Here is a 124158-nt window from a genome sequence, read left to right as displayed (position 1 = left end):
CCACGTCACTACTATAAGACAAACTTTGCACAGATGACACTAGCACAGCCAGTTCACTTTTATTTATAAATAGTTACATGATCAACATATGTTTAAGACTAATAACACATTGGCTTGCATTTTACAGCTAGTTGATGAATGCATTTATGGTTTAGAACACTTTACTCTGAATATTATTCTTTTGGGGAAAAAGATTTTTATCTTGACTTGCTCCAATGTAGTTATTTTGGCACAGTTAACTTGATAATCATGAGCATCATAAATGATATCCAGTATATTTATAAGCCAAAAAAAATCCTAGATTCACTTTATTTACAGTGTGGAAACAGGCCCTTCAGCCCAACAAGTCCACACTGACCCACCGCAGTGCAACCCACCCAGACCCATTCCCCTACATTTACCCCTTCACCTAACACTACAGGCAATCTAGCATAGCCAATTCACCTAATCTGCACATTTTTGGACTGTGGGAGGAAACCGGAGCACCCGGAGGAAACCCACACAGACACTGGGAGAATGTGCAAACCCCACCACAGTCAGTCGGTCGCCCAAGGCGGGAATTGAACCCGGGTCTCTGGTGCTGTGAGGTAGTAGTGCTAACCACTGTCACCCACTTAGGTTAATGTGATATTTTAAAACAGTGCGCTGTGGTTCTAGACTCTAAAATTCTAGGTTTAAGTAATTCTAACTCAACTGTGATGAGACAGACTATCTATAGTTGTTGATGGGTAAAGAACAGAAGTAGTATTCAAAAATAATTACATGTTAAATAACCTATTTATAATCTTACAGTCGAACATTCTACCAGAAAAGTAAAAGCACCAAAAAAACTCTAAATCCTGACTATTAAGAAATGCAAAGGACAACAAAAGAAGAGCACAGCCTCAGAGTGAAGGGACAACTCTTTAGTACTGAGATGAGGAATTTCTTCAGCTCCGAGAAGAGTATATAGGAAGGACCTTTCAAGGCATATAAAAAAGTTAATAAAATCCTTTGATTATATTAGGTAAATGAATGTAGTAATGTGCATTGCAGATGTACATAAAATATCAGTTTTAAGGCAAGAAAGAAAATGGTCAACATGTTGAAAAATTACTTGGTGTTAGAATTTATGGTAGATGAAGAAAGCAGACAGCAGACATCCCAGGAAAACTGATATTTGATCAGGGATGTGATTTAACAGAGAAACCATTTCTGCTCATTGTGTTGTCTTGGAGCTAGGAAAATAAAATGTAGAAGTCAGAAACCGTCTTTTCAAGAATAAATTCAGAGAAGTACTTTTAATAGCAAATATAGATCAAAGTTTATCAAATAATTAATAGTTGTGATAAGATATTATACTTTCTGGCATATGCAAGTTGTTTGTGTTTCTTAAAGACTTTAAAAACATCTTTCTGGAAAGACACAACTCATTAATGGATTAGTGGTGCTGGAAGAGCACAGCAGTTCAGGCAGCATCCAAGTAGCTTTGAAATCGACATTTCGGGCAAAAGCCCTTCATCAGGCATAAAGGCAGTGAGCCTGAAGTGTGGAGAGATAAGCTAGAGGAGGGTGGGGTGGGGAGAGAGTAGCATAGAGTACAATGGGTGAGTGGGGGAGGGGATGAAGGTGATAGGTCAGGGAGGAGAGGGTGGAGTGGATAGGTGGAAAAGGAGATAGGCAGGTAGGACAAGTCCGGACAAGTCATGGGGACAGTGCTGAGCTGGAAGTTTAGAACTAGGGTGAGGTGGGGGAAGGGGAAAATGAGGAAACTGTTGAAGTCCACATTGATGCCCTGGGGTTGAAGTGTTCCGAGGTGGAAGATGAGGCGTTCTTCCTCCAGGCGTCTGGTGGTGAGGGAGCAGCGGTAAAAGAGGCCCAGGACCTCCATGTCCTCAGCAGAGTGGGAGGGGGAGTTGAAATGTTGGGCCACAGGGCGGTGTGGTTGATTGGTGCGGGTGTACCGGAGATGTTCCCTAAAGCGTTCTGCTAGGAGGTGCCCAGTCTCCCCAATGTAGAGGAGACCGCATCGGGAGCAATGCATACAATAAATGATATTAGTGGATGTGCAAGTAAAACTTTGATGGATGTGGAAGGCTCCTTTAGGGCCTTGGATAGAGGTGAGGGAGGAGGTGTGGGCGCAGGTTTTACAGTTCCTGCAGTGGCAGGGGAAAGTGCCAGGATTGGAGGGTGGGTTGTAGGGGGGCGTGGACCTGACCAGGTAGTCACGGAGGGAACGGTCTTTGCGGAAGGCGGAAAGGGGTGGAAAGGGAAATATATCCCTGGTGGTGGGGTCTGTTTGGAGGTGGTGGAAATGTCAGCAGATGATTTGGTTTATGCGAAGGTTGGTAGGGTGGAAGGTGAGCACCAGGGGCGTTCTGTCCTTGTTACGGTTGGAGAGGTGGGGTCTGAGGGCAGAGGTGTGGGATGTAGACGAGATACGTTGGAGGGCAGCTTTAACCACGTGGGAAGGGAAATTGCGGTCTCTAAAGGAGGCGGCCATCTGGTGTGTTCTGTGGTGGAACTGGTCCTCCTGGGAGCAGATCCAGCGGAGGCAGAGGAATTGGGAATACGGGATGGCATTTAAGTGACTGTGTGCCTCAATGAATAGTACAGCACATAAACGGGCCCTTCAGCCCACCAAGCCTACATTGACACATGATGCCTTATAAACTAAAAATCTTTTGCATGTATGCAGTCTCTATCCCTCTGTTCCCTGCCTCTTCATGCACCTGTCAAGATGCCTCTTAAATGTTGCTAATGTGTCTGCTACCATCTCCCCTGGCAGCGCATTCCAGGCACTTAACCAGCATCTGTAAAAACTTGCCTTTACATCTCCTTTAAACTTTCCCCCTTTTACCTTTAACCTATGTCTCCTAGCGATTAACATTTCTACGCTGGGAAAAAGAGGTTTTCTGACAATAAGAAATTAATTGGGACAACAAGCATCAAGTTAAATCAAAAGTTAATGTGCAAATACAGCAACCAAACAGGGAAGTATTATTGTAGTGCTTAGTTATTACTATTGTGTGGCTCATGAACACATCACAAAGGCATCCTCTGCTGTGGTGTCTTGGATCCTATGCTTGCCACTTACTAAATTAAAATTCCAGAATGCACTAGCATGACCTACTAGTAAGTTCATGTTTACATAACTCTACCTAGCTGAAAAATATTGACAAATAAAACACTGTGCTGAAAATGTGTTGCTGGAAAAGCGCAGCAGGTCAGGTAGCATCCTAGGAGCAGGAGAATCTACGTTTTGGGCATGAGCCCTTCTTCAGGAATGAGGAAAATGTGTCCAGCAGGCTAAGATAAAAGGTAGGGAGGAGGGACTTGGAGGAGGGGCATTGGAAATGCGATAGGTGGAAGGAGGTCAAGGGGAGGGTGGGGGCGGAGAGGTCAGGAAGAAGATTGCAGGTTAGGAAGGCGGTGCTGAGTTCGAGGGATTTGACTGAGACAAGGTGGGGGGGGAGGGGAAATGAGGAAACTGGAGAAATCTGGAGAACTCCGATTTCTCCAGTTTCCTCATTTCAGAATTCTCCAGATTTCTCCAGTTTCCTCATTTCCGAGTTCTCCGGTTTCCTCATTTCCCCTCCCCCCACCTTGTCTCAGTCAAATCCCTCGAACTCAGCACCGCCTTCCTAACCTGCAATCTTCTTCCTGACCTCTCCGCCCCCACCCTCACCTTGACCTCCTTCCACCTGTCGCATTTCCAATGCCCCTCCCCAAGTCCCTCCTCCCTACCTTTTATCTTAGCCTGCTGGACACACTTTCCTCATTCCTGAAGATGGGCTCATGCCCAAAACATAGATTCTCCTGCTCCTTGGATGCTGCCTGACCTGCTGTGCTTTCCCAGCAACACTTTTCAGCTCTGGTCTCCAGCATCTGCAGTCCTTACTTTCTCCTCAAATAAAATACTGTGCTTAACACACAAAGCATTTAATTCCATTAACTATATGTGGATCAAAAATCATCAATTTTTAAATCTACAATTCTAACAACATTTTTAAAAATTAATATTCCAACTTCATCTAATCACTACTTGGGGTGGTACAGGCACTAAGTTAAAAGTTATCCAGTAGATGGTTGGATCCTATTAACCTATGGTCAATTGCTCTCAAATAATTGTAAAGGATAGTAGGTAGCTGCTTGAAAAAAAGAGGAAATATTGAACAGCATCTCATGCAAGAAAGAGAACAGTAGTGGGGGGGGGAGGGGTGTTGAGGAGGCTAATAGTTTCATATCTGCATTATAATCTTATGAAAATGAGAACCAGTACTTGATAAATATGCTTTATGAGATTGTAGTAAAACTGTTAGTATTGTGGAGTCAAAGTGTTTAAGCCAAAATTGGTAAATAGACTTTAAAAGCTACAAAACCACTTATTAAAATATTTTATTGTGATTGACATAAAATCAATTACAAAGTTGTACAATCTTTAAATCTCAAAAGGAAGTTTTAATAGCACATCCACCTAACCACGATATTTTTGTGTTGACTATGGAGTTGGTTTATTTTTAAAAATTAAGCCATTAATATATGTGCACTAATCTCTATGAAAACATGCTGTTAATTACAATGACGTTCTAAAAGATTCTAGTGTTTCATTTTTGTGAAGTCAGACATGGCAATGACCAAGTTATATTTTTGAAAACATTTATGCTAAAGTATTTCCTAGGGCATAAAATTTCAAATGTTTACAATGTAAACATTTAATTGAACTATTTTTACTGTTTAAGTACTGCACTTACCTAGTGCAGTCAGTTCCAATGAACCTGAAATCTTAAGTTTGAACTGAATGACAAACATTAATTACATCATTTATTAGTGAAAATTAAGGCCAAAGATAAAATGCTGCGAAATTGTATTGACAAAAGGAATGTTCAAAGATTATTGTTGAAACATTAGTAAACACTAGTGATTTCAGCAAGATTTCACAAGTCCATATAAAAACTGCATTTGACTACGAATTAAAATACAAATATTAAAAACCACTTCCATTTTAAGTTTCACTTTTTAAAAAAGTATCTTCAGTGATCAGTTTATATTGATAAATTTAAAATAAAGTAGTTATACTTATCCTATAGTTGCAAAAACAAAAGGTTGTGTTTATAACATGGACTGGCCTGAGTTAGCTCAAGTTACATATGTTCTGGGTGGTTCTGAAGACATGTGATGATATCTGCGACTGGTCTGCTCTGGTAGCAGATTTGATAAACTGCTGCAAACAGTGGAAATCTGTGGGGCGAGAAAAATACAAAAGTTGGTCAGAAACAATTTAATATGAGATGGGACCATTCTACCCACACCTGGCAGTAGCAAATGAAGACCATGTGCATACACATATTAGTACTATACGGAGTTTCCTTTGGGTGCTCTGGTTTCCTCCCACAGTCCAAATGTGCAGTTTAGGTGGATTTGTCATGCTAAATTGCCCATATTGTCCAGGAATGTATAGGTTAGGTAGATTAGCAATGGGAAATACAGGGTTACAGGGCTAGGGTACTGAGGTGAATCTGAGTGGGATGCTCTTCGCAGAATCAGTGTGAACTTGTCGGGCCAAAGGGCCTGTTTCCATACCGTAGGGATTTTATGAAAAATACATTTTCATATTTCACAAATGAATAAAGTGACTAAACTATTGAATTTATATCCAAGACAGTTTTTGAGTAACAACCGACTGGTGGGATATGGCATCACGTTTTATTTAATATGGCTTCTGTAAAACACTTTGGGATGTTGTACTCCATTACATGGACAATATAAATGTGGTTGTTAATGTTATTCTTCAATACATGATACATTAACACATTCATTAAAGTAATAGGTAAATAAGCCAAATCATTTAGTATTTAAAAAGTATTTACTTGTCCACCAGATTTCTCTGTTTAAGAACATTGTACACCTCAGCAGAAGTCTGAGGACCTTGCAACTTCTGCCCATTGAGCATCTCTCCTTCCAATTCTTCAATGGCCTGGTTAAAATATAGATGCAAGATTATGGTATGATTATGTGGCCTATATTCTGATTATTCAGCAAAGTCTAATTGCTGTCAACTACATTGTGCACAATATGGTGTATATTTAGATTTAACATTGCTAAAAAGTATACATGTATCTCAACCAAAAATGCAAACTGGGGTCAGTCTGCTTCACACTGCAAACATTGCAAGATGCTGCCAGATCTGCTGAGTATCTCCGACTATTTCTGTTCTTGTTTCAGATTTCCAGCATCCACAATTCTTTGTTTTAATTTAGTGTCTAATACACAGCAAGATTTATTTTTGTTCACTTAACTTCCTTACTTTTCTACAGTTTAAGACTAGACTTCAAATTCCTCCCTTTTTGATTACTTTTCATGCTGTGTACAGAGGAACCTCGATTATCTGAATGAGTTGGGTGGGCAGTATTTCTTTCAGGTAATTGATTTGAGGCCTCTCCTCTGTGGCTCGGAGTTTTCAGAAGTTTCCTTTTTCCTTGGCTCTGCCTGCCTTGCTCCCTCTGTCAGAGTTTGTTTCCGAGCAGACACACACGTGTGTAAGGGACCTGCAACATTGCTGAAGCCTCGCCTCGCCACCCCCCCAGTTCAGTGGGATTGACACAGCGAGCACTTGCTAAGTCTGCTCCCTGTTCAGGAGACTAGGCAGCAGCAAGCCATGCACGAGCCCCTGCCTCCCCACCCACCACCCCTGCTTCCCCATCCAGCCCCTCCCACCCCAGTAACCCCTTCTGCCCTCAACCCCATCAAACTCTGCCCCCACCACGTCCCCGTCCTCTCCAGCTGGCCGGCCCGCCTGCCCCCATCTGTCCTGCCCCTCCTGTGCAACCCCACCCACTGTCCACCCTCATCACCCCACCCCCTTCTGGGGCAGCTGGACTGAACACCGACAGTAAGACTGCTACTGCCTTTTTGGCAAGGAGGGGGGGGGGGGGCTGAGTCTCAAAATAGTGCACACACACGCAACTTTTTGAAAAGTTCCACCTTTGCCCTGTACAGGACAATGTTGGAGAGATTGTCTGGAGAAGGTTGGAGAGGGGGGGGGCAGTTGGTGTTTAGGGTACACTCTGTGTACAACTCCAGGGAAAGTGTGGGGAGAGAGTGGGAGGTTAGTCATTTGGAGACAGTGTCTGGCTCCCATTGATGTCCAGGACGGTTCTCGGCAGCATTTCAGTAAGCTGGGTTCATTTGAAATCATTGTAAACAAGAAGTAGTGTTGAAAACACCTCTATTTTGAGACCTTCTTCAGATAATTGAAATTCAGATAATTAATATTCAGTTAATCGAGGTTCCTCTGTAATTTATTATTATGTATGTAGTATTTGCCTTGTAAAATCAATAAAGGTTTGACTTCCAAGGACTGTTACATTTTGGATGGTATGAATTTCCTTACTTTTCTCATGAAAAGCAGAACATTAAAATATGACTTCTTTATCCAATGTTGACTACTCAAGGACATGAAATATTTACGAACTTACTTTTCCAGTTTTCACAAATGCCTCTGCTACTTTTCTGTTGCGCCCTCCATAGCAAGTTGTAACAAGATCAGCAATTCCACAACTCTCCAGGAAGGTAGCTGATGTTACTGGTCCTTGACAAAATAATTTCGCAAAAGCTAACATTTCCATCAATCCCAAGCGGATAACTGCAGCTTTTGTATTGTCACCATAACCAAGCCCATCACAGAACCCTGCACCAACAGCTACAATATTCTGAGAATTAAAAGAATTACATAAAAGGGAGATTAAAATATGAAGTGGGCTTTGGAAAATTGTAGTTCAGGCTGAAATTCAAAAATATTTCATATGGAATCAATTGAGTATGAAACCAAAGAAAGCAAGTATGAAATAGGCTTTAAATAAAAAAGACTTCACACCCCTACTTCCCCTGGTCTCTCTCATTGATCTTATTAATAAATGCTCAAATTATAAATTTTTGATCATTTTAAGAGGAGCCACAATTTTTGGCTAGAAGGTAATAGATTTAATTTCAAGAATGCAAAATAAAACACTCTTCAATACATGCACTATTTTTTTGAGGGTAGCTAATAGTCTGTTAGAGCTTAGCATAGTGTAGTTCTGAACAGGTCAAAGCTTACAGGGGAGTTTGAATCATCAATACTTGTGATATATTCCCAGAAAAAGTTGAAAAAAAAACTAATCTGCACTAATAGGAGTAATGTTCCTATTAAAGATTTGGGTTAAGAGGCAGTGGAATGTTCATAGTTCTTAATACATTTCATCAATATTTTCTAACATATAGGAATGATTGTTTATAACTTTAAACCTCAGCAGCTGTGGTAAACTAAGGATTCCAGGTTTATTGCCTGTTAGATTCTCTGTCTGAATTTCCTTCTCAATCAGTTGAGGGGAAAATGGAGTGGGATGTATAACAGATGATCAGTATGGCAGGTTGCAGCATGAATCTGTTGCTATATTTCAAAGTGATCCCTATTTTAATCAAATATAGTTTTGAACCTATTCAGCTGGGCCTTCATTCAAAAATAATTAAATCAGCCAGTCTGACCTAACTTCACAAGGTCCAGTGACACAATAATATTATAAAGGACCTCACACACCTCTTACTCTACTGATGTGCCATAGAAATTGTCTTGACCTTCAGTTGGATAGAGGTCATGTGTTAGTAAAAAGTTCCTAAATCAAAAACAACATCTGACATGCTGACACAAATACTACCATGGATCTAATTGTTCTGTATTTATGCACATGCACACATTTTCAACAATGCCAAATTGAAGTTTGAGTATTGTGTATATCAGTCTTTTCATTCATTTATCCACTACTTGTAGAAACCAAAAATAGTTAGCAACGTAATTTCCAAGCATTGCAAAAAAGACATTTTATTTGAAAAGAAGGACGAGAATTGTCGTGTACAAGAAGGGGAAACAATCACCAATTCCTTTAAATTATTGATACAGCATGTGGGATTTTATTCAAGATAGCAATTATATTTACCAATGTAATATTTCCAGAGTCTTTTTTTTGTTTTTGAATAATATAAATAAAAACAAACAAACAAGTCAGTTAATTTAAAACGTCAATTGTATCCACACTAAATGAACTGCAGGGGTTGACGAAGGCAGCTCACCACCATATTCTTGAAGGGAATCAGTGAAGGACATAAATGCTGGCCCGGAAAACAAAGGTTAGATCTCTGGAATGTATTTTTAAAAAGCTCTTATTTTTAAATTTTCATTCTAGTCTTCATATCCCTCCATGGTGTCCACCCTCACTATCCTTGTAATCTCCTCCAATTCCACAACCCTGTAAGATATCTGCACTCACTTAATTCTGATTTTACTTTTGGTAGCTTAGTGTTTAGCTGTCTAGACTATAAGCCCCTGGAATTCACATCCTAAGGATCTTTACTACCTCCTTTTTTGAAAACAATGCTCCTAACCATTGGGATCCGCCCTTATAATTTCCACAGATGGCTGGATAGGAGATTCTGCTTTATAACATTCCTGTGAAGCAACCTGAGACATTATTGCTTTAAAATGTTAAATGATTACAAACGTCAGTAATAAAGTCAACTTCTGGAAATTTAAAATGGGTGTATCTGAATTCAGTAAGCAGAAAACACAATTCTGATGTAAAATGTATCAATATTTCAACAAGGTTGAAAGATTTCATGTTTTATATGAAAACAAATAATGTACAGCTCTTATAATGTGTGTGTGTGTGTAACATATCATCCAGATCTATTGATTAAAGGTGTGATAATCACTTACTTTCAATGCTCCACATATTTCCACTGTGTCACACTCCTCTACTACAGTAATTCTGAAATTTGGGGTCTGCATTAACTCCTTAAGGATCTTTCCATGAGTTTTATTTTTGGATCCTGACAAATACATACATTTAAAAAAAAGTAAAATTATAAGTCACTTGTGAAAGTTCACTAAGCTTTTTGACAAAAGGTTTTAACAACGTATTGCAACGTTCTTGCAATGTGATTACACCACAACCAGGATGTTGAAACAGTTTCTTTCTCATTTGAACAAAATTCTTTGTATGCACTTTGATCTTAATTTTCAAAGCAATTACCTATAATCAGAATGAATTCATTTGCACAGCAAATTTGCAGTTTTATAATATCACCTTTACAATAAAAGCTAAGTAACCAGATTATGTAAGTTCACCTTTTTTAAAAAAATAAATTGGTGTTGAACTAGTAAGACAAAAGCTGGAAATGTAATTTAAATAAAATATTAAAGTATGGAGCAGCTAAGGCAGCATCTGTATAGGGTGGGATTTTGTCTTTTGAAGAAAATCTGAAAAATGGGAAACATTGCTTTTTTTTTATTGTGGCAGCAGACCTTGGAAAAGCACAACCTTAAGCTGGACATGTGGGTTTGTAAAGTTAAATCAGCATTGTGTACAGCCTCTAAAATTCTGCAATTGATTAATACTCTTTGCTCATTGACATTTGAGGGATGTATGCATAGCCCCCATGTATTATTCTATATTGAGACTTTGGTCTAGAAACTGAGCAAGAATTCACTGGAGAAAGACTAAGAAAATAACTTCCATTGAATGCCATGAAAAAGGAGCATAAAATCTATACATTAGCTTTCAAACATTGAAAGGCAATTCTGTCCTAAAAACAGTCACAATTGACTTCTAGCTTCAAGTGGCCACATATTTTCCCAAAATTACTCAGTAAAATCTAGCCACTAGGAGATTCTCTTTCGGTTGTTGGCCATGTCTCATTGTTGCTCTGTTTTCTTCTGCAGCAACATTAACAGTTTTGCCTCCCTCAGAATCGCTTGTCAGACTTCCTCATTGAAAGAGATGGGGTTGATCCATCTCCCTATCAGTTATGGAGCCACCTCATCATCAAGCTAGGTTATATATAGCACAGCACTCCACTGCAGTTAGCTACAACTTTCTGTAGACCTTGTGGTATCCAGCTCAATGTCACTCAAGACCCTAGTTCCCCTTCTCTGATACTGATCAATGCTCCATAGCTGGAATCCTCTGAACACAGGATCTCTGCTGCTGTTGGCGATTCAATCTTTAATCTTTGCAGTAAATTATATAGATAGATCTCTGACCCTTCCCATTTTTATTGCATATTTTCCTGAGACAACTTGTTTTGATGAGCATTAAGAGAATAATGGTCCATGTGTATTTTTGTTTAGATTCCTTCAACTTTAATCCTCTTCCCTAACCTACAATCATCCCCCCCCTCCCCCAATCACTGCAAATGGGCTTCTTTCCTCTGATGCCCCCCTGTCATGCTTCAATCTCCCCTCTATCGGTGTGGCCCAACTCAATGTCCCTTGGCCTTCCGGATCTTGACCCTGAGCCCCTAACCATTCAGCTCCCCATTCCCAAAATTAGCCTTACACTGCCTCTTATTCCAATTACCTGCTGCTTCACCCCATCAGCACATCTCATTGCATCATTCTGGTCCTCACTTCCTTTATGCAGCACCCAATTTTCTTTCTCCGCCTTACCCTTATCATTGTGGTTCTCCCCTCAGTGTCCCAACTGTTTACTTCCAATGTCCAAGTTGTTTCTGAAACCTCAAAACACCTGAACCCTGAAGTTTAATTCCTTGCCATGGCTTCCAAGTGTTTATCTGTGAATGTTTTGTTGAGCCCCTTTTGTGATCAACCCCTCACACGTGCTAAGTTAGGTTTGCTAGCATCAGCAAGTGTGGCTCCCTCACTTACACTGGCTAGGTGGGCCAAATATAACCATTTAATCAAATAAATACCTTGGTTATGAAAATCAAAGCTATTGAAAAGGACTGCATTCACCAGAGTTTCCAGGAAAAAAAAAATCTATTCTTCCAGGTTTGTGAACATATATTTTTCTCACTTTTGAGAGACAAGATTGTGACTTTGGACATAATTCCAATGGACTGGGTTAGTTAATGGGAATTCGTGGCATGCTCATGAATGCAAAAGAGATTCCCAAACATTTCAGTGGGGAACACCTGCATTTTCTGAGATCTTAATCCTAAAACTTAAATCCAATGGCAGGAATTTAAATTTTAGCCTCTGACCGAATGAATTTCCCCCTTCCACCTTTTCAAATACCCCAGGTAGGTCCTGAACTTCCTTCTCAATGTTACAGTGCTATGACTGTTCTTCAGAACTAAGGTGGACATGTACTGGTTTTCAACCAGTAGGCAACTGAAGAAAGGACGTGAGCATTTCCCTCCAGAAGTGACCTGATGAATATTTCCAAGATTCTGTTTTTAAATATATATATTTACCATTTTAATTGCGACAAAAGTAGCAAAATATAGTGAGAAAAAAAAAATCACAATTCTACATAAAGAGACTGACCAAGATTAATTCACTGATTACTACTAGGTTTTGGAAGAAACAGATGGTTGATAGCCACTTATGTTGAAAGATGACTCCAGGTTCAATCACACTTTTTTTCCATAACAGTCTTTGTAATGCTGCTAACATCCAGCGACTGTAAGTGCTCTAATTCATATACTACAGAGAAAATCACCAATGATTCTGAAAGAATGTCACGTTGATTTTATAGTTAAGAATCTAATAGAACTGATAAGCTGATTTCTAAGTTGGTGGTGCCAGCAAGGAGGCAGTGTTCAGGACCCTGGACCCATCTGCTCCAGGCTGGCTGCTTCCTCCCATATTTCCTTACCCTTTTTGTCTCGTTTCTTTTTCTTCATAATTTTCATGTCAGCAGTGACAGAGAAGGTGACACCATTGAGAAGAGTGGCCTGGAGCGGGACTCCTGGTTGTCAAATCAGGTGGCAGTGGAGACCCCAGCTCCTGGTAGCGAAGTGAGTGTGGGTCCAGCATGGTACCTGGCATTGGCGAACTATCAGCAAGGTGGGCCCAGTGACAAAAAAAAAGTGGCATCTGAAGAGGGGCAACTTCGACATTGGTGGATCTAGTACTGGTAGCAGAAGGGTGGAAGCACATGTGTCATTGGTCAGCTGGCTCAGGACCCATGGCGGAGGTGGTAGAATGAAAGTGTACTCTTTCAGCTGTATTTTTCTATTCTTAAATAATTCAAAATGGTGCCAGATTGTTGCAACAGTTGAAACTGATCACTGTATTTTACTGTGTTGCTGATACTAGAGTATAAGTGACAATAAATCATAAAAGCATCATTTAGACACAATGCAAGTAAATTAGTGTTTTATATTTAAGTTTTGTTTTTTAAAAAATTAGAAGAACATCAAAAGCACTCATGTTTCTTACCAATTGTTGTCTCACAGAATTTTTCATCTGCTACTTCTTTAGCAATGTTGGCACCCATCAGTACAGACATTTCAATCCCAAGTTTCTCACGAATTATATGTGATATTAGCTTAAGACCATCAGGACCTTCATCAATTCCCTAAGAATTAAATATAAAAATAACCTCAGTCCAGTTTATTCAAAATTATTAACTTATAGAAATAATGGGCAAATTATGGAAACATCTCTACCATCTCCAAGCCACTCACCACCCAACCTGGAAATAAAACACTGTTCCTTACTGTTGTTGGGTCAAAATTCTGGGTACTGTGGGTCTACCTACTGCAGTGATTCAAGAAGGTAGCTCACCACTTTTTCAAGGGCAGCTAGGGACAGGCAATAAATGCTGATCAGGCAACAATGCCATGTCCCACAATAAATAATTATTTTTAAACCTCATACATAGGGGACTATGCTTGCTCCTAATTCCTAAGTCTTCTTCACTATTCAACACAATCATGATTACTCTTCCATCTCAACTTCATTTTTCCATCCTTTCATTATATCTCGATTCCCTTGGTGTCCAAAAGTATATTGATCTCTGCATTTGGAGTCAACAGCTAAATAGCCATAGCTCTGCGGATGGAGAATTCCAAAGATTCAGGACTCTTACTAAGAAAGAGCTCTTCATCCTAGACCTAAATGGCCAACCCATGGTCTATTAATTAACACAGATCAGAAGGCACGGGAAGAATATATGTGTCATTGTTGCCAGTGAATTTGAAGAATTAGTTTAAGAGGAGTTTCTCCAGAATTCCAAAAATAATTCTGCATCTAAGCTTTCCAACCTAGTTTTGTAATATTGATTGGAAGCAGAGCCTCATGGGAAGACAGTAGAACAACAATGGCAGGAGTCTCTGGGTGTAATTGAGGACACAGCACATAAGTTCTTTCCAAAGAAAAGAAAGGTTATCCGGGGAGGGGTTAGACAGCCATGGCTGGCAAAGGAAGTCAGGAAATGTATCAAAGAAAAAAAAAAGAGAGAGAGAGCCTATAAAGTGGTCAAGAGCACTGAGAAATCAGAAGATTGGGAAGGCTACAAAAACAAAGAATACCAAAGAAATAAGGAAGGAGAGGATCAAATATGAAGGTAAGCTTGCCAGTAATATTAGAAATGATAGTACAAGTTTCTTTCAATACATAAGAAACAAATGAGAGGCAAAAGTAGAAATTGGGCCACTCCAAATTGATGCTGGAAGGCTAATGCTGGGAGATAAGGAAATAGCTGAAGTAGTACTTTATGTCAGTCTTCACAGTGGAAGACAGGAGTAATATCCCAACAATTAAGGAGAGTCGGGGGCAGAGTTGACTATGGTAGCCATTACAAAAGGAAAAAAGTGCCAGAAAAGCTAAAAAAAAAGTCTAAAAACTGATAAATCTCCTGGCCCCAATGGGCTACATCCTAGAGTTCTGAGGGAGGTGGCTGAGGAAATAATGGAGGCGCTGACTGATCTTTCAAAAAAATCAGTGGAGTCAGGGAAAGCTCCAGATGATTGGGAAATCACTGTTGTAGCCTCCTTGATCAAGAAAGGAGGAAGACAAAAGATGGAAAATTATAGGCCGATTAGCCTAACCTCGGTTGTAGGTAAAATTCTGGAATCCATTGATAAGGATAAGGATGAGATTTCTAAATTCTTGGAAATGCAGGGTCAGATTAGAACAAGTCAGCATGGATTTAGTAAGGGAAGGTCATGCCTGACAAATCTGTAAAGCTCTAGTTAGGCCCCACTTAAAATACGGTGTCCAATTTTAGGCCCCACACCTCAGGAAGGACATACTGGCACTGTAGCGTGTCCAGCGGAGATTCACACGATGATCCCTGGAATGGTATGCCGAACACATGATCAGCTGAGGATCCTCTGATTGTATTCATTAGAGTTAAGAAAGTGGAGGGGAGATCTACAGAAACTTACAAGATAATGCATGGCTTAGAAAGGGTGGATGCTGAGAAGTTGTTTCCGTTAGGCAGGAAGACTAGGACCCCTGGGCACAGCCTTAGAATTAGTGGCAGTCAACTTCTTCAGCCAGAGAGTGGTAGGCCTGTGAAATTCAGTGGAGGCTGGGATGTTAAGTGTCTTCAAGGCAGAGATTGATAAATTCTTGATCTTGCAATAAATTAATTGCACTCTCCCTGTAGCCCTTAAGTGGAATTGAAACACCTATCAGCCAGATTAAGTGGAGAGTGGACTTGATGGGCTGAATGGCCTTGCTTCCCCTCCTATGTCTTATGGTCTTAATATTAGAAAACGCTCATGAGCATGTCCATGGCCATTGTCTACTCTACCCCACATATTCACCAATGCACCTACTGTATATTCATTCTCTACAGAACAGCCATTGATATGCCCTTCTTTTCCACCAAATATCCCAGGGAATTCACTGTGTGGAGGTTTAATCTTCAACAGTTAACTTGGCTCAACTGCTTGTACTTTCACCTTACTAGAGTACTTTGAACTGGTGCTGGAGTACAATACTGGAATGATACTGCACATTTGAATTCCTGTATCATTAAGATAAGGAAAACCTTTGAAATATTGGTAGCAGTGCAGATGTTGCTGCAAAGAAAATCAAGCTGCACATGAGCCATGTGTACTTTTGAGATTAGAGGCATTGTTTCAAGTACTGAACGCATGTTTTTTCTCAAAGTCTTTATTCCTTTATCGTATCCTTAAAAGGGCAAAAAATAGCAACTAACCACCTACTATATAATTATCAAAAGCATCTTAGCTGGAACATTTAAAAAGAGATTAACACAACACATGGATTTCACTATAGTCCTGTACATTTTCTAATGGGAACAGTAAATTGGCCACTATGTGGACATATACCAATAAACTCTTTTGCTGTATTAGAGCAGGACTGCAAGTGCATTTAAGTATGGGATTAGTGATTTCATGACAGTTTTTGTTCAGAACAACACAGAAGAAAGAAAATGATTAAAAGAAATGTTTAGATCTAGAATTATAGCAATTTTTCTTCATATACATAATCAAATTTGTGATAACCAGAGTTCTAGTTATGACACATTGTGAAATGACAGATTTGTTATCTCATGTAATTATAAATAACACTTTGTCCTAATGTAAATGATTAATGTTAAATATAGCATGTTGCAATGCCTGTTAAACCGTTGGTGTCTTTAGTTTCTGTACTTTCATTTCAAAAATAATGACTTCAGCAGGCCTAACAGAAAATAATTTACAAGTAGTTTCTTAGACATTCTACAACAGCAAAACAAAATACAATTAGGCTCAGTAAATTATGAAATTTAACAGGACAGATATTAATGCAACAGAATTAATCATAGTATTAATAATTACAATGAGTCAATTCATTTGGAGTTCATTAAACTTACTACAAGTGATCTTTGTTGAAACAAAGTTTAAAAAAAAAATCACACAACACCAGGTTGTAGTCCAACAGGTTTAATTGGAAGCACACTAGCTTTTGGAGCGATGCTGCTTCAACAGGTGATAGTGGAGGGCTCGATCGATAGAAGAGCCCTCCACTATCACCTGATGAAAGAGCATCGCTCCGAAAGCTAGTCTGCGTCCAATTAAACCTGTTGGACTACAACCTGGTGTAGTGTGATTTTTAACTTGTACACCCCAGTCCAACACCGGCATCTCCAAATCATGACTTTGTTGAAACAGTCAGACATAAAAATCACACATTAAGAAACCACAAAGTATATATTTTGGTATAAACACTTGCTGCATCACTTGCAAGGATTATTTTAGAAATTATTGTAAATGCCAATATACTACACATGAAGGGAGCCATCTAGAAGTTGAAGGAGAATATTGTCTAAACTATGTTTGAAAAAGAGTAATAAAAAGGGATAAACTAAAGTAACAGCGCTGGTCTACAAGAAACCAAAATCCCAAATCTGGAATCTCAATTCTTTGCATTCACTGAATTCTCAAATTTTACCTTTATCAGCGAGATTCCAATTGCACCCGGCTTCACACGATTTTTCATTTCATCGCAAAGTCGTCCAATAAATTGATGGGGTAAAACAAAGACAAATATATCTGCCCCATCTGATGCTTCAGTGATGTCTGGTACAGCAATCTGTAAAACAGGAAATCATTTGCAAACAAAAACCATGGAAAATAGGAGCAGAAGTAACTAATTCGGCCCTTTGAACCTGCTCCACCATTCAATATGGTCATAATTGGCCATCCAAACTAGTACCCAGTTCCTGCTTTCTCCTGATAAAATCAGGAAACAGAACCACAGAAATGATATAATACAGAAGGCAGCCAATCAGTTCATCTTGTCCATGCTGACCCAAAGATATGGAAAGCCCTTTCTAATCCCCTCTCCCTGTATATGGCCCACAGCCCTGTAGCTTACAGCAATAAGGTGCAGATCCAGGTACTTTTGAAAAGTGTTTATGGTCTCTTCCACCAGCACTAATTCAGGCAGCAAATTCCAGGCACCCACCACCCTCTACATAAAAGTAGATTTCCTGACATTCCCTCTAATCCTTCTGCCACTGAGTACAAACAAACAGATACAAGCTATCTGCCAAAGAAAATATGATCCTCTAGTTGACTGTATCTCTACCCCTCACAGTTTTGTATACCTTAACCATGTCACCCCTCAGCCTTCTCTGTTCTGAAGAAAACCACACCAATTTCTCTAATTTTGCCTCAGCTAAAATTCTCCAGTGCCAGCAATATTCTCATAAATCTCCTTTGCATTCTCTCCAGAGCAATTATGTTCTTCCTATAATGTTCCTTCCAGAGCTGCATACAATACTTCAGTTGTAATATCCAAGGATTGTTTAAATGCCTGCCAACGTAGTTAACTCAGTCACATTAAAGGCATTTAAACAATCCTTGGATAAGCAGATGGATGATAATGGGATATTGGGGGAGTTGGCCTTAGATTAGTTCACAGGTTGGCACAACATCGAGGGCCGAAGGGCCTGCTCTGCATTGTATTGCTCTATGTTGTCTCAGTGTTTTTTACGGTTTAAATCATTATATCCCTACTTTTGTATTCTATACCTCGGCCAGTGATGAAGAGCATTCCATATGCCTTCTTTACCTTCGATATCTGTACCACTACCTTTATAGAACTGTGCACTTGCACACCAAGATCGCTCACTTCATCTACCCCTCAGTACATTCCCATTTATTGGGTATTCCTTTTACTGTTTGACCTCCTGAAATGCATTACCTCATATTTATCAGAGTTGAAATCCATTCACCACTTTCCTGCCAACAGCAACAACACATCATTTTGGAGCTTACACCTATCCTCTACACTATTCACTGTGTGACCAATTTTTGTATTATCTGCAAATTTCCTAATTGCGCCCCCACATTCAAGTCCAAATCATTAATCTATAAAACAAATAGCATGGGCCTGGAACAACAAGCCCTGCAGTACCCCCCTTGAAACAACTTTCCATTTGCAAGGGCAGCCATCCACCATACACACTGTTTCCTGTTACTGAGCCAACTTTGATCCAATTTAACACATTATCCTGTATCTCATTGGGTTTTATTTTTTCCACTATATTCTTTGATCCCTTTAGCCCCAAGAACTATATCCAACTCCTTCCTTAGTACATTCTATGTTTTGGCCTCAAAAGATTTCTGTTAGAGACAAAAAAACTCCAGATGCTGGAATCCAAAATAGACAGGCAGAAGGCTGGAAGAACACAGCAAGCCAGGAAGCATCTAGAGGAGGGGATGTCGACATTTTGGGTATAACCCTTCCCTGCAGATACTGCACTTTCTGTGGCATAGAATTCCACAGGCTCACCACTCTATGGATAAGGAAATTTCTCCTAATCTCAGACCTAAATGGCCTACATTGCAAGTTTAGACTGTGGCCCTTCGTTCTATCTAGTCCTGTTTTAATTTTATGTTCCCCCCCCCTCCATTCTTCTAAACTTCTATGAATATAGTTCTAATCGATCCTTTCTCTCTTCACATGTCACTCCTATCATCTCAGGAATCAGTCCAGTAATACCAAGAATAATTTAAACAAATTGAAGTTATATTGACGGACTGTTGTAAAAGGAATCTGTAAAGTCTTGGTATAGACTTGTGAGTGAACCATCAAACAAGCTAACATCTATTAGAATAAAGTAAAATACATTATAATTTGCTTTTTGGGGTTCTAGAAGTTAATTGGGTTTGTCTTGCAATCTGTGAAATTCTGACAAGGCAGATGAGGCCATCACACATTATTACTGAATTAAATCAGAACAGTAACTGTTTGCCAGCTATACAGTCTTGCAAGGTTTTTGGAGACCACTGCTATCAGAAAGTTTATCATCTCAATATGGTGTATAGCTACAAAGCAAACAACACTGATACTTATTGCAAAAATTATTATTTGATGCTGCAGCTCTGTGCTAGATGTCTTTTGCAACAATCTAAAATTAATCCCACTACACATCTCTATTCTATTCCTATATTTCCATCTGCTCTAAATATTTATGACAATAAAACACATGGGAAAAGTAAGTTGCAATGAAGAAATTTAAAAATTGCAAATAGATATGGATAGGTTGGGTGAATGGGCCAAAATCTGGCACATGAAGTTTAACAAGAGTAAACGTGAGGTTATCCTTTTCGGTTGGAAGTTGGGAAGGAAATTTCAGAGTGCTTTGGTGCAGAGGGATCTGGGTGTTCTCATGCACAAATTGCAGAAAACTAATATTTAGGTACAGTAGATAATAAAAAAAAGTCCAAAATGAATTTTGGCTAATATTGCTCAAGAAATTATTGCTGCAAATGTAAAGTGTATTAATGAGACTGTACCTGGAGTATTGCATAAACTTTGGTCCCCTTACTTGAGAAGGAAAGTCATTGCACTGGGAGCAGTTCATTAATGATTTACTTGAACGGTTCGAGAGATGAAGTGCTTTTCTGATGAAGAAAGATCTACAGCACTGCCTAAACACTCTAAAATTTAGGAATGGGAGGCGATCTAATTGGAGGTATATATTAAATGTATTTGTATAAAGGACATTTCCTCAGGTCTGGCAAGTTAGAATGAGAGACCATGATTTTAGGATAGGGTAGGAGATTTAAAACAGAGAGAGAGGAGGAGAAATACTTCTCTTAAAGGATCATGAATCTGTGGAATTCACAATCCCAGAGAATGGTAGATGCCAGGAGACAGATTTTTAATTAGTAATGGGTTAAAGGGTTATGGGGAGTAGGCAGGACAATGGAGTTGAGGCCAGGATGAGATCAGTCATGATCATAAACAAGCTCAAGGAGCTGAATTGCCTAAAACTGCTCCTAGTTCTTATGTTATATTCTTATGTTATCCAGTCATCCTTTAGATTAGATTAGATTACTTACAGTGTGGAAACAGGCCCTTCGGCCCAACAAGTCCACACCGCCCTGCCGAAGCGCAACCCACCCACACCCCTACATCTACCCCTTACCTAACACTACGGGCAATTTAGCATGGCCAATTCACCTGAAAAAGGTGCCCCAACCATTCCTCTGGCAAAGCATTCCAGGTTCCACTAAGTCCATCTGTGAACACTTGGGGGTGGCATGATAGCTCACTGTGCCAGGGACCTGGGTTCAATTCCAGCCTTGTGCGACTGTCTGTATGGAGTTTGCACATTCTCAGTGTCTGCATGGGTTTTCTCTGGTTTCCTCCCATAACCCAAAGGTATGCAGGTTAGATGAATTGGCCACGCTAGATTACCTAAAGTGCTCAAGGATGAGCAGGTTAAGTGCATTAGTCATGGGTAAATATAGAGTAATAGGGTAGGGGAATGGGTCTGGGAGGGATACCCTTAGGAGGGTCCGTGTGGACTAGTAGGGCCAAAATGGTCTGTTTCCACACTGTAGGGACTCTACAATATATCTTTATGATTTCTCCCAACTACTCTCCTCCTTTGAGTAATAATTTTAAATTGGTCATCTTTTGTCACGAATCCATCAACCAAAACAAATAATAATTTCATATTTCTTTACTTGCATGTTCCTATTTTATAAGCCCTCAAATTTTAACTGATGTAATTTAAGTCTCAAGCAAACAACACTCATTCCTTCTCAGGATTGAGTGTTTGAAATTCAGGTTTCTCCAGAATTTCCTTCAATAAGTTTGTATCTAGGATATGACTCAATTTTTTGCTTGTAACTATACTGAACAGTTTTTAAATTTACAAAAAAAGGTTTATTACTGCATGTGTTTTAATAACCAGGAAGAGATCATTTATCTGGCATCAAAGAACTATTTACCACAATGCATTACTGTGGTTCCAGATTATCTTGCTCAATTTAAATTCTCCAGTGGAAAGGAAGTGCAGACAGATGGATAATTGAGCAATCGTCACAAAAGCAGAAATAGTAATAGTATGACAATATGGTCAAATAATGAGCTTGGAGTCAAATAAGCAAACAAACAATGTGGTTCAGTCTCAAATCAGTAACAAGCTGAAAGTGTGGTGCTGGAAAAGCACAGCAGGTCAGGCAGCATCTGAAGAACAGGAGAATCGACGTTTCCTGAGTAAAGCCTTTCCTGACAAAGGCCTTATGCCCAAAACATCAATTCTCCTGCTCCTCGGATGCTGTCTGACCTGCTGAGCTTTTCCAGCACCACACAACTCCAGTCCTCACTTTCTACCCATAGATTTAAGTTTAAGAAGTAGAAAAGATTACAGGGGCCATGGTGACATAACACTTTCCACCTAGAGAATGGTAGGAGTCTAGAAATTGCTACATTGTTTTGTTGTGCAAGCAGAAACTCAGCTTATTTTTTAAAAAGTACTTAATATAGTACATGAAGTGCTGTAACTTGCAAAGCTATGGACAGAGTGCTGGAAGGTGGGTTTGGAATGGGAAGCTTCATTTATTTTTTCTCAGTCGGCACAAACACAATAGATTGAATTGCCTCCTTTTGCATCATAACTTTCAAATGGTCCTATTTGCTAAAACACACAACTTGATACTGTGGTGTAAACATTTCATAGCTTGAACTAATTAACTTAAAAAATTATAATCTTGTTTATGTTCTATGTTTTTCAGCACAAATTGTCTTTTCAATCTTAATGTTATATCCCTGATTGTTACTCTGACTTTACTGTGTATCACCACAGGTAACAAAGAAATAAAAAAGCATTCATCTGTCTGTACCCTAAAAAGGTATAAGAGACTATTTAATGTATCCATCTTGAACACAATACAAAAGGTTATAGTCCAACATGTTTATTTGGAAGCACTAGCTTTTGGAGTGCCGCTCCTTCTTCAGATGATCCTGCTTCAATCACAGGACACAGAATTTATAGCAAAAGATTAGTGTCATGCAAGTAAAAATGATATATTTAACAACCTTCGATTGCTGTTAAGTCTGTCATCTTTCAGAATGGGTTACAGGTTTCAGTTCATTAGTATGTAAATCCCAGAACTTTAAGTCACATTCTTAAGATAACTCAAGGTTTTATACATATAAAAAAAAATCTCAGCTCAGACAATGCCTTAAAGGTGTGAGTCTGTCTGTATCCCAATCTTGACTCAGACTGGATCTATTTCCAAAGTGGAATTGTATGGATTGACTGTCTGCAGATTACATTCTATTTTGCTCAAAACATACGCAGCTGTAAATATAATTCTGCAAAGACAAATTCACCCAATAGACTTGCGTCTGTCCTGGAGAGCAGCGAGAGAGCGCGAGAATATTGGAGGGGAGTCACCTGTTGTGTGACATGAATCCAAAGGTCCCAGTTGAGGCCATCCTCATGGGTACCAAACTTGGCTATCAGCCTCTGCTTGGCCACTTTGCATTTTTGCCTGTCCCAAAGTTCACCTTGGGATGATTACCCAAAGATCCAAGGTGGAAGATCCCTGACTGCTGAAATGTTCCCCGACTGGGAGGGAACACTTCAGACGGAACCCCACACACACACAAAACCCTTCCACTCACACCCACACATGCACCCTCTCACAGGCTTTTACCCCATCACACTTGCACACACAGAAAAAACTCACATGCACTCACTCTCTCACATGTGTAAACACAAGTCTATTGGGTGAATTTGTATTTGCAGAATTATATTTACAGATACATTCTATTTTGCTCAAAAAAAATACACAATCTGCAGGCAGTCAATCCATATAATATTTTTTAAATTCCACTTTGGAAATCGATCCAGTCAGAGTCAAGATTGGGATACAGACAGGCTCTGGCCTCACACCTTTAAAAGGCATTGTCTGAGCTGAGATCTTATCTTTTTTAAAAAATAAAAGCTTAACTTGTTGTGAGAATGTGACTTAAACGAAATTCTGAGATTTACATATCAATGAACCAAAACCTGTAACCCATTCTAAAAGATGAAAGACTTAACAACAATCGAGGTTTGTTAAAATGTATCATTTTACTTGCAAGACACTAATCTTTTGCTCTAAATTCTGCGTCGTATGATCCTACTACAAAACCACCTGAAGAACAAAAAAAGCGGCGCTCCAAAAGCTAGTGCTTCCAAATAAACCTGTTGGACTATAACCTCGTGTTATGTGATTTTTAACGTTGTCCACCCCAGTCCAACACTGGCTCCTCCACAGCTTGAAGTTCAATGCAGCTGGGCAGCAATCATTAAGATATGATTGTGAAATCTTTAGAAGAGTAACATTGAGAATATATCACTTTAGCAGAGGGCTACATTACCACAAAGACAGAAAAACAACAAGTAAAATTTTACAATTTTTGTGCAATGTTTCTTGAATGCAAATCTTTGCCTTACCACGTTTTCTGGAAGCTTATAGCCTGGCAAATACTTCACATTTTCATGGTCTGTGTTTATTATATCTGTAAGATTTCTACCATTTATTATTTCTTCATAAACCCACATTTTCACAGTAGAATCAAACTGGGTTGACTTTCTGACATTTTGGCCAATAATCTTTGCAATAGCAGAACCCCTGAAAGAGACAGGCAGAAGTCAGTTAGAAATTGTTAAAATATTTCTTCCCTACTAAGCAAAACTGAATTTCCACAATCATCCTTGCATCACTTGCTCATGTTCACCTACTCTGACATTTTAACTTAGGGTGTTAATTATATAATGTCATGTAGAATGTGGAACCAAATAATTCACAGCATTCATGGGAGCCAGAATCCTATACTCCTTAATATCTAAAGAAACTCCAGTAGCCAGGAAGTACTTGCTTCCAACTCTTCAGATTTAATAAGATTCACACAAGTCTCCAGTCCCTCCCAAATGCTGCTTCGCAAAACCCTTTGCAGGCTTTGCCTCTGGTCTCACTGAAACATGCAGAAGGAAGCACGGGATGGGGGAGTAGTCCTTTTATTCACAGACACTCAGTACCTGATCAAGGGACCATGCATCAAGAAAGTGGTAGGCTGCTGAAAACCAACCCTTTGCTCTTGATTTGAAGAACCTTATCATTGCCCCTTCTAGCAAGTGATCAATACTGGCATGGTCCTGTAGGAGATGTATACGTGATGTTCTAGGACAAGAATAGGATTTGTTCCTTATCAGAAGGCGAGGGAGAACATGCTAATTAAGGTTGACTGAATTAAATAGATGAAAATATTTCATTATTTTGTATTGCTATTTGTAGCATTCCCTGAAGAATCCTCAGTGTGACAATCATTAAGATATTTTTCCCTTTCCTTTCTGACTCTAAATTAGTCAATACCTAAATTTTATTTTATTTTTCATCTTGCTATGGTTTCATTGAGAAGAGGCTACAGTTATGCCAGACACACAAAAGGATAGTTTTGCCAAGGCTCTTTTAACCAACCAGGTAGTAAAGATTGTCCATCACAAGATGAACTAATGGCACAGATAATAGTGAATGATTATGATGTAGTAGGCATCACAGAGACTTGGTTACAGGGGGGTCAGGACTGGCAGTTAAACCTCCATGGTTTTTCAACTTATCGAAAAGACAGAGAGGTGGGCAGAGGGGGTGGGGTTGCCTTGTTAGTTAAGAACAAAATTAAATCTATGGTATTGAATGACATAGCGTCGGATGATGTGGAGTCTGTGTGGGTGGAATTGAGGAACCACAAAGGCAAAAAAACCATAATTGGAGTTGTGTACAGACCTCCTAACAGTGGTCAAGACCAGGGACGCAACATGTACCGGGAAATAGAGAAGGCATGTCAGAAAGGCAAGGTTACATTGATCATGGGTGACTTCAATATGCAGGTGGACTGGGTAAATAATGTTGCTAGTGGATCTAAAGAAAGGGAATTCATGGAATGCTTACAGGATGGCTTTTTGGAACAGCTTGTCATGGAGCCCACAAGAGAGCAGGCTATTCTGGACCTAGTGCTTTGCAATGAACCAGACTCTATAAAAGATCTTAAAGTAAGGGAACCCTTAGGAAGTAGCGACCATAATATGGTAGAGTTCAGTCTGGAGTTTGAAAGGGAGAAGGCAAAATCGGATGTAATGGTGTTACAGTTGAATAAAGGTAATTATGAAGGCATGAGAGAGGAACTGACTAAAATAGACTGGAAGCAGAGGCTAACCGGGAAGACACTAGAGCAAAAATGGCAGGAGTTTGTAGGTATAATTGAGGACACTGTACAGAGGTTCATTCCCAAGAAAAGAAAGATTAACCGGGGAGGGATTAGACAACCTTGGCTGACAAAGGAAGTCAGGAAATGTATTAAAGAAAAAGAGAGATCCTATAAAGTGGCTAAGAACAGTGGGAAATCAGAAGATTGGGAAGGATACAAAAGCAAACAGAGGATAACAAAGAGTGTAATAAGAAATGAGAGGATCAAATATGAAGGTAGGCTAGCCAGTAATATTAGAAATAATAGTAAAAGTTTTTTTCAGTACATAAGAAACAAACGACAGGCAAAAGTAGACATTGGGCCACTTCAATCTGATGCAGGGAGCCTAGTGATGGGAGATAAGGAAATAGCAGGAGAACTTAACAAGTACTTTGCATCAGTTTTCACAGTGGAAGACATGAGTAATATCCCAACAATTAAAGGGAGTCAGGGGGCTGAGTTGAGTATGGTTGCCATTACGAAAGAGATAGTGCTAGAAAAGTTAAAAAGTCTTAAAATTGATAAATCTCCTGGCCCCGATGGGATAAAGCCTAGAGTTCTGAGAGAGGTTGCTGAGGAAATAGCAGAGGCATTGGTTGAGATCTTTCAAGAGTCACTGGAGTCAGGAAAGGTCCCGGATGATTGGAAGATGGCTGTAGTAACCCCCTTGTTCAAGAAAGGATCAAGGCAAAAGATGGAAAATTATAGGCCAATCAGCTTAACCTCAGTTGTTGGTAAAATTCTAGAATCCATCATTAAGGATGAGGTTTCTAAATTCATGGAAGAGCAGAGTCTGATTAGAACAAGTCAACATGGATTTAGTAAAGGGAGGTCATGCCTGACAAACCTGTTGGAATTTTTTGAAGAGGTAACAAGTAGGTTAGACCAGGGAAACCCAGTGGATGTGGTCTATCTAGACTTTCAAAAGGCCTTTGATAAGATGCCACACGGGAGGCTGCTGAGCAAGGTGAGGGCCCATGGTGTTCGAGGTGAGCTGCTGGGATGGATTGAGGATTGGCTGTCTAACAGAAGGCAGAGAGTTGGGATAAAAGGTTCTTTTTCAGAATGGCAGCCGGTGACGAGCAGTGTCCCGCAGGGTTTGGTGCTGGGGCCACAGCTGTTCGCATTATATATTAATGATTTGGATGAGGGAACCGGGGGCGTTCTAGCGAAGTTTGCCGACGATACGAAGTTAGGTGGACAGGCAGGTAGTACTGAGGAAGTGGGGAGGCTACAGAAGGATCTAGACAGGTTGGGAGAGTGGTCCAGGAAATGGCTGATGGAATTTAACGTGAGCAAGTGCGAGGTCTTGCACTTTGGCAAAAAGAATAAAAGCATGGACTACTTTATAAATGGTGAGAAAATTAATAAAGCCAAAGCACAAAGGGATCTGGGAGTGCTAGTCCAGGATTCTCTAAAGGTAAACATGCAGGTTGAGTCTGTGATTAAGAAAGCGAATGCAATGTTATCTCTTATCTCAAAAGGGTTGGAATATAAAAGCAGAGATGTACTACTAAGACTTTATAAAGCTCTGGTTAGGCCCCATTTGGAGTACTGTGTCCAGTTTTGGTCCCCACACCTCAGGAAGGACATACTGGCACTGGAACGTGTCCAGCGGAGATTCACACGGATGATCCCTGGAATGACAGGTCTAGCATATGAGGAACGGCTGAGGATACTGGGATTGTATTCGTTGGAGTTTAGAAGATTAAGGGGAGATCTAATAGAGACGTACAAAATAATACATGGCTTTGAAAAGGTGGATGCTAGGAAATTGTTTCTGTTAGGCGAGGAGACTAGGACCCGTGGACACAGCCTTAGAATTAGAGGGGGTCATTTCAGAACAGAAATGCGGAGACATTTCTTCAGCCAGAGAGTGGTGGGCCTGTGGAATTCATTGCCACGGAGTGCAGTGGAAGCCAGGACGCTAAATGTCTTCAAGGCCGAGATTGATAGGTTCTTGTTGTCTAGAGGAATTAAGGGCTATGGGGAGAATGCTGGTAAGTGGAGCTGAAATGCGCATCAGCCATGATTGAATGGCGGAGTGGACTCGATGGGCCGAATGGCCTTACTTCCACTCCTATGTCTTATGGTCTTTCATTTGCCACTCTGTTACAGGCCAATGCCTAATTGTAGCACTTGTCTGTTGATATTTTTGTTGTGAATCTCTCAGTGGAGTCATTACTTATGACAAAAGGCATTCTTCCTCCAGAAGGAAAGCTGTTTTTCCTTATCCTGTCTGGTATGCACGTGGCTTCAGATCCACAGTAAAGTGCTTGAATCTTAACTGCCCTCTGAAATGGTCAAGCAGGCCACTCAGTTCAAGAGCAACTAGTGTTGGACAATAAATGCTGGCCTTGGCTCGTCACAGGACGTTCTTCCTTAAAAGAGCTCAAGGGCTTGTCAAATTGGCCTTGCTTTTAGGTTGGCGTCCAGTCTTATGCAAGAGATTGGATAGGAAGCAAGTAGTAGTGCAGGGAGGCTACTGTGTAGCTGCAAACATAGAAGAACAGGTTTCTCAAATGCTCTCCACAATTTAATTGCCCAATTTGGAGATTGAAGGGTGTTTCAGCAGGCCAAAGCATCAGGAAGCAAGTGTATTATGGGCGAGATCACTTAGCTGGCAGCAGGGTGCAGATTGTGGACAACGGCCCTCATTGCAGAGTACAGGGGTAATAGCCCATGGCGCTAAAGGTAGTTTATTGATATGGATAGAGAATTTGCTAGTGGAGAGGGGGTAAGGGGTTATTTTTCAAGTTGGTGACCTGTAACCAGTGGGGTTACAGCACAGAAACAGACCCTCCAGTCTATGCTGAACTAAACTAAGAACAAACGAAACTAACCCCATTTGCCTGCTCCTGGCCCATATCCTTTCCTTTTCATGTATCTATCCAAATATCTTTTAAGCATTAGAGTTGTATACACATCCACAACTTCGCCAGGAAGTTCATTCCGTACATGAACCACACTTTAAAAAAAATTGCCCTTCATATCTTTTTTAAAAATGTCTCTCCTCTCACCTGAAAAATGTACCCCCTAGTCTTGAAATCCCCCATCCTATGGGGAAGACAACTACCACTACTCTATCTAGACCCCATATTACTTTATAAACTTCCATAGGGTTGCATCTCAACATCCTATGCTCCAGTGAAGCAAGTCCCAGCCTATCCAGTCTTTCTTTATAACTCAAACTTTCCATATCCAGTAACATCTCTTCTGAACCCTCTTCAGCTTGATAATATCCTTCCTATACCTGGGTGACCAGAACCAACATTCAGGAGAGGTCACACCAATGTCCTGTAAACCTCAATATGACTTCCTAATTCCTGTACTCAAAGGATAGCAAGTGTACTAAAAACACCTTTTTAACCACCCTGTCTATATGAGCAAACTTCAAATAATGATGTACCTGTATCCTTAGGACTCTGATCTACAACACAATCCATTAATTGTCTAAGCCCCACCCTTGTTTGTTGTACAAAAAATGCAATACCTCGCATGTATCCAGATTGAACTCCATCAGCCATTCTTCACCCCATTGACCCATTTGATCACTATCCCTTTGTAATCTTAGAAAACCTCTCATTGTAGGCAATGCCACCTATTTTAGTGTCATCCACAAACTTACTGACCATGCCTTCTATATTCTCATCCAAAACATTTATACAAATAACAAACAAAACAGGACCCAGAACCGATCCCTGTGGAACACCACTGATGATGGCCCTCCTCTCTGTAAAAAACAAACCTCTACCTTTACTCTGTCTCCTGCCATTGGAGTAAGGAAGTGAATTTGCAGGCAACACAAAAACAAGTGGAAATTGAGGTTGCAATCGGGATATGAACAATTTACAGAAAGTAAAATAAATGGGGAAAAAAAATTGGCAAGTGGAATATAGTGTGGGAAAATGTGAAGTTGTTAATTTTGTAAGGGAGAACGAAAGAACAGAGTATTATTTAAACAGGGAAAATCTGCAAGAAGCTTCAACACAAATTCTCCTGCCTTCTCCCTGTAAAGTGCCCTCATACACCTTCTTAACCTTATCTACCTGACCTGTTGCCTTCAAAGGTCCCTCTGATCGGCTGTCCTTTCGAGGGTCCTTCATCATAAGGTGAGGCAATAGTGTCGTGGTATTATCATTGGACTGTTAACCCAGAGACCGGTTAGCACTGCTGCCTCACAGCGCCAGAGACCAGAGTTCAATTCCCACCTCAGGCAACTGCCTGCGTGGAGTTTGCACATCCTCCGGGTGCTCTGGTTTCCTCCCACAGTCCAAAAATGTGCAGGTTAAGTGAAATGGCCATGCTAAATTGCCCGTAGTGTTAGTTGAAGGGGTAAATGTAGGGGAACAGGTCTCGGGGGGGGGGGGGGGTTGCTCTTCAGAGGGTCAGGGACCTGTTGGGCCAAAGGGCCTGATTCCACACTAAGTAATCTAATCAGTTTGGGGACTTGGGTAAGAACCCCACCATGGCAGATAGCGGAATTTGAATTACTAAAATCTGGAATTAAGAATCTAATGATAAACACAAATCTATTGTTGATTGTTGGGAGCAGGGACCCCACTTGGTTCAGTAGTGTCCGTTAGGGAAGGAAACTGTCATCCTTACTTGGTCTGGCCTTTGTGACTCCAGACCCACAGCAATGTGGTTGACTCTTTACTGCCCTCTGGGCAATTAAGGTCGGGCATAGCCAGCGACACTCTCATCCCATGAATGAATGAACATAAAAAAAGAACTCCCTCACCTTGTTAGTCCCAAAATGCAAAGCCTCACACTTGTCAGGATTAAATTCCATTTGCCAATGATCAGCCCATCTATAGATTTTTTTTTAGTTTAACGCTTTCTTCTTCGCTATTTACCACACCGTTTTTGTGTCGTTTTTTAATGAAAATAGTTTCTCCTGATCTCCCGTGACCAGAAAACCTCATCAACATTGAGATTAAAAAAAACTTTTTAGACACATTAGCAGAATTCTTTTTCAAAAACAAAAACTTGAGTGGTAAAAGAGGGGCAATGCCTGTAAATAGGAATCATGTATTTGTGACTGGATCTTCACCAAGAAAGTAGCACTGCCGACAATTCGTGGTCTAGTGTCTTTGGTATTACCAGTTACTTGACATTCAGTTTTTTGTAAGTTCCCTGTTGAATCTTCCAACAGCATTGGAGGCATTCACGCTTTCAGGCTGCACTCAGCTACTCGAGATGGTAGTGGATTTACATTCTCCCATTATTGGTCACCAGATCCTTGAGTTAAAAAGGAATCCGCCCATTTAAACCATATTGCTAGTACTTACAGTGTCCAAAAGGAACAAACTAATCTCACATCCAACATACCAGTTGCCGGATCCAACTATGCAGATCTTCTTGAGAGCAGACATGTTATGGTATTGTTATACCAGACAAGTTACGATGAGATGAGTTTCACCTGCCCTTTAGACTGTTTCTAGTTCCACACGGAGAGATTAATTAAGAACTGGTGTAACTTCCTTGCTACCTCTCCCGCAACCAGTGATTGGCTTGTAGCCCTGTCGATCATACAATCATATTTACATTGCATTGCTGTCACTGTCCGGAAGAGGTGATATTTCTCAGTCTAATCCAGCTCCAGCTAACACTTTAAGTGTTTTCTGCCATCTAAAATATTTCCCAATATCCATTAGATCTATCTAGTCACGGATGAACTCAATGTAATATGTAAATTATCTGTCGTTTTCAGTGTAGGAAAGGTGTAAATACAGAAGTACAGTAGCAGTGTCCTAAGTGTAGGATTTACGCATAATAACTGCACATCCAGTCATCGGAAAAGGAAATCAAAACTAGAAACAGAAAATTATGAAAATAAGCAACATCTAAAAGTCCGCTAATGTTTCCACTTTTTGATCAACTGTTGGACCAATGGCATCTTTAATTGCTGTAAATTCTAATGAATGAAAACCACCTTCAAGCAGATCTGGAAATGTGCCACATCTTAAAATATATAACTGAAATAGCAAGGAAATTCAGGACATAACTTATTTTAAAATAATAAAATATGTTTTGCACAACAGACATGTTAAGAAATTATTTTTTTTTCCTGAATATTTTCCTCTTCTAATTTCCATTTTTTTTTGTGACTTCACTGGAGACACTGATATTGCCACGCCTTGTATAAGAACTTAAAAACATTGAAGATCAGCAGACTATTCTCCTGATATTTATACACATGCCGTTTCGGAAAGGGTATGCTGACCAGAAATTAGGACCAAAAAATGTACCGAATATCCAAAACTAGGACATTAATGCAGGAGTTTTTCAAGTAAAAATGGGAAATCCTTGCATTTTTAGTGCCCACATTTCAATTCACAAAAGCATATTTAGCTACACATCATTTCAGAATATCACATTTGAATCACTTTTCTAAGAATTAATTTCCGGAAGGTGAACAAGTCAGGGAAATGCAAAATAAATGTGAGAATACTGTGAAGTGTGAAGGTGCAGAAAAACATTGGAGGGTATGTTGATTGATCCACGAAGGTTGTCGGACAGATAGAGATGGTTAAGAAGGCAGGCAGCAAACTTGCCTTTAGCTGTAGCACAATTGAAACTTGTTTCATAGGGAGAAAAAGTGAAAATGGTCATGACTGTTAAAGGCTAATCGTCTTAGATTAGGACATTAATGCAGGAGTTTCTCATTGATTACAATCAATGATTTTTAGTTGTTTTAACTGACCTTCCCTACATCATAAGGCCAAAGTGGAGATGTTTGTTGATAATTATATGTTGTTCTGTAGCATCTGCCACTTCTTAAATATTGAGGCAGTGCATGGACCATTTTTGTGTTGGCTGGATGTGATAAGTGCTGTGCCAGAGGGATAAGTGTCGATCCTCAATTATTTACAATTCATACCAATTATTTGAATGAACAATAGTTGCTAAATTTGTTGTTGATATTAAGATTGGAAAGCAAGTTTTGAGTAGGTTACAAGGATTCTGCAAAGGCTAGGTGAGTGAGCAAAATTTGATAGTTGGGGGATATTGTAGGAAAATGTGAATTTGTCCAATTTGGTAGGAAGAATAGAAAAGCAATGTATTATTTAAATACAGGAAGTCTGCAGAACTCTGAGGTACAGAGGAATCTGGATATCAGGATACATGAATTACAAAATGCTGGTCTGCAAGCAAAGCAAATTGATGAGGAAGCAAATGAAACATTACAGTCTGTTCTGCTATAATATGGTTGTTCGATTCTTCTGTGACCTCATACTATAGAAAATCACACAATAGAAATAACAGGGCCTATAGGAAAACTAGGATTGGGACGAACCACCAAAAATATCAGTAAAAATCGAAACAAAAATAGTAGTTAGCCTAACACAAATGATAGCACAGTCTAAGTAAATGTTAAACTCATATATTTTAATGGAAGATTACAATAAATTTAACACTTTAGGGGATTTCTCAGTTTGCTGAGTTACAGTGTTGTATTATGACAAGGGCTGAGGGTCATCAGCAGCATCCTCCTTACTTTCAGGTGCAGTTCTGGATGCAGGATAGACAATAGACAATAGACAATAGGTGCAGGAGTAGGCCATTCTGCCCTTTGAGCCTGCACCACCATTCAATATGATCATGGCTGATCATCCTTAATCAGTATCCTGTTCCTGCCATTTAGTCCAGAAATGGATGGCTATGGTTCATTGTCCTCAGACTGTTTCTTGGGGGTTGGCTTAAAAAAGATTTTGCTGCTTTGCCATCTTTCTTCTTTTGTGAAGAAGCTGTTCATAAGGTGCCAGGTAATACTTTATGTCATGAACTGTTATCCATTGTCTCCTAAGAGCTGCAACTGCTTTTTAACTTACCTCAGGATAGAAGACAAAAGAGAAGTGGAAAGTTCCCATGGTGTTGCATCCTAGACTTCATCAATTTCACCTTGAGCTCAAGTTCCCCCACAACAACAAGTTGTTATAGATCAGCTGTGGAGACTCAAGCAACTCATCAATATCCTCAGCCTCCACTTTCTCAAATCCAACTTGCTTTGTAAGATGGACACAATGTTCTTTGATTGCTGGAAGATCCTCTGACAGTTCAATACCTTTAAAATTATTTTTAAAAATCTGCGAGAAGCATCTGTCAACTGCATGCAAACAGTCCTTACTGACATCATCCCAGGCCTCCACAATGATGTCAATAGCATTCTTAATGTTAAAGCTCTTACAAAATTGAAGAACACTGTCCTCATTATTTCCCTTAGTAGCTGCAGTCAGCTTCCTGAATATGCACCCTAAATAATAAGCTTTAAAAGCTGCTGTTGCACCTTGGTCCATGGGTTGAATGAGAGAAGTTGTGTTTGGAGGTAGAAATAGCACTTTGATGTTTTTAGAAAGCTCACCAAAGGTGCGAGGATGGCTTGGTGCTTTGTCCAGAATAAGGAGAATCTTGAAATCCAAATATTTTCTCCTGCAATAATTTCTAAAAGCATTCTGGAAAATATCAACAATAAAGTCAGGAAAAATATGCCACATCAGCCAACCTCTTTCGCTTGAGCTGAAGTGTACACCTAAAATGGACTTAAGGTGACTGGGGGTGGAATCACATATTTACCAACAGGAGTTCACGTTTTAAAAAATCTTTTGCCAATTTATTAATCACGTTACAGCCAAATTGTGTTGATAAAACACGAGTTATAAGAGAACAACTTGTATTGTTTATTGTAAATGAACTGAAATATAACATTTATGGATGTTTTGCTACAGTTGTTTGTAATTTTGTATACAATTTTGTATTCAAGAAAGGATATAAATGTGTAAGAAGCAGTTCAGAGAAGGTTCACTTCACTAATATGGATAGGACAAGGAGGTTGTCTACGAGCACAGTTTGGACAGGCTGGGTTTGTATCTATTCTAGTTTATAAAAATGAGAATCTTATTAAACATATACAATCCTGAGGGAACTTGAGTTTATTCTACCTTTTGGGAGAGGACCATTTAAGAAAACAGTCTTCTCTTTTTAAAATGGAGATGAGGAGGAATATTTTTCTCAGAAAGTTGCAAATCTTTGAAACTCTCTTCTCAAGATATGTTGTTGACTAACAAGGGAGTCATTGATTATCAAGAGTAGTCAGAAATGTGGGAGCCATGATCAATTGAATGGTGGAGCAGAACAGAGGAGCTGAATGGTCTGCTCCTGCTCCTAATTCATATGTTCATATAACCCACATGTAGAAACTCTCTGAAAATATTCAGGCTTGGACTGATAAGTGGCAAGGCAATGTGCCAGGCAATGATAATCTTCAACAAAATTCCAGTAGTCTCCCTTGTATTTACAAGCATTACCATTGTGGAATGTTCCACCATCATCATACCGAGGATTACCATTGACGAGAAACCTAACTGGAGTAGCCATATAAATAAATAATGTTGCCACAGCAACTCAAAGTCTTAGAGTCTTGCAGTGAGTACCTAACACCTTACTCCCCAGTGCCTGCCCATAATTTACAAGGCAGACGTCAGGCATGTGAAGTAATACTAAACAACAACATAAAAATAAGAATTGTGGATGCTGGAAATCAGAAGCAAAAACACAATTTGCTGGGGAAAAAATCTTAGCAGGTCTGGCAGCAACTCCAGCAGTTTCAGTTTGTGTGTAATGGCATACTCTTCACTTGCCTGGATGAATGTAGATCCAACTCTACTCAAGAAGCTGGACACCATCAAACTCTATTTGATTTGTAACCCATCCACATCCAAAGATGTGCAGGTCAGGTGAATTGGCCATGCTAAATTGCCCGTAGTGTTAGGTAAGGGGTAGATGTAGGGGTATGGGTGGGTTGCGCTTCGGTGGGGCGGTGTGGACTTGTTGGGCTGAAGGGCCTGTTTCCACACTGTAAGTAATCTAATCTAATCTAATCTAATCTAATCTAAAAACCTTAAAAAGCACTCCCTCCACCATTGATGGACATTGGCAGCAGTGTGCATCACCTTCAGAATACATTGCAGTAATTCACTAAACATCTTACCGCACCACCTTCCAGATCAATGACTTCTACCACTTAGAATGACAAGGGTAACATTATCACCTGCCATTTCCCTTTCAAACCATGCACCACTCTGACTTAGAATCAGAGAGTCATAGGGATGTACAGCATGGAAACAGACCCTTCAGTCCGACTTGTCCATGCTGACCAGATATCCCAACCCAATCTAGTCCCACCCGCCAGCACCCGGCCCATATCCTTCCAAACTCTTCCTATCCAGATGCCTTTTAAATGTTGTAATTGTACTAGCCTCCACCACTTCCTCTAGAAGCTCATTCCATACACACACCACCCTCTGCGTGAAAAAGTTGCCCCTTAGGTCTCTTTTACATCTTTCCTCTCTCACCCTAAACCTATGCCCTCTAGTTCTGGACTCCCCCACCCCAGGGAAAATATTTTGTCTATTTATCTTATCCATGCGCCTCATGATTTCTATAAACCTCTATAAGGTCACCCCTCAGCCTCCACACTCCAAGGAAAACAGCCCCAGCCTATTCAACCTCTCCCTATAGCTCAAATCCCCAAACCCTGGCAACATCCTTGTAAATCTTATCTGAACCCTTTAAAGTTTCACAACATCCTTCCGATAGGAACGAGACCAGAATTGCACGCAATATTCCAAAAGTTACCTAACCAATGTCCTATACAGCTGAACATGACCTCCCTACTTAATACTCTGACCAATAAAGGAAAGCATACCAAACGCCGTCTTCACTATCCTATCTACCTGCGACTCCACTTTCAAGGAGCTATGAACCTGCACTCCAAGATCTCTGTGTTCAGCAACACTCCCTAGGACCTTACCATTAAGTGTATAAGTCCTGCTAAGATTTCCTTTCCTTTACATTTATCTGAATTAAATTCCATTTGCCACTTCTCAGCTCATTGGCCCATCTGATCAAGATCCTGTTGTAATCTGAGGTAACCTTCTTCGCTGTCCACTACACCTCCAATTTTGGTGTCGTCTGCAAACTTACTAACTGTACCCCTTATGCTCACATCCAAATCATTTATATAAATGATGAAAACCTCCAGTTTCCCGGCATCTCACCTGTAACTATCAATGATACAAATACCTCAGCACGAGGCCCAGCAATCACTTCCCAAGCTTCCCACAGAGTTCTAGGTTACACCCGATCAGGTCCTGGGGATTTATCCACTTTTATGCATTTCAAGACATCCAGCACTTCCTCCTCTGTAATACAGACATTTTTTAACATGTCACCATCCATTTCCCTACATTCTATATCTTCCATATCCTTTTCCACAGTAAATACTGATGCAAACTTGAAACAATATTGCTGTTCCTTGACCTTCACTAAGTCAAAAATCTGGAAATTCCTTTTGACCAACACTATGACCAACACCTGCAGCCGTTGAATAAGGTCTTGCAAGTCTTGCACGTAATGCAAGTCTTGCATGTAATGGTTACATATAAAATACTAGGTACGTATTGATTTGAGTTCTAATCACTGCATTACAGGAAGCAACTGGGGAGGGTACAGAGGAGATTTGTAAGCTTGTTGCCAGGACTGGAGAGTTTTAGCCATGAGGCAAAATTAAAAGATTTGACAGACTGTTGCTGCTTTCTTTGGAACAGAGGAAGTGGAAGGAAGATACAGGTAATGTGTAATTAATTACGACAAACTTAGATAAGAGTGAGTAGGAAGCATCTATTTCTCTTAGCAGAGAGGTCAACAACTATGTGTTGCTGATTTAAGGGAATTGATAGAAGGATTAGTAGAGAATTGGAACATGTTTATTACCTGGAAGTTTAAGAAGGTTCAGAATTCACTGCCTGGAAGGTCTGTTCAAGCAGAGATTCTTACTGTATTTATAAGGACCTGGAAGTTGACTTGATCAGTCCATAATCTATAGGACTATCAAAAACGAGGGCTAGAAAGTGGGATTATGTTAGTTGGCTCACTCAGCAAGCAGACGTTGAGTCAAATGAACCCTTTCTGTACCATAAATTTCTAGGCTTTTATGATTTAATTCCCATGGATAATAATTTTTAATAATTTTTCAAGCATTTATTTAGGTCACACCATTTTTCACAAATTCACGATATTTAAAAACAGTGAATTGGATTAACACTAACTGCATTATTGATCAGCATAAAAGCAGAAGAAAATCCCAAATGAATACTTTTTTTTCAAAATCTACTTGTCCTAGCCAGGTCACATTTATTGTCTGTTTGTAGTTGCATGGAGAAATGTTGGCAAGCTATTTCAGTCAATGATGATAATTTTACGATGAAGCTAGACATGAATTCCAGGATTTTGTTATAATGGCAACCAAGGGACAATGTTAGCAGGTAACTTGGGACAGTTTGTCACTCAAAGGGATATGAGAGGTGTTTGTGTTCCTGTAATATTTCTGATATGCCATGCTGACTTCTGTTTTAATAATGTGTACAAGATAGAAGGAAATGTTACAAAAAAAATACAAATTACTGGAAAAAAATTAGGTCTGGCAACATTTGTGAAGAGAAATCAAAGTTAACGTTTCAGGTCCAGTGATCCTTTTTAGAACTCATTTTGTGAGTTACTCCTTCAATTTGTTTTGTTTCTCATTTATAGCATTCAGTTGTTTTATTTTGTTCAAAAATACTTTATTTATCTAAAGTGCATGCTGCTAACATTTATAGGAAATAATTAAGTACTGGAGAGATCTGAAGGACAACAATATTGAAATCGATTCTGAGTAATTACAGCAGATGGAGGTCGGTACAGTAGACAGATAAGACTCAACTATGAGCACGTGAGCTCAAGTTTGAGGGGATCTTCAATAAGTAATATGGAGTAAAGCACGAATGGTACAAGATGTAGAAGAGGTCTGCATTCAGACAAAGAATATGGTCCAAGCATTTTTATGTTTCGAATCAAGGAAAATCTTTGTTTCCAAGACATTAAGTTTCATCTTGAGGAAAGTATCCAGGATATTGACGCAATACGAAGCACTGGAGAACATGAAGGGATTTGAAGATAAGCAACTTCAGTCTCTGTGGTGAAAGGAGTAAGGAGAGCGTAGAAAAGGAGTTAATGTATTTCGGACAGAAGCAGATGAACCACATCTTTCTGCACATGAGGCGTTAGCTGTTGGCTGTGCCCTGCACAAACATGGCGGCATAAGACCAACAGCAACCCGGAAGAGATTGTTGTGAAGTGACGTCATTTCAGATGGTCATTGTGATGTTTTCGGTGTTGCGGGTTGGGTTAGCGAGCAGACGTTCCGCTCGTCAAGTGGTTTCCGGCCCTCGGACGGCTTCCGGGTTAGTCCGGAGGGTTACAATGTGGGAAGGGGATCTTTGCTCATTGTTGTACTGCAGCGTGTAACAGGGGCCGCCGCCATCCAGCGACCCTCCTTCCATCCCTCACCCGCCCTGACTGGAAACCCACAGCTCCCGGCGGGGAGCTGCAGGCGCTCGACGATGCAGGGAGGAGACGTGACAGTTCCAGCTTCTACCTCCATGAAAGTGCCTGAAGCTGATGTGAAAGCAGAAGCGCCTGTCCACAAACTCTTGGGAAGAGGAAAGGGCTGGCAGTACAGGTACGTCCAGGTGGTTGGAAAAGCGGGGAGCCCTGTCAGGGCGCAGGGGCTCTGACCACGCTCGAAGGGAGTTCAGTGTCATGAGAGGTGAAATCTCCTTTGTATGTGAATCGAACAACATTGCTGTTTCATTCACTGATGAAACTTACTGTATTGTTTGGAAAGACTATTTTGGGCTATATAGTAACTCCACTTGGTTACAGTTTAAGACAGAGGAATCTACTGGAGGACATGAAGTTGAAAAGTACTGACTGGATTGGAGTTGAGGTTGATTAGAGTGGTTAATACATTGGGGGTGGTAAGAGTTCCAGCACAGTTAATAGGAAAAATGATCAAAGAAGTCACAACACTGCATCAATATTTTGCTTTTTTTCCCAGTGCTGTTAATAAACTCAGTGTTTAGGGCCAAGTTGGAAAATTGTTTATTTGAAATTGAATTCTGGAATGTGCAGGCTTTGCAAGAAATTTGTGTAATTTTTGTATTTATTGCAATTCGGATGTGACAGATAATTATGCGATCTATCCCAGCTAATGGCACTGCCACACAAGTCAATCCCACAATGAAGTCAAGCTTGGTAGATCATGTTTGTTTATTTTTTCTTGTTTGTTTAGTTAACATGGTGGTTTGCCATATTCACATTCACATGATGTTGATGTTTAATAACAACATAAATTTATGATGCGAAAATGTTTTTTCTCTCATTCTTTGTGTGCATGTACACATATTTAGAGACATCTTAACTCTGCTACATCATTGGGATAGCTAGGCTGGGGTTGATAGAAGCCACAGGGCAGATTCTAACTGCAGATAAACAATTGTGAATTGTCAACATTTAACTCCACTAGGTAAAACTATAACCACTTTTATAAACTGGCCCTGACATAGATGAAGAAAAAAACATAATTTTGAAAGGTGGATGGAAAGACTAGGAAGGTATTTCAAAGGTCACTGATCACATGGTTCACTGGTGCTTTTGTCTTGTCACGATGTGCTGCTCTTTGATTCTCCTTCAGATACTTGCAGAAAGTAGTGGCTGATTCGCACTGACAAAGTTTTTTGCTTTTTGGTTAAGGGTGACAGTTTTTGGCAGCTACTAATGGAAAGAAAATTGGGTTTCTTCAGGCTTAAGGTTTTTGTAGCAGAGCAGAAACATTTACAACACAAATATATAAAATAATATTTTAAATTGTTCCCTGCCATTATTTATTAGAGATTCAAGCCCAGAGAAACAATACCTCTGTATCAATTTTCAACTTGAACTGATTCCTCCCGGTTTCATTTTCTTGAATTTAGAACGTTACTTTTCCCCTCAAAGTCTGATGCCATGAAGTTTTTCAACTCCAACAACCTGCAGATTTCTATCTCAAACATTCTTGCTGTGGTAAACTTCACAAACTAGAAAAAACACTGCTGCTACATGACTCGATCTGTGTGAGCTGAAAAACTGAGTAAATGACAAACTCCAGTTTGTGTCTGAACTTAACTCTTTTGATTCTTCTCAATTGGTGTGCTCTGAACTGAAGTGAAAACAAAACTTAAGGTGTTCTCACTGCCTGACCATTAACATACTCATGGTTCACAGTGCCTCATAAATGTCCAGTTTTGAGATGCTAGATCTGTTCAAAATCTGACTTATTTAGCACTTTGGTAATGATAGCCAGTATGATGCCAAGTGTGGTTGAGAAAGTCTTAAGACTTGTCATGGTCAGTGTAATGGAAGGACTTCATCTCCAGAAGGACTTCATTATCGTAGCTGTTACTGAGTATCGTAGCTGTTACTGAGGTTGTAATGAACAGATGTATGTGACAAGTAGATTGCTGAAGTAGAGTTTTCTATTCTGGTACCCTCACCTTGCTGCAGAACCAGTCCTTTAGAATTAACCTTTGTCATTCTTGGTGATGGTATTGAACTCCTCCATCCCCAGAGTACATTCTACACCTTTGCCACTCATTGTGATTCTTTCAAGTGGTGTGCAGAATGAAGAAGTACTGATTCATCAGCTAAGGGGAGGTGCGAGGTGGTAATCAGCAGGAGCTTTCCTTGGCATGACTGTCTCTTCATTCTTTGGGTATAGGTGCACTGGTCAGGCCATCATTTATTGCTCACCCTTGCTGTCCTTGAGTAGGTGGTGGTGAGCTGCCTTCATGAACCACTGCTAGGGCAAATCCACAATGCCATTAAGGAAGGGAGTTCTAAGATTTTGACCAATGACAATGAAGAAAAGGTGTGGGGAGTGGCTTGGAGGAGAATTTATAGGTGGTGGTGTTCCCATGTGTCTGCTGCCCTTAGCCGCCTCGCTGGAATTGGTCATGGGTTTGGAAGGTGCTATCCAAAGTTCTTCGGTGAATTTCTGCAGTGCATCTTCTAGACAGTACACACTGCTGCTACAGAGCTTTGGTAGTGGAGGAGGTGATTATTTGAGGATTGAGCCAATTAAGTGGCAGCTTTATCTTGGATAGTGTTGAGCTTCTTGAGTATGGTTGGAGCTGCATTCATCCAGGCCACTGGGGAGTGTTATTCCATCGTGCTCTTGACTTTTGCCTTTGAGATGGTGGACAGGCTTTAGTGGTCAGGAGGTGAGCTACTCTCTGTAGGATCCTAGCCTTTGACTTGCTCTTGCAACCACTGTTTGTGGTGAGTCCATTTCAGAATGTGCTCAACAGTAACTTCTAGAATGTTGATGGTGGAAGATTCAGTGATGGTGTTGCTGTTGAGCATCAAAAGCGGATGGTTGAATACTCTCTCGTTGGAGATGGTTCACAGTACATCATGGGGTCTGGAGTCTTTAATGTTGAGGACTAGAACAAATCATTGCTGACCATGTACCACTCTATCACCACCTCTGCTGAATCTGTTCTTCCATTTAGATAGACAGTACCCAAGGGAGTCCTAATGGGGTTGTCTGAGATGTGATTTGTATATATGGTACCTTGAGTGATGACTATACTACCACACTATTGTTTGACTGCACGCTTGGACAGCTCTCTCGCTCTCTTATGGGATAAGCCCACACTTTGCAGGATCAGCAAGGCTGAGGTTGCTTTTTCTGGTGCCTCGGTCAGTATCCACTGGTTTGTCCAATTTCATTCCTTTGTTTTGACCATTTTGATGCAACTAAGTGTCTTGCCCACCATTTCAAAGCGCAGTTAAGAGAAAAACATTGTTGTAGGGCTTCAGCCATATGTAGGCCAGACCAGGTAAAGAAGGCTGTTTCATTAAAGGATATTATTAAACCAGATGGGCTTTTATGTCCATGGTTTTGTGGTCACCATCAGACTTAATTCCAGTTTTTCTTTATGAAAATTCCACCTTCTGTTGTGCAGAAATTAGAGCACTACCTGCATACTAAACCAAAATATTAGGGATACTGGAAATCTGAAATAAATACAGCAAACACAGTTCAGTGTGGCAGCATCTGTGGAGAGAAAGAGAGTTCATATTTTGAGTATAATGACAGTCTTTGACCTAACGAAGAGTTATAACATGTGAAATGTAAACACTATGCCTCTTTTTACAGATTCTGCCAGACCTGCTGAGTTTCTCCAGCATTTTCTGTGTTTATCTCTAGATTATTAGTCCAGCCACTGTCTCCCTAGATGATGAAATATCAAAGCAAATATTTTCCTGTACCAATATTGTAGGGACTCTTGTTATCTCATTCTAAAGAAAAATCCAAATTTGGCTAATAATTAGCTGAATGTTGTGCTACCTCTGTTTGCCATTTTATTGTCCTGGCTTGTCTTTGCTGATGCAGCATAGTGCCAGTTGCTTTTATTTCTTTTGAATTTCACCTGTTTCTTTTTCTTCCATTGACTGTTTTAAGAAATTTTCTATGCGTTGTGGCAATAAAAGTAGCCCTTTCCACAATTAGTAGTGTTTGTAATCTGAATTTGATAAAGGGAATTTGTGAAAAGTTGTCATCTTTGGTGTTCAGTTTCAAATTGAGAACTTGGGAACGTCAGAAACTAAGTAATGTTATTTTAAATTAATTTTCATTTCCCATCCATAACCAATGCGGTTTTCAAAAAGCATGTTTTCTGTGTTTTGCAATTCCTGTTTGAATTGTATGCTATTGTATAAGATGAAACTAGCTTTTGATTTGGATTAGATTACTTACAGTGTAGAAACAGGTCCTTCGGCCCACCAAGTCTACACTGACCCTCCGAAGAGCAACCCACCCAGACCCATTCCCCTACACTTACCCCTTCACCTAATACTACGGGCAATTTAACATGGCCAATTCACCTTACCTGCACATTTTTTTGGACTGTGGGAGGAAACTGGAGCACTCAGAGGAAACCCAAGCAGACACAGAGAGAATGTGCAAACTCCACACACAGTTGCCTGAGGCGGGAATTGAACCCGGGTCTCTGGCACTGTAAGGCAGCAGTGCTAACCACTGTGCCACCGTGTCGCCCCAGTGTTAGTTCTTTTTCCGAAGTTTCGCACACACCAACTTCTGCAAATGGCTAAAAGTTTATTAAAGCTTGTATAAGCTGGTGACCCCCTTTGACCCCCTCACCCCCCTTGCAGGCGTGTGAGGTTGTGTCAAAGTGTGACCCTGAACAAAGAAAACACATCCCCTCTATCGAGGTCGGTTGGCCATGCTTACAGATACTCTGGCCACTCCCCACAGTCACATACCACTCGACAACCCCAGTTACACTCGCAAGTTACCCCAGGTACAATGGCAGGATGAGATCATCCCCTGAGATAATGCAGATGCTAATGCCCTGCATTGTGTTGGTGAATCACCAAGTCAGAAAATCATCTGCATAACAAGTCCTCAGGATTAGATTAGATTCCCTAAAGTTTGGAAACAGGCCCTTTGGCCCAATAAGTCCACACTGACCCTCTGAAGAGCAACCCACCCAGACCCATTCCCCTACATTCACCCCTGACTAATGCATCTAACACTATGGGCAATTTAGCTTGGCCAATTCACCTAACCTGCACTTCTTTGGATGTGGGAGGAAACCAGAGCACCCAGAGGAAACCCACGCAGACACTGGGAGACTGTGCAAACTCCACACAGACAGTCACCCAAGGTTGGAATTGAACCTGGGTCCCTGGTGCTGAGAGCCACCGTCACTTCAACTGTGTGAATTTGGCGAGTGCATCGGTATGATACATGTTATTTGGACACTCAGGAAGCACAAGCAAAGGCAAGATACTGTTACAAACGAAAGCTGCTTAAGGAAACATTGAGCAATAGCAGAGGATGGCTTCAATCCATTGACCTCTGGGTTATGGGCCCAGTATGCTCCCGCACATAATTAATACTTTTCACCTTGTTAAACTGACCTTGCATACCGAATGCTTCCAATATTGTTAAATGGCTCTACATAATGAATGTTTTACCACCTTGTTAATCCATTACCCTTGCCTCTAGCCCCATTGTTCACTACAAGTTCTTATCTGATCTGAGTCATGCTCAGCTGAAACTCTTGTTTCACAGAACTCAAAATTTAACTCTTTCCCCACCTGCTCATACCCTCAGTCTCAGTATTACATGATTGTCCAGAGAGACATTCCCATTTAATCTTTTAACATGACATTTTGTTCATTGAATTCAAAAAGATGTTTGTGTTATGACTATGCATTGTGCATGTTAGTGATTTAAACCCTCCCCATAGCATGTTTTACGTTGGACTATGGATTGTTTACTGTAGAATCTCGACAAAGAGGAAAAGGAGAAAAATACCTTTTCAAATTTTGAATTTAAATGCTTTTGAAGCTGGGCATTAACTAGCTTTCACTCTCCTTTCTTGATACCTGAAGGATTGTGAAGCTTCTTCCTACTGACTACAATATTATGATCTATTTGTAATGTATTTATCAATATTCATGTCTAATAATGCAGAGAGAAGGGTGGTGAGTTAAAAATGCAGAATAAAACCCTTGGTAGTGCTGATTGTTAACAAGACCATAATTTAAACTTTAATTTCCAACTGTTAAACTTTTATATGCTGTTTGCAAAGCTTTGGATTTTTTTTGGAAGATAGATAACGGAAATAATGTTACTTATCAAAAAAATCGCAGTAATAATTTCGTTTGAAATTAGAGGTTATATGGGGAATCACCAATATTTTATCCTACCATTTCAAAGACCAAGTCACTGGGGATTAATTAAGTCTTAAATAGGGATAGAATTTCTCTTTTTCATTTATAATAATCATGCAGTTTAATCTTAAATGTCTGTTTGAATAAATTTTAACTTATCTTAGATGTCTTTGATTGAATTATGTATTGCCAGTATATAACATCATTGGATCCCTTCAGTGTGGAAGCAGACCAGACCCACCGAAGAGTAACCCAACAAGTCCCATCCCCCTACCCTTTAGCTTGTACATTCGAGGACACTATAAGCAATTTATTATGGCTAATCCACCTAACCTGCACATCTTTGGACTGTGGGAAGAAACCAGAGCGCACAGAGGAGAACCATGCAGACACAGGAAGAATGTGCAAATTCCGCACAGTCACCAGAGATGGAATCGAACCTGGTCTCTGGTGCCATGAGGCAACTGTGCTAAACACTGAACCATTGTGTAGCTCCAAATGTTAACTCCTCTCTGTCGAGGAATTGAACCCCAGTCTCCTGTGTGACAGGCAGAGATACTAATCAGTAAACTAACAAGGACCGAGTTTCTGATTTCCAGCACCCGCAGTTGAAAATGTTTTGTCAAGTATTGGGAAGTTAGGTAAGAAGTGGGTGCATTAATGTAGTGCCTTTCACAACCTGTGTATTTCAAAGTACTTTGCAGCAAATGTAATGCTTTTTTTGAAATTATAGTCCCTTTTCTGAAATAGGGCATTTTTAGGAGAATCTGACTGAGGTGCACATGATGATAAAATGAAAGGGATTTCTAAAGCTTAGACTTCGCTAATGGCATGCTAAGGAAAACACAAAACAGGAGAATACAAGAAACAGAGCACAGAAGGAAGGAATGTAGGGTCGGACTGAAGGACAAACCCATAATGGGATTTAAATGGAAAGATGAAAATTTTGAATTTGAACTATGGGGGTTCTAGAAGTCATTGCTGTATTGGGAAACCAGTCTTGATGTAGGAAAGATAATTAAACTTTGGCTGAGTTAAAGTTTGTGGAAGGTGACTTTGCAAGAATTGCAATTTTTGAGCCCGGAGAAGAAAAGCTGTGGATGAAAGTTAAAGTAGCAGGTAGGCTGAGGAAGAGTCAAAGCTGGGCTTTGCTTTGAGCTGGAAGTAGGGAGAGAGTGCATATTGAAGCTGACATCAAATCTATGAAGGTTTCGAGGTCAAAAGAGTGGAACTTGATAAAGGCAATCTGAATGAGTTTGTACAGTGGAGGAAAGGGATTAGAGAAGGTGTTTTAGTCAAAAGGAGCAAAAGTTGTGTTCCGACAAATCTATGAGTTCTAAATGATAGCAATTTTTTTTTATCAGGATGTTGGACTAATGAAAGCTTAATCGGAGTTGTGGGAAAAATGGGCATAGATTTTAAACGTAACAATATCTTAGGAGAGGAATGGCAACTTAAACTGGGTTCCATTCTTTTAAATCAAGAGTAAAGCTGAAAATCATCTGTTGCAGTGAGAGAGCCATTGACTGAGGCAAGCTGCCATATTTTTCAGGTTGTTTGAATTAAAATAGTTTGACAAAGTCAGTATTTTGGAGCAAAAGACAAATTCTGATAGCGAAAACATTTTAGTAATGTGATTGAATGTTTTAGTAATTGGTGATGCAGCCATGTTAAAAATGGATCAAAATGTAATTGATGTGACATGCTTGGGGGATTTACAAATACATGGAAGAAACTAAAAATTATGACCATGGTGGAAAGGACTAAAGAGACAAAAGGTAACCAGAAACATTTAGGGAGAGGCTCTTGTTAGTCGGAAATAGAATGAGGATGTACTATTAAGTATTCAGGGGACTTGAAGTTATTTGGGGCAAATTGAAAACAGTTCTGATTTTGTTACTGTTCTGTGTTTTAACGGTGGTTGATTTGCTGATTTTGCAGAGTTTGACAATGCATATTTGGATTGATCTCTCAAACATGCAGTGAGCGTCTAGGCATAGTTTGTTTTTGTTTTGTTCATGTGCTTATCTTTTACATGCCAAACATTATTCCCTTTGTAGAAGTTTCTTAGTGAGCCAGAAGTTTACAGAAAACAAGGTAGCGATAAAGAGAAGAGAAAATTTGTTTTTATATCCCCTCTTTTTTTTGATCATAAGTTAATATGTTCATACCATGCTCATGCACGAGTTATGAAGTCATTGTTGTTTCTGACACACTGATTCAGAAAATTGTGAATTCAAGTTCCACTGTAAGGATTCAAACGCATAATCAAAGCTGGCATTGAATGCAGTGCTGAAGGAATGTTGAGCTGTCAGAGCAAGTTACTGCAGATGCTGAAACCTGTCTGTTAGCTTGCTTTCTCCCCATGGATACAGCCTGACTCACTCTGATCTCCAGCATTTTTTTGTTATTGATCTGTCAGAGATGCCTCCCATTTTCAGGTGGAAAACTAAAGTTTAAACTAAAATCACATTGCTTAAAAATAAGCAGTAGACCATTTAGAATAGAGTTGAGGAGAAACTTCTTCACTCCGAGAGTGGTGGATATATTGAATGCTCTGCCCCAGAAAGCAATGGAGGCCAAGTCTCTGGATACTTTCACGAAAGAGATGGATAGAGCTCTTAACGGTAGTGGAATTGAGGGTTATGGGGATAAAGCAGGAACAGGATGCTGATTTGTGGATGATCAGCCATGATCATAATGAATGTTGGTGCTTGCCTATTCCTGCACCTATTGTCTAAAGATCCCGTTGTTGTGATTTCCTAACCACCTTGCATCCCCAACCAGCATCCTAGAACCAGAGTATCTGACTACCATTGTTTCTGGAACCATGCTCTGTGTTAATTTGCTATTGTTGTTCCTTGTAATACAGTTGAGACTTCACTACATTAAGGTTTGTTCTGACTAAGATGGAAGAAATGCACTGTTTTTCTCTAGTTCCACCAATATGGCAAAAGTGAGGACTGCAGATACTGGTGCAGATGAAGAGCTTTTGTCCAAAATGTCGATTTTCCTGCTCCTCAGATGCTGCCTGACCTGCTGTGCTTTTGTAGTACCACTGATCTAAACTCTGGTCGTGAATATGGTCAGTTGTGTGCTTGCTTGCTATCAGACTTGAAATGAAAAGGTCCCTCGTCCAGGCTTTAACAAAAGTAAAATTATTGATATATTATGGAAAAAGCCAAGATGCAAAACTGGTTGACACACTTCATTTTATGGTATGAAACTATAAATGTTTACCCCTCTGAATAATCCAAATATGCGTACACACCCATATTGGTAAAGTGGGCATTGCATTTTTTTTTCTGCTGCAATTCAATTTGGGGAACGCAAAACACTTCTGGCAAATAGTTTAATTTAATTCTTTAAGACATAAACCAGATAAGTTTTGGGATCTTCAGATGGTTGTTGTTCTGATGCACACAAAGCTGGATCTCACCAAAACACAAGCAAATGTCTGAGACTTTTGCTATGATAGCAAGCTCAGGAAATGTCGTGGTGAATTTAGTTTGTGTGTGCAACATCTGAATACAAATTTCAAGCCCTTTAATGAATTTGAATGAGGAATTAGAAAGCAAGATGCTACAATTTTTTTGGAGAGGAAATACTTTCAGCAAAATAACTTTAATTTCTTTTGTGCTTTTAACATAAGGTAATGAAATGTTCCAGCTATCTTTACCAGATTAGATTCCCTACAGTATGGAAACGGGCCATTTGGCCCAACGAATCCACTCCTACCCTCCAAAGAGTAACCCACCCAGACCATTCCCCTACCCTACATTTACCCCTGACTAATGCACCTAACACTATGGGCAATTTAGCATGGCCAATTCACCTGACCTGTACATCTTTGGACTGTGGGAGGAAATCTGAGCACCCAGAGGAAACCCCCACAGATGTGGGGGGAATGTGTAAACTACACACAGGCAATTGCCTGAGGTGGGAATTGATTTGGGCCCCTGGCACTATGAGACAGCAGTGCTAACCACTGAGCCACCATGCAGCTTACATTATTATGAAGCAAAGTTTGACACCATAAGATAATGTTAAGGTAGCTGTCCAAAGGTTTAGTCAAAAAAGCAGGTTTATAAAGCATCTTAGAAGAGAAAATTGGATCAGTAGAAAGTTTAGAGCATGAATTCTAGAGCATGGCTATTCGTGGCAGGGCAGTTAAAATTGTGGATGCCAGAATTGGATAAATGCAGACATTGAAAGATTAAGAGGCTGGAGGAGGTTCCAGGATAGGGGTGAAATGTCATGCTGCAACTTGAAAGCACTGATGATGTTTGTAAAATTAGAGCAAGAACTGGGAAGCAAACGATTGCAAGGTTACGTGAAACAAAGTTTTGAATGAGTACACCTGATAGTAGAATGGAAGGATAGTTGCAAGAGTTCTGCAACTCGTGTATGATTCAGCGAAAAGAACTGAGACCACCATAAGGTGTAGGAGCATAATTGGGCAATTCGGCCCCTTGAGTCTGCTTCGCCTTTCAATTTCAGCTGATATATTTCTCAGCCCCATATTCCTGTCTTCTCCCTGTAACATTTGATCCCTCTACTAATCAAAAAGTTATCTACCTTTGTCTTAAATGCACTCAATGACTTGGCCTCCATAACCTTCTGTGGCCATAAGTGCCACGAATCACCACCCACTGGCTGAAGAAACTGCTCCTCATCTCAGTTCTAAAGTATGGTCCCTTCATTCTGAGCTGTGCTCTCAATCCCAATCTCTCCTCTGGGTGGAAACATCTTCTCCATGTTCACACTATCAGGCCTTTCTGTATCCTGTAAATTTCAATAATCCCCCTCATCCTTCTAAACTGAAGTGCAGACCCAGAATCCTCAACAATTCCTTGTGTGACAAGCCCTTCATCCCAGGATCATTCTTGTAAACCTCCTGTTGAATCCCTCAGAAGCCACAAATCCTTCGGCACCTAAAATTGTTCACAATATTCCAAATGTGGACTGGCTAAAACCTTATATGGCTCAGCTATACATCTCTGCTCCTGTATTCTAGTCCTCTTGAAATGAATTCAAACCCTGTATATGCCTTAACTAGCTGATAACTGACCTGCACATTCACTTTAACAATTCTGAACTAGGATTCCCAAATTTCTGAAACCTGGCTGCATTTGGAAAATAAGGTAGACAAGCAGGAGGCTGGACGAACACAGCAAGCCAGACAGCATCAGGAGGTGGAGAAGTCAACGTTTCGGGTGTAACTCTTCAGGATTGGCGGTGGGTGTAAGGGGGGTGCGGCATGCAAGGTCATGAGGTAGTGATTGGTGAATCCAGGTAGAGGGTACGACCTGGTTGGTTGATGGGAGGAATGAGTCTGGTTGGTCAGAGGAATGGAATGGAAGGGAAGAGAAGGGAGATTATTTAAAGTTGAACTCAATGTTGAGTCCTCTGAGCTGTAGGTTGGTGAGGCACAAGATGAGCTGTTGTTCCTCTAATTTGTGGTCTGATTTGCTGTGGCAATGCAGGAAGCCAAGGATTGTCATATGTGAAGGGAGTTGGAAGGGGAATTAAAATGGGAGGTGACTGGGCTGTCAGGTCAGCCTCTGCGGGGCCTGGCCGAGATGCTCGGTGAAACGTTCCCTGAGTTTACGTTTGTTCTCCCCAGTGTAGAGAAGACCACATCAGGAACACTGCATACAGTGGTATGTAAACTAGGTTGGAGGAGAGGCAATTTAACCTCTATCTCATGTGGAAGGACTGCTTGGGGACTTGGATGGAGGTGAGGGAGGTGGTGTGCTGGCAAGTTTTGTATCTTTTATGGTTGCAGGGGAAATTACCAGGGCTTTGGGGGGGTTGGTGGGGAGAGTGGCATGAACCAAGGATCTGGAAAGGGAAGGAAGAGAGGGCTGGGGAGGAGAAGATGTCCTTGGTGAGGTTGGGGTTGGTGCCTTCCCACCCCAACTTCCTTCTTCCCAGCACCTTCCCTTCCATTCCTCAGATCACCCTTTCCTTCCAGCTATCAACCGGACTCATTCTGAACTGCTGTGCTCTTCCAGCACCACTAATCCAGAATCTGGTTTCCAGCATCTGCAGTCATTGTTTTTACCTCATTCTTCCCATCGGCCAACCAGGTCATACCTTCTACCTGTGTTCACCCATCCCTACTTCATCACCCTACTTGGTCTCTACACTGACTCCTGCAGAGCTTCACAAGTCAGTGGGTGTCATCCTGAAAAAACATCCCTTCTGCCAGTCAACCAATCCGCTATGCGTGCCAGTACCTTGCAGCAGACATAGATTCCCATCCTGTTTAGCAGCTTCCTGTGCAGCACCTTGTCAAATCCAAATTAATTTGGTCCACTGGCTCTCCTTTGTCTAACTTGCTTGCTACCACCTCAAAGAATTCTAACAAATTTGCCAGGCATGACTTACCCTTGATGAAGCCCTACTGATCTAGTCCTATTTTACCATTCACTTTCAAGTACTCAGAAATCACATCCTGAATAATGGACTCAAATCTTGACAGAGATCTGGCTAACCAACCTGTACTTTCATGTATTCCATCTTCCTTTGTTCCTTAAATAGCCTCTTTCCATTCATTTGGGGCCCTCCCTGACTCCAGTGATTCCTGAAAGATCACTACCAATGTCTCCACAATCACCTTAACTAGCTCCTTCAGAACTTTGGGGTGTAGTCCATCTAGTTCACGTGATTTGTCCCCCTTCAGACTTCTCAGTTTCCCCAACATCATCTCCTTAATGCTGGCCACTACACTTGACCTTGCCTGCTGACTCTCCTTGAAGCTGTGGTATGCTGCTGATTTATTCCACTGTGAAAATTGATGCGAAGTACCTATTCAGTTCATCCACCATTTCTTTGTTCCACATTACTACTTCTCCAGTATTACTTTCCAGCAGGCCAATGTCCACTCTTGCACATCTTACCTTTCATATATCTTTAAAAAAATTCTTGCAATCTTTTTTAAACTACTAGCTAACTTACCTTCCTATTTCATCATCTCACTCCTTATTACTTTTTTTAGTTATCCTCTGCTGGTATTTAAAGGCTTTCCAATCCTCTGGTTTCCCACTAATCTTCACCACATTGTATGCTTTTTCTTTTGCTGTTATGCTCTCCCTGCCTTCTGTTGTTGTCTTGCCCTTCCCTTGGTGTGTTTCTTCTTCCTTGGGATGAATTTCTGCTGATCTCCCGAATTACCCTCAAACTCCTGCCATTGCTGGTCTACTATCTTTCCTGCTAAATTCCCCTTCCAGTCAACTCTGGCCATCTCCTCCCTCATGTCTTTGTAGTTACCTTTATTCAATTGTAATGCAGTTAAATCTGATTCCAGTTTCTCCCCCTCAAACTGCAGGGGTGGATTCTATCTTATCATAGTCACTGCTCCCTCGGAGTTCCTTCATGTTAAGCACTACAGCATTAAATCCAGAGCTCCCTGTTTCCTACTGGGGTCTACCACCAGCTACTCAAAAAAAAATCTGAAACTTTCAGGAATCCTTTTCTTGAGATCTGCTACCAACTCCATTTTCCCAGTCCATCTGCATATTGAGGTCCCCCATGATTATTGTAATAGTGGCATTCTTACATTACTTTCTGTTTCATTTATTTTCTTCCCCACATCCTGATTCTTGCTTGGAGCCCTGTACATAACTCTTGTTAGGGTCTTTTTTTTTTCCTTTGTGGTTCCTTACCTGTACCCACATTTTTTTTTTGCCTTCCTACACTTTTATCACTTATTAAAATCATCTCGCTATCACTTCTTGCAATCAATTTAGTTTCACTTGTACTAACAAGGTAACCCTGCCACCTGTACCTATCTGCCTGTGCATTCGATTGGACATATATCCATGGATATTTAGTTCCCAGCCATGATTGCCTTGCAGCCATGTCTCTGTGATACCCATGACATTGTAACTGCAATTTCAATCTGCACTAACATCATTTACTTTGTTTCATCTTCTGTATGCATTTAAGTACAACATTCTCAGTCCTGTGTTGAATGCTCCACTTCTCATAGTTGTCCCCACATCTACTGTGTCTGAAGTTAGATTCCTGACCCTTTCCATACTCTGTCCTAATAATTGTTCTGGAAACTGTAAGAGCATCTGCTTAGCCCTCCCCTCCTTTTTAATTTTTTCCATAATTTTCCACGTGGCTGAACACCCCCATGCATTCATGCACATGCATGTGTGCTCACATGAACACATTACAGAGGAACATCAATTACCTGAATGACACAGGCGAGGCGAATTGTGTTTGGATAATCGAATGCCAGATAACACAGTTTAGCCAAGCATCAGGACCTTGCAATCTTGTTCGGATAACCCGAGTTCTTCTGTATTTAGTTTAAAGTCCTATCCACAGCCCTAGTTATATGATTTGCAAGTAGTATCCTCTCAGCATGATTCAGTTAGTGCCTGTCCCATTGGAACATCCTTCTCTTTGCCCAGTTCTGGTGCCAACATCCCATAAATTCAAACCAAATTCTCCCCAACAAATCTTTTGAGTCACATATTTACCTCTTTAATCTTGTTGAGCATGTGCCTGTTTACTTGTGTCTAAGGTGGTCATCTGGAGCTTATATCTTTTTTTTTGTTTCTGCTTTATAATTTTAACACGGGTGGAGTTTGCCATCATTGCAGATAATGCAATAGGTAATCAATCCCAAACAGAAACTTTATCATTTAGCTGTGCATTTAGTCCTTGGCAGATGTTGCTGTGTATTTTGCATTTAAATAAATGTGAGTGCTAATAACACTGTTATTTTCACAGCAAGATCTCATCGATTATGTTTACTAACTAGTTGACAGCCATCTTTATAAATTTTACATAAGTCTAACACAGTGAGTGTGTGCATGTATGTATTTTCTTAGACCTGTCCTGACATGAGTATCTGTCTTCAGATTCCAAAAAGCTAGGCATCCTTGATCTCTCTAATTAAATAGTTAGTCGTGTGGAAAGCAAAAATAATGTCCCATATGGCACAGTATGCATAACTTTAGTGCTGTAGAGGAATCTTATTCTGTATCATTAACTATTCCAGGTTAATTGTGATAATAGGTGCCTTTCTCCAATATTAATAAAAACCTCCCAAATAAAAGTTTGCAAAAGATCTTAATTCATTCTTGTTTTACAGTGAAAATGTTAACCTCAGCTTTCTCATATATTTGAAAGTCTACAAAGTAATTTGTCCATTCACAAATGGCATATTCTGATACTGAGAAGGCTTTATTCCACTTTCAATGAGCTTTATAACAGTCTGACCTTGGATCAGTCTAGAACCTCTTGACCCTATAAATGGCTGGGTTAGATAATTGAAAATGCCACACTATTATTCAAGGAGGCAGGGAAAAATCAGATTACCACATTTTGTTTGCATGACATTGTGGCAAAAGTTAATAGGATCTACTATCAGAGACAGCAGTTGAGCTCTCGGACAAATGTAGCATGGTCAGATGGAATTTGCATGTATTTCAGAAGCGATTAATTCATTGGCATAATGAAGAGTGTGAATACATGTTGTCTTAATGGACAGAAGATGTATGATTCGGAAGGAGATGTGAGCATAATTTTGAAACCATCTAAACTTTATGGCTGTTAGTTAGCTGGGAGGTAAGAAATTAATGTAGGATATAAAATGTAACGTTTGATTAGCAAGATGTGAAAATGATCTGTACTGGGAATTCATCTCACCATGCGTTCATTATTTGGGGTGCAACTAGAACTAAATGAGGATTAAAGGGTTCAATAATAATGCCATATTGGAAAGCAGAGAGTGCAACATTCACTTATATAGCATACTTAATAAAGCATCCTAAAATCTCTTTAAATTTAATATGCTAATACTGTGTATGAAACCTTAGTACTGTTTAATCAGTAGGTATATTTTGCTTTCCATCTTCTGAATTCCAGATTGTTTGAGTATCAGAATTTACTTTAAATATTTTTTTCTTAAAATTGCTGTGATTCTGGCACTTGGAAATGTTTATGGAAAATGCTATTGGCTGACTATTTAAAGGAACTTTTTTGTACAATCTGATTAAACCTTAGTGCAATTTTATTTTAAAATCTACCATTACATAAACTGATTTGCTGAATTATTTTCATCTAAAGGAATGATGTACAGCATACAACTGTTCATTTAGGCTGCATTTATCATCAACACCACTAGGCAGAGCAGTTAGTACACATGCACAGCAACACAGCGTCACTGTTTTGTCATTTGGAATTGACAGAATGGCAACTACCTATCACGAAGATGGTGTTGCCCATATATTTCCCATGATGGAGCTTTTAAATATGGCCCTGTTTCAATGAACTGGTCAGTAATATTTTATTTTAAACACTTCTGTAACAAGAAGCAATCTTAGCAACACCATCGTCTTCACACAAATACCAAACAGCTCTGTTCGCAGGGGTGTGGTGGCTCGGAGAAAAAAAAAGCCTTTGGATTCAGATTTTTATGTTATGCTCTTTGTATTTATTTCTGTTTGGGTGCTGTTTTTCTTGTTTAAGTTCTGCTAGTTTTGACTAGGTCTTAGACCACATTTTTTCTCCTTTTTTTGTGAATCTTGGGTTTCTTTGCTGCCACCTTCTTAGCAGCTGTTGCTTTTGTCTCCTATTTTTGTTACTTCTCATGGATGCAACAATACTGCCAGGCACGCAGATTCTTGCTGCAACTGACCGATCAAGGAGGTCTTTAGCCGTTTTTTGTGGTTCTCTTTGGTATTGGGAGCACAAAGTGTTTAAACTCTTGATCTGTATTAAAATCCTACGGTTGTAGTTTATTGCTGCAGTTTCTTTTGCAGTCACGTGTAGTGCCAACTTAATATCGGAGCATAAACATTGGGATGTGCCATTATTGTTGGTAATTTATTTCTAAATTTAAATTGTTGTGAAGCTATAATTGAATTTGTACTATTGTGCATTTTTATCTCAAAGATAGGCTTGTGGCAGAGCATTAATCCTTTTGTGTGTTCACTTTATTTTGTAAATCCTTTAATACTACCCTCATTATATAATGAAGGAAATGACAACCAGCAGATTATTTCACTGCATCAGCAGAAATGGACAGCATGCTAGCAAACTGGACAACCACGTTTAGATGAATCTTTCATTTGTTTTGGGATGTACCTTCCTGATTTTATAAAATTATTACCTGTCTAGAAAATGTGTGGATGTTTTTGTACTTGAAATCTTTACCTGGTAGTGAATAGAAAGATGTGCTGGTGAAGCAATAAGGATATAATTCAGACATTAAGTTGTTCAGATGAAATTTAGACATTTTGGCTTTTCACTGGTTAATTGCCCATCTGTTAATATTAAAATGTAATAATTATTCATTCCTGTAATCTCCAAAGATCAGTGAAAAGCTAACAATAGAGTTTGATTGTCAATCCTTTAACAGCAGTAGCATCTTCTGAGATTTATGTAGTATCTTTAATGTAGTAAATCTCCCAAGGTGTTCCATAGGAGTGATAACAAACAACCTTTAATACTAAGCTGCATTAGGAGATGGAGGCCGATGATCAGAAGTTTAGATTTTATGAAGCACCCATAAAGGAGGGAAGAGTTTGCGAGCCATTGCCGTTGAGGGAGGGAATTCAGGGCTTAGAACCTTGGCAGCTGAAGACACTGACACCAATGTTAGGGTAGCTGAAGTTAAGGATGCTTAAGAACGCTGGAATTGGAGGAACACAAATCTTGGAGAATTGTAATGTTGGATGAGATTGCAGTGATAGGGAGGTGTGAAACCATGGAAGGATTTGAAAGCAATCTAAGCAACCTATAATGCCATCCTTTTTAAAATGGTTCCATGCTTTCTGCTCTCTGACTTTCCAGGTTTTAGTGATACTGTAGTTGTTGGCATAAAAGTCAATCATTGAAATTGTAATGATCCTTTTAAAAACAAGAGTCAATGTATATGCTGAATGTAAAAGTAAACTAGAAACAGACAATCCACAAGTATATGCTATCTGAGCCAGCGTTCCAGTGCATTGACTTTTTCTTGTAAAACTGGATTATGTTCTGCAATATTGTTAGATAAATGATCCATTAGCCTATGGAAGGAATGCAAGTAACGCTGATATTCATTGGTAGCTGGTTGGCTGATTACAGACAAAATGAACACACTGCCAAAGGGTTAACTTCTGTTCTGGGATGCTGTTTCACAGGTGTACATCATGTTCTTGCATTTCATTCAAGTTGTATGCGACTTAATAGTTTTAAAGCATTTTAAGAATAATTTTGTTGATATCCAGCAGTGGCTACTACATAGATAAGAAGGGCCAGCATTTATATATCTTGCTTTTCACAACTTGCAGACAACCTTAAGAGTTTCATAGCCAATTGATTTCTTTTTAAGTGCTGACACTGCTTCTGTAGGCAATTATGTGCACAGCAGTGTTCCACAACCAGGAAATGAAATAAATGATCAGTATATTTTGATGAGGGATAGATCTTGGGCTAAGATAACAGAAAAATGCCCTTTCTTCCTTGTACCATGTCGTGGATTTTGTTTTTAAATCCATGTGAAGAGAGAGATAAGGCCTTGGGTCAATATATTTTTCAAAAAGTCAGCATGTTTGCCAACACAGCATTCCCTCAGTGAAGCAGGAGTGTCAACATAGATTTGTTCCAAACCTGTAATAAAAGCACACAGCTGATAAAAAGGCAAGCATGCTATTGATAAATTTGACAATTATTCCTTTAATAATTCACCCACTTCCACAACACATTGAACCAATTGTCATGATCAATGCATTTCCCATTACGGAAATGCATAAATCCTGCATACGTAGGGTAATCTTTAGTTTTGATTATCGTAGCAGTTTTTCAATATGGTTGAAATGTAAATATGGCATACTCTACCTTTACCTTTATCCCCTCTCCTAAAGGCAGTTGCTGATTTACTAGTAATTCCAAATATTTGGGTGGTTCTTCAGCAAAATGTATCATTATTTTATTATAAATGTTTTCTTTGGTTACAGTTGATCTGACATAACTTTAAATCAACCAATTCTGGTAATCTTTACAACTGTTCCAGTTATTACTAGTCGATGATCTGTACTGTATCTTTGTTTTCAAACAGGCAGCATTTGATAGGCTATGAGTATGTCTTTTAGCTTCTTGGCCATCTATAACTGTGTCCCTTAATATATTTTATAATCAGCCTGTTCAGAGATGTCATTTATACATTTCTTGAGCAGGTGGAACTTGAACTAGTCCTCCTTGCTCAGAGATAGGGACTCTACCATTGCTCCACAAGTGCCCTCCGGAGCTTTTGCACAATTGTTTGTAAGATGTCCCAGTAAGTACACATGTACTACTAACCCAACAACTACAGTTGAACCGTTTGTATAGGAGCACATGTGAATCCATAGTTAATGTCCACCAAATTTAGATGAATGTGAGGTGCTGCGTTTTGAAAAGGCACATCAGAGCAGGACTTATACACTTAATGGTACAGTCCTGAGAAGTGTTGCTGAACAAAGAGACCTTGGAGTGCAGGTTCATAGTTCCTTGAAAGTGGAGTTGCAGTACGATAGGGATAGTGAAGAAGGCATTTGGTATACTTTATTGGTCAGTGTCTTGAGTAAAGAAGTTGGGAGATCATTTTGCAGCTGTACAGGACATTGGTTAGGCCACTTTTGGAATATTGTGCAGTTCTGGTCTCCTTCCTCTCGGAAAGATGTTGTGAAACTTGTAAATCTTTTCTGAACCCTTTCGAGGATGTTGCCAGGGTTGGAGAATTTGAGCTATTGGGAGAGGCTGTTTTCCCTGGAGTGTCTGAGGCTGAGGGGTGACCTAATAGAGGTTATAAAATAAACATGGAGAAGGTAAATAGACAAGGTCTTTACCCTGGGGTGCGGGAGTGCAGAACTAGAGGGCATAGGTTTAGGGTGGTGTGGGGGGGGTGAATTTAAAAGGGGCTCAGGTGCAGCATTTTCATGCAGAAGGTGGTGCATGTAGGGAATGAGCTGCCAGAGGAAGTGGTGGAGACTGGTACAATTACAACATTTTTTTAAAAGGCATCTGGATGGGTATATGAATAGGAAGTGTTTAGAGGGATATAGGCCAAGGGCTGGGTTTAGAGAGGATATCTGATCAGCAAGGACAAGTTGGACTGGAGGGTCTGTTTCTGAGCTGTACATCTCTGACTCTGTCTGTATATGATTAAGCAGTTGACAGAATTAATTAAGTGGGTGGCACAGTGGTTAGCACTGTTCCCTCACAGCCCCAGAGACCCGGGTTCAATTCCTGCCTCAGGCGACTCACTGTGTGGAGTTTGCACCTTCTCTCTGTGTCTGCGTGGGTTTCCTCCAGGTGCTCCGATTTCCTCCCACAGTCCAAAGATGTGCAGGTCAGGTGAATTGGACAGGCTAAATTGTCCATAGTGTTAGGTGAAGGGGTAAATGCAGGGGTATGGGTGGGTTGCGCTTCAGCGGGTCGGTGTGGACTTGTTGGGCCGGCGGGCCTGTTTCTACACTAAGTAGTCTAATCATAGTCTAATCATATTGGAAAGTTCTTGCAATGTCCCTAACAATGAGTCAGGAGGCCTCAGTTCAAGTCCTGCCTGCCCCAGAGTTGTATAATAACATCACTGAACAGGTTCATTCGAGATTTTTTTTAAAATTGGGATAGTCTCAGAAGATAGGATTATGAAAAAATATAGAATTAATATTGACCTTTCCAACCAATAGAAATGGGGCAGGTAGAGAGAAGCTGTCTGTTCATCTTAATATCTCAAACTTCGATCAAATCATGCCTTAATTTCTAAATTCTAGGAAATGCAGCATTCCTCCATTGCATCTCCTTGTAATTTTCCTGTCAAGCTTACATATTGATTTGGTAAATCTAATCTGCATGCTCCCGACTAGTAACTCCTTCCTCAGATGTGGTGCCCAGAACTACTCCATTTTGTTTAGATGTGACATAACTTCTACTGTTTTATCATGTGTATAGGGTATACCAAACATTAGTCTGTTACTTGAGTTCAGGGTGTTTTCCTCAAAACTCTATTTACAATATGCTATTCTCTTAGACCTTTATAATACTTCTGTCTCCTTCCAGAATTCTGTGACTAATCAGTCTGATCTCATTCTAAGGAGTCACATGCTTCGAATTCTTCCTTTCCACAGACTGAGTGAGTGTTTCTCTCTCTGAGGTAGTTGTATTGATCTGCCTTTTCTGAGAAATAGTTCCACTTGTCAATGATATCAGTATGTGATATTTTTTTCAGAACATCCCTTCATCTGTTTTTTGTCCTGTTTGATCTCAGTTGCTGTGTTTTGTATGCTTGCAGTGAATTGGCATAGATATTTGTCTCAATTAATTGTGTTTAGTAGTCTACTGAGAATTAATGAAGCTCTTTCCTTTGAACTTAATTAATCCATTCCCAAGCAGTTCCTTGGTCTTAATTGAAATAGTAGTAATAACGGTTCTCCCTTCTTTGGCTGTTCATTGCATCTCTTGTATTGAGTGTGAAATACTTGACCATCAGACTGACTTCTGTAGGCTTGTATGACACTTTGTCATGCCCAATTGAGATCAATCATGACCATACTAAATGATGAAGTAGGCTCGAGGGGCTGAATTGCCTATACCAGAACCTTGTTCTTGTGCTCTTAAGCCATCAATAATATGTCTATACTGCTCAAAGGTCTGCCATATGGTAAAATCGGTGTGCAGTTGATTAGGTTATTTTGAGATTGTGTTTCCTGGTTTTAGACAGGTACCCCGGTTCCAGCCAGCGCAAGCATTCTTCCTGTCTTCACCCTGTTGAGCCCTGTAAAAATTTTCTGTTTGAATGAAATTACTTCTAATTTTTTCTAAACATGAGAGAACAATGTCACGGTCATCAATCTCTCTCTCAGGACATAGTATGGAGAACCTTCATTGTACTCCCTCTCTGGAAAGTCTGCAGTTCCTTAGTATGCTGCATACTTTTGTTCCATTTTGGTGAGTGATCTAGGAGCACAGTAAACTGAGCTGTGCTTTCCACCTTTCTGCACCTAAAAGAGTACTGCCACAATCTTATTGAAATTGCATCAATTGCTATTAAGAACAATCGATCCAGATAATAGAATTGAAGGATCCTGATAAATTCAGTAGTTTTTTGATTTTGTCAAATGCTGTTTCATTCTAACACCATTGTTGATTCTCCTGGAGTAGTTGTATCAAAGGCTCATTTGCTTGTGCAAAGTTTGTAAACTTTCGCTGCTGGTTTCTGATCCACAGGAAGCTTGGTGATGTTTCTTAGTGGCAGATGTTCTTTGGCCCAGTTTTCAAGACATCTATTCTGATTCTAGTGGCCTGGATTTTGTGTTGAATAACTATTTTTCTTGTTTGTGCAAGCTCACACTTGGCATTCACTGTTAAGCCTGCATTCTGAAGCACTTCCATAACTGTTGTAATTCTTTGGTTAAGTTCTTCTTTTATGGATGACATGCTAATATATATATCCATGTGGCACATTATCCCATCATTGTCTTCCAATGTGTTTGATATTGGCTTTTGGAAACTCTCACATGTGGATGCAATTCCAAAGTGTAACCGGTTAATGCAATAATATATAAAGCTTAATAAAGGTAATCGGCTTTCTCGAGTCTTAAGTCAGAGATAGTTGCCAGAAGTCAGGGTTCACACCCAGATGGATGAAGAGTTTTTTTTTTCTGACCTGTTCTTTACATGTTCCACTGTTCAACTGAAATTAGGAGTACCCAGGTTCTTGAACCATTTGGGTTTGGAACGTAACCATTTCTGAACACCCTCTCTTTGATATTATAAAATGTAAACTTTTTAGCTGAGCATATATTCTATTTCTTCCTTGACTTTATCTGAGAATGTATGCGATACTTTCCTTGGTGTATACAAGCATATTGGATTTGCATTACTTCTGAAAATAATATGGCACCTTGTGTTCAATTTTCCCAACTTTTCCAAGATGGTTGGCAATTATCTGTGAAATGCGCTTTCTTGGTCTATATCTGAATCAATAGCTAATCTTGTGAATTAGTTTCCGGTTTAAACGTCCATTTGTGCTTAATCAAGAACATTCTTAGTTCTGAATGATTGACGTTCTGTTGCTCTGCTTTTTGGCCTCTTCCTTATGTATCCTCCAAAGTCTTTGACTTTTTTGTCAGTCATGAATCTGTCTTAATCATCCTTAAAAAATAAATCAATAGCAATGCCTCCACTGCTCTCGAGGGAAGAGAATTCCATATACTAACAACAAACTGTGGGGTGAAAAAATGCTCCTTGTCCCCATCTCAAATGGGAGATGCTTTAGTTTTTAACCTGTGTCCCTTGCGTTGCTCACGAAGGGGAACATCCTTTCACCATCCACCCTGCCAAGTTCCCTCAGGACCTTCAATGTTCCAGTTAGATCGCTTTTCTTTCTTATAAATGCCAATGGGTTCAGACCCAACCTTTTGTCATTTGACAATCCCTTCATCCCAGGAATTGGTCAAATGGACCTTCTCTAAACTTCTAATGCAATTATATGGTTTACTAAATAATGGGACTGAAACTAAATGCATTATTCCAGATGTGTTCTCACTAATGTCCTGTACAACTGTAGCTAAACTTCTCTCTTTTATATTCAATTCCCCTTGGAATAAATAACTACACTTCATTTGTCTTCCTAATCATTTGTTGTATGCATGTACTAACTTTGATTCATTTATCAGGAGAACCAGATGCCTGTGTACTGCAGAGTTTTGCAATTTCCCTACACTTAAACAATGTGATTGTGGTCCAGTGATCAGTTTACCATAAGTTTTTGGGTGTACAACCATTAATCCATCCCAAGATTGTGGCTGAGTCAGGAGAAATATTATGGCTTGGCAATTTGGCATCAAGTACAATCTTTTGAGTTGATGAACTTGACCTTCCCAAAGATGCTTAGGTTATTTTTGTGTGCACTGACTATAACCCTGTATGATGATTGTGACATCTCTCTACTGAGCATCCTAGGAAAAGCCAAAATTGCATATGTTGCCCTCACCAAGCTGAATACATTAACCCTGAAAATTTGTGTGATTTCAGATCTGGAAGAGCTACAATATTTTAATTACCATCTGAACATCACAATTTAATTATTTGAATAACCATACCAAAGCAATACTTGGCGTTTCTTTGGAATTGGTTGGCAATGCTTGGGGCTTAAGATGTCTGGACTTGAATAAGTGAGAAATGAAATAATAGTGAAATAGTGTATACAGAGGAGCCTCTGTTATCTGAGAGTGTTGGAAAAGCACAGCAGGTCAGGCAGCATCCGAGGAGCAGGAGAGTCAATGTTTCGGGCAAAAGCCCTTCATCAGGAGCATCTGCACCCCTCACTTTAAACTCTGTTATCCGGCATTTGATTATCTGCATTTTGGATTATTCAGACAAGATCGCAAGGTCCCAGTGCTTGCCTAAACTGTATTATCAGGCATTCGATTATCTGAACATTCAGTTATTTGAACAAAATACTCCCCGCCCGAGGTGTTTGGATAATTAAGGTTGCTCTGTACTGCCAATTGTGATTACAGAAATTAATGATGTAATTTTCAGCACATTTTGGAGACTTATTTGCAGCAATGAATTTCTATCTATGTATGACGCAAGGTTGATTGAATTAAATTCCATTAGTTCTCAGCTTATTCTGATGACTTGAGAAATAAAACTTCTAACCACTTTTGCTTCTAGCACTAACTTTAAACTAATGCACTCTTACTGATTCAAGAAATAATGTTTTACTGATTCTCCTTTTCATCCTTACAAGCTTTACAACACAGCAACTAGACTGTCTTTATTTTTCACTTTTTATTTCCAAGTGTCTCATTTCATCTTGGTGCCATTTGATTTAAACTGCAGTTTTTTTTTCATTGCACGAGTAACCTTTCTTTATTGGAGTGCCTAAGAATGCCCATAAATATTTCAATTTAAAGTATATTTCTGTTTTCTACTTTTTTATCCAAAACACCCACCTAATTTTCTGATCTGTTGTATGCCTCCTTCTAATCTCCGATCTTTGTTCTTATTGAAAATCAATGGTAGCTCATAATGAAGATCAAGACCCTTGGCGGTTGGAGGGGTCTCTCTGTTCCATGAATGGTCAATAAGCACTCGCAATCAGTCTGGTTTCTTTAAGACTTCATTCTTTATTTCTTCATGTGGCCGGGCATCTGGAAACAGAGGTTATACACTTTCGTGTTCCTCAGAGGTGGTGTGCACATGGCTTAAAACAAAGACATTTTTATACTTTGCTTAAAGAAAGGTGCAGGTTTTGATCGCATAGTACATTCAGACAATTACCAATCAATACATGATATTGCTTTATTTGACAGTTACTTGATCTAATGATATTTCCTGGGAAGCAATTTTATTTTCCAACACTCATGCCATCCTTACCTCACTAACCGAGCCTTTGCACCTGCATCTGAAGTTCGGTTAGGATGGCCAGTAATGTCTTATCTAGTCTAGTTATTTCTGTGCTGTAAAGGAGCATTGTCTGCTAATCTCTATTGAAGCAGACTGTGGTTAGTCAATAATGCAGCTATAGCAGAATTGTCAATTTGCAGCCTAGAAGCCATTTTGTCATGTTATTTGCATTGAGAAGCCATTTTACTGCCTTCTAAGTTATTAAGAGCATCAGTTAAGCGGTTGTTCCTGACAACAACTTGTTACCTCAGCCTGTATTCGGGTTCAGATCCTTAATAGCACAAGTTTCAAGGATTAATCGCTCTTAAAATTTTCTAGTGTTCGAAATGCAAAATATTATGGTTGCCTCAATGCTTTGATATTTTGCGTGACTGAAGTGAAATGTGTGATCTTAGGTTGCACTCGGTTTTTTGGTTATATGGATTCACATATCACCGCTCTCTCTTTTTTTTCTGGCTTACAGTGATCACATGGAAAATGTACATGGATATTTGATGAAATATACAAATCTTGTCACAGGCTGGCAGTATCGGTGAGTTCATTTAGCAGAAATTATGAAATAGTTAAGTACTTCAATTAACCTAGATTGCTTTAATGTGTAAATTTGTGGTGGTGCAATGCAGTTTTGGCTTTACCTGTGTTTCATTCATTCGTGAAGCCTAATTGAAATTGTGCTTACACTATAATTATTGCAAAGCTGTATCTTATCTCTACAGTGTTAGCATAAGTCAGACTTCTGATATAAATGTTTCTTTTTAATTTGGAAAAAGTTGTCCTCAAGTCATACAGCATGGAAATACAGACCTTTCAGTCCAACTCGTTCATGCTGACCAGTTTTCCTAAACTGAATGAGTCCCATTTGTTTGTGGTTAGTTCACATCCCTCTATTCATGTACACGTCCAAATGTATTTTAAATGTTGTAATTATGCCTGCTTCTATCACTTCTTCTGGCAGCTCGATCCATTTAAACACCTTCCGTGTTTAAAAAAAATGTCCCTCAGGTCTGTTTTAAATCTTTCCCCTCTCACATTTAATCTATGTCCTCTAGTTTTGGAATTCCCTACTCTGGGGAAACGTTCATGGCTATTCACTTCACCTGTGCCCCTCGTGATTTTATGAACCTCTGTAAAATCTGTTTTTATCAACTAGCTCAATTTGCATAATGAATGTAAGAATGCATTTGTTGGAAGATTGCATCTGTGCTTTGGTCATAAAAATAGTTGCTGTTTCAAATTATGGTTATGTCAATTGAGACACTTATAAAACAACTTCATCTTATTTAAATATTGGCCAAGAAAGTACTTTCAAAAAGTCAAGTGGGGTGGCATCTGGAGTGAACTGCATTGGGTGGTGGATGTGCATTAATTATTGCTTTCAATGGTAAATTGGATAAACATCTAAAGATAAAATGAAGATTATGGAGAGAAAATGGAGTTGGGCTAGATTAACAGCTTTTGTGGAAAGTCTGTGTGCCTCCATCTGTGCAGTAACCATTTTATTATTTTAAAATGTGGCTTAGTTTTCTAATATTCAAAAGAGAGATGGAGAAGGTTACAAAGATGAGGGTATTTTTAAATAAACCTTTTACACAATACATGAAGTGATTTCAATATGGATGAGAATTTTACATTTTCAATATGTTGAAAGAATGGAGTCAATAGAGGTCACCAAGGATAGAAATAAAGAGCCAGACATGGAGCAGAATAGGACATTGATTTGGTCTGGAATCATAACGCCAACACTATTTTAAGTTAGAACAGTAATATAATTTAAAATACATCCACAACTTATTTTAACAAACAGAATTAATATGTTGTAAGCATGAGTAATAAACAGTGATCAAACATCCCAAAAGCACATCACATAGCAAATGCAAGAAGGGCAGATCCCACAGAATTCTCATATCTCCTCCTAAATTTACTGATACATTAATTTGGAGGTGCCGGTGTTGGACTGTGGTGTACCAAGTTAAAAATCACTCAACACCAGGTTATAGTCTAACAGGTTTATTTGGAAACACTAGCTTTCAGAGTGTTGCACCTGTTAGACTATAACCTGGTGTTGTGTGATTTTTAACATGATACATGGTTATCACATCTCAACAAACTTCACAAGAAAATGCAATTCTTCACCTTTGCTGATCTGATCTCCATTCTTAATCAAGGAATTTTGTCACCCGCGTCCTTGATGACTGTCCCTGATCTTGTGTATACCTCTCGGACTTCAAAAGCTGTACTCTCTTTATTCACAATTTTAACTTAGCTCTTCACTAAAAGCTAATTTCACCAAGCTGACGGCTGCTCCTGAGTTTTCTCTGTAAACTCTATTCCCGGAACCGTTTTTCAGTGATCTCTGAATTGTCCCAAGTGACTTCTTAAATCCTTGCGGTGAGCCCAACCCCTACCACAAAGCAGATTTGAATGACAACGTCTAACCACTGGAATTGAGTGTGTTCTAAATTTTAAATTCCAAAGGTGGTGTTTTCCCTGAATTTCACCTCCACACAGACAACAGAAAACAAACTCTAGTTTGAACATTGAAAATAGGAGATCATTCAGAGGAGCATTAGAACACGTGTAAAACATGGCGATAACAAAGAAACAGATTAAATAGTTGATAGATTGATGTGATAGCAATGTTACAGGTGAAATTGGCTGTTAGGGCATATTTCTATGGTCATTTTTAATCATCCTGTTCAGACATATTGTGGTATACCACTGGAGCAGGTTGGGTTTGAACCTGTCTGGCCCAGATGCTAAGCCCACTACCACAGTGCTATAGGAATCCTCATATTTATGCTTATCGGGATAGAGACCTCCAAATCTTTCTCCACTGAGTCAAATCGTGGTTAGTGTGTTCAACAACATAATTCTTAAGACCATAAGTATGAGTCGAAATGTTGATTTAATAAGTAACTTGACTAAACCTTAACAGAAAAGAATGGCTAAAATTCCTCATTGTGGTATGGATTGTTTGTGGGCAGGGTATTTTGTACCTCATTCAGAATTTTAAAATTTTAAAAGTTTCTATATTTGTGATTTATGCATAGGTGTTTATGTTGTTGATAACATAATATGCCAAGCATATATTTGCAAGTGGTACTTATGCTCCATGAGATAGTGGGAACAACATTGAATCCTTGTTTAGCCTCAACACAATTTTAACATTTCATGAATCCAAACATTTGAATATTACATGTTGGGATAGCTTCTTAGAGAAGTAATTAGTGTACCTAATAAATACAACATTTGTTCACAAAACTAGGTAAGCTTTAGTACTGTGACTTGATTTATTTGTTTATTCCACTGCATGGAAAGGGTAAATAGACAGGTCTTTTCCTTGGGGTGTGGAAGTCCAGATCTAGAGGGCATAGGTTGAGGGTGAGGGGGTCAGATTTAAAAGGGACCCCAGGGGCAACTTTTTCACGGAGGGTAGTGCGTGTATGGAATGCGCTGCCAGAGGAAGTGGTGAATGCTGGTACAATTGCAAGCCTTTAAATGGCATCTGGATAGGTATATGAATAAGAAAGGTTTAGATGGATATGGGCCGAGTTCTGGCAAATGGGACTGGATTAGGTTAGGATATCTTATGGACGAGTTGGACTGAAGTGTTTGTTTCCGTGCTGTACATCTCTATGACTCTACATCAAAGGAAAATTCTCTCTCAATCCAGTACTTTCAATAATGTAATATTTTAATTCAGCCTTAAAATTAAATTCAACTTCTGAAGAAGAGTCCAACTGGACTTGAAAGGTTAACTCCATTTATCTGTCCACAAGTGTTGCCAGACCTGCTGAGTCTTAAGTTTTTTTGCAATCATGTTACCTTTCTTTGGTATCATGGTTGAATTGATTGCCCCCTCCAACATTTGAGTATGTTATTTAGGCTGATAAAAGGTGCAGATCGGAGAGATCGGCATTCTCAAAGTTGACTTTTGGATTAGGTATGAAACTGTAAACCTGTGTGATGGTTCAGTTGATGTAAAAGGTAGATTTTGTGAAGAAGAGCTCTTCCATTATCAACCTAAATACAATCATTGGCTACAAGCTTATGTTCCTATTTTTGGAATCATGCTGTGCATGTTAAATGAACTTGTGCGTTAAATGAAAGTAATTTATCACTTTTCAGTTTTTGATATTTCCCCAGTTTCAGCATAAACATAAGTTCCTTTCTGCCCTTCGTTAATGTGTGATTTTCCTAATTAGCAAGCAAGCTGCTATTGTTTTAGTCCTTTGTAGTGACTGTCTTTATTTGTTCCTCCACCAGATTCTTTGTTTTAAATAATGAAGCTGGACTACTAGAATATTTTGTCAATGAGCAATCCAGAAATCAAAAGCCAAGAGGCACTTTGCAGCTAGCAGGGGCGGTCATCTCACCAAGTGATGAAGACTCTCACACCTTTACAGTTAATCCTGCTATAGGAGAACAGTATAAACTAAGAGGTACAATATTAAGGATGCTGCTTCACTTTTTTTTACATATATTGCTTTGTGCTGTTGAGACTGTAACTTGTTACAGCCATTGTATATGGGATGAATTTTTTTGTAGCTGAAGCAGAACAGTAAACATCCTTGATTGGGTTATGCCTCCCAATCTGCTCGGGTCCGCAGCACCCATTACCCTGTGGTATGATAGAAATTTTGGGTGCTGTACACTGAAGTTCAACAGTACAAGTCGTTCTGTTATAACGCATGTTTCGTCGATGCAAATCCACGAACACGAGTGACGAATTGGGGACAGTTTGTACAGTGCAAATTTTTAAAAGGTGTGTTGGGTGTATCGCGATTACAGTGCTAACACATTAAGAGCTGTTTCTAAAGTGCAGTTTTTCTATAATATGGGGTTGCACAAGAACACAACCATGGTGTTATAGAACTGACCATATTGAGTGTTGTTTGGCACTAGGAGAGGAGAGAATGGGATTTATTTTGCCCATATTTCTTTTCTCCATGCTTCTAGCTTCACATTGTTGTTTTTAAAATGTTGCGCACAAAATGAAAATGGCCCCTGTGTTGAAAGCAGCTTGTCTGCTTCATACCAAACAAATTAAATGTTTACAGAAAGCAACACATTTTGAAATGCAAAGAGGTTAATTGTTAAGTCAAGTTAAATATCAGCTTATGTATTCCTGATGAAGGGCTTTTGCCCGAAACATCGATTTTACTGCTCCTCAGATGCTGCCTGAACTGCTGTGCTCTTCCAGCACCACTAATCCAGAGTTAAATCTCAGCTGTCAAGTTTATCTTTGATCCCAAAAGGGAAGGCCTTTATTATTAGGGGCATTGAACACAAGCAAGGGGGTTATGCTGAACTTGTATAGGATATTGGTTAGAACTCCACAAGTATTATATCCAGGTTTTGGCATCATAGTTCAGACAGGCTGTGAGCATGTTGGAACAAGAGCAAGAGATCTACAAGAGCCTTTCCAGGGATGGGCAACTTCAATTGTAAAGATAGTCTCAACTTCTCCAATCTATTATTTTTGAAGAAAAGTTCTCAAAATCATGGGGACCTTAAACAGAGTACAGTATATAGAAAACTTATTCCCATTCATAAAAGGATTGAGAAGACACAGACTTAAAATAATTTGCAAAAGAAGGAAATGAATTGTGAGAAAACGTTTTCACACAGTGAGCAGTTAGAGTGTAGAATGAATTTACAGCCTGCAATTGTGGTGGAGGCAGGTCCAATTGAAACATTAAATGACTTTCAGTATAAGCAATGTTTAGGGTTAAAAGTAAATGACACTGTCATAACGTTCATTCAGAGAGATGTTGCCAAATTAAATGCCTTTTGCACCGTAACAGTTCTCTGATTATGGGGCATCAACTTGTGTCGCGCATAAACATGAACCATTGGTATGAGTGGCTGCCATTTTAAATTGTCAGCAGCATCCAGTACAAAGAGTAGGCATATCTTAAGCTCCTGCACATTTTTACAAGACAGTTTATCACCAGCTTGATCTGTTGCAATGAGTTATAGGATGGAGTGAGCAAGGCGTGCATTTGAACATGAAAATTAAGATTGCGTCTGAACACGAGTATAGTGTGTTGCGGCTATAAACCTGAATCAATTATATACAGGCAAAAACATGTCCTTTGAGACCTGAAAATTGACATCTTGCATATCTGGTTGACATATATGCTGCAGTTTACTGCATTTGTACTCTTGCCTATTGATTTGATTTTGTTATATGTTGAAACAGTCACTTTATTAAAAGTGGGAATAAGAATTTGCCATTCAGGTAGATCATGGCAGAATGATACTTGATTATAATTTATCTGACTGTGATCTATATTCTTTTATGACTTATCTTATAAAATTCTATTTGTCTATTTCGTGAAATCTCAATTGAGCAGCATCGTTGGCCTTTATATAGAGAATAAATTCCATTCCAGAACTCTTCTACCTTTTTGTGTGCAATGAAGCTTCCTGGTTTCACTGTCAAATTGCTTCCTATTCGTTTAAGAGCCCTTGTTCTGGTTTAGTTCTTTGTTCTGGGAGATGTAGTTTCTGTTTCAACAATATTGAATTCCTTTATCAACTTAAATGACCTTGAGCCACAATGGAACCTTCTAAACTGAAGGATTTGCAAGCGAAGCTTATGCATTTCATGTTCGTTAAATATCTTGCTTGCTATTGTAATTCCCCATCCATTTTGACCTCAGACTCTGATACTGTTCCAGTGAAGCTTTTGGGCCAGAACTGTTGAATGTTTGATCATACATTTCACAACTATCTGGTCTGACCATCAAATTTAACAGTTTGGGTTGGTAACCACTATTCCCATACTTTCTTTCTGCTTTTCTACTAATCATTCCTGCCTCCCATGTTCCCATTGACCTACCTGTAATTCTTTCCTTTATTCTCCACATCTGTAATGTTTTCCAGCTTCGAAAAGCCAGAAATATTGTTTTCTCCACAAATGCTGCCTCGCCTGCTGAGTATTTCTTATATTTTCTGTTTGATAAAGTTCATGGGTCCCTTTCATAGTTGCCATGTTAATTCAATTTCATGTGTTAATTATGTAATACATGTTTTGACCTGCATGTGTTTCACATTTGTGTGACTTCACATTTATCTATATTATATGTTTGCTGCCTTTGTTCTGTAATTTCTATTCAACTTTTATTGTTTTCATTTGCCTCAGGTTATAGCATGCATATCATCGCAGTTGGCTCAAGCTCCATTCCATGTATTTAAAGTACAATTCAGGCTGAGGCTTTAATGTAATGCCAAGTCAAACCCAGTTATTTGGGTTGTCTATTTGCTCGCTGAGCTGCTGGTTTTGTTTTCACTTATTTTGTAACCATGCTAGGTAACATCATTAATGAGCCTCTGAAGCGCTGGTGTTCTGTCCTGCTACTTAATTGTATCTTGGTCTAATGTGGTGGGTGGTATCATTTTCGGTTCTGTTTCTGAGAGATTGGTAAATGGAGTTGAAATTTGTATGCTTGATAATGGAGTTCCAGTTTGAATGTCAGACCTCCAGGAATTCCTGCACGTATCTTTGTTTGGCTTGTCCCAGGATGCCTTAGCGTTTACAGGAATGCCACACACACACTGACCAGATGTTTCAACGACAAAAGCAACCATCCCAACACCTATAAACAGAGCTGCATCAGGACACTATTTAAATGAGCCACAACACACTGCAGCACCCTGGGCCGAGGCGAAACCCATATACAACGTATTCAGGGACAATGCTTACCTGATTTGTGCAGTCTGCCAATTCCTGCACAACAGACCCAAACAGGAAAGCACAACACGCCCAGAGACTCTAGTCACCTTACCATACATCAAAGACATTTCGGAGACAACCACCAGACTACTCCAGCCCTGAGACATCATGGTAGCCCAAGAACCTAATACCACACTGTAACAATTACTGATGAATGTAAAGGACACTAACTACAGCGAACAAAACAAACGTAATGTACAAACTACCCTGCAAGGACTGCAGCAAACAATATATTGGACAAGCCGGCAGGAAACGAGCCACCAAAATACATGGATTAGTGGTGCTGGAAGAGCACAGCAGTTCAGGCAGCAACAAACGAGCAGCGAAATCGACGTTTCGGGCAAAAGCCCTTCATCAGGAATAAAGGTAGTGAGCCTGAAGCATGGAGAGAGAAGCTAGAGGAGGGTGGGCATGGGGAGAGAGTAGCATAGAGTACAATGGGTGAGTGAAGGAGGAGATGAAGGTGATAGGTCAAGGACGAGAGGGTGGAGTGGATAGGTGGAAAAGGAGATAGGCAGGTTGGACAAGTCCGGACAAGTCAAGGAGACAGTGCTGAGCTAGAAGTTTGAAACTAGGATGAGGTGGGGGAAGAGGAAATGAGGAAGCTGTTGAAGTCCACATTGATGCCCTGGGGTTGAAGTGTTCCGAGGCGGAAGATGAGGCGTTCTTCCTCCAGGCGTCTGGTGGTGAGGGAGCGGCGGTGAAGGAGGCCCAGGACCTCCATGTCCTCAGCAGAGTGGGAGGGGGAGTTGAAATGTTGGGTCACGGGGCGGTTTGGTTGATTGGTGCGGGTGTCTCGGAGATGTTCCCTAAAGCGCTCTGCTAGGAGGCGCCCAGTCTCCCCAATGTAGAGGAGACCACATCGGGAGCAACGGATACAATAAATGATATTGGTGGATGTGCAGGTGAAACTTTGATGGATGTGGAAGGCTCCTTTAGGGCCTTGGATAGAGGTGAGGGAGGAGGTGTGGGCACAGGTTTTACAGTTCCTGCGGTGGCAGGGGAAAGTGCCAGAATGGGAGGGTGGGTCGTAGGTGGGTGTGGACCTGACCAGGTAGTCGCGGAGGGAACGGTCTTTGCGGAAGGCGGAAAGGGGTGGGGAGGGAAATATATCCCTGGCGGTGGGGTCTGTTTGGAGGTGGCGGAAATGTCGGTGGATGATTTGGTTGAAGCGAAGGTTTGTAGGGTGGAAGGTGAGCACCAGGGGCGTTCTGTCCTTGTTACGGTTGGAGGGGTGGGGTCTGAGGGCGGAGGTGCGGGATGTGGATGAGATGCGTTGGAGGGCATCTTTAACCACGTGGGAAGGGAAATTGCGGTCTCTAAAGAAGTAGGCCATCTGGTGTGTCCTATGGTGGAACTGGTCCTCCGGGATGGCATTTTTGCAAGAGATAGGGTGGGAAGAGGTGTAATCCAGGTAGCTATGGGAGTCAGTGGGTTTGTAAAAAAGGTCAGTGTCAAGTCGGTCGTCACTAATGGAGATGGAGAGGTCCAGGAAGGGGAGCGAGGTGTCAGAGATAGTCCAGGTAAATTTAAGGTCAGGGTGGAATGTGTTGGTGAAGTTGATGAATTGCTCAACCTCCTCGCGGGAGCACGAGGTGGCGCCAATGCAGTCATCAATGTAGCGGAGGAAGAGGTGGGGAGTGGTGCCGGTGTAATTACGGAAGATCAACTGTTCTACATAGCCAACAAAGAGACAGGCATAGCTGGGGCCCATACGTGTGCCCATGGCTACGCCTTTGGTCTGGAGGAAGTGGGAGGATTCAAAGGAGAAATTGTTAAGGGTGAGGACCAGTTCGGCCAAACGAATGAGAGTGTCAGTGGAAGGGTACTGTTGGGGACGTCTGGAGAGGAAAAAAACGGAGGGCTTGGAGGCCTGGTCATGGCGAATGGAGGTGTAGAGGGATTGGATATCCATGGTGAAGATAAGGCGTTGGGGGCCCGGGGAAACGGAAGTCTTGGCGGAGCTGGAGGGCGTGGGTGGTGTCTCGAACGTATGTGGGGAGTTCTTGGACTAGGGGGGATAGGACAGTGTCAAGGTAGGTAGAGATGAGTTCAGTGGGGCAGGAGCATGGTGAGACAATGGGTCGGCCAGGGTGGTCAGGCTTGTGGATCTTGGGAAGGAGGTAGAACCGGGCAGTGCGGGGTTCCCGGACTATGAGGTTGGAAGCTGTGGGTGGGAGATCTCCTGAGGTGATGAGGTTCTGTATGGTCTGGGAGATGATGGTTTGGTGATTGGGGGGGGGTGGGGTCATGGTTGAGGGAGCAGTAGGAAGAGGTGTCCTCGAGTTGGCGTTTGGCTTCAGCGGTGTAGAGGTCAGTGCGCCAGACTACCACTGCGCCCCCTTTATCCGCTGGCTTGATGGTGAGGTTGGGATTGGAGCAGAGGGATTGGAGGGCTGCGCGTTGTGAGGGTGAGAGGTTGGAGTGGGGGAGGGGGGACGACAGGTTGAGGCGGTTAATGTCCCGGCGGCAGTTGGAAATGAAGAGGTCGAGGGCAGGTAATAGGCCAGCGCGGGGTGTCCAGGTGGATGCAGTGTGTTGGAGGTGGGCGAAGGGGTCCTCGGAAGGTTGGCGGGAGTACTGATTGTGAAAGTAAGCTCGGAGGCCGAGGCGACAGAAGAATTGTTCGACGTCACGGCGTGTATTAAATTCGTTGATGCGTGGATGGAGGGGGATGAAGGTGAGTCTTTTGCTGAGGACTGATCGTTCGTCCTCAGTGAATGGGAGGTCTGGAGGGATGGTGAAAACTCGGCAGGGCCGGGAGCTGGGATCTGGTGCGGGTGTGGAGCTGGGAGTGGGGTTGGAGCCAGTACCTGGAGTGGGTGTGATGGTGGGGGGAATGGGGGTGGAGGCATGAGCTGGGGTAATGTTGCCCTCGGGGTTCTGGGGTGTGGGGATAGATGACCAACTGTCACTAGTATCCAGAGACACAGCCGAAGAGGGGCACCAATTCACCTGGGACAATGTATCCAACTTGGGACAGGGCAAACAAAGACATGCACAGGAATTCGTTAGAGGCCTGGCATTCCAATCAGAGTTCCATTAACAAACGTATAGATTTGGACCCTATTTATTATCCCCTCAGAAATGGAACCAGAAATGATACCACCCACCACAACAAACAAAGACACCAAGTAGCAAATGGGACAGAAAGCCAATGCTTCACCGAAGGCTCACTAATCATGTTATCTGGCAAGATGATGAAATATCTGAAAACAAACTCTCAAGCTCAGTGAGCAAACCAACAACCTGAGCTACAAATCTTCTACAAAATGCCAGTTGTTATTTACCTGTGGTATTGAGCATAAAAAGCACTGTTTGAAAAAGGAAGGAGAGTGACTATAGTTCTTAGACAATGTATCTCTAGCCATTGCCATCAGAATAAAAATTGGTCATTTATTTCACTTGCAGCCTGAGGTCTTACTGTGCATATTTGCTGCCATATTTGCTTTCATGATACCAGTGTCTGATCTTAAGAGGTTAGCTCAGTTGGCTGGATTATGATGTGAAGTGATGACAATAGCATGGGTCCAATTCCTGCACTACTTGAGATTACCATGAAGGAATCTTATTCTCAACCACTCTCCTCACCTGCCGTGTGGTGACCCTTAGGTTAAGCCACCGTTTGTCCTCTCTCTTTAATGAGAGAGCAGTCCAGTGGTCTGTTCGGACTATGACAACTTTACCTTTTTTACTTAAGTAATTAGTTGTGAATTATTTTCAAACATCCTGAGAATATGAGCTTTTTTCCAATCTTGAGCACAGTTTTGTGATTGCATTCCCTCACTTAGTTTCACGGATAGTTCGCAGGTTTCCATTTTAATGATCGTTTGTAATTGTCATGATTTATGGATTAGTTTTGCAGGTACTTGGAAATTGTTTTGAGGAAATGATTTAGTTTTGCTTCCTCTGCTTATGTAAACCTAAATTTATTTTCTAGCTACTGATGCAAAGGAACGTCAACACTGGGTTAGCAGACTTCAGATATGTACTCAACACCATACAGAAGCTATTGGGAAGGTGAGATGTATTTGTGTTGTACTCAGTTTTATTGTTCTGCGTGTTCTATACTAATTAACATGTATGAAAAACAGTATATTCATCTAATTTATACTGAAATAAGTTCAGCACACTTATAATAATACTAATTGCATAACTTAAAACCATTCTAGCATTACTTGGAAACTATAATGTGAATTTCAGTTCATAACTTTGCAATTACAGTAGGGCTTTAAGTTTTTTTCATTGCTCAGTGCCTAATTTCTTATGCAACAGAGAAATAATACTTGATATTGTAGTAACCTTTTCTTCCCCAAGTATATTTTTTAAAAAAGCATGATATTAGCCACTATACCAAACCTAAACATGAATGTACGTGTCTTATTTCAATCCCAATCTGTAGAATAATCCCCCTTTGAAATCTCGAAGTTTTTCCCTGGCTTCTCAGGGAAACAGTTCTCCAGGTGTACAGAGAAGAGCAAGTCAGAGTGCTGCTGCTTTCTTTGGTGTAACTCATCACAAGGGACTGGGGCTGTCAAAGAGATCCCATGCTCTGCAACCAGATCATTTGGTGGATGTTCGTGAGGTTGGTGTTATGTGTTTGCTCTGTATTGGTTGAATTTTATTTTGTTTAAAAATCTTACCCTTCATATTTTAAGGCTTTTTTTTCAGCATTAGTTAGCCAGATAAATGAGCACAGCCTTTTCAATTTTCCAACCACTTGTTTTCTCTAATGTTGTACTGATGAATTATGTCTTGAAAAGTTGGAGTGAGGCAGATGCATGAGGCTTGTTATGTAATTCAAGAAATAAATGTCTGAGTTTTGATTTATTTAATACTGAGCAAAATTTAAACTGAATGCTGGAAATTCTGAGCGGGTCAGGCAGCATGTATGGAGAAAATATTTCGGATGTCTGAATTTCGCAGTGTTGAGGAGAGTGATTTATACGTCAACTGAGTGTGCGCAGCAACAGCCTCTTAGTGATCTGATGTCATCCCAATTGAAGCAATGTTCCTGCTTCTGGGCCACAAGGTCTGAGTTCAAGTCCCATCTGCCTCAGGTGTATAATAACATATCAGAAGTTAATTAAAGATTTCTTTTGAACAAGTTAGGCTAAATGGCCATCCACTATGCTACAAACATAGTTTGATTTTGTGAGGAACAACACAGCGCTGTGTTGCACTGAGCAATATTTTCCTTGGCATTCCAGAGTGAAATAGTCATGTTGGACCATTTGTTTTTGACGGCCTTTGTTGTTCTGTAATATTCCACATCTGGCCCGCTGGTTGTATCCTCTCCTGCTCACCAGCTCCCTTCCAGAATCCCCCCACTTGCAGTCCATTTCATTCCCTTGGTAGCTACTTCCTTTTCAGCTTTTCTCCTGAACCCTCATGCATGGGCAAGTGACAGAATTGGGAGGGAAGTGGTGAATGGGGCAAATAGGAAATGAAGCAGCAACTTGAGCGAGATGACCAGCAGAAGGTAAGCTGAAAGAGCTAGTAAGTAATTGACAGCTCTTAAGTTATTAGTGTGCAAGAGAATTCTTTTGGTCAGTTAGATTCACAACTGCAGGTTTGGAACCAATTCCATTTGTATTATTATTTTTTTAAAAGGAGAATGATTTTCCTTTATTACACCATTTTTCAGAACACATTAGGAGGACTACCTGAGGGATGCAGTAAAAAGTAGAGACTTTGTGCTCTGTGTATACTTAGCATATTGTGAAATGCTTTTATGGTTTGAGAATATTTTGTGTTTATATATCAATCTACCTTTTTGAAGAAATAAATGGCACTGAATCTGTATTGTCATAAACTTTGATTTTCCAATGTTCCGATTGGCCCTCAATGTTTTTTGAGTGAATACCCTGCTGTAATTACAGAGAATGTTTGTTTATTTTTTTAACAAAAATACACAAAGGAAGCATTTACAATTCAAAAACATTTTACTTCGAGCAGATGATGAACCAGGCTGAAGGACAACATAAGGATCTTGTGCGAACCATTGAAGGATTGCCTCCCTTTGGAGAACAAATATCAGCACTGGACCAAGACCTGCTTATGCTCAAAGCCACTACAATGGCAACAATGAACTGTTTGAATGATTGCTTTCATATTCTTCAGCTCCAGCAGGCTGCCTACCAGAGGAATTCCTTTGCTGCAGGTTAGTCATTTGAAGATTAGAACTATTTTCATCGAATGAAAACAGAAAATATTGGAAATCGATCTGGCAAATTCAGAGAGAAAAAGTGATTCTCAGTTCTCTTTGCATAGATGCTGGAAACATAGCAGTTTGGCAACGCTTTCTGTTTTTTTGTTTTAGATTTCCAACATTTGTAGTATTAACTTTTTTTACTGATGTTTTCACAAAGTTAATGGCTAGCGGGGGGGAGAAAAGAATGATAAAGTCACTGGTAGTCACTTTGTTGGCATGGTTACATTTGTACAGATCTCTGCTTTTAGATTCCAAGTTCACAGTATAACAGTGGCCAACCCTTGAAATTATACAATTTGCAGCATTGATTGTGACCATTCCTATTCCCTTTTGGAAATGAACCCAGTTCAGGTGGTAACATTCTCATTTCTTGAGTCCAGTGGTTTGTAGGTTTAAACCTGAATTTGATCATATAATCTAAGATGACACTACAATACAGCATTGACAGAATATCCACTTTCAAATGAAAAATCTGTCCCTGCCTTTTGTATTCAGATAAGGTTAAGGATTTATGTCTCTACTTTGAGGGGGGAGGGGGGGACAATCCGGTATTCTGCCCAAAATTTATCCTTCAACCAATGGTTAAATTAGCAGATTAACTAACTGGTTTTTGGATGTTTCATAGTGCAGTTGATAATGTAAAGGTATTTACTCAATGCAGTGAAGATCTAAGCAAAGAAATAAAGGCTAAAAGAAGACATAGTAGTGGCTGACACTAGGAAAACCTTTTAAATTTTACTTCCAAGTATGTAGTAGAAATAATTGGCTAATTAAAGATCAAAAAGGTGATGTGCCTGTGGAGACAGTTACATGCAATACTAAATGTGTATTTTTTTTTTCTTTTTGTGAAGACAGATGCAAAGTTGTGAATTAAGTTAAAAATCACACAACACCAGGTTAATAGTCCAGCAGGTTTATTTGGAAGCACTAGCAGCGCTCCAAAAGCTACTGCTTCCAAATAAACCTCTTGGACTATAACCTGGTGTTGTGTGATCTTTAACTTTGTACACTCCAATCCAACACTGGCATCTCCAAAAGTTGTGAATGTAACAGTAAAGAATAAGTCAGTAGCATTATTGGATATAATAAACAGATAAAGAGGAGGTGCTTAGAAGGTTGGCAGGTTTCAAAGTGGTAAAGTCTCTTGTCCAAATGCATCCAAGGGAGGGACGTAAGAGTGAAAATTACAAGGCTCTACCACAATGATTGCATTCCCCTTTTGTTGGATGTCAATGAGATGTAGGAGTACTGTAAAAATGCACATATTTTACCTCATTTTAATAAAAAAGGAGAAACTTCACAACTATAGATGGGTCAATGGATTGTAAACTTTAAGAGAAAAATGCAGGACAAAATGGCTGACAATTAGAAAAATGAAAAGCAGCCCGAAAGGGAGAAAAATAAAAACTTTCATTTATATAGGCCTTTCATGTTGTGCTTTACAATCAATGAAGTACCTTTTTTGAAGTGTGGTAATTATTCCAATGTAGAAAACCTTGCATTCAGTTTATGTTCAGCAATTTCTGCAAATAGCAGTGCAATGAGGGCCAGATTATCTATCTTTGTATTGTTGATTGAGGGATTGGCCATAAAGCAGGGATAACACTCCAGTCTACTTTGAAAGAATACAGTTGGGTCTTTTTGTTCTACCTGAGGGATCCTCTGTTAACATACGCATCTCATCCAGAAGAAGGTACCTCGAAAAGTGTATCAATCCAATGAATTGACAGCCTAAATTGTTACGTTCAAATCCTGTAATGTAACTCAAACTGACAACCTTCAGACATGGAGGTGAGAGTGCCACAGCGAGTTATGTTTGTTTGGGAAATATGATTTAATTCAAAAGAAACCAATGAAATAGGACAGTGGATGGTGTGTAAATGTAGCCCTAAAAATATCAGTTAATATAGCAAATTTAAAGCTTGTGGAGTTGAGGGGACAGTGGCAGCACAAATATAGAATTAGGTAAAGGACTGAAAGCACAGTGATGGTAAATGGTTGGTTATTTTTCAGACCGGAGGGGAGTATGCTTTGGTACTTCTCAGGTTAATATTAAGACCATTGCTCTTCTCATTTATGTTAATGGTCTGAACTTGATGTAAAGGGCATAATGTCAAGGTTTGCTGATTATATGAACATTCCAGATGATGTAAGCAATGGCAGGTGGAAAGAGGCTTCAGAAAGATATTGGAACAAGGCTAGACCTTTTAGCTTATCAAACCTGCTGTGTCGTGCAATGTTTTCATGGTTGATCCATAACTAACTCATGTACCCACTTGTCTCTCTTTAGGTTCTTATTAACCAAAAATATTTATCAGTCTCACTCAAAATGATCCAGTCCAAATTGCTGTTTGCGCAGGATAGTCCCAATACAAAGATCCTTTCTGTGGAGCAGTGTTTACTAATTTTACTCCTAACAGGCCTCTGTTGACTTAATTTCTCAAACTTTAATCAAACCTTTCTTTTACCTTTTAATTTCCAAAGAATACAATTGTAAATAGTGTAATTCTGTCCTTGTATTTCAACCTTTGGAATTCAGATGGCGTTCTGGTAAGTCTGTTATGTTCCCTCTGTGGTCAATAACTCCAGACATGGCACCCGTAACTACTCCGTACTCCAGCTGTAGTCAAACCACAGCTTTGTATAGCTGAGGCACAGCTTCTGTTTCCTTTTATTTTCATCCTTTATATAAAGTGACCATTCTATTTGCCTTCTGATTTATTTCTTGTTACTGTACACAGCATTTTAATGTTCTAAAAACATGGCTTCCTGAATTACTTTGGATATCTACTATTTCTAATGCCTCACCATTTAAAGGTATCCTCCTCAGTATTTTAAAGGCATAGAGTAGATGACCTTGCATTTTGCCAACATTGAAATAATTGACTATTGTTTTGCTCATTCATTGATGTCCATTAATACACCCCTCAACCTCCACTGCTTAATTACAAGGTCAACTAGCTGTGGTATCAACAAACTTGGATGTGTGGATTTCAATTCCATCATCTAAGTTATTATTAAATATGCTGATTAGTTGAGATTATAACATGGATCCCTATAGTACACTATTATTATTCAACCAATTAGAGCACCTGCCCATTATCACTGCTTTCTGTTTCCTGTTGTTCAGTTAATTCCTTAACCAAGTCATGGATTTGCTTTGTGCTTTAGCCAGATATCTCCTCTTAGGAAGTTTATTAAATGCCTTCTGCAGTCCATGTAAGTACCATTGACATTCTCCTGACATTATTAGACATATACTAGACATTTCTGCGGAAAACTCAATGTTAAATTAGGCATTTGCAAATACACCCTGCTGTTTTTTGATCAGGTGCAAACTGTTGCAGTGTTTAGTTGCTACATACATATGAGCATACCCCATTAGTAACAGGTGGAGGCCATTCAGCCCCTCAAGCCTGCTGTGGCTTTCAACAAGATCTTGCTTAATATGATTGTAACCTCAAATTCCCATTCCTGTTGACCCATGATAACATTTCACCACCATCCATCTCTGTCTTAAAATATTCAATGACTCTATTTCCGCTACCTTTTCAGGAAGACAGTTCTGAAAACGCTCAGTTTTCTTTGAGGAAAAAACTGTTTTATCTCTCTTTAAAATGTGCTGCCTCTGATTTTTATACAGTAAGTGTAGTTATAGATTCTCCTGTAAACGGAAACATGCTCTCCACATTTATTCTATCAAGACATTTTGGCATCTTGTGCTTCAGTTGAGTAGCCTCTTACTCTTCTAAATTTCAGTGGATTCAAGCCTGGCTTGTCCAACATTTACTTAGAAGGTAACCCTCTCATTTCAGGTCTTAAAGTGATAAATTCTCTGAACTGCCTTCAACATGTTGGTGACCAGTACTGTGCACAGAACTTAAAATGCTGCCTCACCTGCCCTTTGAAATTGAAGCATATTTAATTCCCTTTGCAATAAATTATAGCATTCAACTAATTTGCTGAATTACTTGCTGTATCTACAATTCATGTAAACCGATAATTCTGTATACTTCACATCTCCACAATCTCTCATCTTTTATATAGTGATTCCTCCCAAAAAGGGCAAATTCATATTTCCCCCATTGCACTTGTATTTGCTACATCTTTGCCTACTTACTTAACCTATCTATATCTTCCTGTAGGTTCCTTATGTCCTCTTCACAAGTTACTTTCTTGTTGATCTTTGACATCAACAAACCTTTCATCCCTTCATCCAAGTCATTTATGTAAATTGTAAACAGTTGCGATCTCATCAATCCTTGTGGCACAACACATTACATCTTGCTAATCTTAAAAAAAACCTTTATATCTATTGTTTGCTTCCAGTTAGCCAGCCAGTCTTCTATCCATGCCAGTATACTACCTCCCTAAATTGAGTCTTTTATTTTTCATCGTAATGTTTGATGGTGGTTGTTTTTGTGTCACCATTGTCTTACCAGACCACAAGGTCGTCTTAGAGAGAAGCAACTGGTGGTGATTTAACCTGACAGCCACCAGACCTCAGGTGAAGGAAGAGGTTGCGAAGGAGATAACGTCACAGTAACCTCAGACTGGTGATGGGAATTGAACCCACACTGTTGGCATCCCATTACTTTGCAAACTGACCATCCAGCCAACTGAGCTAAACTGATTCCCAACGTTTGATGTTAGGACTCCATCAAATATCTTCTGGGAATCTTCAGAATATCCATCAGTTCAGAGAGTGATTGGCAGATTGGAGAAACTGGGGTTGTTCTCAGAGCACAGAAAGCTAAGACAGTCTTCATCCTCTTTTGGCCTGTACTTTGTTAATTAAGGCAGGCAAAGAAGAACTTTTCCATGTAGAAAATTGGAAAGAATGTTCCTCATCTTCACAATTTTACTTGATGCTCAAGTGTCACAGGAAGAGATGTTGCTCATTTATGAATTCTCTTGAAACCAACAGAGGAGAGAATCTAAAGACATTACTGACCATGCTTTTGAAAGTAATTCAGAAGTTCTGAAATGAGGTACAGATTAGTTATGTGTTGACCTAGCCTGGAAACATTTTGAATCATTGTAATTTTGCTTTGTCTTTGAAACTGATGAATGTTAAATAATTTATTAGGAAACAAGGCTACTCTGATAAGAGGTGCAGCAACCTGAGATCCATGAAACATTAACTGGACTGTTCTACCAGTGCAAAGCTCAACTTCTATCAATGACAGAAAAATATTAATTATTAATCAACAATATACTGTAAAATTACATTTTACTATGACTCCTTACTTGTCCCTTTATTTTTAATTTTTGTATTCTGTATGTTAAATTGTTTTAGCTTGAATTACATCACATTTCTATTTGTTTCTTGGTCTGATTTTTAAAGGGTTTTGAGTGTCACTTCTGTACTTTCCAGTCTCAGATGATTTTCGAGATCTGCTTGCCCCTATCATATTTCAGTAGCTTTGAGAAACGTAGATTAATAAGAATGCACCAGTCGGAATCCTGATACCTTTAGTGACGACAATAGGCGTTCCCTCAGGCTTCAGTCATAGGTTTTTCTTTTAAACATTTCATTTGTTACTAAGAAATGCAACTAGTTTCAATGGCAGTAATCTTCTGCCAGTTGTGATTATGAAAAAGTTTGAAGCTGAACTGCCATATGTTTCAGGGGCAACAATTGAGTGGTTGGAACCTAAATTGCCACTATCGGACCATCTTAAGAATGGAAAGGCACGACAGTCATCGATTGAGAAAGATCAGACAAAAGCAGCTAGTGGAATACAGCCTGTTTCTGAACCCTGCCAATCAACACGGGTAAGGTAATTCAGAAAGTAATTATTCTGGATTTATGCTATAACATTTCAAAATCTCTTGTATCAAGTTGAGAGCTGTGAACCACTGAAAAACGTAAGCAGTAAATGTGAGAAAGTGATGTTGGTGGTTCAAGTATATCAATGCTTGTATCTTACGATTGGGTCAGTAGTTTAAATTTTGATCATGTTTTGAATACATTCTTATCTTAGAATGGTTGGGTGTGGTTTGCCTGAAAGAATCCCTACTCTTTTGTTCTCTGATGAAGAACTGCACCATTTATCTTGAAAATGTACTAGGATGAGTTTTTAGTAAAGATTTTAAAAGTAACAAGACTATTGATCTTGGACTCAGCCAGATAGACCTCAAGCTCTCTGTTATAATGTGGAAAGTCTTTTTGCTTTAATTATGTGATGGCTTTCAAAATTTAAAATTTAAAACAAAGTGACTATTTGCAAGTTGTAGAATGGAAGCTCTGCTTTCTGTCAGCTTACATTTAAAAACATTGAACTCCCCTCACAAGAAACAGGGTTAAGAATTTTATACTGTGAAGTAACTTAGGAAGCGTGCACGTATCAAAAACTCCAAATCACTTGAGCTTTTTCGAATCATTCATGTCTTATTTTAATATTATTGTGAAGTTTGGCCTAACGCTATATTTATTGCTGTTTTCATCCTCACCCTTTATATAATTAAATGGGATTTTTGTGTGAATTGAAACCACAATTAAATTTTATCCATTTTGAAATCCAATCTCTCCTTACAGAAATGCCCTTGTATACTTTTTCATCATTTTGAGGAGAAGTGGAGTGACCAGTTGAAACTTGCTGAGCCAGGGTTACAAGAGAATGCATTAGGCAATAAGAAAGCTGTAACTTGTCCTCTGGTACTTCATTGCAATTTTTCTAAGGTCTGTATTCTCAGGCATCAGCAGTTTTTCTATTTGATCTTCTTGAGCCACATCCTGTTGTGAAAGCTGCTTTTGTTGTTGTATCCCACTAAATGCTACTGTACTGTAACTGTCCTGTCTTGTTCCTTCTCCTTTTCAAATGTGACAGTCTTGCATCTCCCAACTTCCTTGTATTTAAATCAATGTTTGTACATTGTCTTTTGCACTAACTTGTATTTTACAGTACATCAAACTGTGGAACTCCTTTCCTCCCCCATCTTTTTCCTTCCTCCCATAAGCTTCAGGTTGTTAAATTTGTTCTTGCTATCTATCACTTAATCACTGTTTCTTGACTTATATTGTTTTCTCTTTTCTTTCAATTTTGTTTCTCAATTTGGAGGAAAAATTCTATTAATGCTAGTTTCAGAAATTTTAGTTTTCATCCAGGCCTTTATTAGGAAACCAAATTTGTTCAGTGTTGCATTTAAAAAAATACTGTAAAATGTAAGAAGGCTTTCTTTCCCTTGTTACCAACTCAAACATGAAAGCCAGTTTTCAAAAGGAAAGAGCAGCATTGTGTACCAGTTTGTTCTCATTCACAGGGCTTTTGTTGGATCATTGATGTATTAGAAAGTTGTTGAGTTTTGTTTTACTAAGCCTCTCATATTTTGATTGAGGAACAGTTCTGCAATTTGAGTTTTGTTTGTTATAAGTATCAAAATCACTGGAACACCCCATGTTAAGCACCAAGTTATTGTGAAGTCTACTTTAGATCTTTCAGCCAATTGACTGCGTAATTAAATTTAAACTTGTTGCCATTTGATGTTACCTTTATCAGACATGTGTTTGCATAGCTGGATATTGCGCTGATTACCTTTTATCACCAGTCTCCATTAGCTCCTTTCCTTAAGGGATTGCCTGCAGTCCCAACAGTGGCCACTTCTAGTACCTGGCACTGTTAGATTACAGCGCTATTGGCTAAGCAGACTAGCCAGCTGTACTCTTAAAATGGGGTGTTTTTTTTACAGATGAGATTGGATGCCTTGTCCTGAGCCAATTAATTCCTGTAGAAGGGCTTATGCCCGAAACGTTGATTCTCCTGTTCCTTTGATGCTGCCTGACCTGCTGCGCTTTTCCAGCAACACATTTTTAAGCTCTGATCTCCAGCAGTCCTCACTTTCTCCTGAGCCAATTAATGCCTTGCTCAGAAAAAAACATTCCCCATTGGCTTTTCAAGTGGTGGAATAAGAAATCCTGCTATCCAAAATTTCATACTCATGTTTCAGAAAAATGAGGCAAGTGTCAATATATATTGACTAAGTTAGTCTGTGACAAATACCTTTTTTAGCAGTAGTTACATATATGCCATTGACATGGTACAATATGATGCTCTTCACTACTTATTTGAGGTCAGTATTCTCACAACACACTTGGAATCACTGTTTTAATCAGATTAGCTTTTAAGACAATTGGATACAATTGCTAATTCATTTGGAGTGATATGTGCAGTAATTTGATTTCTCAATGAAAAATTTTGATTTTGATTTTACTTGTTGAGATTTCTTTGAGAGTTAGAAATATCTTGTTACATTTAATGGTGCGCACAGATAAGCACCTAGTATCTTCAGGATACATTCTGAACAATTTGCTAAAACTCTTTACAAAGCATCTTTTTGTAGATTCCATCTCTATTTTGCCAGTACAAATGCTAATTTTAATATATAAAGCTAATTTAAAAGCCTGCACATGTATTTCAAAAAAAAGAGAAGGAAATGTAAAGTATCCAGGTATACTTGCTGCTCTTTATTTTTATCAATTTTAAATTTTGTCAGGATTTGGATTAGATTTCTGATCCTCCCCACCATCTCCTGCACTCCAGTGACCAAGTACATTGTCGTACAAAACCAAATTTAGGTGGAAATAGTTTATTGTATACATAAATCTACATCAGCCTTGTATGGATATCTGTTAAAGCTCATTTCGCACTATTGGGACAGGCATTTGTTTTGTGCAGTTTCAATTGCATAAACATTTTTTATGGACTGCCACATAGGTTTACCAATAGTTTTTCTAAGTAGTTTTTATATCTATATTCCTACTTTTAATTCATTTGTAAAAAATGGTCAAGCAAGAATAGTGTGTGTAAATTTGAGTCATGGTGATTCATTGACTGAAACATCTCACTGACTGCTCGAGTTGAAACAAGCCTCTACAATGAGGCGTATAAATGAAATTTTTCAAAGCACGCCCAAAAGTTGTTCGTCCAGTCTGAGACATTCCAACTGGTTTAACTTTAATGGAAAGATTTGGATACAAACAGCTTTACAAACTGTTCATGTTAAGTTTAAACTGTAACAAGGGGCAGAATTTAGTTTTAGCAACAGAAGTACCCTGCAATAGTAAATATCTCTCAGTCAGGGATCCAGTAGGATGGAAATCCTGCTGCTACTGGCACCACCTCAGTTCCTGCTGGTAATGCTCTGAAGTCTTTGCCAGAAATCAGTGTCAGCTGCAAACAGTTGGGTGGGACAGGACACAGATTTGCAGGAAGAGTGTAGCTGGTGAAGAGGGAGTGGTGAAATGAGAACAGAAGGTGGTCTTTCACATTAAACCCCTTTGCCCCGCACCCAATCAAGCAATTTCTGATGCCAGTTCCCTCAACTCAGCAACTTGTCAGCAGGTAGGCTACTGGTAAATTTGAAGTTTGCTGGACAACCTTCAGAAGATCGAGAAGCTCATGTCTGAGTTAAACAAAATCCCTGACTACCATTAAATCATGTTCGACTTGAGTAATTGGTTTTAAATTAGTTATTAATGAGCTTAATTATCATTGCGCTATCAGCGATTAGGATTCCTTAATCGAGCTGCTCCTGTATTCAAGCAGTTTTCAATTTGCAAAATGGATGTTGGTATTCCTGCCTGATTCTCCTGGCTGTCCCACCATCATGATCTACTGGGCTGGCTCCATTAAATTGCACCCAATATATTTTCATATGTTGTGCAATGCCATGCCAGTATAAATATAGGGAAGAAAAACACATGTTTTTGTTTTTTATTCTTTTCACAAGATATGGGTGATGCTTGCAAGGTCAACATCTGTTGACCATCCCTAACTGTCTGTACAAAGATTGAGGTAAACCACTGCATTAAACATCGTGGTCCATATGGTGTAAGTATGCTCACAGTGCTAATACAGAGGGAGTTCCAAGATTTTAACTCAGACACAGTGAAGGAATGCTGGTATAGTTGGAAATCAAATGGTCTTGATTTGAGGGAATCGTGCAGTGGTGGCATTCTCGCGCACCTGCTCTTGTCCTAATTGGACATCTGGGGCTTGAAAGGTCAGAGGTGCTAAGCAGTGCATCTTGCATAGGATACACACTGGTATTGCTATGCTTTAATAATGATCAAGGGTCTGCTCAAAATATAGTGTATTGGATTTATTTGTTCAATTATAATCTTGAGTGTTAAAACTCATTGTTAACTGAAAAATAAGTGACCAAAGAATTTAAATGATTCCTTTACCCTACTGATGTTTGCAGGTATTTGTGGAGAAAACCTATAAATTCCTGATTTATTATCTTCAATATCACTTTCTTCATTTTCACTGTGCCAAAACCTGACTCTCCCTGCCTAACAGCATTGTGGAATGACTTGCACCCCATTAACTCACCATACATTCTCAAGCAATTAGCGAAGGGCATTAAATATTGGTCTTGTCTGCCTCCTCCATATGATGTGAATAATTAGAAAACAGTTCAATTTAGCTTTACCCAATAATTTTATCTGTGCTCAAATATTGGAAAATTTCACAGTTTGTTTGGCAATACAGGGATGTGTTTGGATAAATATTAACAATCTCTTTTTTTACTAAAATTCTGTATTCTTGCAATTCAGAACTGGTGTGCATAAGAATTTAAGAATGAACAGATCCAAACATTTGCTATCTATTTTACGGATACCCAAGTTGCATTTTCCACCAGCAAAAAGATATTCACCTCTTGAATGTACAAACACTGTTCACTGTGCACACGTATTTATAGATAAAAGAAAAATTTTGTCAATACTGAGAAGCTGAATTAGAAATGGAAATCGCATTCTCTAAAAGCAAAAGGTTGTAATTATTTCTGATGCAGGATACTGACCCAGAATGTTAATGGTATCTCTGGTAATTGTTTCCTTTGTCATCCTATGGGATGTAAAAAATGCTGTATGAACAGACTTTTTACTTTCAACTCAGAATAAACTTGCAATATATTTCCAGTTTATGTATCCTATTACTACTACTGTAAATGGTCAACCTTCCGTAGTAGTTGTCAACCTACTGAAATGAGCAGTAAGGCATGTGACAGTATTATTTTCACTGTACTCTATTACTAATGGAGGTTTTAACTAAACATGTCTTGAGCCATCACAAAGAATGTCCCACATATTCTGGTATTCACTCTTCAATGAATGTTACAATACCAGGTGCATTGGTATTTCTTTTGTCACAAGTATATTTATCCAATATTATGTTGACACTTAATACATGAGCTGTAATCTTTGTATTTTTTTGGTGAAGGTTATGTTTGGACTCCCAGATTATTCCGTAAAGTAAATGTGGAGAATAGTGTGGCCATACCAACTGGAAGATCCCAGATCTGATCTCTTTGAGCTTGTTTTCCCCAGATAAGTTAGTGACTGAAAAATAAATTATTCATGTTTTAATTCTAGTCCCTAGTAACTCTGAAAGAAATTCATATGACTGGAATAGTAATTCAGAGCTATGATTGATGGCTGTTTTACATCTTTTAAAAAAAAACTTCACAAATGTATATGTTGAAATGGGTAGAATAAAGGAGAACTCTAAAGCTTTCTATAGGTATGTGAAGAATAAAAGGATGATTAGGGTAGGAATAGGGCCAATCAAAGACAGAAATGGGAAGTTGAGTGTGGACTCTGTAGAGATTGGAGAGGTGCTAAACGAACACTTCTCATCGGTTTTCACTCAGGAAAATGAGAATATTGTAGAGGAGAAGAATGAGGAACAAGATATTAGACTAGAAAGGATCGAGGTTAGTTATGAACAGATGTTATCAATTCTAGAAGGAATGAAAGTAGACAAGTCCCTGGGCCAGATGGGATTTATCCAAGGATTTTCTGGGAAGCTAGGGAGGAGATAGTAGAGCCTTTGGCTTTGATATTTGAGTCGTCGTTGTCTACAGGTTTGGTACCAGAGGACTGGAGGATTACAAATGTGCCCTTGTTCAAAAAGGACAGTAGAGATGACTCAGGTAATTATCCCAGTGAGCCTTACTTCTGTTGTAGGAAAGGTTTTGGAAAGGATTAGAAGAGAAGATCTATAATCATCTAGCCAGCAACAATTTGATTTCAGATAGTCAACATGGTTTTGTCAAGGGCAGGTTGTGTCTCACAAACCTCAGAGTTTTTTGAGAAGGTGACCAGGCATGTAGATGAGGGTTGGGTAGTTGACGTGGTACACATGGACTTCAATGAAGCCTTTGATAAGGTTCAACATGGTAGGCTGTTGGAGAAAATGCAGAGGAATGAAATTGAGGGTGATTTAGCAGTTTGGCTTAGAAACTGGCTTTCTGAAAGAAGACAGCGAGTGGTGGCTGATGGAAAATATTCAGCCTGGAGTCTAGTTCCTAGTGTTGTGCCACAAGGATCTGTTTTGGGACCACTGCTGTTTGTCATTTTTATAAATGACTTAGATGCAGGCATAGGTGGATGGATTAGTAAATTTTCAGATGACACCAAAGTCAGTGGAGTAGTGGACAGTTTGGAAGAATGTTACAGGTTGCAGGGGGACTTGGATAAACTGCAGAATTGGGCTGAGAGGTAGCGAATGGAGTTCAATGCAGCTAAATGTGAGGTGCTGCACTTTGGGAAGAATAACAGGAAGGCAGAGTACTGGGTCAATGGAAAGAATCTTAGTAGTGTGGATGTGCAGAGGAATCTTGGAGTCCATGTACGTAGGTCCCTGAAAGTTGCCACCCAGGTGGATAGTGCTGTTAAGAAGGCATTTGGTGTGTTAAATTTCATTCGTAGAGGAATTGAGTTCCGGAGCCGTAATATCATGCTGCAACTGTACAAAAAGCTGGTGCGGCCACACTTGGAATATTGTGTACTGTTCTGATCCCCATATTTCGGGAAGGATGTGGAAGCATTGGAAAAGGTGCAGAGGAGATTTAGCAGGATGTTGCCTGGTCTGGAGGGAAGGTCTTATGAGGAAAGGCTGACAGACTTGTTCTCATTGGCAAGAAGAAGGCTAAGAGGGGATTTGATAGAGACATACAAGATGATCAGAGAATTAGATAGGATAGACAGTGAAAGACTTTTTCCTAGGATGATGAAGTCAGCATGTACGAGGGGGCATAACTACAAATTGAGGGGTGATAGATTTAAGACAGCTATCAGGTCCTTTACTCCGCGAGTGGTAAGGGCGTGGAATGCCCTACCTGCTAATGTAGTCAACTCCGCCACATTAGGGAGATTTAAACAATCCTTTAGATAAGCTCATGGATGATTTTGGGATAGTGTAGGGGGACTAGCTGAGAATAGTTCACAGGTCGGTGCAACATCGAGGGCCGAAGGGACTGTTCTTCGCTGTATTGTTCTATGTTCTATCTTTAATCAGTAAGGAAATCAAGGTTATGAGAAATAGGAAAGTGGAGTTGAGGATTATCAGATTAACCCTGATCTCATTGGCACAGCAGACTGGGCTGAATTGCCTACTTCTGTTCCTATGTCTTATGATCCAAGCATATCATTGCTGGAGTTCTCAACAACTTCTTGAATAAATTTTCCTTCATAATCAGATCAGTGATGGGGATTTTTGCTCACTGATTGCAGTGTTTGGCGTAATTCCTGACAATTCAAACTGAAACACTCTGTCCGTTCATCGCAAGATCTGGACAACTTCCAGGTTTGAGCTGATAAGTGGCAAGTAACATTTGCACCAAAGATAGTTACCATCTCTGACAAAAGCTAATTTAACCCTTGCACCTTGACATTCTATGGTATTGCCATTACTGAAATCCCTGCTAATCAACATCTTTAGTATATTTATTGACTGGAAACTCAACTGGATCAGCCATGTAAATATTGTGGCTACAAGGGCAGGTCAGAGGCTAAGAATCCTGCAAGTGACTCACCTCCTATCTCCCTAACACTTGACCGTCGACAAGGCACAAATCAGGAGTGATGGAATACACTACACTTACCTGAATGGGTACAGTTTCAGCAACACTCAAGAACCTTATCACCCAGGGCAAAGCAATTTGCCTATTTGGCAAACTATCTAGCACTTTCAACCTTCCTTCATGAACGTAACACAGTGGCAAAACTGTGTGCCATCTACCGAGATGCACAGCAATATTTTCCAAGGTTTCTTTGAGAGCACCTTCCAAGCGCTCAACCTCTACCACCTAGAAAGACTAGACCAGTAGATGCATGGGAATTGCATCAGCTGCAAGTTCCCTTCAAGCTGCACACTATGAACTGTATTACTGTTCCTCTGCTGTCACTGGACTAAAATCCTGCAGCTCTCTTCCTCACAATGCTGTTGGTATCCCTAGACCTGTAGTGGCACAAGAGGGCAACTCACCACTGCCTTCAGATCAACTAAGGATGGGCAGTGGTTTAAAGAGATGAGCTGTAGAAATCGAGAATAGAAAGGTTTATATCTCCCAGGCACCAAAAATTTTAAAGCACCAAATATATAATTATGAAGTTTGTGAAAGCGAAGGAGGAAAACTGATTCCATTATTAGGGACACAGTCAGACAATTAAAAAATCATGTTTAGGCAAAGGCTACACAGATTTGTGAAAGAGGACTTGATTTTGATCTCTTAAGGTTTTTGAATGATCACTAACAGGGTAAATGCAAAAGAAGGAACCAATTGATCTTGTGCGTTTGGATTTTCAAAATAACATGAAGTGCCCAGAATTAGGAATCAAATTAGGGATTGGGCAATATATTAGAATGGCTTAAGGTTTGGTTAGCAGCAAATCAAAAATAGGAATATACAAGGAATTTTTGTATTAGTGGGCTCTAATTGTTAGGCTATCATAGGAATTAGTGTTTGTGTTCAATTGTTTTCAGCACATCATAATAATTTAGATCAGGCAACCAAGAGGAATGCAGTCACACTTTCTTCCTACAGAATTAGTTGTTGAAGTAAGCCATTAGGAGAATGCAGAGAAGGAGCAAAGAGATATGAACTGATTAAATGAGTGGATAAGGACATACATTATCATGTGGGAAAGTATAAGCTATCCACTTAGGAAAAATAGAAAGGTAGAATATTTTAAAATGTTGGTACTTTGAGGCCCCTAGGTGTCCTAATATATCATTAACAAAGTTGACATGCAGGTGCAGCAAGCTGTGAGGATAGCAAATAGTATCTCAATCGTAGTTACAAAGTGATTGATATGTAAAACGAAGTCTTACTGAAATGTTGTGGGGCTTTGGTTAAAACCTTGCAGTATTGTTTGAAGTTTGGTGTTTTTGCCTCCGATGGATATATCCGTCTTCAAGGCATGCAACAAAGGTTTGCTAGATTGATTCTGGAAATGCTCTTTGAAGAGAGATTGAGAAGATTAGGTCCATGTTCCCTAGAGTTTGGATGAGTGAGAAGTGATTACATCAAACGTAAAATTCTTAAGGGAATGTGAAAACTTAGAGGATGTTTCCCTAGCTGGGAGTTTCAGAATCAAGGATTGCTACTTAAGTGCTGACATGAGCAATGTTTTAGCTAAGCTTTTTTTTTTGAATCTTTGACAATTTCCACCCCAGTGAATATTGGATACTCATTCATGGAATATATTCAAGCCAGAGAGACTGATGGATCTTTGCAGAAATGTGGAGTTAAGATAGAAAATCAAACATTATCCTATTGTATGGTGAAGGGGCTCAGGAAACCAAATGGCCTACCCTTGCTGTTAATTATGTATCAAATTTTAATTGTGCAGGATTAGAGCATTAATTGGGGATTGTCTAAGCATGGGTAGGGGATCTCTTATGGTACAGTAGCAGTGTCTGCACCTCTGAATTCAAAAACCCACGTTCAAGTTCCATCTTCTCCAGAGGTCAAAGTCATAGAAATGTACAGCATGTAAGCAGACCCTTCGGTCCAACTGATCTGGTTGCTTAGCAAATGTAACTGAGCACGTGTCTAGTGGCATTGGCAGCATTTATGCCTGAGCCAGAAAGTCCAGATTTTAAGTCCCAACTGCTTGGAAGTTTATCACGACACATCCAGACAAATTTATTGAACATATTGTTTTGTAAAGAAATACAGTCTGAAACTGAGGTATGCTTCACATAGGGGGTGTATACTTCAAATTTATAGAATTGAATAAAAGTCAGTGTCCGTGTCATACATAGAACAGTACAGCACAGAACAGGCCCTTCAGCCCACGATGTTGTGCGGACCATTGATCTTCATGTATGCACCCTCAAATTTCTGTGACCACCTGCATGTCCAGCAGTCTCTTAAATGTCCCCAATAACCTTGCTTCCACAACTGCTGCTGGCAATGCATTCTATGCTCTCTCAACTCTGTGTAAAGAACCTGCCTCTGACATCCCCTCTATACTTTCCTCCAACCAGCTTAAAACTATGACCCCTCGTGTTAGCCATTTCCGCCCTGGGAAATAGTCTCTGGCTATCGACTCTATCTATGCCTCTCATTATCTTGTATACCTCAACTAGGTCCCCTCTCCTCCTCCTTTTCTCCAATGAAAAACGTCCGAGCTCAGTCATCCTCTCTTCATAAGATAAGCCCTCCAGTCCAGGCAGTATCCTGGTAAACCTCCTCTGAACCCTCTCCAAAGCATCCACATCTTTCCTATAATAGGGCAACCAGAACTGGACAGAGTATTCCAAGTGCGGTCTAACCAAAGTTTTATAGAGCTGCAACAAGATCTCACGACTCTTAAACTCAGTCCCCCTGTTAATGAAAGCCAAAACACCATATGCTTTCTTAACAACCCTGTCTACTTGGGTGGCCATTTTAAGGGATCTATGTACCTGCACCCCAAGATCCCTCTGTTCCTCCACACTGCCAAGAATCCTATCCTTAATCCTGTACTCAGCTTTCAAATTTGACCTTCCAAAATGCATCACCTCGCATTTATCCAGGTTGAACTCCATCTGCCACCTCTCAGCCCATCTCTGCATCCTGTCAATGTCCCGCTGCAGCCTACAACAGCCCTCGATACTGTCAACGACACCTGCAAACTTGCTGACCCATCCTTCAATCTCCTCATCCAAGTCATTAATAAAAATTACAAACAGTAGAGGCCCAAGGACAGAGTCCTGTGGAACACCACTCACCACTGACTTCCAGGCAGAATATTTTCCTTCTACTACCACTCACTGTCTTCTGTTGGCCAGCCAATTCTGTATCCAGACAGCTAAGTTCCCCTGCATCCCATTCCTTCTGACCTTCTGAATGAGCCTACCATGGGGAATCTTATCATGCCTTGCTGAAGTCCATATACACCACATCCACAGTTCGATCCTCATCAACTTTTCTAGTCACATCCTCAAAGAACTACTTAGTAGAGAGTATTGCTCCTATTTTTTTTGTGATCGTACGTTTGTGCCTTATATGTAATAAAATTCATTATGCTACAAGTGAAAGTTGTTGTTGCAGTTTGTTATAGATTTCTAGATGAAATACTATAATTGGACCTAACTCCCAGCACTTGTCATTCAAGATACAGAAGCTCTCTCATTGGTTTATTGACAAATTTTTCACACTAAAATATGAACACTACAGGAGATTCCTAAATATGGGTTTGGAATCAACTTTACAAAACAAGGTACACTGGTAATAATGTTTACTGACAATTTTGTCTTTAGGAACCTGAGAGAATAAATCCAGATGAAGAAATAGAAGATACCTTTGAGAGCAATGAGGAGGATGATCTTGGAGTTGTAGAAGAACAACGTAGTGTTATATTGCACTTGCTGTCTCAGCTAAAGCTTGGCATGGATTTGACACGAGTAAGTATGCAATATAAAAGGTAGTGAGCATGATGTTGATAACGTTTGCAATTATACATAATTAGTTATAAAGTACTTCGGGATTTTAAAAAATACATTCATGAGGACGTCACTGGCTATGTCAGCATTTATTACCTATCGCTGAGGGCAGTTAAGTTTCATCCGCCTGGTGTGGATCTGGCAGCCAGATCAGGTAAGGATGGCCGTTCCCTTCTCTAAAGGACATTAGTGAACTAGATGGGTTTTTCCTGATAATTGATCGTGGGTTGTGGACATTATTAGATTAGTAATCTCAGATTTTCATTGAAATCAAATTCCGCAATCTACTTTGGGCTTTAGAACCAGATGCTCGGAGCGTTGTGGCACTCTGGGTAATACAACCACTTGGTTGTCACCTCCCCAATGCCTTCCTATATTTGGTGATATAAACACGAGATTAGATTATGTTAGATTCCCGACAGTGTGGAAACAGGCCCTTCGGGCCAACAACTCCCCCCAGACCCGCCGAAGAGTAATCCACCCAGACCCATTTCCCTCTGACTAAAGCACCTAACGCTATGGGCAATTTAGAATGGCCAGTTCACCTGACCTGACCATATTTTGACTGTGGGAGGAAACTGGAGCACCCGGAGGAAATCCTCACAGACACAGGAAGAATGTGCAAACTCCACATCAACAGTCACCCAAGGCTGGAATCGAACGTGGGTCCTTGGCACTGTGAGGCAGCAGAGCTAACTACTGAGCTGCCGTGCTGCCCCATTTTTGTTTTTAAGTAGATCATGTTGCTGTAAAAAAAAATTTCATATAGATTTATAGAGTCATACAGCACTGGTTAAATTCAACTAGGAGAAAGTAAGCACGACAGATGCTGGCGATCAGAGTTGAGGAGTGTGGTGTTGGAAAATCACAGCGGGTCAGGCAGCATCCGACTAGCAGGAGATTTGACATTCTGGGCATGAGCCCTTCATCATTCCTGATGCTGCCTTACTGACTCTGCTTCTCCAGCACCACACTCGTCAGCACCTATTAAATTGTTTCAGTATCTGTATGTTAACCTAGATTGTTATTAATTTCTTCAGTTCCTTATTTTTAAACCTTTTGTTTTTAAAAGAAAACTCTCTATCTTCTTTCTTGCTTGAGTTCCTTGTGAATAGGAGTGAAAGGTTGGCTTCTGCCATACTTTCCCCATCCTTCAACTGTGTCTGTAGGGTCTTCTGAAATGAAGAGTTAAGGAACCTGATGGTCTGTACGATTTAAGTGTTCATAGCCATAGTGTATTAATTCAGGGAATTTTGAGCCTGACAGACGAGCTATGGTACTTCTAACAATTAAAATTACAGAGCCATTTGTGGAATGAATTCACCTATAATTTAAGTTAGTAATCCAAATGGTAGATTTCCTTTGTGCTTTCTGTTCAATGTCCAAGCTTGTTAAAAATATCATTCCTGTGCCTGGAGTCAGAGTTCAACTGCACTAAAAGGCTTTCTCCAAACATAATTTATTTACAAGCTATAGAGTGGGGGTTTTCTTAAAATTAGGAAAGTGACGATGAAACTACAGTGCACAGCCAATTTTAAAAGATTTGTACAGAAGAACCAATAGATAGTGACTCGATCAATAGAATTCACCAGAAAAACAGTGAGACCTGTTTGAAATTTTGGAAATTTTTAACCAGGGCACAAGGAGAAAGTTTAAAAACCACTTGGATTCATTAAGGTTTATTCTTTCAAAAAGTACTTTGGAATGCAAAACACAAAATAGTGAGGGAAGATAGATGCATTAATGACTGTGCACAGTACTCAAAGTGTGATCTAACCTGTATGCATTAAGAATGAACTTTGCTATGTAGTTTTCCCTTATTTAGTTCACTCCCCTGAAGTGTTCCTAAAAATGGTATGCTAAACAAAAGTTATTTGCCAATAAGAAAGTAATAAGGTGATTGATGTTTCTAATGGTTTTTATATGAAAATCATATTGGTTGCCTTGAACCAAACTGGCACAAAAGTCCTCTTCCTCACTCTTCATATTCCAATTTGGCTTTCATTAACAGGAAGATTGAGTTTAAGAGTCGTGAGATCTTGTTGCAGCTCTATAAGACTTTGGTTAGACCGCACTTGGACTACTGTGTCCAGTTCTGGTCGCCCTATTATAGGAAAGATGTGGATGCTTTGGAGAGGGTTCAGAGGAGGTTTACCAGGATGCTGCCTGGACTGGAGGGCTTATCTTATGAAGAGAGGATGACTGAGCTCGGACGTTTTTCATTGGAGAAAAGGAGGAGGAGCGGGGACCTAATTGAGGTATACAAGATAATGAGAGGCACAGATAGTCTCTGGCTATCGACTCTATTTCCCAGGGCAGAAATGGCTAACACGAGGGGTAATAGTGTTAAGCTGGTTGGAGGAAAGTATAGAGGGGATGTCAGAGGTGGGTTCTTTACACAGAGTTGAGAGAGCATAGAATGCGTTGCCAGCAGCAGTTGTGTAAGCAAGGTCATTGTGGACATTTAAGAGACTGTTGGACATGCATGTGGTCACAGAGATTTGAGGGTGCATGCATAAGGATCAGTGGTCAGCACAACATCGTGGGCTGAAGGGCCTGTTCTGTGCTGTACTGTTCTATGTTCTAATTTACAACCTCTTTCAACTTACCTCTTGCTTGCTATTCTCCACATACCTCTCCCAATCAGCATTTCCTCTCAACCTGATGCTTTCCTGTTCAAAGTCTTTGAGAGCTATAGAGTGGGATTTTAAAAAAAAGTTTATTCATTTGTAGGATATGGGCAGATATGGCTAGCATGCATTTATTGTCCATCCCTAGTTGCACTTGAGAAGGTGGTGATGAGCTGCTTTCCTGAACCACTACATTCCAGCTGTGAGTTGGGCCACAATGACATTAGGAAAGGAATTCAGGATTTTGATCCAGTGACAGTGAAGCAATGACAATGTATTTCCAAGTCAGAACAGTGAGCGGCTTGAAGGTGGTGGTGTTCCTATATATCTGCTGTCCTTGTCCTTCCAGATGGAAGTGGTTGTGTGTTTGGAAGATGCTATGTAAGGATCTTCAGTGAATTTCTGCAGTACATTTTGTAGATTGTACATACTGCTGCTACTGAGCATTGGTGGTGGAGGGAGTGGATACTTTTGGATGTAATGCCAATCGAGTAAGTTGCTTTGACCTGGGTGGTGTCAAGCTGCTGAGCGTTGCTGGGGCTGCAGTCATCCAGGCAAGTGGGGAGTACTCCATCACACTCTGATTTTGTTCCGCTTAGATCATGGACAGGGTTTTGGGAGTCAGGAGGTAAGTTACTCTTCGCAGTTTTCCTAGCCTCTGACCAACTCTTGTAGCTACTGGTTATGTGGTGAGTCCGGTTGAATTTCTGGTAATGATAACTCCACGATGTTGATAGTGGATGTTTCAGTAATGGTATTACCATTGATTATATTGTCTTATTGGTGATGGTCATAGCCTGGTATTTGTGGCACCAATGTTACTTGCCATTTGTCAGCCAAAGCCAGGATATTGTCCAAACCTTGTTGCATTTGAACATGGACTGCTTCAGTATCTGAGGAGTGACAAATGGTGCTGAATATTATACAAGCATTGATGAACGACCCCACTTCTGACCTTCTGACGGAGCAAAGGTCATTGATGAAGCATAGAGTCATAGAGATGTGCAGCATGGATGTTTGGGCCTGCGATCTAAGGAACTCCTGCAAAGATGTTCTGGAGTTAAGATGACTGACCTCCAGCAACCACAACCATCTTCCTATGTATCAGATATGACTCCAGCTACCAGTGTGTTTGCCCCTGATACCCATTGATTCCAGTTTTGCCAAGGCTCAGTGATGTCACACTCAGTTGAATACAACCTTGATATCAAGGCTGTCACTCACCTCACCTTTGCAATTCAGCTCTTTTGTCCATGTTTGAACCAAGGCTGAGATCAGGGGCCACGTGGCCCTGTCGAAACCCAGAATGGGAGTCACTGAGCAGATTATTGTTGAGCAGGTGCTGCATGAGAGCACTGTTGATGACACTTGGACACCTTCCATCGTTTTACTGATGATGGAGAGTAGACAGATAGGGTAGTAATTGGCCGGATTGCATTCCTCCTGCGAGATGAGAGATCGGAAGCAAACAAGGGGATGATAGGAGCTACACGTGGAAGAGTAAGCAAGGCAGTTGACAAGTAGGAGCGAGGCAGCAAATGGAGAGAAACAATGAGTGGCGGGTTGGTGAGTGGGTTGCAGGCCACAAATGGCATGAGGATCATCTAAAATTACATCTACCAAAACTTAAATTTCAAAAACCTGAATATTGTAGGATAAGCCAAAGACTAATGAATGAGAGCATTTATGATTTTAAAGTCAGCCTAGGGATGATGAAATAACTCACTTTATCACCAGATGAATAGAGAAAGGTCGAATTGTTCTCTGTTTAATAATTTAGACATGAGAAAAAAACATACAGAGGAGCCCCGAACATGATAGAACTGTTAAAAGTTAGAGGAAGTTGCATGGAAGGTAGATTAGAAAAATTGGTGTGAATTGGTAGTTGCAGATAAGGAGACTTTGCCAATCAGAGAGTCGTGCTCTTCTAGTTTTCTCACAAGTGGGTTGGATCAAACAAACAAAGTGCAAAATTCAATATAGTAGTCCTGAGATTGAAAAATTGTTGGGGTGAAAACAGATCTGTGGTGCCAAAGAGAAATCAAGCTGCTTGGTGACATTTTATCAGAGGGAGATGAAAAAAAAATAAGAATTTAAATTCAAAAATGATATCAACTAAAAGACAAAATGAAGGATTATGGGTGGAAATTTTAAAGCTTAGTTGACAGCTTTGTTAAATTTATGGAAGGTATTAAAAGCTCTCCCTGTAAATACAAAAGAACTGAATTGACACTGAAGGAATAGATGAAGTTTTAGCATAGCATTTCATGGGGAATTAAAATTATGCTAACTCATAAGTTATACGTAGCAGGGAATCTTCATTAATAGGGTCAGATAATAGTTAAATCGTCTAAGAGGTATGAGAGAATGTTATCAGTTAAACTGAAGAGTCAAAAGTTGGCTTTTGAATCCAGCACTGACACAATGATTTAAGGGGATGCTGGACAACCAGCTAATAAAGCTTTAGTAAGAGATCATACACTGGTAACTTGTTTAGAAATGCATAATGAAAGCTGAGGTCTTGCAAAATACCTGGATATATTTTAAGCTGTTTTGTTAAGATTCTGGCAACTACCTAGATCATCCAACTCTACAAGTTGCAAGTGATCTAATGGACAATGAAAACTAAGAATGTGTTCACATTCATCCAAATAAAGTTTCATTTAATCCCACGGATCACTCCACAATCCCTTGCGGGACAAAGGATCATCTTTCTGTATTCTGATTGCAGAATGGTAATCACCACTAAGAATAATTTAAGGTTCCTAACAGAAAGTTGATCCACCTATTCCCACAAGATACGCTTAAAATTATACTAGTTCGAGTATATTCCAGTGATTACTCTTGAATTGTAATTTCTTTGTTATAACCTGAGAAAGCTTCTCAATCAGAGTTCCAAACAGTACAGGACGACAGACCAAAAACTGAAAGCTGGAATTAGGCTGGTTGACTCATTTCTTTTGGTTAGTGCAGACAGGATAGGCCAAGTGTTTTATTCCATGCTGTAAACTTAGTCTGATTCTAGTTCAAATAGACATTCAAGTTAAGGCTCCAGAGTGATGATTTATGCAGCTTCGGTTTGTTTTTATCTCTTAACACTGTTTTTCTCTATTCTTTTCACATACTAGCCACTAGACCACAGGCGAATGCAAGTAGAGAAGCTAATTATGCATTTGCTGAAGCTTGCAAGTTGGGACAGCGTTCTTGACTTGAGTTCAAACATGCTAAATGATTTTTATTTTATATTGACTGACTTACTTTGAGAAGGAGAAATGTATCTTTGGTGAGAGCTTTGCCAGTAGAGAACTGGTTTGGGATGAAAATGGAATGCAGAATGTATTTAAAACAAATTGCTTTTAAATACAATTGCATTGTATTTTGCATAAATTGCTTTGTTTTTCATATATAATTTATGTTGTAAACATTGTAGAAGCAAAATATAATCACTTATGAATGTTTTGCCATGGTAAATGTTCAGCACATTAACTTTATACTGTGTAGAAATAAAATATAGGCTAATGTAATCTGAACAAAATCCCAATGAAAAGAAACCACAATTACTTTCAAAAGTACACATACATATAACATTCCAATCAAATATAGGCATGCATTCTGCAGTCCATAATTAAATCTTTTAAAAATATTAAAAAATTGTTTTTCTAGTCCTCTTAAATTTATTTTTAAAATGATTATGACAATATTTCTAACTTAATTAAAAATGAATTGCTATGTGAGATTTCAAGAGGCACATTAAGTGTCATGGGTTGCCTATTGACCTGGGTTGCATTTATGATATTTTAGGGCTATGTAATAGCCCTGATACTGTAAACCAAGAGAAATAGTTTCCATTGACAAAAGAGCTTGACTGGAGGACAGAGATTTAATACAACTGACAAAAAGAACAGATGAAAATTTTTCTTCAATGCAGTAATTTACTGTGATGTGGAATCATTACATGCAAGAAAGTAGAACCAGATTCGGTAGTAACAGTGAAAAGAAAGTACAAGTATTTGTACATCAGTGGGAAAGAGTGGGGGAAGTGGGGCTAATTGAGTATAATTTTTAAAGTAGCAGCACACTTGTGATGGAACTAATTGCATCTTTTAAGCTGTGACTTTGTTGCACTAGTAAAGTCTCTCAAATATGTAAAACGGGTGGACCAAATAGTTTTTTTTTAGTCAATTTATAAAGAGCCCATTTTTGCTAATTTACATTTTGTTAAATTTTATCAGACTGGTGCATTTATTTAAAATGTGCTTTCTTGTATTTGACATAGGTAGTGCTTCCAACCTTCATATTGGAAAAACGTTCATTACTGGAGATGTATGCTGATTTTATGTCCCATCCAGACCTCTTCATTGCTATCACAGATGGTGCTACCCCTGAAGAAAGGATGATCCGCTTTGTTGAGTATTACCTCACCTCATTCCATGAAGGCCGCAAAGGAGCCATTGCTAAGAAACCGTACAATCCAATTATTGGTGAAACATTTCACTGTTCATGGAATGTACCAAAAACTACACTAAACAATAAATCATCGAATACCTCATCACAGAGTTGTCAGCAAAAGACAAAATGTTCTGATGGGACAGAAGGAAGAAGCCAATCAGACTATCATTTGAGATTTGTGGCAGAGCAGGTGTCCCACCATCCACCTGTTTCAGGATTTTATGTAGAGTGTGAAGAGAAAAACATGTGTGCAAATACACACGTATGGACGAAAAGCAAGTTTATGGGCATGTCTATTGGAGTTGTAATGATTGGAGAAGGTAAGGATGTAATTGCTTCTGACTTGGAAAAATGAAAGAAATTGGTTGCAATGTAAATGTCATCTTGTTAAAGCTAATATGCACAGGACTGAGAACAGACCAACTATTTGGATTTGATTATGAAATCGGAAATTTACCATTATTGGGTTCTGATTTTTTAAAGTTAAAAATCATACCACCAGGTTATAGTCCAACAGGTTTAATTGGAAGCACGCTAGCTTTCGGAGCAACGCTCCTTCAGGTGTTTGTGGAGGGCTCAATCATAACACGAATTTATAGCAAAAATTTGCAGTGTGATGTAACTGGAATTCTACATTGAAAAATTGATTGTCTGATAAGCCTTTCATCTGTTAGAATACAGAAACTATCACTGTATTCTAACAGATGAAAGGCTTAACAGAAAATCAATTTTTCAATGTATAATTTCAGTTACATCACACTGCAAATTTTTGCTATAAATTCGTGTTACGATTGAGCCCTCCACAATCACCTGATGAAGGAGCGTCACTCCGAAAGCTAGTGTGCTTCCAATTAAGCCTGTTGGACTATAACCTGGTGTTGTGTGATTTTTAACTTTGTACACCCCAGTCCAATACCGGCATCTCCAAATGATGATTTTTTTTAAAAGTTGAGTTCAATTTGAATTGAAGGGTTCATGTGTGGTATTTGAAACAAACCCCAATATAATAGGATTTAAGCACCATATGATGTTTGATTTAAAGCTAAAGATAGTTAACCCTGATGGCACCTTGTCTACCCCAATTCAATACCAGCACCTCCACATCATGATCCATGTTGGCACTTTAAACTGCACTTCTAATGTTTTGCTTCAAGAAATAGTATAATGTTGATTTTCCCCTATTATTTTGTCAGAGAAATCCAAGGAAACAATGTTAATGGTCAGGATTTTTCTAACAGCTTTGTCTCTCTCTATTAGGAGTAGTGAAGAAGAGTATTAAAATACAGAGAAAATGATTAATAAAATTGTGGAGGAACTATTAACCAATATCCAATTACCTTTGTAGACAGTGGAAGATTTTTGATAAGCTACTGTTCGTAACTTGTTGAGCCACCTAATAACTGGTCCACCTGCCTTCTCTTTTGAATAGAGTTAACATTAGTCCAGCAGTTATCTCTGTTTTGAAAACATTAAGACAACCCAAAAGCTTTAAACAAGACCAACTAAAAATCTGACAGACGTCAAGTTTGAAATGTTGTGTTACACAAGTCACAAATTTATAACTGACCTGAAGAGATGTACAACTTAATGGTTCAGAGTTGTATAGATTTAATTTACTGTGAATATATTTTGTATCTGAGATATTCAGTTCCTGGTCAGCATAGATAAGCACTTTTCTGATTTATTGGCAGTTATCACTTTAGTTTTAAAGATTAATGGAATTACACGACAATTTTGGTGGATCAAATTCTATGGTATGCTTCTGGATTTGTTGTCCTGACATTAACAATGCAGATATTGTCAATTCATTCATTTAAACCTTCAGCTCTCATATGAGGAAGTCAATAATGACAATTCTCCTGTATCATATCACATCATTTATCTTCACATTTACAAACTGTATGAAAACTATTAAGTTTCATACATTTGCAATAGATAACAATAATTGACTTGGGAGGTAATGGTTTCATTTCAGACTTTATTTTGTTTTAACCCACTTGAATGTTTGCTCGTATGGTTTGTGATTTCTGTTTTTTATTACTTGTAACTTGCCTTGCTTTATCTTTACCTTTTTTACCTTTATCTAAAACAGGTTTATTTTATACTGTGTTTTCTTAAAACTGACTAAAGGTCTCCGGTATTGTACCTCTGTAGGCTTTCAAGGTGAATCTCCATTGTCTTGTATAAATCTGCTTAATATAAATGTCAATGTTTCAGCTAGTGTTAGAATTTTGATTGAGTCAACATGAGCTTTGCATTTTCAAGTTTATTAGAAATAGTTTTCATTTTCATATCCTTCATTTCAGCATCCTTTACATTCTGTAGGATCAGCCAAGTTGTCATTGAGAAAAATCATAAGGACCCAATCTTTTTAAGATGTGTTTTGTATATTATCCAGATGACTGTGCTATGTAAATGATCCTCCCTAAGATGGTGTTCAGTTCTATTAACTACTGTTCAACAGAACTATTTCTACCATTGCTGTTTGGAGTTTTCATATTATGTAAATTCTTGAAGAAAACGAGAAATATTGCACTTTCACCTATTTAGTTTGCAAAAAAATGTAATTTGTAAGGCAGTAATCATTTTTGAGATTTGAGCACTCTGAATTCCATAGTGACTGTTGAGGTGCAGGAATTTTATCTTTTGTTAGCATTTACTGTACTCTGATTTGTCAGTTGTACCTGAAGTTAGCTGCCTTTACAACACAGCAAACTACAGATGTAAAGATCAGGAAAGGATTTATAAAAACAGCCATGCGTTAACTTTTTAATGTTACAGAGGAGCTGAATTTCCTCCACATTACTTTAGCATTGTGAGATTAGGATTGATTGTGTTTCACTTTTGGTGTGAGATGGTGCCACTTGCTTTTATAACGTATTTTTTGTGAGGCAAGTTCCTATCAGGACCTCTTTTTGCATACTCTAGGCTACATTAGGTCTCAAATCTTTTAGTTTATGTTTGCTAAAATGCTTTCTACCAGTTTCTGATTTTACATATATAACAATTAATTCAACTGCTAAGACATTTGTTCTCAGTGTGATTATGCCCTGAAGGTTAAATACTGGGGTTCTAGAACATTCTTGGGCATTATGTCACTACTTCCCAGTTTTGCAGAGGCATTTCTTTCTCATTATTCCTGTAACCTGTAAGAGAGCAAGTGGAGTTGAAACTGCCTCAATAAACAAATTAAATCCAAAACGGACAATATGTGCAGAGATTTTACAAACCTCTTTAGAATGTGTACATCGCACTGGCAAACAAACTTATTTTTGCCTTTCAGGTGCAACTTTAGCTCAAGGAGAACAGTCCCCCTGAGGACAGAAATTCAGTGTTACTAATTGTGAAATGATACGTATTATGAACTGCCACTCTGTCAATGGTACAGTAGCTTGCTAACGCACCAAAGGTTGTCTGTAGTCAGTATTACCCTAGGGCCTAGCAAATCTTACTGGTATTTGGTAGAGTTAATTTCAATTGATAATTGATTTGGGCAGCCTGGATTTAGAAGTATTATGCATAACCTATTATTATACTAGGTTTATTGGAATGCTGTCTGACCTGAGATGACGGCTGATGGGCTGCAAAGTGTGTATCCATAACAAAGCCCAAAGTGAGAATGGGACTGCATCTCTTTTCTGAGAGCAAAGTGCAGGCTGAGGTGTTCTCAAGTGAGAAACAAACATGGCAGTTGTATTTAAGTTTTTATAAATGTAATTGTAAACAAAATAGGGTAAAATCATTAGCGCACAGAAGAAATTTTAAAGGCAAATAGATGCAAGTAACTTATGAAGCTTTGCAATTTTGGTTCCATGCAAAACATAATCTTGAAAATGACTTATCAGTATAAATACATAGAGGAGAATGTCCTTATACGTATATGCAAGAATCATGGTTATATAGTCCAGCTGTCAGGAACCAGTTAGACTTAGTTTTAGTTGCATTTAATGCACTCTATAACACTGACCATATATAGCCCATGGTAAAATCTTGCGCTGTTGATTAAATTGTCCATATTTTCAAAACTTCCAGTAACTGTACGGCCATCCCTAATTTGTGCTATTAGAATTTAATCCTCCAAGGAAATATTTTTTCTTATTAATTACCTCTAAAGATCGGCTGTTTGTAGATGCAAATATGTCGATATTAAATGGACTTGGTTTTGTTTTAAAATCCAAAAGAACCATGGATGCTGGAGATCTGACACAAAAACAGAAATTGCTGGAAAATTTCAAGAGGTATGGCAGCATCTGTGGAGCAAAATCAGAGTTAACGTTTTGGGTCCAAGGACCCATCAGAACACAGGTTCTATTTTACATGGAAAAACAAAGTGCAAATCTGGTTTCTTGCCTCATGTAGAACTAGGATTTCCAAACAGCGATTAACTTATTTAATTTTATCCTACTACAAATTTTAATCAAGAAACTTTCATGAAATGAGAGTTTTTTGATGTGTTACATTTTGAGCCACATATATTTCCACTTTAAAAGTTGCCTTAAATATCATCTGCAGTCATGCATCTGAAAATAATTATACCAAATTTGTCTTGACTTAGCTTGGAGTCAAGAATGATCTTCTAATTTGGATGACTTGTTCTAATTACATATACTTAGCCTCCATCTAAAATCCCTGTCCCACTAAGTGATACACCAGGTTAAACCCCTCTCGTAAGTGGTAGCTGCCAGAATGAGTATTTACCCATGAGATTATCTTCCATTCTTCTTTATAGTTTCCTCCATATACTGAGGATCACTTGATTCAGGCCTTCTATTCCCAATTCTTTGAAGGGTTTTAAGATCCATATATCCACCTAAATGTATATCTGTTTACAATTTCTTTGTTCTACTCCCTCTGGTTAAGAGCGACAAAGTAGCCTAGGGAGGTGCCTTTATATGGCGCAAGAAGGGAAGATCACATGATGTCAAAACTATCTTAAAGGGCCTTTGTGATTTTCCCTGTTGACAACCTGGGCTGATCCTGTGGTATGGCGGATGCATCCTTTTGAAGAATGAAGAATGCTATGCAAGGTAGGGAATTGCTTACCCTTTAATGTGTGTTTTGAATTTTCTTCTCTTTAAGGTAGTGACTGATACTGGTTCCATGGAAACAGCCTTGTATGGTGCTTGAGTTTAGTTCTAAGCTTAGATCAGGAGTGCAATGATGATATCTCTGAATTTGATCTCGGCCTTTCCTTAATCAAGATCCAAATAATCACATCCTCCTTGAGACGTTAGGAGGACAAATCATGATTGACTGACTTTCTTTTTAACCCTAATGCAAAAACTCTCTACGTTGCACCTTGCATTGAATTTGCCTTAAACACTGAGACCTGGCAACAAGTTAAGCCAGAGGATGATTCTGGGGCTATCCTATATGAATGTGTGCACCATGCAATGCACTAACCTCCCTGAGAACCATGAGGAGAGCAATTTATTCAATAATTTAAATTGAGACTGAAACTAGATACTCCAGTCACTTCTATGACACCTGATGTTTTTTTTTTAAATACCACATTGGAAAATGTGAAGAAATATTGTATTTTGAATTCTCCTGTGTGGTAATATTAGTAGTCCTTAATCCCAATATAGGGAAATTTGGGCATTTTGAAATAGTTTCCCTGTTTTCTAAATGAATACGTAAGCCAATGTTCATGCATTTTTATAGGCATTTTTCTTCAAACTTAGAATATACAAATTAATTTGTAACAATTTGCAAGTTCAATGTGTTGAGCTTTTATTTAAGGCTGCGACTATTGACTGAATTTAATTGTCTGGTATGTTTTCAAACAGTGTGTTGCAGTAGTTTCTTACAAGTATGCAAATGACAACATAATAAGTGAATGGTTTTTATGCCATTTAGGTCTTCTATGCCTCTTGGAACATGGTGAGGAGTACACATTTACTCTTCCTTGTGCATATGCTCGTTCCATTTTGACTGTTCCTTGGGTAGAACTTGGAGGAAAAGTTAATGTCAACTGTGCTAAGACTGGTTACTCTGCAGCTATTACTTTCCACACAAAACCATTTTATGGTGGCAAACTTCACAGGTACACCTATTCCTAATTATATGCACCAATGATCTGCGGTGGCATGGTTAATAGAAATGCACAGAATTTTAACACTTTCTTGTAAGTGTAAAAAAAATTGCAAAATGTGTAAACAAAAAAAGCAAATGAAAGCCATTAAACTATGAAGTATGAATCATCTATAATTGAGGAATGTTTAAGGATATCCATTCAATTCTTTTCAGTCTATCACTGAAAGATCAAAGTGATGAATATAAAATGTTTTGCTTTTAATTTGTTTAATGTTCTGTAATCATTTCGAGATAATATTACAGTACCAGAAATAGTTTGCATTTAACTTAAAATAGCATTCCAGTGTGATATATGGAGTTTGAAACAAAGACCAAAATATAATGGGAAGTGACAGAATGCTTGGTTGAATGTGAGTTTGAATTAAAACAAAGCTAAATTGAGCTAGAGAAAAGAGTTTCATGTGGGAACATGCAAAAACCGAAATTGCTGGAGAAATTCAGCAGGTCTGGCAACATCAGTGAAGAGGAAACAGTATTAATGTTTTGATACTAATTGAAGCTGGGAAAAGATGGTATTTATGCTGGTGACTTGAGACAGGAACGGGAAAGAAGTCCAGAGAGAGAAAAAAAACAGGCAGACAAAGGGATTGTTGATAGTACACCTGGGCAAAAAAGAAACTGGTGTTAATGGGGACAATGAGTAAATGAAAGAGAAGTTGAAGTGCAGACTAGACTGGGTGATCACTTTGCAGACCACCTACATTCTGTCAAAAAATGACCCTGAGTTTCCAAATGCCTGCCCGTTCAACACATTGCTGTGTTCCCATGCCAATATTTCCATTTCAGGATTGCTGCTGTACTCCAGCAATGCTCAATGCAAGCTGGAAGAACAACACCTAATTTTCCACTTTGAGATCTTTAAAGCCTTCAGGATTCATATTAAACTTAATTCACTTAGGTGGCTTCTCTTCTTTCTAGGCTTTCTATTAACAATCCGTTTGTCTACTCATTCTTTTTCTGTTTTTCTCTCTGTCTCTGGGCTCCCTCTCCATCTATCCACTCACTCCTCCATTTTTGCCCCCGTACCCTCACCATCATCAGCATAGATGCCACCTTTTCATAGCTACTATTAGTTCTGAAGAAGGGTCACTGGACTCAAACCGTGAATACTGTTTTCTTTTCACAAATGCTACCAGACCTGCTGAGTTTCCCCAGAAATTTCTGTTTTGCTTGTTTCATGTCAACAGTTCTTTGTTTTATTTCATTTTAGTTTCACAGGGGAGTTTGTCTTGTGTATCTTTTTTATGCTTTGTCTGACTCTCCATCTCTTTTCATCATTTGAGGAATACTGACTTTGTTTTCCCTACATTTCCCCCATTGTGGGCATTTACCATTACGCAACCCAAAATATCTTCTCTTTTAAAAACTAGCTATTTTTCATTTATGATGTGGAGGTGCCGGTATTGGAATCAGGTGGGCAAAGTCAGAAGTCTCACGACACCAGGTTATAGTCCAGTAGGCTTATTTGAAATCACACGAGTGTTCGGGGTGCAGACTCTCGTCAGGTGCAGGGTCTGCACTCCGAAAGCTGCTGTGATTTCAAATAAACCTGTTGGCCTATAAGCTGGAGTCGTATTCTTCATTTAGTTTTGCCCGGCAGTCTGCAATTCTATTTACTTGAATCAGATCTGATCCCACTCAATTGTAATTGGCTCTTGACCAATTATTTGTCAGTCTTTTATCCGGATTATAACTTGTTCTATTCCACACCCATGCTGAACCATACGATCACTATCCCTAACTAGCCATTGGAAGTAGATCAAGCTTGTCCAAAAACCTAGTGATCTCGCGTTTCTGTTAAACATACATCAGCACATCTTTTATCCAAGAATACTAATATCTACATATTTTTGACATTTTTTGAGCCAGGTCTCTGACTTCATCCTGACATAACATTCCCTCTTGATTCTTTGCAACTGCAGATAATTAACCATATTTACCATATTCTGCATGCTTACTTTCATGCACTGTATCACAAATTTAGATCTTACTTTATTTCTTCTTATTCTAACTACGCATAGCTGACTGTTTCTTACTCTTGCGTTATTTTAACCCCCATTTCATGTGCTGATTAGTTTTCCTCTCTAATGTTACATCCAAGTTACCATCCTTTAGCAGTATTGTTAAAACCCTTCACAAAGATCCTAAGACATTGCCCTGTAAATACATTGGTTCTGGCTGAGTTCAGGAAAACCCATCTGAGCAGTATTAATTCTACCTGCCACTGTCCTAGAAACCTAAAGCTGCCGCCTTTAAAATTCTAGTTACAGGTGCACATTCCTGCTCAGGTTGGAGAAGGATGGGTGATTCTATACTGCACTTTTCATAACAAAGAATAATAATGGTTTAAATAAGGGTGAATAATGGTTTGAGGGAAAAGAGAATTATTAAGTACACCATGCAGTATCTACTATCGGGAGTTAGAATGGTTGAGTTGGGGAGAGTCAATAGTCAGCTGTTGGTTTCCTGAAAGAGATGAGCTGCAAGAGGATGGGGAAGGTAAAAAGAGAAATTGCAAAATTGCAGGGAATCAGGAGTATCATGATTGAGGAGCTGGACCAGATTATGTGGGAAAGGAGATAAAAGTTAAGATAAAGGCAGTCTGTCTAAATTTTGGAGCTCCGCTTGAGGGAGATGAAGATAACGCTGGGTGAAGATGATGACGTTCATTCTTGCTCCAAGCCATTGTGATTGAGAGTATTAATAGCATAAGAAGAAACTAGAACTGTAGTTCTTTTTAGTTTAATAATTTCTGCATCTCACAAAAATGTGTAACTTCTCCTTTCAGGGTGACAGCTGAAGTAAAACACAATGCGACGAACACTGTTGTGTGCAGAGTGCAGGGTGAATGGAATGGTCTGCTCGAATTTACTTACAACAATGGAAACAGTAGAACTGTAGATGTAACTAAACTTCCTGTCACTAAAAAGCGAGTGCGACCAATTGAAAAACAAAGCCCTTTTGAATCTAGGTAAGGAAATCAATAAAGGAATATTACTCAACCTCAAGTGTTAACTCTTCCTCTTCACCTGCTATCTTACCTACTTGATTTTCCAATATTATTGTTTTATTTCAGATTTCCAACATCCAGAATTCTTTTTACTTTTGCAGTGAGGAAACTAGTAATGACGGGTGATTTGATTTATTGTTGTTACATGTACCCAGGTACAGTGAATAGTTTTGCTTGTACTGAAGCACAGTACAGAGGAACCGCGATTGTCCAAATTTTGGATGATCTGGCGAGATTGCAAGGTCCCGACGCTTAGCGAAACAAGGTTATCCGGCATTCAATTAACCAAACAAAATATTCCCCACCCATGTACTTCAGATAATCAAGGTTCCTCTGACATGGTATCGTCACTTCTGGTACTATACTAATGTTTAATTGAAATATTGACTAATCCCCGCTTTAGCCACAAGTAGAAGTGGGGCACGTTCACCAATGATTGCAATATTCAGCACCATTTGTGACTTTATCATCCAAAATCAGATATGCCATGCTCTTATTGAATGGCAAGTTCAGTGAACTCCTGATCCAATTTCTTATTTCCTTATAATCTGGAGAATTTATTCTGGGAGGAACTAAACAAAGCTGACCACTGCACAACTGTAGTCTTCATATAAAAGGATTGATGTGTTTGCCTTGGAGACCATGCAGCAATGATTCAATGGATTAGTTTCTAGGATGAGACAACTCAGTCTGCTGAGTGATGAGAGATGATCTCATTGAAACATACTAGATTCTGGAGGGAGTTAAAAGTGGTAAACACTAGGGTATAGCCCCAGGACAAAGGGTCTGCCATTTAAATCGGAAATGAGGAGGTATTTCATCACTGTGTTGTGAATCTACAGTGGTTTCCCCTTGCTGCATTGTTGGCTCGAATGTCTATCTTTGGTCCTTGTTTATTGTTTAGAAGTTGTCCCTTAGCAACACAACCTAAAAACACAGCACTTGTATCCACATGTAACTTGATTAATTCAGCCCCACCTAATCACTTCTCCACATCTCTTAAACTGTGATATTGTTTGTTCAGTACTGGATGAGCAGAAAATTCCTATAATTAGATATCTGATACAGTAAAACCATTATCTTTGATTCTAACTACAAGTTCTGTTTCTTAGCTTTCATCTCCATTCCCTTCAGTAACTGTTTAATGTTGTAGCAGGCTGTTTGCAAGCATGTTATTAAATTTGACTCTGAGAAGCTTCAAATCACATTATCTGGTCTATTCCTAAGATTGCTTGCTTCTACTTCTGGAACATTGCTAACTTTTCCCTATCTCAGTTCATCTTTGGTGCAATCCACATCCTTGTCTTTTTTACCTCTGACTTTTAGAATCAGTTATGCAGCATAGATTGGTTCAACTAGTCCGTGTCAACCAGATATCCTAAACTGATATAGCCTCATTTGGCTGATATCCCACTATGTACCCATCCAAATGCCTTTAATTGTTGTAATTGAACTGACCACAGGCTGCTTGTTCCATACACATACCACCCGCTGCGTGAAAAAGTTGCCCCTCTGGTCCCTCTGAAATCTTTCGCCCCTCACCTTAAATATATGCTCTTGAGCTTGACTATTCCATTGTACAGGAGAAAGTGAGGACTGCAGAGAGCTTATGCTCGAAACATCGACTCTCCTGTTCTGACCCGCTGTGCTTTTCCAGCACCACACTCTTTGACTATTCCATTTTACACGTGGGCAGCTTCCCACATTCTATCCCTGGAATCAACTTCACTTGTGTGAATTGGCTCCAAACCTTAATTACCTTTCATCCTTGTGCTCATTGATTTGCATTGACTTCTGGACAATACCTTGATTTTAAATTTCTCCATGCATCTTCAAATCCTTCTGTTGTTAAAGACTCCCACTAACTCTCTATAATCTTGTCCAGTTCAACAACCCTCAAGTACCATCTTCTTGACATTCTGCTGAAGGACTGGTCCTTGACAGGAATGAGAGTCAGACCTTTGGGAGAGAGGGTAGTGTTGTGAGTTGGGTGGAGGTCAGAATGAGAGTCAGGCATGCTATTGGTAGAGGGAGGAGTGAGTGTGGGGTTGGGTGGGTGAGTAAGAATGTGGATAAGAAGGTAGGTGGGTGAAAGTGAAATTGTGGAGGTGGGCATGGGGGTTGTTAGCACAGCTATGGGAGGTGCTGGGTGTGTGCATAAAAGGGAGGCAGGAGATTGGATGAATAAATGAAGGAATCACTGGGGATGTTGGTTAGTGAGAGAATGTAAAAGTAGGAGGATGAATGAGGGAATACAAAAGGAGGAGGGTGTGAGTGATTGCCCACACACCTGATAATATCAAATATCAATGTACATGCAAATGTAAACACCCACGAAAACCTATACACAAAGTAGAAACCTGCAACAAACCCTATTTCTGTATGAAAGTTCCATTGTTGCAAGCTCAGTGTGCCTTAACAGAGGTCAATGTTAGTTCAACCTGACTCCTAAATTCCATTCTGTCCCTACCTCTTCCCTGGTTGTCAGGACTTCGGGCTAGTCTTACACTACCTCTACTTTTCCTCAGTGAAAAGGCCAAAAAGAAGTTAGTTCTGATGCTTAGCATTTTTTTTAATGCTTTTTAATAATTATTCAATTAAATGATCAGTTTATTGCTCAGGAATTGTTTCTTTTCTGGAATTCAAGTTTACTGTTGTGGCAAACATTACCTTTTCTGAAATTTGCTCATCTGTTCCTTGTGTGAGAGTAAAATTAAATATGATTGCCCCCATGTGGAAAAAGGTGGCCAAGCCCAATCTACAAGATGCTTTGCATTAACTGGCAACCGCACCTTCAAACTGTGACCTCTGCCATCTAACAGGACAAAACAACAGCTACATGGGGAAACCACCATTTCCAAGTTAAACTTCAACCATGTTTTTGAATAGAATAGTCATTTATTGTCACTTCTGTTTTACAAAAAAAGTCTTTAAATTGCCATATAACAGCACCTTTTTTAATAGACAGAAGGCATAGATAAGAAAAAAAAAGACAAAAACCATCTTGGTTCAATTCCATTCCTTAACTGTCATTGGCAAAATCCTAATCCCTTCCTAATGATGCAAAGGGTATACCTGAACCATGTACACTTAAGTGAGCCGCCACCTCAAGTGTAATTAAGGCAATTCTCATGAATTTTGTTTAAAGAAAGTTACATTCCCACAGTGAAGCTGTTTATTCAGCAGCCACGCCCAGAGGTGGTATCATCAAGGAGCTAGGATTCCTATTAAAAAACCGGAAAACTGTGCTCCAGAGAAGAGGAATAGTCCCTTGGAATTATGGGGATAGGATAAAGTAATCTATGATCTTCTGTATCAGAGACATGAGTGTCATCATTAAGTCAATGCTGACTAGACTTGGTCACATTCTTTTCTTAAATGAAAATGCTGGGGGTCACATTTAAGAAGTATTTTGATCCTTTCTGGGGGGTTCCCAGGTTGCTGTGCCTGTATACACTATCCCCCACCCATGACAGCAAATAGCTGTTTCTTTCACATACTACTTCTCCCCCAAAAAGCAGAACACAAACCCAAAACATTTTGTTCATGTTTCTTCCAATCATCAAATTCATGGAAGTAATTGTTGGTAAGCCACCCAGTGTTTTCAGTTTGGATTCCACCAGAGTACTGTGTTCAAGTTTTGTTAGTCTTAGTCCAAGCATGGATGTCGCCTGAATTTCATAAGTGGGTTATGGCCCCAAGCAGCCTTCAGTCAAACTGAAGTAAAGACACTTGGGAGGAATGCTGAAATACGGAAACAGTTATGGTTGTTGGAGACCAGTTGGCTTCTTCATTATGATAATTGCACAATGATTATTTCCATTCATAACTTAGAATAAAACAGTCCACACCTGCCTGCAGCAAAGCTGTTGTCGTAACTGACAAGAAGCAGTTTGTGATCATTTGAAATCTGGTATTGTTTCTTTATGTCTTGAGTTTCAGACAAAAATGATCAATAGAGTCATAGACATGTACAGCACAGAAACAGACCCTTCGATCCAACTCATCCAGGCCGGCCAGATATCCTAATCTAACTTAGTCTCATTTTCCAGCACTTAGCCCAAATCCCTCTTAAACGCTTACTATTCACATTCCCATCCCGATACCTTTTAAATGTTGAAATTGTACCAGCCTCCACCACTGCCTCATTCCATACTCACCACCTTTTGCGTGAAAATGTCGCCCCTTAGGTCCCTTTTAAAGTTTTACCCTCTTACCCGAAACCTAATTCTAGATTCCACCCCCCACCCGAAGGAAAAGACCTTGTCTATTTACCCTATTCATGCCCCTCATGAGTTTACAAACCACTATAAGGTCACCTCTCAGCCTCTGACACTCCAGCTAAAACAGCCCCTGCCTATTCAGCCTCTCCCGATAGCTCAAGTGCTCCAACCCTGGCAACTTCCTTGTAAATCTTTTCGGAACCCTGTCAAGTTTCACAATATCCTTCCAATAGGAGGGAGACCAGAACTGCGCCCAATATTCCAAAAGTGGTCTAACCAGTGTCCTGTACAACCACGTCATGACCTCCCAACTCCTGTACTCAATGCTCTGACCAATAAAAGAAGGTATACCAAGTGCTGCCTTCACTATCCTATCTACCTGCTACTCCACTTTCAAGGAACTATGAACCTGCACTCCAAGGTCTCTTAGGATTTACAAGGCATAAGTCCTGCTCTGATTTGCTTTCCCAAAATGCAGCACCTCACATTTATCTAAATTAAACTCCATCTGCCACTCCTTGGCCCGTTGGCCCATCTAATCAAGATTCCATTGTCCACTGAGAGAACCTCTTTTGCCTGTCCACTGTGCCCCCAGTTTTGGTGTCATCTGCAAACTTACTAACTATACCTGCTATGTTTGCATCCAAATCACTTATATAAATGACAAAGTCTAGTGGACCCAGCATCGATCTTTGTGGCACACCACTGTTCACAGACCTCCAGTCTGAAAAACAACCCTCCGCTGTCTTCTACCTTTTGAGCCAGTTCTGTTTCCAAATGGCTAGTTCTCCCTGTATTCAATGAGATCTAACCTTGCTAACTAGTCTAACATGAGAAATCTTGTTGAAAGCCTTACTGAAGTCCATATAAGATCACGTTCACTGCTCTGCCCTCATCAATCCTCTTTGTTACTACTACAAAAAACTCAATCCAGTTCATGAGACATGACTTCGCGCACACAAAGGCATGTTGACAATCCCCAATCAGTCCTTGCCTTTGCAAATATATGTAAATCCTATCCCTCAGGACTTCCTCTACCAACTTGCCCCCACTGATGTCAGACTCCCTGGTCTGTAGTTCCCTGGTTTGTTCTTACCACCTTTCTTAAATAGTGGCACCACATTAGCCAACCTCCAGTCTTGCAGCACCTCTCCTGTAGCAATCATTTCCATAGCTTCCCACAGCATTCTAGGGTACACCTGATTAGGTCCTGGAAATTTAGCTACGTTTATGCATTTTAAGGTATCCAGCACCACCACCTCTGTAATATGGACATTTTTCAAGATGTCACCATCTATTTCCCCACATTCAATATCTTCCATGCCCTTCTCCACAGTAAATACTGATGGAAAATACTCATTTCGTATCTTCCCATCTCCTGCGGTTCCACACACAGGCTGCCTTGCTGATGTTTGAAAGACTCTATTCTCTCCCTAGTTACCCTTTGGTCCTTAATGTATTCATAAAATCCCTTTGGATTCCCCTTAACACTATTTGCCAAAGCTATTTCATGCCCCCTTTTTGTCCTCCTGATTTGCCTGTTGAGTATAAAGGCAGTAGAAGTATACTTTTCTAAGGATTCACTCAATCTCTGCTGTCTATACCTTACATAATTCTTTCTTTTTCTTGACCAAAACCTTAATTTCTCTAGTCATCCAACATTCCCTACACCTGCCAGCCTTGCCTTTCACCCTAACAGAAACTTACTGTGTCTGGATTCTCAGTATCTCATTTTTGAAGGCTTCCGATTTTCCAGCCGTCCCTTTACCTACAAATATCGCCCCAATCAACTTTTGAAAGTTCTTGTCTGATACCGTCAAATACTTCATCCAATTTAGAACTTCAACTTTTAGATCCAGTCTATCTTTTTCCATCATTATTTTATGGTCGCTGGCCCCAAAGTGCACTCCCACTAACACCTCAGTCACCTGCCCTGCCTTATTTCCCAAGAGTAGGTCAAGTTTTGCACCTTCTCTAGTAGGTACGTCCACATAGTGAATCAGAAAATTATCTTGTACACAATAATAACATCTCTCTTTTCAATAATATACAACAGAGCCAAACACTTCTGGATCAAGATCTGACTCATAAATACTGACAAGTAAATTATCTTCTACAACAAGGTAGATTATAACTACCTCCATATGACATTCAATAATGACAAAATTGCTCAGTCCCACACCAACAATATCCTGAAGAATTATTCCAGTTCACCTGTTTCAGTAACATAAATCTCATGGTCACTGGAGCTGATCAGAGGTTTGGTATTCTGTAGTAGCGGGCTCACTGCCTGGTTTGCCAAAACCTACTCATCACCGAGAAGTCATAAGTTAGGAATGTGATTGGATATGCTTCACTTACCTGTATTAGTGCAGTTCCAAAAGTATTCAAAAAGCTGTATGCTATCTTGGGCAAAGCAGTCTATTTGATTGCCATGCTCCTCCATCAAACATCCATTGGGACTTGTTCAAAATTTTGGAGCTACTTACCTTACAATCTTTGTAATGGTTACTGCAGTGGTTTTTAAAAAACTGAACACCTATTCTGAAAGTGAATTTTTAAAAACTTCTATATATTATGTTCACTTATGTATTTTGTGTGTTCCGACAGACGCTTGTGGCAACATGTTACTGAAGCTTTGGAGGTAAACAACATAGATAAGGCAACTGAATATAAGAGCTTATTGGAGGAACGTCAGAGATCAGAAGCACGACACCGTGCAGAGACACAGACACCATGGGAAACAAAATATTTCCACCAGGAGGTGATGATTGTTAATTGTAAACTTTTGCTGTTAATTGTAAATTTTTGCAATTCATCGAAAGAGGCTTGAGTATACAATCGTGTGTTTGTTGCAAGCTGTAGAATTATAGACTTATGAAATTGATTTTATGCTGTTTTAATTGCTGCTATTTTTCACTGTCAAGGAGGAAGCCTCACTACCATTTTGTTTATTGCTTCCACTTCTGCCAATTTTGCTACCTTTTGGTAGAATTATTTTAAGTGTGTGACTTTACCTGAACTTTAACAGGCTGATGATTCGAACTTGCTGGTTCAGTGAATATTTTCGCAGGATTTATTTTACCCTATAAGTTGATGTCAATAAGAAATTTAGTTTTCACTAACTGTATTGCAACACTGAAGGAGACAATGTGGCTCTTTAATGCCTGTGCAAGCCCTTTTGATAGATCAATCCAATCTAATGTCTTGCATTCTTCACCAACCCTGTCTCAAATCTTTATTAAAGAAGACCGTCCAGCATTTGGCCTAGATTTTCTATCCTGAAGTTTTGTGCAGAGTCATGAAACTTCCCAGCTCGCTGAGAGAAAAGGGTGCCCTAAGATCTTCGTTCTGACATGATGTGGTGGGATGGTAAGAGTTATGTGCTAGAGATAGGCCCATCACCCCCAGAAACAGTTCTTGCCAGCTCCATAAATTACCAATGCCAGTGTAGGCTGGTTAACAGGCCCACCCTGATGCTGTTGGACTATATGCCAATTGTGAGCTTTCATATTAGATCCTCTAGATCATACCCACCCATCCATTTCCCATGCCCATTCATGTCAACTTGTGACTTCACCTAACCCCAGTGGCCCCTCATGCCCTACATTTCAACCTATGCCCCTCAACTCCACATAATGGTCCCTTATGATCCCATGTCAGCACTTGCTTCCACTCAACTACAGCACCTTTAAAGCTCCTATGTCAGCAGTTCTATAGAATGTCCACACACCTTGCATCCTTTGCCCTTCCCTGCCTACCAAATAAAAAGTTAGTTGTGGAATCCAACTCAAAAAGTTCTCTGTAATCTGAAAACGAAAAGTGTTTTCTGCTTTTTTTTATATGTATATCCTTCATGTTATTCTGCCTTTAATCCCATTGACATTAATTTTCCAAAAGGTTGTAACATCTAATATTTTAGACTTCCAAAAGCCTTTTGACAACCAACATCAATGGCACTATCCTCATCAACTCTCTCCGTTGCTTCATCGGATAACTAATTATGTAATGCTTTTTTTAAAAAAAAATCTATTTAGTTTACTTATTAGACCATATTCTTTTAAATGCCAGATATATAATTTCAATTGTTTTTAACCTTCTTACCCAATATACTCTAAATCCCCTTATGTAAAGGCTAATTTAACAATTACCATCTTATGTTGCTATACTTGTACGTTCCTTGTACTCAAGTCAAAGTATCCTCCAGATCTTGCTGCAACATTTTAGCCTCTCCTGTATTTTAAAAAGTTCTCTTAACTTACAAGCTTAAACCTGTTACAGGCATCTTAATTTTTATTTATCCATATTTTCTAGGGTGACGGTTGGATCTACTACAAGCCTCTATGGAGGTCTACAAGAGACAACATTGAGATACGTGTACCGACACCTTAGACTCTCTGCAACTGGTCTAGAGCAACATGGCATTAAATAATCATTCAAAAACATAGCTGTGACCAATGTTGTTTAGCCATAATGGGGTTTCATATTAAAATGTAAAATGCAGTTAATCTTTCAGCTGCTTTTACCCAACATTGTGTGTCTGTATGATAGATTACGTGCTCCAAGTACACATTGGTATGGTAACGTGAAGGGCACTTTAATGCTACAGGAAAAAACAAGTGAAAGCAATTTTTATCCTCAACTACGTTTTGTATCTTATCTATAGCCTTTTGACTTAAATTACTTTTTGGCAAGGATCTTGTATTATTTTGACACCGGTACTTGAATGAGGTATTGCTTCAATGATCGTTGCTGCCTCAAAACAAAGATTTATTTCTAACTGGCACACTGTAGTGCTTTTTTTCGGCTTGTTCATGCAGTTGACAAGAATAGCTGAGAGTCAGGACTGTTGATTCAGTCTGAAATTGTTGTAACTAAAAAAAATGCCAGGGTGACTTTTTTGACTTAATCTATTATTTAAGCTGTTTTTTTAAAAAAAAAAGTCTATTCAGGAGAAATTTGTCATATGAAGTTCCTTTTAAGTACATTTCTTTAAACATTGCAGGCAATTTTTAAAAATTCCCAAAACAGGGTAAGCAAGTTGAAAACAGTATACTTGTTACATTGAGTAATGTCATTCAAAATACCTTGTATCCAAAGTGTTGTGCCTTATATTGTATTTTTTTTAGTATTGTGTTCTGATTAGAATGTGTGATCTTTGCAGCTGAATTATGGCTGAGTTAAAGTTTCATCATGAAGTGAAAATGTAAAGAATTTTATGAATTGATTTTGTTTCAGTTTATTTGCAGAAGCAACTTAGTAAGCAAATCTCCATAATATGAGTGTTAAAAAAGAGAATGTGATTTAACTGAATTACTTTCAAGGGAACAGTATAGAGAATATCTCTCCTAATAATGGTGAAACAGTGATGATTTGTTTCAAGACTGCTGTTGACACATTGGTAAACTGTAGTTGAGCAGCACACTGGGGTTTTAAAAAAAAGACTCCAATGTCGTCATCACTGGTGAGATATTCTGTTTAGTGTGTGTGTGTGTGTGTGTGTGTGTGTGTGTGTGTGTATATGGCTATTGAGAGTTACAATAAATCTGAAATGTCAGTTTACTGCTGACCATTTAATTGTTGTCTCACACAAAGATAAATATTGATCCTGTGAGAATAACAGTACCATTCATGCTACAAAGAATAAATTTTGTCATCTATGCATTGACAGTTGAAAGTTGGTGATTTCTAATGTGTGAGAAAACATCTTAGAAAATAAGCTTACATGTTGTGCAATATTCCATGTTAAGCACACATTTATGTGAGATTCTGTATAATTTTTTTTTATAACTTTAATTGTAATTTAACAGGTTAGATCTGAATTCAAAAGACTCTTAGAATGTTTTGTTGCTGGGATGTTTAGGCAAGAAATGAGCAGTACTTTTTTTTGAGTTCTTGATCATGAGACAGTAAAAGCAGAAAGCATCATTACTTCTGTTTAAAATCAGAAATGAATTTGAAAGCATATTGATTGTTACACAACACTTTGAGGCTACAGTCCTGTATATTTTGTAATCATATATAATGCACTGAAGGAAACTCAAAATGACACTCCTGTAGTAGTAGCAAGTATGAATTAAACATACTGCAAAAACGCTCAATTTTGCAATATTTTCTTTTAAAAGTTTATCTAGTTGCGCCTCGGGAGTTGTCAAAGAAAATGCAGAATGCAATGCAAAAATGATATTGATGAATAGTGGTCAGCAACTAAGAATTCAAAAATGTCTCAAGTCACTATAAATGCATCAAATTAGTTAATACAGCTATGCTTTGGAAAGAACTGTTTCTCACAGTTAAAAGTATAAAATAACCTCTAGTCAAAAATATTGGGATATAGAATCATAGTGATGTACAGCATGGAAACGGACCCTTCGGTCCAACCCGTCCATGCTGACTTCTGCTTTTATTTTGTGTCAAAGATCACTGGTTAATCCTGAAGCAGATATCACATCGGAATGATTTCTATCATCTTTTCTCCTGCCCTAGTCTAGTTATTCAGTAGGCTAAGACTAGGATTTTAAGGGAATATTAATGTTCTGCTTTGCATTTGGGAAAGCTTGAAGTTGTGTCTTGCATTAATATAAAATTACAACCAAGCTAAATTGATGCAATGTGTAGATTTTACAGTTTAAAAACAGTAAAAATCTTGTTATATTTTTGTTCAAACAAACCTTTTTCTTGCGCGTAGAATGAGGTCATACCTGGTATGACAACTGTGTTTGTAATTTACACTCAAATGCTTGAGATTATGCGATATTATCTCAGCCATTCTTTTAATAACTTAACTATTAATTTTACTTTCAGGTTCCTGACTTGAAGCAAAATGGTTTTAATTTCAATTTTTTTTTTATTGTTCATGGATTAAAAGTGTAACTGGTATGGCCAGCACACATTTTATACCCTCCTAACCACAGTGCTGCCATCTTTTGTGTCTCCTTCAGACGAGACAGGAATACACAGAGATAATAGAGGATCTGAACGCTGCTGAAAGGGCTAATTCTACGACTTTATTTTTGGTGAGTTGAGAGGATAACTTTCTCCATGTTTTCGTAAGGATGGTATTTCAGGGTCAGCTGAGTAATTCCAGAAAAGATCATCAAATAAAATGTGATGATGTAGTTAGGGAGCAGCGCTTTTATTTAGATGAAGTTTGAGATCACAGCTGCTTACTCAACAAATAAAGAATCAAACTTCCTGGTTTTGAGCAAACAAAAATTTCTTTCAAACTTGTAAAACACATTACAACATATATGTAATTTATACTCTGTCTCCAGTCC

General features: G+C 39.4%; 2 protein-coding genes across 4 annotated transcripts; one reads left to right on the top strand and one right to left on the bottom strand.

The window, feature by feature from the left end:
• Window positions 1-4361: 4361 nt before the first annotated feature.
• Window positions 4362-31254, bottom strand: LOC140482314 (glycerol-3-phosphate dehydrogenase [NAD(+)], cytoplasmic-like). Its single transcript, XM_072579591.1, has 8 exons — window positions 31094-31254; window positions 23970-24147; window positions 17171-17311; window positions 13199-13337; window positions 9731-9843; window positions 7458-7691; window positions 5850-5956; window positions 4362-5220 (listed from the first exon to the last, which is right to left on the bottom strand). The coding sequence occupies exons 1-8, from the start codon at window positions 31135-31137 to the stop codon at window positions 5124-5126; spliced, it is 1053 nt and encodes a 350-aa protein (XP_072435692.1). The 5' UTR covers window positions 31138-31254; the 3' UTR covers window positions 4362-5123.
• Window positions 31255-39003: 7749 nt separating this feature from the next.
• Window positions 39004-122982, top strand: osbpl11 (oxysterol binding protein-like 11). Of its 3 annotated transcripts, XM_072579589.1 has the most exons (14): window positions 39010-39323; window positions 65259-65327; window positions 69062-69237; window positions 76477-76556; window positions 76939-77121; window positions 78495-78699; window positions 84383-84528; window positions 85292-85435; window positions 96291-96434; window positions 103380-103872; window positions 109412-109598; window positions 112437-112619; window positions 119492-119645; window positions 121196-122982. In XM_072579589.1, the coding sequence occupies exons 1-14, from the start codon at window positions 39205-39207 to the stop codon at window positions 121271-121273; spliced, it is 2361 nt and encodes a 786-aa protein (XP_072435690.1). In that variant the 5' UTR covers window positions 39010-39204; the 3' UTR covers window positions 121274-122982. The 3 variants fall into 3 exon arrangements, 2 of the variants coding, with proteins under 2 accessions (XP_072435690.1, XP_072435691.1); XM_072579590.1 differs by lacking the exon at window positions 85292-85435 and having other exon boundaries at window positions 39013-39323; XR_011961704.1 differs by lacking the exons at window positions 112437-112619; window positions 119492-119645; window positions 121196-122982 and adding an exon at window positions 108413-108579 and having other exon boundaries at window positions 39004-39323; window positions 109412-109566.
• Window positions 122983-124158: the final 1176 nt, after the last annotated feature.

This window comes from Chiloscyllium punctatum, chromosome 10, assembly GCF_047496795.1.
Source record: "Chiloscyllium punctatum isolate Juve2018m chromosome 10, sChiPun1.3, whole genome shotgun sequence".
Taxonomy (NCBI): Eukaryota; Metazoa; Chordata; class Chondrichthyes; order Orectolobiformes; family Hemiscylliidae; genus Chiloscyllium; species Chiloscyllium punctatum.
The sequence above is the reverse complement of the archived record's forward strand: the minus strand, read 5'-3'. Positions and strand labels throughout refer to the sequence as shown.

What these genes read in the sequence shown, in the direction of transcription:
- LOC140482314 (XM_072579591.1), bottom strand. Translation starts at nt 31,137, where the DNA reads ATGTCTGCTCTCAAGAAGATCTGCATAGTTGGATCCGGCAACTG. An exon ending in ATAAGCTTCCAGAAAACGTG is followed by an intron (nt 17,312 to 23,969) that starts GTAAGGCAAAGA and finishes CCTGTTTTACAG; the next exon opens with ATTGCTGTACCAGACATCAC. An exon ending in CATTTGTGAAAACTGGAAAA is followed by an intron (nt 5,957 to 7,457) that starts GTAAGTTCGTAA and finishes TATTTTAACCAG; the next exon opens with GCCATTGAAGAATTGGAAGG.
- osbpl11 (XM_072579589.1), top strand. Translation starts at nt 39,205, where the DNA reads ATGCAGGGAGGAGACGTGACAGTTCCAGCTTCTACCTCCATGAAAGTG. An exon ending in AACCCTGCCAATCAACACGG is followed by an intron (nt 84,529 to 85,291) that starts GTAAGGTAATTC and finishes CTCTCCTTACAG; the next exon opens with AAATGCCCTTGTATACTTTT. An exon ending in TTGGCATGGATTTGACACGA is followed by an intron (nt 96,435 to 103,379) that starts GTAAGTATGCAA and finishes TATTTGACATAG; the next exon opens with GTAGTGCTTCCAACCTTCAT.